A 144179-nucleotide genomic window follows, 5' to 3' on the forward strand; every position below is an offset into this window, starting at 1 on the left:
AACCCCCCCATCGCTTTTCTATGTTTTCAACTATGTAAAGGAGGGATGCTTCCTTTAATATCTTTGATGCGTAATTTACTGGAACTAAATAGTTAAAAATTATATTTGATGACAATTTGTTATAATCCCTCTATTCCACAACCAGAAAAGTTCTTTCAATTGACAAAATGACTGATCTTTCCAGTAGAATTCAGGGTGCACCATCATACAAGCTATGGATAGATGAATGAGAGGGTGCACTTAATTTTTACAACATGTCATGGGATAAGGATAATCAATTGGAGACAAAATCAACCATTTCCACCGTTCCTTCACACTTTGAGGCTTCCTGTAGCATTTGCTAGCTTCATGTAGCTTCTTCTTGTAGAAATTACAGAGCAGGGTTTGTGTCTCCTTGATGGCTCCCCAAACTCGTCCTCACCTTAATTGCTTTCGAAATGAGCATAGATGTAAGAGAATTCGAGTCTCAATACGTTATATGCCATTTTTAGCTAGGGCTCGATGTGCTATGATGATTTGGCAAAGGCATGAGGTTTCTTCCTTTGAACCACTGTCCCCACTTGGAGTAATCATTCCCTCATCCCTCATAATCACCACCCACTATTTGTGATCTGATCTTGACTGATGTGACACCTCCATGTTGAATGTGGGATCATAATATCATTTTTTTACTGACCGAGGGTTGCTAAGTTAACTAGCCACCTCCAGCTTATAAAAATACCTCCTCTGGACATTCATACATTTTTTATTATTTACACATAGGAGGAGATGAGAGGTTTCCATAGTTGTGCCTAGCTTGTGATTGACTGATGTAGGGGTCTGCATGATGGAGTGGTGGACCTTTTTTCTATCCCCAAGGGAGTTGTCTTGCTATGTTTTTTGTTCATGTGTATATCATCTCTACTCCTTATGGTATTTGACTGTTGTTTTTGCTATGTGCGCAAGTCCTTTGTTGATTTCCTATGTGTTGTTGCTGCTGGTGGAGACTCTTGTTTGGAGTGTTATGGTTACTATAGAGTGTTTGATGAGTTGGTATCACCCACTGTACTTGATGGGAAAGGAAACAACTAGGATTATGTCTTTTCTATAATGGTTGCATAGGTTGCTATAGGAGGAGGTTTTCTTCCCGTATTAACCCTTTTATTATCTTCCATGGCCTTTTAACTAAATAGGAGTGATGAGAAAGGGTGTATATGCCTTAAAGGATAATTCTAAGGCTCTAATTGAGTATTGTAGGTTTTTGAAAAGGGACAGGATGTGCTTTGTGTTTTTCAAGAAACTTTTCAGAATGAGATAGAGCGGAGGTTTGTTTTTGAAAGATATTAACTTTTCTTGTGAACTGGGATGTATGAATGATCAATATATGGTGGATTAAGGTGGGAGAACCTTATTTACTTTTGGAAAGGTCATGGTTGGTGGTCCTTTCATTTAGATTCTCTGGCTGTAGTCTTTTGGGGTCCTCCTGTACTGCTACAGGATCTTCATCTAGAAATTACATTCTACCTGTAGAAATCTAGAGAGGGCTGAAATTTGATTTTTGAGCTACTCGGATGACAGAGAGTGGTGAGAAAATGGGTTTGGATGGAGGATATGGAGCTGATGGAGGGAGAAGTGCAAAGAATCTTGAGGATTCTGGCCCTATAGCTCTATAAATTTCCATTGTCTTCAAACCTGCAAAACGAAATAAATAATTAACAAACATGTTATGGATCCATTTCTTGAGATTCTTCTTTGTTTTTTTCTTGGCTTTTTTGTTTTTTGTTTTAGACACGTAAGCTACCTCAGGAGAGGTTTTTAACCTGTATTCCTACCTGGAGCACCTTAAGAGAGGTTGTCACCTGGGGATCTTTATCATTTTATGTTTCTTTGCTGTTGGGCTACCTCAGGGAGGTTTTCAACCCAAGAATGGCCTCACATGCCTCATAAAGTTTTTCACCCAAGCCTTTAGTAAATAAAAATAGTATCTAGGAATTCTATGACTTGGAAGCTTTAACACTTCCAATCATACTAACCTCTCTCATGATGGGACTGATGAATTCTTCCTTAGAAATAGACTTTCTGTATACCTTCAATCTGTAGCCATTGACAAGTTAGGGAATCCCTTCCTCATAAATGGTCCTCATTTGAAAAACTCCATTGTCATGGAATTCCTCTATCAGGTATGGGACTAACCATTTTTTCGTAAATTTGCCCTTAAAATCCTTGAACCTAGAGTCATATAGTAAGTCCCAATCCCCTTCTTGAAAAATTTTGTGCTTGATATGCCTATAATGCCAATCCTTCCTCTGCAATTGGATAACTTTGGTGCATAGGAGGGACTGCATTATGAACTCATCCAAGCCACTTAGCTAGAGTAGCCTCTCCTATTGTGCTTTGGTGACATGTAAATCCAATTGGGCTTCCTTTCTCAAAGTATTATACTCAAAATCAATAGAGAGTAGAGATTTCTTTCCACAGACCAGATCACATGGAGTAAAAGTAGTAGTTGTTTTCCAAGTTGTGTTATAGGCCCAAGTGGCCCCAACTGATATGTTTCCCCAATCCCTCCTATTTCTGCTCACAACCCTGGTGAGGATGCCCTCTAATACACTATTTGTGACCTCTACTTTTCTTTTAGCCTGAGGGTGATAGGGAGTATATTTTATGTGCCCAATATGATGCTTCCTTAACAAATTATTGATTATATGTGATGTCAATTGAGCTCCCTAATCGATGACTATCTCTCTAGGGTACCCAAATTTATAGAACACTTTCTCCTATGTTTCTCCCTTCACAACCTTTGTCTCAGCTAACTTTGTCAAATAATCAGTGCACACAATGATGTACTTTTTCTACCCTTATGGTGGATCAATTCGCCCAATGAAATCCATGCCCCACTTGTCAAATGGCTCCAAAGACACCTGGGGTTGTAGGATAATTTTATTCTTGGGTGTGGGTTTCCCCATCCTTTGGAAATGGTCACATTTGCTAGTACACGTTCTTTCATCTTGGTGGAGAGTGGGGTAGTAATAGCCAACTTGTAGAGCTTGGAAAGTTGTTCTCTTGACAACAAAATTACCTCCATAAGGCCCATCATGATAGGTTAATAGGATTTCAAATACTTCCTCTTCCCTGTCACATCTCCTCAATATCTTATTTGGTCCTAGCTTGAAGATATTGCCTCCAATCCAAGTGAAAGGGACGCTCTTCCTTACAATTCTTCTCTTCTCCCTAGATGACAAATTTGGAGGAAATTTTTCATCAACTAGGTACTTGGTTATGTATGCAAACCATGGAGAGAGAAATGAGATACGAAATACGTTCTCATCTCTAAGTTGATCATCAACCATCCCGTCATCACCTACCAGAAAACCAAGTCTAGACAGAAAATATGCAACTACATTTTCTTGTCCTGGCTGCTCAATGATAGTTAAACCAAACTGCTGTAAAAATAGAAACCATATAATGAGTATAGCATTCACATCAAGCTTTTTCATCAAGTATTTGATAGCATCATGGTCAGTATGCACAAAAATTTGGTATCCACCGCTGTAGTGTTTGAATTTGTTCAATGTGTGTACAACAACTAGGAGTTCTGTCTTAGTTACAATGTAGCTTAATGAAGTACATGGCACAAGGTAGCTTGCCAATTGTTTAGCCTAAAGCTTCCCCCACAAGTTTTTCAGATGTATCAGTACGGATATGGAAAGGAGTCCAATTTGTGCTTCTCAGTATGGGCGCAATAGTTAATTTTTCTTTCAACATGTCTAGGGCCTCTTAGAAGCTGTCTATCCAATAGAATTCTGAATCCTTGGCCAACAATCCAAACAATGGTGAAGCTAATTTGCTGAATTCCTTGATAAACCTCCTAGAATATCAATGTAAGCCAAAAAAATCCTAACATCCCTTTGATTTTAAGGAGTAGGAACCCTTTTTATCATGACAATTTTGTTTGAGTCCACTTGTATTCCCTCCTAAGATATTGAATGGCCAAGGACAACCCCTCCATTCATTAAGAATTGAAATTTCTCAAGACTAAGAGAGAGTTTCATTTCAATGAAATTATTTACGACTTTCCCTAGGAGGGAGAGAGACTCTAGAAAGTCACACCCATAGGGCGTGAAATCATCCATGTAGATCTCTATAGAGTCATGGACCAACTCAACAAAGTGATAAGAACTTCCATTTCAAAAGTGGTAGGGGAATTACGTAATCCAAAAGGAAGGAGCCTATAAGAAAAGGTACCCCAACGACAGGTGAATGTATTTTCTTTCTTTTTCCTCAAGGTTGATCTAGATTTGATTGTAACTAGTTAATCCATCCAAGAAAGAGAAGAGCTTCTTCCTTGCAAGACTATATAAAACTTGATCAATGCAAGGTAAATGGAAATGGTATTTCTTGGTGGATTTGTTCAGCTCTTTATAATCTAGCAACCTTTGCAACTCTTCCTTTACTATGTCTTTGAGGGCTGGGTTCATTCTCCTTTGATGTTGGCACACAAGTTTTCACCCCTTGTTGATGTAAATTTGATGAGTACAAACTGAAGGATGCACCACTTTAATTTCTTTATAGCTCCAAAAAAAAGCATCTAACTACTTTCTTAGCATTTTTCACAACTTCTCTACTTGGTTGGCTAAGAGAGAGGAGTTAATCTTGAAGGTTCTAGATGGACCAAATTCTACAATTTTGACATGTGCAGAACTTGGGTCAACTAGGCATAACTTTGTTTAAGGATTACCCTTAGATGCCTTCATTTAAGGCATAACTTAGGTCAGTTTTGTTAATGAGGTAATCTTGATCAGGTTTCCCCCCTCTTATAACAATAAGTAGGGTAGATATTGTATGGGATGGTGTATGATACCCTTCATCTTCCTCCTCTGACAACCATAGCGGCAGGTCGTGCTCAATAGATGGCTGAGCGGGAGGGTAAAATACCAATTATGTTGACAAATGCCCATTCTTAATGATCATGTTCCTAGCCCTGCAACTTATGTAAGCATCAATAGTGGCTAGACATGGTATTCCAAGGATGAGAGGATAACCATTGAATTTGGTTTTTTGATGGAGAACAAGGAGGTCAGTAGGATACTCCAAGGAGTCAATAGAGACCATTACATCCTCAACAACTCCCTCGGGAGCCACTATAGACCTATCTATAATTTCATCAATATAGTGGTCTTTCTCAAGTATCCTTGGAGGTTTAGCTTTAACATGGTCTATTTAGTCATCATATTGATGGCAACTCCAAGGTAAATCAAGGTGTGAGGGAAAATGATGTCATCAATGTGCACATATACCACAGGACTTCTAGGGTTTATATATTTTGGCAAAACCATTCTCCCCATAATCAAATCAGATAATTGAACAATAACATTGATGGTGGGGGTGTCCTTTTTCCTCCTCCCAGGGTGTTTGCAACATTTCTCGTTGATAAGCATATTATAGATGGGAATGTCCTTGATAGCTTGGAGAAGGGAAATTTTAACACACAGATTATTAAATTCCCCTAGAAGTTCAATCTATTATGGTGTGTTCTTGTTAGAATTGATCAATCTCTTAGGAAAAGGAGGTGGATTTACTTTAGGTCTAATCTCCTCCTTCTCCTCTTCAATCTCGTCAGGTGGAGATGGAGGTTGATTATCTTAGAGCACTCTTCCAAACATGAGGTGGATTTCTTGAATCTCCACAACATAGGAAGAGTAAGATGTCTCTCCACTATAGACCTGTTGTTCTTACTTATTGTTTGGGTTCAGATTGGGTTCGTAAGGCATTTGAGGTTTCTTTGGTGGAGCAAGATCGGTGAGTTCTGGTTGAGATGGAGGTGGAGGCAGTAGATTAGGAGGTTGGTTGAGTTTAGGCCTCCACCCTTGTGATGGGTTATTCCAATGAGGATGTGGTGAATCATCTAGCCGAAATGGTTGATTGAGAGGTTGGGGAGGATATTAAGGTGCATAAGGCCAAGAAGGAGGTGTGGACCAAGATGGATGAGTCGAAGAGTACCAACATGGAAAGGGTGCATTCTGGTTGGGATGGTAATAAGAGTAGGATGCACCTTGCATGCCCTACTGGCATGGCCGATGTCCTTGAGGCGTCATTTGATTGATGACACATTGTTGCTTAGCCCCACTTTATGCCCCTTGGTATACAACTTTCAATCTAGGCAAATAAGGACACTTATGTATGGCATAGGTTTCCTTATACACTGAGAAAACCTATATAACATTTAATGGACATTTGTTTTTTGGGTGCCTTCTACTACCTTTAGGGTGAAAGTTAGCTAAGGCCCTCTCTACTTCCTTTTGTCTTCTCTTCATCTACATGGTATCCAGCTAAAAAGAAAAGGTATTAAACATTTCAATTTTAAAGTCATCCAACATGTTTCCAATTTCTTTCTTGATGGATGTTGCGGAGGGAGAAGAACTGACCAAATATTGACTACCCTTACCCTTCTTCCTAAAATCCCTAGAATGGTTTTAGAACATTTTTTTGGAGTCTTCATAGGGTAACTAATAGATGTATCCCCTAGACATCATGTTGATGTTTTCCAACTCGTCCTCCCCGATTCCTTGGAGAAGGACTAACTTTAGTGATTTATGATCAAGGGTGCATCTCGCCTTCCTATAACTAAGATGGAATCTTTCCTAATAGTATTCTAGGGATTAATTAGGTCCAAATGTCATTCTAAATATTTCCTCTTTGGTTTATTTTTACCTAAAATATTCACTATACTTGTTGTTAAAGGATTTTTTCATTTGACCGAGGTAGTGAAGTTATGCCTAGATAGACCAATAAACTAGTACAAGGCTACATCCTTAAAGTCAGATGGGAATAACTTTAGATTCTGGTCATCATAGATATAGCCCTAAGTCGTATAGACAATAACAAACTCAGACATAAAAAATATGAGGGTCATCAGAGGTTAAGCCATGGAAGTGAGGAAGGGAAGTAGGGCTTATATTTTTCATTCTAGCCTCTCCATTAGTTTCTATGATAGGGAAAGCCTCCTGTTACACAAAAATATCGTCACCATGATTATTTGCAGTCAGTATGGATCTATCATCACTTGTACTGTCCTCCTAAGCAAGTCTCAGACCTCAGCTCTTCAAATCAAGCTTTGGAAATGAGAGAAAGACATTAAAAATCAATGTAACTCTGGTTCCTCACTTTCTCTCACTGTCACCTGCGGTCTCGCATCCTTTGTTTACAAAAACTGCAGACCTGCCCGCTCTGTCCCTAACGGTGTGGGTGCGGACCCCTGTGAAAGTCAAAAGGCACAAGTTTTATCTTAAAAAACTCACTTTGGGTTAATTCTAGAGGTTTCTAGAAGGAATTTTGACGTGGATTGTTCGCTCTGAGGTGGTTCATGCATGCCAAAAGAGAAGGAGCTAATCCCTTGATGAGAGGAGCTATCCCTTTGAAGGAGGGCTTTATCCCTTTGAAAGAGGACCTAGTAACCTCCCTCCATTGCAATATAAATTCAAGCATTGGGCTGCTTACTGGGGAGGTTAGAAGCTGAACATTTTTGAGGGTAAACGCTGGTGAAATGAAGACTTCCTAGTTCAGCTTAAGAGGAGAGATCACATACCTTTTTGGATTCATTAGGGAGTGAGTGAAACTTGTCAAAGTAGAGGAGACTTCTTGCTAGACCATGGGAGGAGCTTGTACAGCGTCAAGGCACAGGTTGTAAAGTTCTTCTTCTTTTGAATTAATACAATCAAACTCATTTTTCTCAACAAGTATCTCATGTTATTTGTTTCATGGACTCCTTGACTTTCATGTTAAATATGTTTTATGATATTGGCTTTTCAGGTGCTATTTAATTTGTTTGCCTTGTTTGTGTTTGCAGATTCGCGACAAAGGAGCTCATTTGGATCGAAGGAGCGAGGGCATCCACAAACTTGCGTTTGACCTATGGTAGGCCCTAAAAACACTTGTCTGCCATTGTTTATAAAAGCATATTTAGAGAAAGATAGTTTCCGGTTGGTTTTCTTGTCATTAGGTCTTCTTTAGATTCTAGGAAGGTCTATCTTGTCTGCAAGATCGACTTATTCTGTGTGACAGAATGGCGACTGCGCTGGGGACTTGATTGTTTTCCTGGTTTTTACTTTGACCTGAGAAACTATGTTTTTGTTTCTGTTTTTGGCTTGTTGTGTGTAAAATTGGGTAGAGTTTGTAGATCTAAGGTTATTTTTTATTTTTCATAGCTTTGGGAGAGGACCGCACCCTAGCCGTTTGACACAGTGCGTACCTACCCGCAGCTTGGCTTTTAGCACAGAGCGGGACCGCACCTATGTCAACTGTGGGCCTGCGGACCCTGTCAAAATTTTGACAAATCTAAGATTTCCTCTGTTAGTCAGTTTAGATTTTTGTTTAGAAATTGTTATCCACTGCCCAGACCTGCATATAACTTGTCAGAAGCTTTCCTTAGGTTGATTTCGTTAGTGTTAGGGTTTTAGGTGAAATTCCTAGGAGTTTTGCTTGTTGGGTTTTTTTTTTTCATTATGGTTGTGTAGTGGCTCTGAACTTAGAAGCTGTAGGGACTTTAGATCACCTTAGTGTCTACCAGCCTTCTTATGAGTCTGACCATTTATGAAATCTCCCCTTGTTGAGGAATTCACTTTCAGTTTTCTCTTTACAAAACTTCGAAAAGCTTGTGTTTAGAGTTTGGATTTTCATTTTCAAAAAGAAAACAAAATTGGTTGTTCTTGACTGATTTGTGATTCTGCATAAATTAGTCCTTAGCTTACATCTAGCTAAGTAAAACATCCTTAAAAAATACATTTAGTAGGCTTTGACTTCAAATAGGTTTTTATAATTTATAGATCTCAAAGTTAGTCATTTTCATTAGTTTTGAGTGTTTTATAAAAAATATAAAAAAATCTCTTTTTGAAAAAGTTTGTTTTTGTAGTGGTTGAGTGCTTTCAATCGAAAAAGGAAAATTCTTGTGAAATAACTAGTTGTCTCGTTTTGGGTGCATTGGAAAAGGCAAAAGGTCTTCTTTTAATTTGTTCGCTTGAGAAAGATTTGTGTTTACAAAGTATTTTCATTCTCAAACTCTTTCTTAGTTAGAAGTTCATCGAAGAGAAAAAGATTGTTTAAATAATCCTAGGTGCATTTTTAGTGATTTTGAGTCAAGTCTTCATACCACGAGTTTCATCTCCGCACCTTTTGACTTAAACAAAAACCAATAAAAAATAACGCTTAAAGTAAAATTCATTTAGTAACATTTTTATTTCTAGGGCTCTAATACACCAACTTAGCTTAGGCTAGTGTCTTGGAGTAGGAGAGTAGTTAACTCTCCAAGACAGTAAAACAAACAAGTAGCTATATCTTGCGGTAGGAGAGAAATCCAATTGTTGCATTTATGCTCTCGGAAAACTCCTCTTAAAGGAGAAGCACGAGATCGTGTCCGAACCAGTGTGGGAATCAATCCTTCCTCATTGGGAACGATGCTAGATATTCACGTATTAAAAATGGTAAACCTCGGATTAACCATTGTCGAGGAGCCTCGGGTCACTTGTTGGTAAACCTTGGATTATGTCAAGGAGCCTTCACGGGGATTGAGCTTGTTACTCTGCCCTTGTGTGCGTATCGGATCGTAGACTATTCCTCCAGGTATATTTGTTTCTGTTGGTAACCATAGTGACCATAATCTATAGGATTCTTTCCTAAGGTGACAGTGGAGGGAAGATCCCATTGTACCTGGAGCAGACGTCGACTAGACTCACTTGGATTTTCTGTGGGGTTTTCTTCACTCGAGACGGTTTAGTGGAGAAACTTGTGCCAGTCTATTCATTAAGCAGGTTGTCGGGGTAACTGTTCCAACCGCCATTTCTATATTGAATTCTACGACGTTGGATTTCATCACCAACTAGTGTTTTCAGTATGGAAAATTACTGTTTGTGTGTGGTTTGACTCCTAGATTTGATAGCGCGTGTTAATTTGTTTTTTTTTACTTTTAGAGACCATAGGTGTAAGTTGTGAATTGTTAATTTTAGTTTTAAATTCACTGAAGTTGAATATAATGGCAAGTGTTCCGGAATTTACCGACCAAGGAACTCCTCTTAACGAGAATCCTAGTACCTTTCCTTATTTTGGAAATGTTGGTCCTCCTTATATGGCTACTTTTTCATTACCTGGATTTACAATAGGTTTACTGATATGGTTATTTTCAACTTCGTTGGCCCCAAATGCTCCAATTGTTCCACCTCAACCAAATGCTTCACCTCAACAGAGTTCACCATCTCAAAATCACCAACTTTCTCTTGACCCTTTACCTTCTTCACCTAATTTTTCTTCCTCCATTTCTTCCTCTTCACTTGGTAAAAGCCTTAGTGCTAGTAACCAGGTGTCTAAGAAGAATAAGAAAGGGAAGAAGAAGAAGCAAGATAGGAAAGAAGTCAACCAACCAACCGTGGCTGTAAGTGTTAGTTGTGTTGAGGAAAACTCCGACATGCATCGTAAACCCAAATACCCTTGCAGGCTTTGTAAGGGTGACCACTTACTTATCAATTGTCCTGGTATTCCAAAAGTCTTGGAAGTATGTTCAGAAAAATCTCATCAACTTTCCATTGATCCATCAACCAATGATAGTCAGGTTCCTGAGAAAAAGGGTAAAGTTAGGTTTCCTTGTAAGTTGTGAAAGCGGAGTCATCAAACTCACATTTGCCCTCACATGGATGAAGCCTCAAAATTGTTGGAAAACCTTACTGTTCCACAACAAGAATTTCCAACAGGTTACCGTAAACTTTCTCCCAACCTACCATCAACTGACGGAGTGATTGATCTAATTTCAAGTACAGTCGATCACACTCTTCCATTGGAGAGTGAAACTCATGTCACTCAGGTTGATGGTCCATTAGTTTATCAAGTGGTCGATTCAATTTCACATTCGGTCGATCCCGCTTTCCCTTTAGAGAGTGAACTTCATACCGCTCAGGTTCTTTTTGTTACATCAGATTCTTCTATGCTGGGGGGCATTTCACCTGTTTCTACAGAACCCCCTCCAAGTACTGAGGTATTTTCCTTTGATTGGAATAGACTAACATAACCTCTAATTCCTTCCTCCATCCCTTTCCAAATCATTGTCAAGGCTGGTGGTAGGGACATGAATCACACACAAGTAGATGAAGGTGCTTCTGTTAGTATTTTATCCTCAACTGCTTGGAAAGCTTTGGGTTCCCCTCAGCTTGCACCTATTACGCAGAATCTGAAAGCTTTTAACAGAACCATTAGTGAACCTTTAGGGATCCTTCCTAAGTTTTCTATTACCTTGGAAGGTAAAACTGTATGTATTGATCTTATGGTAGTTCGAGGTCCCTTGGATTTCAATTTACTCCTTGGGCGAGACTATGTTTATGCAATGAAAGCTGTCGTATCGACACTCATTCGCGTGATGTCTTTCCCTCACAATGGCAATATTGTGACTGTAGACCAACTTTCATTCCCTATTCTTGTTTCAACTACCAATAATATGACACCCCTAAATGTTCCTGATTCTAAAGTGGTATCTACCTCGCCATGGGTTAATTATGTGGCAACTGGTGCCATGTTTTCAGTTACCGATGTAATTGAGCCTCTCACTATTTTCTCATCTTCCTTTGATTTAGATCTGGTAATTGACATGGAAAACTCTATGGAATTACTTGAACGCGATGTTCTTATCCATTTTGAGTCCCTTGACATGTGTTCCTTCCAGAGAACTATTCTTCCTTCTGATGAAGACCTCTTGGAAGCCATGATCAAGGTGTGTCCATTGACATGTCTTTCTTCCAGTTGGAAGCCATGATCAGTGGTGCGAGGAAAGTTTTTCCTGTATCAACCTCATTAAAAAATGAAACAGGCTGTTGCGAGGATAGTTTTTTCCTGTATCAACCACGTTAAAAAATGAAATAGGCTGTCTAGAGGAAAGTTCCTGTTACTGAGTCAACCTCGTTAAAAAATGAATCAGGTATGAGGATAGTTCTTTTCTTGTGTCAACCTCCTTAAAAAATGAAACAACTCCCTTTTCAAGTTAAATCTTAAAAGTAAACCTTCATTCCATCCACCTGGTTGAATGCAGTGAAGCTTGGGGGGCATGTACCTCGCTTTGCATCATTATGCTGGGGGCATGCGAACTTCTGGAGCGTAGTTCCTTGTCTTTTGTCAAGCTCGTTAAAAAATGAAACAAGGAGTCTTGAGCATAGTTCCTTGTCTTGTGTCAAGCTCTTTAAAAAATCAAACAAGGGTAGGTTATATAAGTAGATTGTAGAGAGTAGAAGCGAGGATAATTTTGTTCCTGTGTCAACCTCGTTAAAAAATCAGACAGGGTGTTAGAGGATAGTTCCTGTGACTGAGTCAACCTCATTAAAAAATGAATCAGGTAGATTGTAGGTTATATAGGTAGATTGTGGAGAGTAGTTATGAGCATAGTTCCTTATCTTGTGTCAAGCTCGTTTAAAGAATGAAACAAGGGTTTTGAGGATAGTTCTTTTCCTGTGTCAGCCTCACTAAAAAATGAAACAACTCCCATGAGTCTTTCCAAGATTTCGAAAGTAAACCTTCATTTTATCCACCTGGTTGAATGAAATGAGTTCTTTCCGTCTTTTCCTGCTCGTAAATTAAATTGAAAGTCATCCATATGAGTACATTTTTATCCCTTTTTCGAACTCATTAAAACTTACGAAAAAGTGAAAGCCATGAGTACCTCGATTTGCGTCATTATACTAGGGGCATGCGAACTTATAACAAGCATAGTTTTTCGTTTCAAGCTTGCATAAACATGAAACTGGATCCGAGCATAGTTATTTTCCTGTGTCAAGCTCGTTAAAAAATGAAACAAATCCTCCTCTAATTGAGTCGAGAGTTTGACTAGATCTCATAAATGTTAAGTTGTATATTTAGGTTAGTTATTTCAGTTTTTTGCATAATTTTCTTACAGTTTTAGGTCGAGTCTTTCATGTGATCTCGTAAATGAACCTTCATTCCATCCAGCTAGTACTTACCAGCAGTGTACTTAGTTGAATGAAATGACGTTGGGGGGAATGCGCTCTAGTAGTTATGCTTAGGGGGCATCAAGCACAGTTTTCTCTCTGTTTCAAGCTTGTGTAAAAATGAAACTACTTTGAAGCATAGTTTTTCTCTGTTTCAAGCTTTCTAAAAATGAAACTTATCTTGAGTCAATTTCAGTTATTTTGAATTCTCGTTAAACTCATGAAAATCGCAAGATTATTTTGCTATCTTTCATTCTCGTAAAACAAATGAAAATGTTGAGTTGTTTCCGTCTTTTCCTGCTCGTAAATCAAATTGAAAGTCGGCCATATGAGTACATTTTTATCCCTTTTTCGAACTCATTAAAACTTACGAAAAAGTGAAAACTATGAGTACATTTTTATCATTTTTTTGAACTCATTAAAACTTACGAAAAAGTGAAAACCATGAGTACATTTTTATCATTTTTTCGAACTCGTTAAAACTTACGAAAAAGTGAAACCTTAGAGTCACCTTTAAGCTCTTTTCTGACTCCTAAAACATGAAAAGATCGCCGAGTTTTTCTTTTTAAACTCGTTAAAACGAAACTAAAAAGACGGTCCACTTATAGCTCTTTTTTTGACCGTAAAAAAACATGAAAAGATTTCCAGATTTTTGTCGTTTCAAATTCGATATTGGTTATAAAACGACGTGTCGTTGATCACTTTTTTACTTTTTCGGATCAGGGGCACTAATTACGAAAAGTACTCCTTGGTCGTAAAGATCAAGCGGTTCTATCAAGTATTATTTTATACTTTTTTCGGGCTTGGGAGACGCAAATTTATGAAAAAGGTCAATCCTGGAGTTTTCTTAAGTTTTTTCGGACTCTCTAAAATTGAAAAACACCGAGTTTCTCCTATACTAGACTCGTTAAAATTTCACAGTAAAGGACCTGTTCAATTACAAACAAGAACGAACCACTCCTTAGGGTTCGAATTTAAACTAAGTTGGACTCATCCGAAGGATGAGCTTATAATCAAGCAAATGTTATCCTCCTCAAGCTTGTCAAAAATAAAGAGGTACTTGCCAGAAATGGTGGGGGAAAAGAGAGAAAAATGAATCTGTTTGTCATACTTTGTAACCACTCTTGAACACGACACTTTTATTCACCTGGGTTGGGAAATCCTTTGCCTAACAGTTGATCAAAACACATTGAAAGTCTTCAGCCGGTTTCTGGGTATTAAATTTGGGTCAATTGTCACCAAATCATCTGTCATGTTGTTATGTGTTCAAGAGGTCACTGCCAATAAGCCATTCATCTGCAAAATATCTGTCAGCCATCTTGACCATCCCTGAGTCAGTTCTTGCAACTAAATTTCTTCAACTTGATCTATGATTTCGTGTTGTGGGCATGCCTACGACGGATCACTTTCTATCGACTTCAACTCATTATCTAGAAAGATGATCTAGAAATCGTCAGTACCTTGAGATCTGCATGCCTCAATGGCAGGTTTCTTGCCTTTGATGACAGTTTGCATCATTGACTTTCGATCAAAGGATTCCGTGACATGTTCGACATCAACACATTTATTCGCATCTCATGGATTGTACTGGGTACTTTGAGAGCAATTGACATCACTGGTGTATTCTCTCACACTTGTTAACAGTTTACATCATTGACTGGTAATCAAGTGGTTTCTACTATGTTCGACATCAACACATTCATTCGCATGGATAGAATCGTACTGTTTCGGGAAGTAGAAATGAAGACCCTGGATCTAGTTTCCACAATCCAGACTGCGAGGAATTTTGTATTCATTATATAATGGACTATTCATAAACAAATGGCTGCGTCCATACTGTGTCCACCTGAGTCTATACTTGTGATGTTTTACAAGATCATTCTTGTATCAGAGCAGTAGTTAGTTTTCTAGTCAGTTTTGATCTGAGTATGGGAATGCCTACCTCAGCGGTGATATGATCTCATATATATATCTTGCATTGAATGTTTTTACAGGTTCCAACCGGGCTCTCTACAATACGATCCTCGAAATGATAAAGTACTTCACTCTTCCTAAATGATAAATGAAATCCTCATCTACTACACACTTCTCACTTTAGGGGGCAATCTGTTACACAAAAATATCATCACCATGATTATTTGTAGTCAGTATGGATCTATCATCACTTGTACTATCCTCCTAAGCAAGTCTCAGACCTCAGCTCTTCAAATCAGGCTTTAGAAATGAGAGAAAGACATTAAAAATCAATGTAACTTTGGTTCCGCACTTTCTCTCACTGTCACCTACGGTCACGCACCTTCTGTTTATAAAAACTGCGGACCTGCCCGCTCTGTCCCTAACGATGTGGGTGCGGACCCCTGTGAAAGTCAAAAGGCGCAAGTTTTATCTTAAAAAGCTCACTTGGGGTTAATTCTAGAGGTTTCTAGAAGGAATTTTGATGTGGATTGTTCACTCTGAGGTGGTTCATGCATCCCCAAAGAGAAGGAGCTAATCCCTTGATGAGAGGAGCTATCCCTTTGAAGGAGGACCTAGTAACCTCCCTCCATTGCATTATAAATTCAAGCATTGGGCTGGTTACTGGGGAGGTTAGAAGTTGAACATTTTTTAGGGTAAATTCTAGTGAAATCAAGACTTCCCAGTTGAGCTTAAGAGGAGAGATCACATGCCTTTTTGGCTTCATTGGGGAGTGAGCGAAACTTGTCAAAGTAGAGGAGACTTCTTGCTGGACCCTGGGAGGAGCTTGTACAGCATCAAGGCATAGGTTGTAAAGTTCTTCTTCTTTTGAATTAATACAATCAAACTCATTTTTCTCAACAAGTATCTCATGTTATTTGTTTCATGGACTCCTTGACTTTCATGTTAAATATGTTTTATGATATTGGCTTTTCAGGTGCTATTTAATTTGTTTGTCTCGTTTGTGTTTGCAAATTCGAGAAAAAGGACCTCATTTGGATCGAAGGAGCGAGGGCATCCACAAAATTGCATTTAACCTAGGGTAGGCCCTTAGTGTCTGGTTGGTTTGTTTGTCATTAGGTCTTCTTTAGATTCTAGGAAGGTCTATCTTGTCTGCAAGATCGACTTATTCTGTGTGACACCTCCTAATTCTTGTTTTCATCCATGGTGTGGGTATGTGGAATGGGTTATTCTTCTTCCCCGACAGGTTCTTCAAATATCTCAGGTTTTTCACCTAAGGGGTCTCCTAACTTTCCTATAGTCAGATAGGGAAGTTGGCAGTCATCAAAGAAGAATGAAGGTTGATTGTTTGATGGTGTCGGGGTGTTTGGCAAGAATTTTCTTTGAGTGTCTCTATTCCTACGAGGCATGAAAGAAAATTTATTCTTCTTTTATATGAATTTTTCAAAATTAAATGCAAAACAAAAAGAAAAGAAGAAATAACATCCACCTAGACACCTCCTCGAAAACAACGCCAAAAAGTGGTGAGCCATGGTATTGCCCCAAGAGTGATGCAATTCCCAAAGGCTCTTCAACTCTATTTATCAACTTGGGATTTGTACAAACTTTGGGGTTAGAATGCTATATACACACTATATGTAATTCTACTCAGGCCACCCTCAACTAGGTCATTTGATCATTAGGGCTACAAAACCATTATTCTATTGAATTAGGGGACATTAACTACTGAAGGCACAATTCAAAAGCTAGTCCTAGTGTAGAAAAAGTAAATGCTTTTCAACTCTAACTTGTAAATCCTATCAACCTATAAATTCTATTGAATCAATTCATGAAAGAAGACAAGAGTTATGCGACATACAGAAATGAAACTACACTAATTGCAATCGACCACCTAGCTATAAAATTCACTTGAAAACATAAAATTTTTCTACCAACTCACAACTCAAGATTTCATGCATCATCTATCTAATTCACACTTCCATATAAAGTAGTGTCCTATTTTCCAAATTTATGATGAAGAAACTAATGTTATTTTCTCTTGCAGTGATGGAAAAGGAATGAAGGGAATGGCCTAGGTGGTACCTCTAATCATGGAGTCTAAGATCGGGGCTCGACCTACTCCTATACTAAGCCATATTTGCATTACCAGCCAAAATAATGACAAAACTCGTTGCTACGGGCATGTTATAGGAAGCTGCTACAGGATCCCTGTATTGCTACAAGATGTCCTGAAATGCTACAAGAAGGGTGCCGAGAGTGTTTGGAAGGTAAGAATTATGGAATCAAGGGATGGAAAGATGGATGAAGGTTGTGGAAGATGGTTAGAAGGTGACCAACACCCCTAGACAAAATCAACGCTTCAAGAAGGCCAGTTTTGGACTAAGAGGGCTGCTAATGGTGATCCAAAAAGTAGATATCAAGAAGATTGGTTCGAATTCATCAAAAGGGAGTGGAGAAGTACTCAATGGAGATGGTGAAAATATCCCTTTCCTACAGGTGAAACAACCCTGCAACATCACATTCACCTGTTTTTCATTTCATTTACAAAATATTACAACCAATGATGAAAACTATGAGTTGAATTTGGAAACTACCTAACTGACGCTATGAACTTTCATATATGTAATGAATTAACTTCTAAGATACACCAATCATATGTAAAGAAAGATAAAAAATGTAGACTTTTCTAGGAAACCATAAACAAGAAATCACATGATGTTTCTGGGTTGTGATTGTGGAGTCCTCTAATTGTGATCCTATGAGAGATATGAGATAGACGCCACAACCACAAACTTTTTGAGGAACTAGATTCTACTAAGATGCATCAACTAATCAAACAATCTAAGCTAAAAGAACTATCAATACATAAGAGTGACCTAAGCTACAGGGGTTGGTAGCAAACCTAAGAGCCTCATCCCTCTGGACTAAGTTAGTGATGGATCAACAAGAAACTTCTCGTTATCATTGTAGAAATGTCAAATACATCACATAATAAGAAAAAAATAGCAGTCATAAGTGCTTGCGCTTAATAGTCTCTTAGCTGTAGCAAAAATCTAAATCCTAATGAGTTCATTGGCATGGTTCTTTATAGAAAAGTGTAGCTACCAACATCTCCCTTGAAAATAGAGATAATTTTCTCCCAAACTCGAGAAAGGTGGATCTAGATCTTTCCTCATTTGCACTAGCTTGGTTGGCATTGACCTCGTCTTGCTTGGCTGCCAATGACCTCGAGTTGATTAGAGATAAAGTGGTGATCTTTGACTGATTGAAGGAGTTAAGGAGGTGGAAAATCTCCTAGAATCTCTCCCTGATTCCTACTCTGAGCTCCTACATTGAAATTATCTCAAAATTGCTTCAATTACTACATTTAAAACATATTAGGACACATGCCATAGAAAAACACCTTTCACCCCTCACACTAAGCATAATATAACAAAATTTTTGAATAAATGTGAGAAAGATATAATTTTAAAGCTGGGGGATGGCATTGTGACCCTTATGATATACCTATTGATGAGCATCATCACTTCCCATGGAAATAATATTATGGTCTGCCTTTCATTTTGAGTTCCCATTGTATCTTGACAAAGAGTTAAGAGTTTTGTGGTTTGGCCACACCCTTGATGATACTCATCAATGGGTAAATTATATAGACCTTCATGCACCTCTAGATTACTAAGATCAACTTTTCTCATAATTCTTTACATGTTTTAATTGTGTTTTGCTTAATGAGGAAAGTAAACATGAGATGTCATGTCTAGTGGTCTATTGTGCATTGATTGCAGGTCTTCGAGAAAATTTTGCCCAATGAAAGTGTAGGAACTTGAATGGAGACCAACAATAGGGATTCTAGGAGATAGGATCTCCCTCCTTAATTCCTCACTCACTAGAAGATTCCTCAATCAAATCTCATGCTCAAGGAGTTGCAAGCAATCGAGTCATGAAGTTCATTCATAGCCTAGATAGTCACAGTTCAGATAGTCACAGTTGAAGACCAGTTGATCTCGAGTTTGGAGCCAAGTCTCCCTAAATTTAAGGAAGTTGTTGCTAAATTCAATTGTATAAATCAAGAGGAATAGGGCCTCATTAGGATTCATATTTTTGTTGAAGATAGCTAAGAAATTTTCGAGTTGAAGCATTGTAGCCAAGCACTCTTATGTATTTCTGATTTCTTTAATGAAAATGAGTAGCATTCCATGATCCAACGCTTAGTTGACTTAGAGGGTTGAAGCTCTTGGGCTAGGGCCCAACCCTAGCAGCAAAGGTTCCTCTTGTTGTATATGTATGCTTAGGTTAGCTTCATAGTTAGAGTTAAACTGATTTTGGTGTATTTGCATAGCATTGGTAGATTTGATTAGTTTGCTTCCATTTGTCGATAGTTCTAACAGTAGGATTGTATTGATAAGAATATATTCCAAAAAGGCTAAGAGTAAGTGGTTTTCACCTCATTTCTCTCTTTCAAGGATCATGGTTTGAGAAATACTTCTCATGCAGCCCAAAAAGACATAATTCTTGTTTTTTGTGTAATTTAGTGCTTTCTTGCGAATTAGGTCACAATCTTGCTATTTCATAGAGTAGTTTTAATTGGTATTTTTTGATTTCCCAAGTTTTGTACTGATTTCATCTTGCTTTCATGTTGGTTCCAAGCATTTCCATGCATGAGATTAGCAAAGTAAATGTTGATAACTCTGTTTTCTTTTACTCGAATACACCTTTCTTGTTTTCGACGAGTTCATATATGAATGCCAAGAATGATGTTTGTGGATTGAAAAAGTTTCTAAATTGCAGGGAAACCTCATCTCATTAGGCTCAGCCAAGCCATATCCACCCCTGATTGCTAAAAGTCACTAAGGTCTCAATTCAAATACTTGTCTTATGAGGAAAACTAGAGATCTCTGTTGAGCAAATCCAACCATTTTAAATCTTTGGCTTGAGTTATGAGCAAGTGCCTCTGACTCCCATGCCTTATTCCCTCTTTATTCACCTTTTCCAAGCTCCACCCCACCTTCTAGACCACTCTTTAAGCTTTCAGCCTGTTCTCGTAGTAAAACAGGGGATCCTGTAGTTGAACTAGTGCTTCATGTGGACATCCTATAGGAAAACCTGTAGTGGCATGTTTGAGCCCGAATGGAGAAAATTCATCACTAAAAGCCTGGATTAGGTTGCTACTTGCCCTCTAATTCATTTGAACCATTAGACTCATTTTCCTTCACATCTGTCTCCCCTGCCAAAGAACCGATAAATATTAGTTTTTACATTTTCCAAGAAAAAAGATAAAAAGAAAAAGAGTTCTTTTACATTTGTTCTTGCACACACCAATTAGCACTCAGATCAGATTTAATGTGTAGACTAGTTAAAACCTCACATGTGCAAAAATAGAGTTCTTATGTAAGAAAAGTAGATCAGAAAGTATATTAAGGTTTCATTTTGGTTTGCAAGCATTTCTTTCAGTCTTTCCTTCATGCAATAGAAAACATTTATTGTCTTCCAATTAGGGTAAATTTCCCTTCTCCAAATTGGTAATTAGACTTCTTCTATTCAATAAAAGGTTGGTTTGAGAAAACCTAGCACATTATCGCCCCAGCTTAGCAGTGAAGAAGAGTAGACTAATTACATCGATTTGTGTATACAACACTATCAGTGCCAAGTTTGTATGAACCACAAGTTGATGAAGTAAAGTCGATAGCCCCACGAGTTGCAACATCCTTGCTGTAATACTAGTGCTCATCACCATTTGGTGCCATTGTCGAGGAGGTGTCTGAGTAGATTTGATTCATTCTTTCTTTCTTCCTTTTATTATCTCTATTTCTACAATTAGTTGCATTTAGTAAATAGTTGCAATTCAGTTTTGTTTTCTTTCTATTCTACAAGTAGCTTAAAAATAAAAAAGAAAAAAACACTGCTCTCATGCCTCATAGGAATAGGGATAAATTAGGAAAATTTCTACCAAATACCCACACCAATTCAAACAACCAACCTTCCCTCTTCTTCGGTGGCTGTGAACTAGAGGACCCCTTAGGTGAACAACCATAGATTTTTTAAGAGCCTATAGGGGAAGAAGAAGAAACCATTCCAACTAACATAATGGCTAAAAATAGAAATGAAAGGGGAGATAGGGAAAGTGTTGAGGGTGCTTTTCCCATCAGAGAAACTAATGGGGATGGCATGATGAGAAACATAAGCCCCTCTACTCTTCCTCACTTCCATGTTCTGACCTCCGAAAGTCCAGATATTTTTTTATTCTAATTCGTTGTAACGTGCAGAACTTATGATTACACCTCTCATGATCAGAAGTTGAAATTATTCCCATCCACTCTCAAGGATGCATCCCCACACTAGTTCATGTGTTTTCCTTGGGATGGTATCACCACTTGGCCTCAAATACAACAAAATTTCAACAACAAGTATAGGCACTACTATAGGTCCAAAGATACCAAAGAGGAAATTTTTAGAATGACCTTGGGACATGATGAGTCCTTAGAGGATTATGAGGAAAGATTCCACCTCAGCTATAAAAGGGTTGGGTGCACACTTGATCTCGAGTCACTTAAGTTATTCCTTCTTAGGGGGATCATGGAATACCTTCTAGAAACCCTCAACCTACTATTGGGGGGGACATCTACTAGTTACCCTATGATTATATCAAGACAGTTTCCAAGAATCATTCTAGGGTTGCTAGAAAGAAGGGTAGGGCTAGCGAAGCAGTGGCCAGTTCATCCTCTTTCAACACATCCATAAAAAGTGAAATTGGGAACATGTTAGAACACTTTAAGAGTGAAATGATGCAAACCCTTGCTCTACAAATAGACATTATGCAAATCAAACGGAAGCAGGAGGAAGCAGAGAGAGCATTAGCCATCTTCTACCTTAGATGCACAAGGAGGCACCCTAGGAATGAATGTCCATTAAACATTATACAAATCTTCTTGGCCTATGAGGAAAATCACTCCATAGACAAGTTGACTTCTCTAACTGGATTAAAAGCTGTGTATCAAGGAACCGAATGGGTGACTGAACAACTCTACCACATTAATAAAAGGAGGCCTGATGGAGGTGTTTATGTTTCTTTAAACCCTTTGTTTCCATAATCTACAATTGAATATCTGTGTGATCCTTGCTTTGATTTCAAAACAGCATTATGCTTGCTATCGTATTGATTTATAATCGACAAAGGAGTGCTACATGGTCATCTGAAGTATGAAATGAATTGTTGATACATTGAGAGTGCTGAGATTACTTTGATGTTTAACTCTATTCCACAACCAGAGATGAATGGATGCAAACTAATTAGAATGAGATTTTTCTGACCACCAAACTGTTCTTTGTTCCTTTAAGGAACTGTATTGGATTGAATCTCTATTTGAATTATTTTACAAGCAATACAACATCAAGGAATCCTTGTTGATCATTTAGATGCTATAATATCCCCAGTTTAGTTCAAGCTGCTTGGATTAAATATTGATTTCATGAGTATTGGATGATTTACTATCATTTAGCACTATTTCATCTGGTAAATAAACTCTTGGATTGAGGAGTGGACCGCGTGGATTGAACGTAGAATACAAATCAGTGGTTTTGATGATTAGTTATCAAATGTGAATTCATTAGTTTAGAGAAGATAAATGATTCCCATGTTTTGTGTGTTGGCCGATTTCATTAAGTTTAGTTAGATAAAGGATTTCCCCTGTTTCGTGTGAGGATCAATTCTATTAGTTGTCTGGATAAATGATTTCCCTTTCTTCGTGAAGTGATTGATTACATTTCCTAGAAGTTAGATATTAATTAGATTTTAATACCAGTACATTGGCTCCAAGTAAGGTTATTTGCAAGTAAGGGTTGGTGTGATTACAAAATGGTTTAGAGTACAGTTTCTTAGAAATTGTTTGGTTGAATTGCTAGGTGATGAATAAGCTGAGTGTTTGAGTTGCTTTCATCAATTAAGACCTGTAGGTTACTTGATTGCGAGTATAACAATAAATTAGTGAGTGATAGAGTAGAATAGAGTGATTGCTTTAGATCAATACTTAAATTCCAAATATTTGTTAATAGGGCATAAACCATTAGGTATAGATCGATTGTTTGATTGAATTGCTATTAGTACAAATTTGTTTGTCTGCTTAAGGATTGAATTTCCATCATTATAGATTGCTTGCTGAGTGATGATTAATCTGTTATTAGAAATAGAAGATCTGGTAGAAGCATTTGAGGTCTTGATTGAGTAAGATTTGTGTGAGTGGAAGTCTATTTTTATCACTTGAGATTCATAGTTCAATAGTTTGTTGAGTTTAGATTTGAATGCTAGAGTTTGTAAAGGTTTTTAAAATCTCTAGATTAAATTCGATTGTTGGCTTTGCTCATGTCAGTTAGGTGTTTGATTTCGTTTAAGTATTGATGTACTTATTACCCTGCTGATTATTATAAGGAAATGTTAAAACTCTAATCTAGCCCCAAACAAAGAAAGGGCAAGGAAACTCATGCTTACAAACCCCAGGTTGACAATTTATATTAAGAGATTTAATTTGACAATTTAATCTCTAACCACTTTGGTGACATTGTCGGGGATGTTGTCATTTCTTATTCAGGTAACCATTATTATCAGAGTTTTAGAATCTTGCAGGACTGTCAGAGGGTAGAGAGAGTATGGTAAGACGTGAGTGAAGAGCCACGCATCCACTTTTGTTGTTGTTGCTCCAAAGTCTAACAGATCATTGCTTGTTATTTAGTTTCTATTTCCTTTATATTTATGTGTATAAGTAGAATCATTTTGATTTCATTTCTGCATTTCATGTAATTCACAAAAGTTTGTAAATCTCACAGACTTAGTAAGAAACATCTACAGGAACCATAGCTAAGCCTCACAAGCAGCATAGGCCTTAGAATAGTCTGAAAAACTCTGTGAGATATTTAATTTCCGAATCGTTTTTATTTTAATAGACTAAATAGTATTCGTATTTGCTCTCAAGTGTGGTGAGTTTTATTTCAATCAATATAGCTTTTAAATTCATCTTCAAATTCCAATATTTTAATGTTATATCATTTTGGGGTGATGTAAGAACCCCCGTTACTAATCAAGACGGGGACTATCAATCAGCTAGATGGACTTGAAGATGATAAACATGAAGGACATATCACAAGCCCTAGCAGCTACTGGGATCTTGACCTCTACCTCCCAGGAATCCTTGTCACAATTCAACATTGGACCATGGTCAACCATGGTTGACCATGATTTATTTTCATATCGAGACAATATTTGTTGGACAAAGCTTTAGACCATGGTTGACCATGCTTGATTTCCATATCCAACCTTGTATGACCATGGTTGAACATGGTTGGTTATGATTGATAACGGTTGACATGATTAATATTATAAACCTAAGGGACTCATATTATAAACGCAAGGGAATAATAAACCAAAGGGATTGATATTAAAACCCCAAGGGAATAATATTAAACTCAAGGGACTATAATTATAAAACCAACGTATATAAACCCTAAGATAAATATTATAAACACAAAATAAACATTATTGACCATCATTGATTTTCATATTCAGACAATCATTATTACAATTCCATGTTGGACCATGGTTGACATCATAATAAACCATGGGTGACCAAGGAATAATAAACCCAAGCAATTAATATTATAAACCCAAGGGATTATTACTAAAACCCCAGAGGATTATGAAACTAAGGGAAAAATATTAACCCAAGGGACTAATATCATAAACCCAAGGTATAAAAAACCTAAGGTAAATATTAAAAATACTAAAATAAACATGGTTGAGTAGCGTTGAATTTCATATTTAGACAATCCTTGTCACAATGCAACATTGGACCATGGTTGATCATGGTTGAACATGGTTAAACATGGTTGACCATTGTTGAATAATATGAAACCATAGGAATATGAATACTTACATCAATAAACCCAAGCGATTGATATTATAAACCCAAGGGATTAATAAACCTAAGGTATAAAAGTTTTAAACCCAAGGTACATAAACCCTAAAGTAAACATGGTTGACCATGGTTGAACATGATTAATTTCCATGTAGAGACAATCCTTGCCACAATGCAACGTTGAACCATGGTTAACCATGGTTGATCATGATTGATTTTAATATTAAGACAATCTTTGTCACAACACAACGTTGGACCATGGTTGACCATGGTGTATTTCCATATCCATATGGTTTGACCATGGTTGAACATGGTTGGTTGTGATTGACCATGGTTTACCATGATTAATATTATAAACCTAATGGATTGATATTATAAACCCGAGGGAATATCAAAACCAATAGATTAATACTAAAACCCAGAGGGATTATGAACCTAGGGGAATAAGATTAAACCGAAGAGACTAATATTATAAACCCAATGTATATAAACCCTAAGATAAATATTATAAACACTAAATTAAATATGATTAACCATGGTTGATTTTCATATTGAGACAATCTTTATCACAATTCCATGTTGGACCATGGTTGGCCATGGTTAATTTTCATATCAAGAGAATCTTTGTCACAATGTGACGTTGGACCACGATTCATCATGGTTGATTTTCATATTGAGAAAATTTTTGTCACAACGCGATATTCAAATAGGTTTGACCATGACTGAACAAGTTGACCATGTTTGATTCTATAAAATGGTTGACCATGATTGTCCATGATTGTCGATGATTTTTATATGGAGACAATTTTTGTCATCATGCGAGAGAGGACCATGATTGACCACAGTTGACCATGGTTGGTTATGGTTGACCATATTTGACCATGATTGATATTATAAACCCAAGTTAATAATAAATCCAAAGGAATGATATTATGAACCCAAGGTATTAATACTAAAACCCCAAGTGATTGTGAACCCAAGGGAATAATATTAAACCCAAGGGACTAATATTATAAACCCAACATATATAATAACTAAGATGACTATTATAAACACTAAAATAAACATGATTGACCATCATTTATTTTCATATTGAGACAATCCTTATCGTAATTCCATGTTGGACCATGGTTGACATCATAATAAACCATGGTTGATTAGGGAATAATAAACCCAAGTGATTGATATTATAAACCCAAAGGGAAAATAAACCCAACAGATTAATACTAAAACACCAAGGGATTATGAACCTAAGGGAATAACATTAACCCCAAGGGACTAATATTCTAAAACGAAGGTATATAAACCCTAAGTGGCGACTATTTTTCTCATAATTCGAGATAGGATGATGATTGACCATAGTTGACCATGGTTGGTTATGGTTGACCATGGCTGACCGTGATTGATATTATAAACCCAAGGGATCAATATTATGAACCTAATGGAAACATGAACCCAAGGGATTAATACTAAAACCCCAAGGGAATAATATTAAACCCAAGGGACTAATATGATAAACCCAACATTGGTAAAACCAAATATAAATATTAAAAACACTAAAATAAACATGGTTTATTTAAATGGTGAGAAAATCCTTGTCACAATGCAACATTCAACCGTGGTTGACCATGGTTGGCTATGCTTGATAATGGTTGACCATGATTGATATTATAAACCTAAGGGAATAATAAACCCAAGGGACTGATGTTATAAACCCAAAGGAATAATAAACCCAAGGGATTAATACTAAAAACCCAATGGATTATGAACCCAAGGGAATAATATTAAACCCAAGGGACTAATATTATAAACTGACATATATAAAATCTAAGAAAAATATTATAAACTCTAAAATAAACATGATTGACAATCGTTGATTTTCATATTGTGACAATCCTTATCACAATTCCTTTTTGGACCATGGTTTACCATGGTTCACATCATAATAAACCATGGTTGATCAGGGAATAATAAAGCGAGGTGATTGATATTATAAACACAAAGCAAGAATAAACCCAAGGGATTAATACGAAAACCCCAAGGGATTATGAACCTAAGGGAATAATATCAAACCCAAGGGACAAATATTATAAACCCCAGGTATAAAAACCGTAAGATAAATATTAAAAATACTAAAATAAACATGGTTGAATTAATAAACCCTAAGAATTAATATTTTAAACTCAAGGAATTAATAAATCAAAGGGATTATTAATATTACAAAACCAACAGTCTAATATTATAAACCCAAGGAAGTAGTGAACCCAAGGGATAAATATTAAAAACCTAAGGGATCAAGAAGCACAAGGGAATGATATTAGAAACATAACAAATTAATAATTTATAGGAATTGATATAAAACACAGGGTTGATAAACTCGTATGATTATTAATATTATAAACTCAAGCGATCAATAAACGTTAGAGATTGTTAGTATTATAAATCCAAATAGTAAATCAACTAAAGGGATAAACATTATAAACCTAATGGGTTAAAAACTTAATATTTGGGTTTAATAAACTGAAGGGATTATTATTATTATAAATGCAAGGCATTATTAATATTATGAATACAAGGGATGAATAAACCCAAGAAATCAATAAACATAAGGAATAAGTAAACCCAACAAACTAATATTAGAAACCTAGACGATTAATAAACCCTAGAAATTAATATTTTAAAGTCAAGGGATTAATAAACCCAAGGAATAAAATGATAAACGAAAGGAATTATTAATATTATAAACTCAAAGAACAAATAAACCCAAACGTTTAATATTATAAACCCAACAGAAAAATATTATAAACATAAGGGATCAAAAAATGAAAAGGATTAATAATAAAAACATAAAGGATTGTTATTTTAACCCCAGTGGATTAATGTTATAAACCCAAGTTATTTAAACCCCAAGATAAATATTATAAATTGAAAAATAAACAATGCGATGTTGGACAATCATTGTTACAATGCAACATTGGATCATGGTTGACCATGATTCACCATGGTTGACTATGGGTTTCATCTGAAGACAAACTTCGTTACAACACAATGTTTGACAATGTTCACGATGATTGGTTTTGAAAATGAGAGAATATGTGTCATATTAAATATTTTAAACCCCCTAAGCCTTAAAACCATGGCATCAATAATTAAAATGTAAAGAATGCTATAATACAAAACAATAATAATAAACATAAACCACAATCAATATAAGAACCACATTGTAAACCAATAATACATCAATACAAAAAATTAGTATGAATACATTAATAATAATACACTATAAATCATCAACACATTAAATAACCCATTTATATCACTACATCATAAACAATAAATAAACTTGAAAGCATAAATACATTAATATCAATACATGAATATACTAAGAGTATAAATATAAAGAATATTGATATAAACAACAAGAACATGAAGGCCCAAAAATAATATTATAAACCTCAATAACATTTTCATTTATGAAAGACATGAACAAAGTGAATAGACCCATACAAAAGACGAAAACAATTACAAAAGCAAGAGAGAAAAAATAGTAAAACCACCATTGGAGCAAAGGAACATAAATGAAAAAAACAAAAGGAAATTGCATACATTGGATTTAAAGAAGAACAACATGGTAGGTCATTTTAAGACAAGGGATATACAATTTTCTACATAACAACAACAATGAGCAAAAAAATCCATTTCACGAACATTGCAACCACAGAAAGAACATTGAAATTAACATATTTTTTTGTTTTCTTTACATCAAATAATTTTACTACAAGACTGTACTTGAAACACTCCATCTAAAGTCATCTATGGAATAGCCTCTTCCAAAACACAGGGAGACTGATGACAAAAGCAAAACCAATTCAAATCAAGAGGATAACGATCACGATACTTAACGCTTTCCAACTAATTCCTTCTTGTTCTCCTCCCAAACTCCCTTTGGTGCACATGTAAAAAGTATTTTATAATTGTTTTCATTTCATCTAGCACATGAATATGCTCATCAATAAAAGCATAATGGAACCCATGTTTTCTATCAAACTTGTTCCGAAGATATGAAAGAAAACTTATCGCTCCAACAATATTGTGCATTATTCTAGCATAATAGATAACATCATTATTGTCCATATTTTCATTTGAAAGGAAAAACAACAAAAGAAAAATTAATACACACATGCACAAATAAGTAAACACACACACACACAGATATATCTATATATATATATATATATATATATATATATATATATATATATATATATATATATATATATATATATATATATATATATATATATATATATATATATATATATATATATATATATATATATATATATATATATATATATAGCGAGAGAGAGAGAGAGAGAGATAAAAAATAACACCCCATTTTTTTTTATATTAAAAAACTTAATCTTATAAACTTCATGCTATAAAATAATATAACATTATATGAACCAAATTAAGGAAATAGAATAAAACAGTGCCCAATATTCCAAAAACGAATATTGGCCAATGGTGATGGCCAATATTCAAAACCTCCATTTTACATTTCGTAATGTAATATGAATCCACTTAAAAAAAAATAACTAAATTGAACAACATGAAAAACGATGTAAAGAACTTTCTCAAATATTACTATGAATATGAGGAATGTATCAATCTCATAAATATATGAAAATTCGTATTATATTAAAAGTAAATCAAGAGGACAATAAAAGAAATTCAAAAAACATTCTATAAAAAGGTCACAATGTTATTATTTGTATGCGATGATGTTATGAACTTCAAATGCTGCTCTTCTTTCTTCTTAATTATAACATATGCACTATCTTTGATCTTGCATAACGCCAAAAAGACAAAGGCAGTGCAATGCGTAAACCATCTATTGATTTCAGTCTTGATATGGATGTGAAGGTTAGGCCTTGCTGCTCTTCATTCCCGATATCAACTCATGCCTATTCTAAATTCAATCCCTGTGACGTGCGGATTTTAGGTGCCCATGCCATATTCAAAGGAATTTGTTTTTGATTTCCTCTTATCACTAGTGTGATAGGCACAATGTTTGAATTCCTTGCATCAAATGGAACACCAACATACTTATAAAAAACAACAGTTGTGAACATTGGAAGATGAGGTAGCTTAGAGGTAGGTGTATAAAATATATCCTTAACATAACCAAGAGCACCATTCACCAAGTCAGCTTCAACCCAAAAATTACATGTCAACATAACACGCTAACATCGACAAAACAAATCTTCATGGTCCAATTGATCATCATCAACACGAATGATTTCTGAACGCCTTGAATGTTCAGCAATACATCGTGCAATTTGAGAATTTAATATTTTTAACATATGCTTGTTATCGAAGGAGACCAAATTATTTATTGGAAACATGTGAATTGCTGCATTAAATAAATCCCTTTCTCTAGGATGCAACCTCATATGAGCTTGTGACATAACAAACTCTCAATCTTCAATAACAGGTTCTACATTTCTTATGTTATTGAGGACTCTACGAATTCAAGATTGTTTCTCATTATTCCCTTGTTGGTGAAATACTATGTTAAGAGTGACAAAAATGTTTATTTTTTTCCACAGACTTTCTATGTTGTATTACCTACATATAAAGGCGCATCTCTCACAGGATGCAATTTGCCAAGGTTGCTGATAAGGATGATGGATCTGCCACCAAAATGACAATTCCTTTTCTCTGGAAATGCTTCTTGTAATCAAGCATCTATTTGAATAAACAACCTTGATCCTAGAAAGCTCATTTCATCAATCAATATATATCTAATATGTTTCATTTCTTCTTGGAATACTCCTAGTGACTTCCCCTATAGTGGTTGCATTTATTTAATTGGAATTTTTAGAGATGAGTGTATTGTTTTTGCATTTATATTAATAGCATTTATTCCCATTGGGGCAAGAATAAGCAAAGGGCTTCTTCCATTACTTGAAATACTAGAAAGAGTTTCAAAAATACAATGGATAAGGAAAGACTTCTAAGTGCTTGTAGTGCCCTGAACAATCATAAGAAGAGCTTCACAAATCTCATAATTAGCAAGGTGTCTTAAAAAAAATTCAAAAGCAAGTCATTGTTTTTCTAAAAATGAATCTGGAGATGCAATAGTTCTATTTGAAAGGTCAACAATATCACCCCTTTATTTTACATTCCTTATAAAATTAATAGCTTCCTCTGCAACATCATCATAAATAGTTGTGCTTTCCAAATTAAAGGATATATCAAAGTCCCTTCGTCCAAGGGTGTGAAGATGAGAAACATTCACATACTTTTGTGGAACCAAGCGAGAGAAAATATGCAATTCTTGAAAATCATCTTCAAAATTCATTTCCTAGTTAGCAAAATCACCATCCTCTACGTCTTCAATATTGTCGATAATTGATGGATTTCGATCAACATGCCATGCTCGATATCGGAAATTCCTCCAATTTTCAATAATAATTACAGATGAAAGGCCAATCTATGCAAGAATATCACGAAATGGTTTGTACATGAGAAATTATATCCAGTAAGAGGTTTCAAATTCATATGAAGTACGCTTTCTATCAAATGTCCAAGATCTTGTTGTTTCAATCAAACAAAGATGTTAAAGGAAAAAAGGTCTCTTGTGATAATGTTGAACAAAACTATTCTCAGGTGAACATTACAAGCCATCCATTGAGATTTACCTGAAAACCTTTCTTACAAAATTTAACGAAACAAATTTATGACTAAAAACAACAAAAGGTAGCTTAAGCAACATATGACATGTTTCTTGCACTCCAATTTCATGGTCAACAATCGTTTCTGCAAGAAACCTTCTATATGCACATAAAGAATGATGCTGAGAGCCAATAGAATTTTAAATTCTAGTTAACATATGGTGATAACTTTCAGACCTCTTTTTTGCTTTTGATGCATACCTAACAATATATTTCAAGACAGTATAGCAAGAAAGCACTTGTTGGAAATAAACTATTGCACACCACATTTTTAGAAGGTCAATGTTATGTACATTGAGCCTATCATCATTTCCTGTTGGATCTTTTTTTTTTCTTCCTTGATCATCTATGAATAATCTTGATTCATCACAAACATCCCATGGAGCATTTTATCGACATTTCTATAACACCCCTCCATTGTGTACTACATTATTGTAAACCTAAGCTAAGATAAAGCTAGGTTTGATACCCTACTTTGTTGGTTAAACTATTCTACACCTAAGCTAAGGAAAGCTAGGTGATATGTAATATGAAAAGCAAATGTATTATTAAACAAATTAATAAAATAAATCACTTGGAGGGTGGAGCACCAAGAAAGAGCATATGCTTGCCAAATCCCATGAGGAATGGGATAGAGATGAATCTTTCATGATAATCTTCTAGATGTGATTCTAGATAAGCTTGGATGGATCGAATATCCATCGAATGGATGGTAGATAAAGATCCATCGGACATAAAAGATTTGTGGGAGATAAAGGCAAGATTTTATGTGGAAAAGCGTCGTGGGAGATAAAGACGAGATTTTCCGGATAAGACATAGGAAAATGGAAATATCCATAAAGTGCGAGCCGCTAATGGTAACTAAATCATGAAAGAGGGTATTAAATACCTAGTGTATCCATCAATTGTGGAAAATTGATCATTGGCAAGATCTTCAGTTCGTGGGGAATCAGAGGTGATTCATGGCTGGGTGGTGGTGCTCCTCCCTGTAAGTGAGATTTAGTTGTTGTCATTACATGGAATGGTTGTATGTTGACTCTTACTCTCTCTCTTTCTCTCTGTTACTATTCCAATTTCCTTATGAGTAGTTTTTCTTAGTTCTAAGAATATTTGAAGGAATTACCTGTGCTTGGATATTAATAGATTTAATGATGTTCCCTCTATTCAGATGAGATTTACTTGCATGGTATGTGATCATGTTTAAATCCTTACTTGATAGGATGTTAAATCATTATGGCTTGCTTAATTTCCTCTCTTATGGAAATGATGGTTAGAGTAATGCATGTGACTCACATGTGAATGCATATGCATGTCAAAGATATTATGATCATATTTATATTTGATAAGGAGGGATAGTATGCTCGGTAATATGCAAAGGTTTATGCATGTGGAACAGTTATGCAGAAATGTCTCCCATAGAATTTTTGATGATTCTTGCATGCTGCTTAAAAAATTGACGATGTCATGTCTCATAATGGTATTGGGATTTTTAACCATTGTTCTTAGTCTATTTAGCTACCGCAAAAATCAAACATTTATTCCATTTATGATGAGATAGGGATATCAAAGAGTTCTAATAATTGTATGCTACAAATTAACCCTTGTCCTAGTTGCGTTTTAGTGATTAAAGGCTGGTCTAAAAGTACTTTGTAATGATTGATTTAATACACTTGTGATGGCCACCTAAAACTCAGCTGTAAATGAAGAAATCTTTATTTGAATGGATCCTAAGGGTGAAGTTTTTAGGTAGGCTAAGGAGGTATGTTACAAATGGTATCAGAGCCCTCGGTTCAAACACTAAGGCCTATGGAACAATACACCTCGGTCCCAAACTCCATGTCATGTAAATATAAAAAGGATCTTCACAACTAAAGGAAAATTCTGAGCTAAGAGTACAACAGTAATATTTTAATGAAGAAAGAGATCTCTTAAATTTGACCGTTAAACTACGATATAACCAATTACATAACTGGTTTGGTTATAGAAAGTTTACAAGGAAAGAAAATAACCCAACATCCATAAGGAAAGTAAAGTAAAATGAGTGAGTATCACATTGACTTCCTGTAATTAAAGGAAGTTAAATTTCATTAAGGATGAATTGAATATCAAAATTTTGAGTAATCTTATGAACTAAAATGAAATAATGTTAAGGGAAATTATATGGTTTCTCAACCTTGTCATCATTCCAATTCTCAGAAAACTAAAGACTGAATAACCAAATCAAGCCTTGTTTTGCAAAAATTACAGTGGTAAAATCAGATTCAACTATGGACCAAAATAATTCTCATCTTTTGTGAGATTTTCGAATTGGCAGTTAATGGGCAGAAGCTAATGTGAAAGCAGAGTGTCATTAGAAAAACAGTAGAGGCCACCAATGACAATATCAATTACTCGAGCATTTTTTTCGACCTCATTGAATACCGAGTTAAAGGAATAAGACACACTAAGGGTCAAAAGGGATTTTAGCCATGAAGAAGTGTTGACTCATTCACAGTTTAGCCACAACCACAACCACAACCCCATTTAATTCGATGTTGCTAGTGCTCAAAGGGAAGGCTTCAAAGATATAGTGGTTCATGGAATGTTCTGTGCTGGCCTCCCACTTTTGTCATTCATGCCGAAAAAAGGTTTATGCAAATGAAATTTGTGATTGAAACCACTGAGGACTATTAATAAAGACACTACATGAACATCTATTCATGAGGAAATTGGAGCTACCAGATGATTGTAAGTTTTTCTTGCGCTACATTATTTTAAAGCTCTATCCCTTCAAAGGGAGGCGTGATTCATAACAATGAGATAAGATTTTCTGAACATTGCATTTTGTCCAAATACTGAGACGAAATCTGTATAAATTATCGATGAGTAGGAATCATGTAAAGGAATGGATAAAGAAAAATAATTATGAAAGACATAAACATCCTTTCTGTCTATGATCATGTTGATCAAAGCATTAGTTGCAGATAAAAATTCCCCCAAAAATGTGTAGAGGGTCAACCGAAAAGTCCCAAGGATATGGATTTATCTAAAAGGTACAGGAATTAAGATTTATGAGATAAGACCTAACTACCATTGGCATGCAATCCTTGCTGACGTGAGGAGATGACCTTTAGTTTTATTTTCAAAACATCAAACCAAGCATCACTTATAATTCTTAGGACTTCTCTCTCGCCCAATTAGTGACACTCTTAAAAAATTTCGTGTCAATGGAATCTCAAGGAAGAATGTTATTGGGGATGTCTAGAACTATGGCTGACAATTAAATGAGGGATAACCTCAACCTATCATGGAGGGGTGGTTGCCAATATGGATGCATTACAAATGATTAGACATAGATCGAGAATTATGTCATGCCAATTAGGCTCTTATAACAGGAGGTACAAATGCTACAATTTTGTGTATACATCATCGATTCTAATTGATTGACCACAATAACAAATGAGATAAGCATAATTCATATGCTAAAAGAAACTATAGCTAAGCCTAAGACTGATGGTTTTCTCTCTTACTGATTGAAGACGCCATAAGCCGCTTTGAGGGATAGACCAAAACATGGCCTACTGGCTCTAGTGGGGAGCTCCGCAGGACAAGTAGAAATGGAACCTTTCCGATAGATTTTGATGGATTTTTAGCTGGTCAAAACTAAATCTTGGTTGTCCGAACCTAACCAAGGAAGATGGAACCTGGTTCTGTTAATCTACGATGAATATGGTGATGAGAGTTTTGCGAAGAAGCTCCTCGACAGAAGAGGAGGGGAGGTAAACGAGAATTCGTAGAGAGGGAATCTATGAGCATTTTAAACAAAGAGAGGAATAAGGTTCTGTGCACGTGCTACCAAATTCCAAACAATGGATAGAATTTGGTGTTGGAGAAAAGTCTAGAAAGTTAGATAAATTTAATCACATATATGTGTGATTCCCTATATTGAGCTCCTCCCTTGTGGATTTGCACTGGATGTGTTGGGCGTCATCCTCCTCGAGATGTTTTATTTCCCATGCACCATTGAAAAGGTAGCATTTTTCTACGATAGGATTGGATGTACACTGATGGAATTGGCTGTAAACCCATGTTTAATGGGTAGTGTTTCAATAACAACACCTTCCCTAGGGGGGATGAGGAAAACTCCTCACTACTATTGGTTTCCTTTTAAAACAATTGGCTTTCGGGTTCGTTATCACAAGTTTGGAGGTGTGTGAGCTGGAAACAAAACCAACCAATATCGTTTCCATAAAGCGATCGAGGAAAAGTTGTAGTAAGGTTGTTTTGTTTTGTCAAGTACGAATTCCTATCCATTGAGTAAAGGCATTATCCTCTGAGGCATCCTCAACCGTAGTTGGTCACATCCTTATCCCTGCGATAAACATAGACATGGAAGGAAAATCGAAAAGAGTGGATAATGGTTATCTTGATTTCGATCAAATTCTCACTCCTCTGATGCGTATAAATAAGTCAACAAAGCTGATCCTTAGGATGGGTTGCCTAGTTAGTGGAAATATTTCAGTTTTTCTCTGAGTTTTGTTGAGAGGGAGTGGAGTGCAATAGTTGGTCATGCTCACAATGATGCCCTCATATTCTCTACGTAAGTGAGTGCACTACCTCGGGGGTAAGAAAGCAGAATGAAGACTATCTCCGCATAGTTATGTGTGGTTTCAAACCTCACATCCAACAAACCTAAAGGAGCAAGAAGTTCGGCAGAAATAGAATACTCCAATCCTCTCTTACTATAAATTTTTGTGGATTCGAAGATATAGTATGGGTATTGTTATGAAACCAGCTCACAAAAATATAGAAAAGATAGATCAATACCTTAGAAATAAGCCTCTTCAAGGGGGGAACCTCCTTTACATTACACAAATGAACAATTCTTAGATGATACAAATGAATAAACCTCCCTTCTATATATAGGAGTCTAAGGCGTCACAATATAATCAAGTCGACATAACTGTAATAACATAAGGGCACAAAAATAACAATAGTGGGATTCTTTGGGGCATACTAATAATGATATGGGAACAATAGGGGCACAATAATAGCAATAAGGGATACAACAACAATATTAATGGGGGAGTCACTAGTATTATTGGGGCCTAACATTCCCTTCTCCTTCCAAAAAGCGTTGTCCTCAACGCTTGAGTAGTTATCAATGCTTCCATATAAAATTCTCATCCTCCCATGTGGAATCATCATCAGATAAGTTCTTCCCACTTGATGAGATACTTTGAAATTGATCGATTTCGTAGTTGTCCAGTTCTTGTTTCTGTGACCTCTTCCAGTTCCAATACAATTTTTCCTTCGTCATCAAGTTCTGGCAATATTGTTCAAACTAGGAGCTTGTCACCAATAACCTTCTTTAAACATGAAACATGGAAAGCTAGATGCACTCGGGAAGCTGCAGATAGCTCCAATTTGTATGCCATAGTACCAATCTTTTGTACCACCTTGTATGGATCATAATAATTTGTTGATAATTTACTATCCTTCTTAGCTTTCTTGAGGGGCATTTGTTTATATGGTTGTAGCTGTAGGAATACCTAGTCACCTACATCAAAACTTCTTTCCTTGTGATGTTGATCTGCCTATTGTTTCATTCTATTCCGTGCTAATGTGAGGTTATCCTTTAAGAGTTGGAGAAATTGTTGTTGATGCTCGATGCGATGTTCCACTGCTTGAACCTTATAATTTTCTCTTAAATATGATGTGATGGATGGTGGATGATATCCATAAAGTGCCATAAATGGGGTCATTTTTTCTACAGTATGGAAGGAAGTGTTATACCACCATTCAACCAAATGCAACCATTTGGCCCATTGTGTCTGTTTATTAGATACAAAGAAATGAAGATATTCTTCCAAACATTTGTTTACTATCTTATTTTTCCCATGAAATTGAGGATGACAAGATGAGCTATGAGCTAACTGAGTACCGAGACAAGAAAATAATCATGTCCAAAAATTTCTAGTGAAAATGGGATCTCTGTCACTTACAATAGTCTTTGGGTGTCCATGTAACTTTTGAATTGTTTCCATAAATGCAGTAGAAGCTGTATTGGCTTTAAATGGATGTGATAATGCACAAAAGTATGCATACTTGGTAATTATGTCAACTACGACCATGATGAAACTATTTCCTTCGGATTTGGCTAAACCTGTGATAAAATCCATTAAAACCTCCTCCAAATGTTGGCTTCAAATATATAAAGGTTGTAATAAACTTGGGGTCTTAATTGTTTCAACTTTATTTTTTTGGCAAACCAAACATTCTGCCAAAATTTTTTGAATATCTGATTTAAGGCCATCCCAAAAAAATTCCTTCTTAACCCTATGGTAAGTTTTTAAAAATCCTAAGTGCCCTCCTAGGGGAGAAGTGTGCTATTCAATAACAATCTTTTGTTTGAGTTGGGAATTCTTACATAGGTATAAGAAATCTTTGTACCATAATGAATCATTTTTCCAGCTAAATGTATCAAATGTACTGGGATCTTGTTGTAGCTTTTGAATAAATGCCCACACTTCTTCATCATTCTTCCATTCCTCCCTTGCTTCGTTTATCCAATCTGGTGGGATAATAGAAATGGCGAATGATAATGCTTCCACATCCTCATCGTTTCTTGAGAGTGCATCTGCCACAACATTTTGCTTCCCTTTTCTATAGATGATTACAAAGTCATAACCCAACATCTTTGTCACCCTTTTTTGTTTCTCTTCAGAGGATAATCTTTGTTCTAAAAACTATTTAAGACTATCATGATCCGTTTTTCCTTGAAGTGTCTTCCCATTAGGTACGGTTGCCATTTCTTAAGTGCATGTAGTATTGCCAACATTTCCTTCTCATAAATAGCTTCTTGTAAATACTTTCTCTTGATCGGATGACTTTCGAAAGTAATGGGTCTTTGTCTTGTGTTAAAACCACACCAATTCCATTTCTTGAAGCATCACATTCCACAATAAAGGTTTTTGTGAAGTCCGACATAGCTAAGACCGGTTCTTGGCACATTGCCTCTTTAAGATGTTCGAAGGCCTTTTTTGCTTTTGGAGTCCATGAAAATGCATCTTTCTTCAATAATGTAGTTAGAGATGCTGCTATTCTCCCATAATTCTTAACAAACTTGCAATAATATCCTGTCAACCCAAGAAATCCTCACAGATGCTTTATGGATGTCGGGATTTTCCATTCCTTAATGGCTTTAATTTTTCTAGGGTCTACCTTAACACCTTCATGAGATACAATATGACCCAGATATTCCACCTCTTGTACTCCAAATAAACATTCAGAGCCTTTTGCATATAATTGTTTCTCCTCCAATAGTTTGAGCACCCTGTCAACATGTTCAACATGATCCTTCAAAGACTTGTTGTAGATTAGTATATCATCAAAAATACTAGCACAAATTTTCTAAGGAATGGTTTGAAAATGGAATTCATCAAACCTTGAAATGTAGAAGGTGCATTGGTAAGGCCAAAAGGCATGACCAAAAATTCATAATGACCCTCATGAGTTCTAAATGATGTTTTTGGGATGTCTTCAGTCTTCATTATGATTTGATGATATCCTGAACAAAGATCCAACTTGGTGAAGTAAATTGATCCATGCAATTCATCCAATAATTCATCAATGATAGGAATGGGATATTTATCTTTAATACAGAGCTTGTTGAGCTCCCTATAATCTGGACACATGCCCCATGATCCATCCTTCTTGTGCAACAATACTACTAGAGTAGAGAAAGAACTTGGCTAGGTTGAATTATACCAGCCTCTAGCATTTCTGCAACCATACGATCAATTTCGCCCTTTTGGGCATAGGGATATATGTACAGCCTGATGCTTGGAGGAACACTTCCTGGAATCAAATGAATAGCATGATCATGATCACGAATAGGTTGGAGACCTTTGGGAGTCTCAAATACCTTCGAACGATTGTCCAAGAATTCTTGGAGATCTAGAGAAATAGATGATTTCTATGTGGGAACCTCTAGAAAACATAATTGTGCAATTACACCTCATTGTTCCTTCTTTAGAAGCTTTGTCATACCATTAGAGCTGATTATCTTTCCTGGTTTCCCTGCAATACCCTTAATTCCACTTCCTTTCCTTCCGCACAAAATTTCATGAAAAGTTCTTGAAAATTAAAAGTTATTGTACCCAAGGATTGTAGCCATTGGACTCCTAGTACAACATTAGCACCACCCATTGGAATGGAAAACATTGTGCTATTAAATACATATTCTCCCATGGATAAATTGATATTATGGCACTTTCTAGATCAATTTATGGTTCCTCCACTTGCAACCATCACTTGACACTCTGGTATTGGATATAGGAAGCAATTCAATTCCTTTGCTATCTTACAACGAATAAAATTATGGGCACTTCCCGAATCAATCAACACTATTACCTTTTTCTTCTTGATATGTCCTTCTATCTTGATAGTTTGAGGAGTGGTAATTCCAGCCAATGAATTACAAGATATGGACGGATTAATTTCTTCTTTATCTAGGGTTTGTTCCTGGAGTATACCCCCTTCTTTTGACATTTCTTGTTTCTTTTCTTCCTCCTCTTCACAATCTATGTAGAATAATTTCTACTTAGCACAGTTATGACCTTTAGTGTATTTCCTATCACAACTGTAACAAAGCCCTTTTGATCTTTTTTCTTCCAATTGTTGTGGTGTCAGCCATGTAGGTTGTGGAAGGCTATGGGAAACAACACTCCCATATTTATAGTTGTGAGTGGTAGGCTTCCTGGTTGCCATAATTTTTCTTTCCATTTTTCTTGCTAACCTAAATGCCTTCTCCAATGAATCAGGCTCCCAAAGGCGAACCTCATGTTGGATATTATCCTATAAAGTCCCTATGAACACATCAATCCTATGCTCCTTTGGAATATATTTTACCCTTACGTCCAATTTTTGGAAGTCCTCAATATGCTCCATCATTGAACCCTTTTGATTGATATTTATCAATTGGCTAAAATAGGTGTTTCTTTTTGTATCCTCATAGTGTGCTATCATTTCTTCCGTAAAAATTTCTCAAGTGACAATTTGTTTACAAGACCAAATCCATCGATACCATACAAACTAATTTGGTTCCAAATATAAAGTTTCAATATGTACCTTTTGTGTATTTTCAACATTATGGAGATCAAATAATTGTTCCATCTGTAGTATCCATGTTCCAGGATCCTTGCCATCAAACTTCCTCATATCGAGTTTTGGAAAATGAAGGGTCTTCAATCCAACATTTGAGCCTATGAAGCCATGATTAAAATTTATTTTGTTCTCATCATGAGTTTCATTTACTACCCTTTCACCATTATTGACCATTTCTTGTAGCAACTTATTCAAATTTATCTTCAATTCTTCCAGCTTATCATCTATGCCATTCATCTTAGCATCCATGCCATTCATCTTAGCTTCCATGCCATCCATCTTAGCTTCCACGCCATTCATCTTAACTTGCACGCCATTCATATTAGCTTCCATGCCATTCATCCTGGATTCATTTGCATTTAGTGAGAGTGAAATTTGTTGTACATGGTGTTGTAATTTTCATATAGCATGATGCATTTGCTCCTCTTCATCACGAGTCATGCTAGAGGTTTCAGGTTGCTTAGTAGGTGTTTCCATTTTCTTTCTTCGGGGCATTAATTAATGTGAATAATTCTTCACTATTCCCTTTGAATTCCTTCAAACTAATTTTTCAAAGCAATCTTATGCAAAATTAAAAAAAGGAACTACACACCTTTTTTTTCACTTTGTAATATCTTCATATTAAATCTATTGTATCTTTGTAACTACGAATCTAGAATATCTAAAATCTTGTCCTGAAGTAGCCGTTTGAGTCCTCTTTCTAACCCTGCAAGTTTGATCAAGATTGGATTCTGCAAGAAAGAGTTATGCCAAATCTCCCACGGTGACCTGATTATAGCCTAGTTTAGTAGAGCGAACTTGTATGACATGCCACATGTCACTTTTTCGACCTTAGTACCTAAAACTGATACACAAAAAACTATACGTCATCCTCTTTCTGAAAATTCTTATGAAATTTTAATATGATGCTCAAACCTAAGTTATGACGGTTTTCCCTAGGTCACATGTTTGGAATGTAATTCGGGAGTTTGCAAAAATCCTAACTTCCTCAGATCATATCTCTGGAAATATAGAGAGAAAAGCTCTAACATTTGGACCCCAAGTTAGAACAATTTTGGATCAAATGGGTTTGTTTTTTAGCTTCTGAAATGTCATAGAAAACAAATTATAGCTAAAGTGCTACGATGACCAGTTTGGAGCAGCAAAACCCTAGAATCCAAAGCTTTGATACCAAATGTTATGAAACTAGCTCACAAAAAGATAGAAATGATTCATGAATGCCTTAGAAATAAGCCTCTCTGAGGGGGAAAACTCTTCTACATTACACAAAGGAACAATTCTTAGATGATACAAATGACTAAACCTCCCTTCTATATAAAGGAGTGTAAGGGGTCGCAATATAATCAAGCCGACATAACAATAAAAACATAAGGGCACAAAAATAATAATAGTGGGTTTCTTTGGGGTATACTAATAACAAAATGGGGACAATGAGGGCACAATAATAACAATAGGGGATACAATGACAATAGTAATGGGGGAGTCACTAGTATTATAGGGGCCCAATAGGAATTGACTCGTTTTTATTTCTGATGATTTTATTAGAATCTGAATCAGATAGATATATATTACAATTATGGGTTATGTAGGAAAAGGTTCCCACCAATCTAACCATTGACGGTTTGAAGGATATATATATATATATATATGGATGGAATATATATGTACTAATAGTTTTGTTTGGAGTCCTCGCCGTTGGAATAAACCCAAGCCTTACTCTGTGCAGGTGCTAGTTAGCACAACCAATAGAGTCAACACGCTTACTCCTTGATACTGTTATCCTTGCATAATTCTTATTTTTTTTGGTAAATATGCATCTGTTTCCCGAGGATTGGTATCAATATAAATGCATCTTCGCTCGTTTTCATTCATAAATTAGAACCTTAGCGACAAGCGTAGTTCCATAATAGGTTCTGTTGTATGATGGGTGTTTGTGCCTCAGCGTAGTAGCAGAATCCGGGTAGAGAATGATGCACATGTTTAATTGGTCAATGTATATACCACAGTGTGTGATACTACTTTGAATTATTGTGTGTATTATACGTAATCATGTCACAGTTTGCATAAAAATATTGTTTTGAATTAGTATGCAGAATTATTTTTAAGAAGATAGTACACGACTAAATCACATAAGGTCATGTGAGGTGAAGGAAAATTGTGCATAAGCATGTGTACCAATTACATAAGCTATTTTATTCCATGCATAACACATGAGTAGAGTTAAGTTATATATTTTTTTACTCCCATAAAAATATGAATATTTATTGGAATTGCTTGAATTACATTAATCCTTGAATTATTGTATCAGAGCCTCATTGTACATATTTGTACGGCTTATTATGTGTTTACTATGAGGAACAATGGTATGTTTGACAAGACTATGAGCATCTCTCATGTTTAAAACCATAGATTTAAGATATTTTGAAAGAGATAGAGTCGAGTTGGATAAGTAAACGAAAAGCTATTAATAGTTATAGTTAATATATGTGATAATTCTTAAGACTAAGTTATTACTGAATGCTTTGGGAGCACATAAAAGCTATGTACCATGATGTACAAGTGGTTTAAGATCATAGACCTGGTTGTAAATAACTATGATTGTGGTATTAAAATATTGAATAAATAATTCTAGTGGTGTGGTATAATACTAATCATTGCATATTGTTATGATTTGATAATGTTAAAGTTTCCTTGAGGCGAGAGGTTTGATAGGAAACATTGAGGTGTCTCACATATGGTCATATGTATTGTGTTTAAATTATTGCTGCTATCATATAGACTCTTTAGCAAATAGTTTTTGATTATAAGTAATGATCAAATGATACTCAAATGGGAGCCTATCTAGTATATGGTTATGAGAAGCTATTTTGGTATGTTTACATGGATAAAACATTGCTAAGTGAAGAGGTAACATGTTATTAAGGTTAATAAGTTACTTCTTTTGAGTCCCCTTCTAAGATAAGGAGCTTAAAATTTTATCATATATTGTGTAAGTTTCAAAACTTAAGCTATAGTTGAACATTCCTATGAGGACACAATGACTCTATGTCATGATTGAAAAGTGATGATCGTAGATATGCATAGAGAGTAATTAAACAATTGGTAACCATGATAAATCATGGCCATCATATTAATGCATACTAAATATTGATAACAAATAATACATGAACAAAAATAAATGGGTACATAAGGACACAAATACATGGATGCCTTGCATATAGAACTCATTGTGGGGGTGCAATGAGCTGCATGGATATGCTTCCATATGTGGTGTAATTGAGGTCAAATAGTAAACTATGTTTATATTCAAAAAAACCATTAAACAAACCTCTAAAATGAATGCCTATTTATAAAGGCCAAGTGGAGATTTAATCATTACACCTAGGTTAATGGTATTATTAATTAGTGAATATGGTCAACATTTTACTCATATTTGTTCTGAGATGCCATGGATGCTATGCAAGGGCAAAGGGTAATACAATAAAAATTCACTGAGGTAAATTATTAATATGATCACCTCATTTTAATCGTATTCAAAATCAAATGATGAACTGTATGGTTTCTAGTTAAGAACATAACTTAAGGAAATTAAGTTATGGTTAAAAGATCCCAAGAAGGGATAGAGGATGTGAAAGACAAGTCTTTTATCAAACTAAATACCTTAATGTTATCTTTCAAATTTAATGTGGTTGTGTTGGTCGACTTACATGCAAAGTAATGATGTAAATTACTTAGGATACGATTTTTCAATAGATGAATTATTTCAAGAAAAAGTTGCAATTACACATTGTTTGAGGAAACAAAACCTTATCAGGAAATTATACATAAGTAAATAAGAATGGATAGGTTGGAACATGAGGGATTCTAGTTAAGTAAGTTAATATCTTTACCTAGATATGCAAGAGGCATAAAGACCATATCAATTCATGGGATGGGATTGTGAAGTGGGTGCAGAGATGTAATAAAATATATTGTATACGTATTAAAAAAGGCATCATGCATTAATAATGAGCAACATCTTTTTAACCAAGTAAGGTATACTTGGAAATTGAACATGATGGGGTTGATGCATTAGAAAATTTCAGGGTGGCCTAATGATTGTTGCATAAACCACAAATTCATAACTAATCTCTTTGTTTAAGGCTGATTTAAGGCACTAACATGTAAATACCCTTGGGTCACACCTCACATAAAATTTAAAGGGTGTGAAGTGATGAATAGTATGTATTTCACTTATAACCTCTATATGGGAGATGTATGCATATGCATATTGTTTATTGAATGAGGTCATACCTACACTGAAGTATGCATTACCAACAATATGTAGAGGTATAAAAATGGAAAATGGTCAATCATATGACATAATTTGTTTAAGTGTGGAATAATTGTTAAGAACTAAACTGATGATCACGAGACTTCAAATATCTATGATAGACTGAGTATCATAGTCAATAGTCTACCTTATGGTACATTTCATTGTTGTTAAAACTTGGTATAGGTGATATATTTAACCCCAAAAGTGAAAGTTATGGGTATGATTGAGTTATAGTGTGCATGATGATTGTTATGATACTATTATTACATGACATCTGGAATTGATTTACACATGACATGAAACTTTCTTAATTACATAGATGAACCATGATATATGAATGTTAGTATGATACTAACATGGTGGAAAAACATGCGAATAAAGTTTATGTCATGCAGGTGATACCATGAGGATGGTATTATAGGTTGTACCACAGCTGAAAAATGTACAATAGTACATATAGGACTATATGACTACATATGTTACGATATTGAAAAATGAAATGTGTATTGGTGTGTATAACATAACTTGTGTGCAGGTATGCGGTAGTCATTAGATGGATTTCTGGCCAAGTAAACAAACTCGGAGATTACCATAAAGAAGGAAATTAAGTTTGGTATAAGTAGCTATGGTTAATATCAATTTGGCATACATACAATTACGATGAATATATGTATATGAATATATATTGTGATGTGAAATAATCTGTTATGACTTTTTAGGCATATTAATGTGGAGAATATGCTAAGTGATGTATTGTATGCAGAGAGACTACAAGAAGTAGTTGTTCGAAAAAAACAAAGGCTTGAAAGAATGCAAGCATAGGACATGCATTCTTTAGATAAAATAAATGATAAGAAATAGTTGCTTTAATAGTAACATATTATTTTATTTATCATAGTTAAACTTTGCATCGATAAATTCTCACAAATGGTTTGAAAGAAAAATTGTGTGACAAGTAGCTATGGAAGGAGAGATGCTAGGAGCACTCCTTGAGACCGATGTAGCCATGGAAGGAGAGATGTTGGGAGCAATCCATGAGGTAGATGTACATCGGAAATATTGCATTAGATGTCAGAGCCATGAGGATTGTTGATTTGAAATGAGCTACCTATGAACGAGTATATGATGCAATGATACACTGAGGACGGTGTAAAATTTAAGGGGGGGAGTATGTAACACCCCTCCCTTGTGTACTACATTATTGTAAACCTAAGCTAAGTTAAAGCTAGGTTTGATACCCTCCTTTGTTGGTTAACTATTCTACACCTAAGCTAAGGAAAGCTAGGTGATATGTAATATGAAAAGCAAATCTATATTAAATAAATTAATAAAATAAATCACTTTGAGCGTGGAGCACCAAGAGAGAGGAGATGCTTGAAAATTCCCATGAGGAATGAGATAAAGATGATTCTTTCATGATAATCTTCTGTATGTGATTCTAGATAAGCTTGGATGGATTGGATATCCATTAGATGGATGGGAGATAAAGATCCATCGGACATAAAAACTTTGCGGGAGATAAAGGCAAGCTTTTATGTGGAAAATTGTCATGGGAGATAAAGACGAGCTTTTCCGGATAAGACCCAGGCAAATGGAAAGATCCATAAAGAAAGATGCCGCTAATGGTAACTAAATCATGAAAGAGGGTATTAAATACCCAATTTATCAATCAATTGAGGACAGTTCATCCTTAGCAAGATCTTCGGCTCGAGGGGAATCATAAGTGGTTCATGGCTAGGTGGCAGTGCTCCTCCCTCTAAGTGTGATTTAGTTGGTGTCATTACATGGAATGGTTGTATATTGAATCTTACTGTCTCTCTCTCTGTTACCATTCCAATTTCCTTATGAGTAGTTTTTCCTAGTTCTAAGATTATTTGAAGCAATTACGTGTTCTTGGATATTAATAGATTTAATGATGTTCCCTCTATTCAAATGAGATTTACCTACATGGTATGTGATCATGTTTAAATCCTTACTTGATAGGATGTTAAATCATTATGGCTTGCTTAATTTCTTCCCTTATGGAAATGATGGTTAGAGTAATGCATGTGACTCACATGTGAACACATATGCATGTCAAAGATATTATGATCGTATTTATATTTGATAAGGAGGGATTATTCTCTGTAATATGGAAAGGTTTATGCATGTGGAACAATTATGCAAAAATGTCTCCCATAGAAATGTCGATGACTCTTGCATGCTGCTTAAAGAACTGACGATGTCATGTCTCATACTGGTATTGGGATTTCTAACCATTATTCCTAGCCTATTTAGCTACAACAAAACTCAAAAATTTATTCCAAATATGATGAGATAGGGATATCAAAGAGTTCTAATAATTGTACACTACAAATTAACCCTTCTCCTACTTGTGTCTTAATGACTAAGAGCTGATCTAAAGAGTAGTGTAATCAGTGTATCTGTAATGATTGATTTAATACACCTATGATGGCAACTAAAAACTTAGCTGTAAATGAAGAAACATTTATTTGAATGGAGCCTAAGGGTGAATTTTCCGGGTAGGCTAAGGAGGTATGTTACAATGTTAGAATAGTACCCTGTTTGCGCAAAGAAGAATCTACAATACACTTTGTGTGCATTTGGACAGGGTTTAATAATTCTTCACCATCATTATGAGGATTGCAAGAGAAAATCTGATTAGTATTCAATATGAAAGGGTCATCATTGAGTCTTCTTGGAATCATTACGTTGTGACGATGTATGTGATGTGAATTTCATGCAGTTACATGCTTGTCAAAGAATCTTTTCGCAAGTTGTACATCAAAACCATTTGACCAATCAACTCTTTCCATGTGACGAGCACCTTGTAACCATATGAAACCATGGATATGTGTTGAACTTCTATGTTGCCACTCATTTCTAAAGAAAATGAAGATATAGTTACTACAAACAATATAAATAGAATCATTATAATCAATTGAAAAAGTATATAAAATAAATTTAGCAACACAAACGTGTACCAAAAGTCTCTAGCTTTAAGATATTTTTGAATAACTTCCTCTTAAAAACACTGAATCTATGGTGCATAAATATGGCAAAAATATGAGGGTACTCGATAACATTCTCAATTTTCATATGATGCTCATTTAAAGAATGAAAATTTGAATGTATGGGCATGAGGTTATGCAACTCTGACCAGTTTCATTCATAAACAACTCAAAGTAAAAAATAAAGATGAACATCCCAACTGAGTAATCATGTGAGTCCATTCAACCCGACACTTAGTCCAGTATGCTCTTGTACGTCTAATAGAAGAACCAAACCACATAATATGCTCAAACAACTTATTATCTAGTAAATTAGAAATTTTCTCACACAACCCTTCAACTGTTGTAAGTGAGTTATCAAGTAAATGTTTCCTTACAAAAAATGCAACAGTTTTTTAGCTCCGATGTCGCATTATCATGTTCAATAGGTAATATTGAAAGAGAGGATGGATTCAATTCTCTGATCATAGTACCTAAGATGTCGCAATTCATACTCATGAAGTTCAAAACTATAAATATGTGGTTGCAACAATTAGCATCAGCAATGGGGAACAATGTTGGGAATAACATATCTAATAATCCCTACGTATTATATTCATTCACTGCAAAGGTTACAATATTGGGTCAATTCATGTCTTGAGCATGTGAAGAATCAACATTATCAAGACATGCTCTAATTTCTTCCACTTCTCTTCGTTCATTTGGTAGGTGAGAAACAAAAGAAGAAGGATGAGAGGGCAAATTCTCAGCAGGAAACCCTTCATTATTAGTTTCATTCATCTCAGATTATTCAATATTACAATGAACAAATTTAAGCATGGATGAGACATGTGTCAATATTTCGGGAATAGCATTCACTGAATCAAATTCAATTACAACATCTTGATAATATTGATCATGTGTGATTTTGAAAAGAAATGCAACCATCACTCGAAATATTTTGACATAACATTCATAACATATAGACTGAGCAGTATGTATCCTCAAAATTAGAAATTCAATATCTTCAACATGTTGGGGAAGACTTTGTACAATTATAGAAATATCTTGAGGAAATCTAATTGTATGACCGTTATACTTATATTTCCCACCTCGAGCATGTGTCACTTTCAAAATAGGATTCACACATGCTATTAGAGTTTCTTCAAACTTGAGTAATAACTTTTAAAATATGAGGTTTCTCACCACGATCTGTACTATTATATCGAAAAAAACAATGGGCACCTCTTTCACTTTTACATTGACTACAAACAGGTCATTCAAAATCTCTCAAAACCTAGATTTTGGGATGTCATTCTTGCCAAATGTGTCACATTTGGACAACTGAGAAGCCATCTATCTTTGATCAAAATATTTTATGCACTGCAATCATGTTTTCATCAAAATGAATATGATCTTTATCAGTGAGACCATGTTGATAACCATTTGGAAGAGTAAAATTTCTTCTAAAATTTACGTCATCTTCATGAACATGAGATTCCCTTCCCAAATTTTAAGCATGTGGAAAGGATCTATGACATGGCCTTTCCAAATTTATGGTCTTCATTTCTTGAACCTGAGAGGATGTAAAGGTGCCTTTCTCATAAAATATTTTAAAATCTAATTTCTAACTAATTATAAATGCAAAAAGAATCAAATTCATTCAAAATTTACATTTGCTTCTTGATTTGGATGAGGGTTAAGAGATGGTTTCTCTTCGCTTCTAACATCAGTGGATGGAACACTTGGGGAGTTGGTTTTATCCCTCTATTCAAATGAGTTGTTTCACGTTTCAACAAAATAAAATACATCACAAAACTAAATTTCCAACAAATAAAGATTCAAAAATGGAAAACCAATAAAATACATTGAACATTTACATTAGTTTTACAATTTGATGTTTTGGATTCCAATTCTCCAACCTGATCAGACAAAATCATGTTTTTTCCATAAAAGGGTATAAAATACAATATCCAACTAACTCTAAATTAAAAAAAAAAAAGAGAAAAATATAACATGCACTCAACATTTGCATTTTTTTGGTGATGTGGATGAACGTTATAAGATGATTCCTCTTCACTTCTAACATTAGTAGATGGAACATATATGAAGTTAATTTGTATGCCTCTATTGAAATGAGTTGTTTCCTGTATGAAGAAAATAGAATATGCCATAAAATTCAATGTCCAACCGAATAGAAATTCAAAAAATGAAAAGAAAATAAAATACATTGAACATTTACATAATTTTGGCAATTAGATCATTGAGGAGAATGCACAGGAAGGTTATGACATGCTTCATCTTCACTTCTCAGATTAGTAGATGGAACACCTTGGGAATTAATTTCTAGAACTATATTAAAACGAGTTCTATCCTATTCCAAGAGAAGAAAATAACTTATAAAAAAGGTTTATAAATAGTGCAATGTAATAAAACAAAAAATATTTCAGAAAAAATCAAAATATCATTGCCTTACCCCCATCGTTCCATGCCAAATGCTATTAGGGATGATTGATTTTCTTGGTGGTACCACATTACTTTGAGAATGGTGATCAGAATATACGACGTTTCGAGAAGCTCACCCCAAATTATTAAAAAAATAGCCAATTAAACTATCATCCAAGACATCACATACAATGTCTTAGTACCTCTACCATGGATGTTTTGCAACCTTTGGCCTTGGTCGAAACAAGAAGTTACAGATAGAGAAGGGTTAGGATGGACATTTGCATCCACATTATCGATATGATGTTCTTCCCGATTGCAATATTTTTCCCAAATATTATGACACTTTCACGAGAGGATCAAACAACAAAATTATGTTGACAATGAGCATATTCCGATAATGAACTATCAATAGGAAATGTTCTTTCTATTATATCATCCATAGTACGATAATTACAGGGAAGTATTAAATCATTTTCAAGAGTGACTTCACTCATTATTCAATGATATGTAGCTCTCCTATGTTTATTTATTGCATCCTTGTCTTTTTGTAACGTAAACAACAAATTTCATTGGACCTGTCACGTGATGCTAGTGACAAATCTTGTTTTCTTGTACACTTGCTTGTGCCTTCAATTATGGAACTATAAACTTGGAACACAACATATATCTAATATAAACAAACACAAAAGAATGAAAAAGGCAGAAGTTATTTTTTGGCAATCGTATAAAAACATAAAAAGTTTATATGTTATTTCTTCCAAATGGCTAAAAAAAAAAAAAAAATTTCCAAATAACTTAAGAAAAAAGGTATAAATTTTCATTTATCATATTAGAATCAAAAGAGAACCATACAATTGGGACATAAGCTATAAGAATTATATGATTTGGAAGTATATCTAAAGATTTGGAGCTATATACTATCAAAGTATAAATTTAAAATGTACATAAAGATATAATTATTTTTTGGAATCAATTAGAAAAACCAATACAAATAAAATGTATAACATAACTCATAGCAATTATAATTATACAAACAAAGAAAAATGCAAAGAATCCAAACACATTTACATGTAATTAAGAAAGCTTAAGGGAAAAAAATATGAAATATTTTCCAGCAAATTGCAATGGTATTAAATATCAAACATCTCATTAATACATATATTCTTGAAATTTTAGTGGTAGCCATATAAATATCGATACAAGAAAATTTTTAAAGTATTAGGATAAAGACCCAAAGTATGTATAGAAAAATGGAAATATTTTCCACAACCATAAAGAGTATATAAAATGAAAATATTTATAAGTCCTCCTAACACAAATAATAGACTAAGAATCCATATCCATATCAAATGGTGAAATCTCATAAACAAAATCCATACGGGGAGTAATTGCAAAAAAATTTCCATACTCAATCAAATCATTGCAATCCTATAGCGTTGGATACCAAAACCCACACGTTTCTTGATTAGTTTAATTATCAATATTTGTTGGAAAAAATATGCGAGTCATCATGTCATATAATAGGAAGGAACTTCAGTGCAGTGGCACATAAGAACCACACCATGGACTATTCGAAATGGAAGATAACCAAGACGTTTTCTATCTATATCAGTAGAAATTTCTTCCAAAAACTTCCACCTTAAGCCCCAATCATCCTCAAAGTAGTCAATTCTTCATTCAATGAACGATTGACCAAATTGGAAATGATATAATTCTTCAATTGACCATACAGAAGTGGAGCATCATTGACAAGGCATATCAATTCATTCATGTATACTACTAATGATATACACTGGATGTTAGTGATTGGAACAAATGAAAAACCCCATTCATTTTTTATTACATAGAACCAGTATATTGTATACCCATACCGAGGTTAATCTTTATACTCATTATCTAAATAGAGATGAAATAATTTACTTTTCTAAAACACTCCATTTGTAGGGGGTGAAGTGCCACCAAATGGAAGATCCGCCCTTCGCCAAACCCTATTATGACTACTACAAACATAAACTTTAGACTGCATTCTATCATACATATGTTTTAGAACAACTGAGTCATATTTTCTATTGCTTACATTTTCCAACAATAAAAAGAATCTCGAGTCTCCAATTCATATTGGCCCTATGTTTGTAAAGGCCTTTGTAAATGGATTCATTACAAAATAGTTATGTGTATGGGGGCATTTTGTTGGTAAAGATAAAACCACCATTAGTCCAACAGTATACTCTACTCTATATCTTGAATCTATGAGTCACAAATGAAAATGAGATATGTGGTCATTCTCATCAAGGGATTCAGTAGTGAAATAATTGTCTTCATTATTGAGGAAAGGAACCATAAATCCAAATTCATTTGTAAGGACATGATTGCAAAGCAATAAGAATAAGGGTTTTTTAAAACATTCTTCCCTTGCTTACAAACAATGCTAAACTTTATCACAACCAATAAAGGGAGGGAGAGGAAGACAATTTGAAAATTTTCAAATGGAAGACAACTCCAAATAGTCGGATCCATGATCAAACAATGAACACATTTGATGTCAACAAAACAATTTAATATTGAATAAAATTAAAAGTAACATATATACATAATTTACGATCTACACATATAGAAAAACTTCACATATACACATTGTATAAAATCAAATGATCAATAAAAACACTACTAATAGTGAACAAAATTCCACAATTTTGTAAACCTAATATTTATAATGCAATATTATTAATGTTAGTAAACTTATAATTATGTTTATATTATTGTCTACCTTTAATATTGATGTTATAATATTTCTATTAATATATTTTTAATATCAATATCAATTTTTTATTTTGAATATAAATATTAGCATTAAACTGATTTTTTTAATGTTAAAGAACATATACTTCAAATTTATTATTATAAAATAAGATAATGTTACCTGGTTATATATATATATATATATATATCCATACCGTGCTTTGAAAACCATATAAATATAAATATATATATATATATATATATATATATATATATATATATTCTAAACATAATCTATCCATGTCACAATATACATATGCCCATTGAATACATTTCATTAAAATAATGACTAGTGCTTTAGCTGGTAATTAAATTTTTAAGTAAAAAAGAAGATATTAAATGTAATCCATTATATATATACATAAAAATATTAAATAGAGTATATTGTAAAAATGCTATCATTATAATATTTAAATATATAATTTATATCTTTTAATAATTTATAATTTATCTTAAGGAGGATTTGAGGAATATTGTTCCATAGGATTTTTTGGAACCACAAAAGTTTGAATCCCAAAAAAAATTAGTATTAAACTTTAATGGGAATCAAATAATAAAATTACAATTTCAAGCAATATTGTGTTTTTTTTAGTTTAAAATATATTTTTGAATACACAAATAGATTTATGACACTAAAAAATAGCATTCAAATTTTATAGATTTAAAACAAAAATTGGAAATTTTTTTATTTAAATTAGACTACAAGATTAATAAATATGGAATGGACATTTATATAAAGTTTACTCCATTATAGTGTATGAATATCCATATAAGGAGAAATTATATGCACATTAAAAAAAGTTTTTTTTTTAAATATTTGTTTAACCAATTTAGGATTTGAGGAATATTTTTCCATAGGATTTCTTGGAACAAGAAAAGTTTGAATCCATAATCTCAATCCCCTATTAACATTTGGCTAAAAAAATTAATATTAAACTTTAATGGGAAACAAACAATAAAATTTCAATTTGAAGCAATATTGTGAGTTTTTTAATTTAAAATACATTTTTGAATACACAAATGGATTGAGCACCCAAAAAAATGACATTCAAATTTTATAGATTTTAAAAATATTTGGAAAATTTTGATTAAAATTAGACTACAAGATTATTAAATATGGAATGGACATTTATATAAAGTGTACTTCATTAAAGTGTATGAATATCCATATAAGGAAAAATGATATACATTGTTTTAAATATTTTTTAACAATTTAAAATTAAGATATAGCTCAATAATTAAATAAATACTTTCAATATAAATAAACAAACTGAATATGTATTTTTCCTATATATTTTTGAAAGGTTATTGAATAAGTTCAATACATTTTATTTAATGTACTCAAGTTAGATATATACACATGCATATTGTTATATGCATATCCACAATGAATGGATTATATTAAAAGAATGATCTAAGCTTCAGTTGGCGATTAGACTTTTAAGTAAAAAAAAATATTAAATGAAATCATATATATATATATATATATATATATATATATAAAATAATTTTTTTATAAAATAAAATATATCATAAAATGATATCATTATAATATTTAAACATATAATTTATGTTTTTAATAAGTTATAATTTATCTACATCAAACATCTTTATCCTAATTCTTCAAGTTTGTAAAAATTCCAGTGGGATTCGTTAAAAATTCAAGCATCTTTATCTCAGAAATTGAGATATTGCTATCCGCGTTAAAGGAACCATTGTGACTCTCTGATTCGTAAAAATTCTCATGGGGTCGTTTCTCTACATCAAACATCTTTACAAATTTTGTTTGCACGTGATAAGGTAGTTGGCTTCAACTATTTATAGGTTTTATATGTTTTATATGATTATACAGAGTGAATTTTAGGCATACTCATACTCATCTTTCTCACTTAAATATGAGTAATAATTATTTTTTATTTTTATTTTATATAATTTGATTTAATAAATATAATATTACATTATAGTGTATTGATTAATAGAATGACATTAATAAATAAATTTGATTAATATAAGTATATAAAAATATATTAACCACATTAATAATATCTTACATCAATATCTTTGATGTATATGTTAGCAATTTAATATTAATATTAATTAATATATAATTACAATTTTATAATACTTATTATAATAATTATATTTATTTTTTTGTAACTTAGGAAAGACCGCATCTTCATTATGTCTAATACATCACCAAGTTAATAACAATTATCTTATTTTTATATAATAAGAATAATATTAATGTTTATTGTTTATTTAATAATAAATGTATTTTTTTTTATTATACTTTATGCTTATCAAATTAAAATATTAATGTTGTTTTTTTACTTTATTTTTAAGTTGTATTTTACTTTTAATTTAAAAAAATGTATGTTTAAATTTTGTTTGGATAGATGATTAATATAATAAAGATCTCTAAATTTCAAGACTTTTTCACAATTTAGTTTGGTAAAAATGTGAGGACAATATTATTTGTTAGTTATATATAAATATGAATTAAAATAATTATATTTTGATACAAATAATAACATATTTTCATACTAAAAAAATTTCATTTAATTGGTGAGAAGCAAATGAGACATTACCCAAAAAAAAAATGAGGTTCTGGTTAATTACTTACTTTAATTAAATTCTTTACAAATTTACAACTAATTTTATAAAATATTTAATTATATTTTATTAATCTATCAGAAATTTTAAAAATATTCTAACCACATCTTATTTACACAAATATTAATACAATTATATATTCTTATTTTTCTTAATCATAAATATCATTTTGATCAAAAGTATTAATATTAAACAATATTTTTTTCTAATTCTTGTAAATGGTAAACATATATTAAAAAATAAGTAACATAATTCAACCTGATTTATTTAATTTTTGCATAAATATAATTAACATTATTAATTTTGTTATCCTTTTTATTTAAATTTAAAGATTATGAAACAATTTAAAATTGTAAAATTAAAACAAATAATTATTTAATTTAAGTAATAAAAATGAAATTAAGAAGTAATATGAGATTGTTGGCATTGTTGGATTATAATAGGTCAAATTGCAAGTATGAACCAAGTATAATCAATTGGTTTAATAAATGTTTTCAGCGACGAGAGCGTCGATATGGCAGTTCTCTTTAATGGAAGCAAGGAAAGGATAGTGCAGGGAGGAAATGTTGTTGCCCTTCTCTTAAATGAGTCGCAAGAATGTAGATACATGTATTTTAGAATTTTATTTTTTTTATATATAAGATATCTTAAAAGACTATATTAAATTTAATATTATACACTTAAAAGGTATAAGATCTTTTTAGTTATATCTCTATAAGTTATATCTCTATATTTTGCTAGAGAAATTTTATAGTGAGAACTAAGTTATAAATGAAAAGAAGTTTCAAATAATAGAAGTTTAAGTTTTTTTGAATAAGTAAATGTAGACTATTTAAATAATAAAATACTTATGCTTATGAGTATAGTAGAAGGGATGGATTGATTATATTAAGAATAATTTCTTTAGTTGTAATAATCAATTTGTTGGTATGTCTCTTGTCTTATAATTTGACTTGTATAACATAGTATCTAGAATATTAATTTGAGTGTTACATAATACCAGCAATTAGAAATTGGCTTTTGGTTATGAAATTCCTGTAAAATGTTTATGGAGAAAAATTATTCCTTAGGAAATTCTAGTAATTATGCTAGGGTTGAGTAGTCTACTCACTCAAAATAACTCACTAAAAATAAAAATCAATCAAAGAATAGATTAGACTCTTGTTAACTACTTTACTTAATTTTTTACAAATTTACAGCTAATTTTATAAATTATCTTATTATATTTTATTACTTTGGTATAATTATAATATTTAAATATATAATTTTCATTTTTTTAATAGCTATACTTTAACTTTAAGAGGATTTGTAGAATATTTTTTCATATAATTTCATAGAAAGAGAGAAGTTTGGATCCATAATCTCAATCCCCTATTAATATTTGGCCTAAAAAAATTAATATTAAATTTTAATGAGAAACAAATAATAATATTTCAATTCTAAGCAATATTGTGAGTTTTTTCAATGTTCAATGTATTTGATTTTTTTTTTGCAACTTGAATTACTTTAGAATATTTTCCATTTTAAAATTAAAATTACAAAACAAAAATTGAGATATTTGTTATTTGTATTAAAAGAAAAGTTCTCACTCTCATTCTTTACAAAGACTCTCATTCCCTAATTAATAATCAGGTCAGTTTCTTGTTTATCCTAATTGTTCAAGCATCCCTTAAAATTTCAAGCATCTTTAACCCAGAAATTGAGATATTGCGATATGCTTTAAAGGAGCCATTGTGACTCTCTAATTGGTTACCAATCTAGGTAAATCAGTTTTCTCAAACTTCTAGTTGGATAGTTTCTCTACATAAAGCATCTTTATCCTAGTCTTTGAAGTCTGTAAAAGTTCTCATGGGGTAGTTTGTAGGGAAAAATAAAGAAGAGAAATATTTCTCTGCTAAAACATTTCACATTCAAGTTTCAACATATATATAGAGTATTACAAATTTTTTATTAGGATTGGTAAAAGAAAATAACTCAAACAAATATTATGAGTTTAGATAATGTTATGGTCTAAGGCAAAGAAACAAAATACAAGTATACCTGTGTGGGGTTTTGAAATCAAGAAACAAAATAACTTTCCACTAAGGTGTAAATTGACATAGTCAATCCACAAGTTGGAACCATAGAAGTGACTATAGTGAAGAATGTTGACTAGTAGAATGGGGTTCCAAAAAAATTTATAGAATAAGGAATTGTGCTTCTTTCTTACGAGATAGAAAGTTACAGAAACCCCTTCAAATATTTCCACCAATAGTTATACCAAATAGTTCAAAGAATTTGACCCAACCTAATTACATGGCTTCAAAAATTCCAACAAGAAACCCAAAAAGAAATACATGAATCCACTGAGAAATGTACAATGGTAGATAGAGTGGTGACTGTTACAATCCTAGATGGAGCCAAGTTATAATCCAACTAATCAAACATAAAACATAATTTCCCTAATAAAGATACAATTCAAATAATAAAACATAATCCATTAAGTTACAATCCACTTAATAAAACATAATAATTTTAACAACAAACTGTTCCACTACAACATAGTTATAACTATTTAATTTAACAATATATAGAATAGTGTGGGTTACAATTTAAGTTACAATCCAGTAAATGGAGCCAGTGTTACCAGAAGTAAAAATCCATATTTAGTTATACGTAATTAATTTAACAATATATGTAACCGCTTCGATCCATGCTACAATCCTTTAGAGTAGAGGGTCTACAATACAAGTTACCATCCATATTATTTAATTTTATTTGTTCGGATTAATTAACAAACCTGCCTACCAGCAACAACAAACTTTCAATTCATTATCGCTAAAAAGTTGTCGGCCCACTGTTCGTGGCAAAGATATATTATCGCTAATACCTTCTAATTGCATTTTCAACTGGTAATCAACCCATGGAAAATGCTTATGCGTTTCGGAGATATTTTGCCCTCAAATGCGCCAAACCTACTGAAACTCATGTCTGCATAACGGACATGAAATGCTACGCAGAAACCAATCGAGAATGCATTCTTCATGATAAATGTGGCTGCAAGGTAAACGTTTTACACGCTCTTTAACAATAAAAAAATCATGACAGATTGTGCATAGCATTCCCTCACGCGCACCATCACTTGTGCCGTTGAGCTCTCCCGAAATCATAACCGTAGGCATACTGTCCAGAGTCACTGACGCTGAGAGAGCAATGGATATAGGATCATCCCTATGGCAGGCAATATATTGATCTCTGAGTTGAGGATGGAGTTCATAAGTTTCATATCTGAGTTTTATAGAAGGCTCATCATTCTCCATCCGTTGCAACATGATATGAGAATCTGCGAAACTTCCACTCCATACAATTTGCAGACTGCCAACGCGCCCGTCCAGGCGGCTCCAATCCATTATAGTTCGCAACATAACAACATCACTATTTTGGACCATGTCAGTTCTGAGGTCGTTTACATCTGCACTAATATCGTCAGGGTACCACTCATAGTATTCGGGTAATGCAATGTCATCTAAAGTACTTATATCGACATTGTCCAAAATACTCAGCAATTCCCAGACATCTTCTCGACTACAATATCTAAACACTACACTCGAGATCAAGTGTTGTTGAACTCCCTCCCTGCCTGCCTCTGAAATGAACTCAAATTCACTTGTCGCAACTGCTGAAGTCTCCCAAGAAGAAGATACCTTGGCCAGCGTTCGGTCCAATATCTCTTTAGCAAGATCTGTCATATAACGGTACGTTTCAATATTGTTTGCATTTCCTGATTCTTCCATTTTTATCCCAGAAATTCACTGCTTTGAGCCCACGGGTCAATTTGTGAAGTAAAAATGTTCGTTCAGACTTACAAATAGTCGTTGTGAAGAAAAAATGGTAGTTTAGACTTAAAAATAGTCGTTTGCGGGCAGAACCTAATGGCTTGTAATTTTAGGGCCGACGGACCATCCTCACCTTTCAGTGCCGGTCTCCATAACCTTCCACTTTCACCTTAATTCTTACAGTAAAACGGCCTTATGTTTCAAAGCAAATAAAATGAGTAAAAATATGAAGCTTCAAAAAACACAAAGATTTCAATCAGTTATGTAAATGATTCAATTTTATTTTAGAGAATGTAAATGAATAAATTTATATTCATTTATGATCAAGTAATCGTGTTAAGAGATTGAAAAAGAGGGAAGCTACATAAAGAAAGTAAACGAATAAATTTATATTCATTTATGATCGAGTCATCCCGTTAAGAGATTTTAAAAGGGAAGTTATATGGCAGAAACATAGTGTAAGTTATCTTTGGTATGGTTGTTATGGTTATATGTTTGATAATTTTAATGTATTATTTTATTTAATTTTAATTAAAGCTTTATTTTTTGGATTAAAAATTAATTTTCAATGAATTAAAAATGAAGTGAGCCTACTGGGCTTTGGATTGATGGTGAATGGGTGGATTGTTAATGCACTAGTTGTGATAGGTCACTGGTTCAAATACCCATGGGTGCTTACCTACCAAGAAAAAAGAGAAAAAAAAATTATAAATGAAGTGAAAATAAATTATATTAATTATTAATATTTATTAATTAATATATGATTACATTAATTTGATTGAGAATTTGCAATTTGTTAATTTGTTTTACTTGATTTTAGTTATAGTTAGAAATTTATTATGAATTTTTAATAAGATTATATATTAAGTAAAATTATATTATATTGCTTATTAATAATTAGTAATTGAGTTTATTAGCCTACTTCCTATAAGAGTAAAGAGTGAAATTGAACATTAACTAACATGATTGAGGATTTTCACTTGATCTATTACTTTAAGATTAAGCTTTTCCAAATAATAGAATGTGGGAATGAAATTTTAACAAAAAGTTGAAACTAGATATATGGCAAAGAAAATAATTTCTACATTTTATTTTTTATTATGATTGCAAGTCATCCTTACTTGGAGGTAATAATTTTAAGTAAAGAGATTAGTGTTTGTTTCAATGTCAAAAAGCAAAGAAGACATGCACTTTAAGCGAGGGTTACCCAAGTGATCAAAGTTATTTTTTGTTTCAACTAAGGCAACTAATAGGAAAGTGCCCCACACAACTAATTCATCTCACTAAGGAATAAACATGGTATTGTCACAATTATGTAGTTAAATATATAAATTGAAAATATTATTGTTATTCATTTTTGTTTTTTCCTAGCTTGCATTAAAGATAAATAAGGATGTAGCGAGCAAACAATAGAGTATTTGGTGCATGATCCATAAATACTTAACAAGTATATTATTCTACATAATTAAAAATACTACATATAAACATAGTTCTCATTGTTATTGATTAATTAATTAGATTAGAATCCAACTATAGTCTTAGTTAGTGCCTCTCTCTATCACCCATCCTAAACCATTCAAGATAATAATGTTTGGCATAGCATTTAATTTCATCATAGTTTTGGAAATATTCATGGAGGTTTCAAGAATTACGTCCTTCATCCTATATGTTAAAAAGGTAAGCCCCTAAGTTCTATGTGATTTATTTCCTATATGAAGTGATTACCAATACATTGGAATTAGCAAAATATTTATTTCTACAAAACCTTTGTTTCTAGATGGGAGTGGCATGATAGTAGATGATGGGTAATTCTAGAATGTGTTGTCAATTTCACTCAAGCTTATCTTGATTGTAGATTATCTAACATCCAAAAATTGCTATATTTTTCATATCCATAGAAATAAATAAGATTGATTGATAATTCACTCCTTGAACCATACTTACCAAATTCGAATTTGAGTTTGAATTCCATTTCAATTTGATACAAAATAAATTCTAGTGTGTAAAAGTTCAAGAATATATATCTTACAAATATTTACGAATAGAATTCATTATTCTTTGTCCTACCTTAATACAGAATTTATTATTTTTTCCAGACAAACTCACTTTTATCTACTATATTTTAATATGGAATTTAGTATTTTTGTCAACTGCAAAAACATTGAATTGCAATTTTTTTTTAATAAATTTCTTATAATATAGAAGTTGCTTCTTTTTTATTTTTTTAATATAAAAAATTTAGTGACAAAAAATTATGTACTAAATATGAATACTGAATTATAAGGAAAAATGAAACCAATGGAAAAATTACCTAATTTTTTGGGCCAATACAACCAAACTTGTTAGCTATGTTTTGAACTATGGAGAACCAACCAATTAGTTGATGCACCTAGATATCCCCTCCCTCCATATCTATAGCATAAAATGAGTAGGATTGAGTTGGATGCACCTAGCCAATCTCTCCCTCCATATCTATAACAAAAAATGAATAATATTGAGTTGAATGCACCTAGCGAACCCCTCCCTCTATACATAGAAAAAAAGTGAAGAAGACTAAGTTTGCAATCCTTGAGCCATAAAGAACCAATGAATGGAATACACAATAATATAATCCCAATGCAATGATATAATAAGAGATAAATCCTTTTCCAATTACCCTTAACCCTAGATTGAGGCTCTAGTTCCTATTTTTAATTCTTAATCTACATAGACCAACCAATTTCCATCTCGCTATGACTGTGTCTATATAGGAAGATAGATTTCCTCTCTTTCTCGTGGCGATCTCGGTATGGCTGTGTCTATATAGGAAGATAGATTTCCTGTCTTGCTCGTGGCTACTTCAAAGGTATATAAAAAGTCACAAGTATGTTATGTTTATTATATAAATTCCCTGTAGTCATTAACTATGGCTCAAGGGGAGTTGTATTTTGTGTAAAAAAATAATATTATGAAAATTCATTGTAGTTGTTAGCTATGAAAAAAAATAATATTCTTATGTTCTTATGTGTATTATGTAGTCATAGTAGACATAAACTATGACAAAAAAGAATATTTATGTTGTGATGTGTGAAAAAATTGTTTGTAGTATAGTTCCAATTCAACTGGTGTACACATGGCATGAATGGAAAAATTTAGTTGAGAAAGATGAACACATCAGTTTATGCATTTTCTTAAATGAAGAATCAAAACATTTTCAAACCGGAATGAAAATTGGAGTCTCATTTGACGTTTATAAAATAAAGAGACATGGGCTACCAGAGAAAGTGAATTTCAAAATAAAGGGACACAAATATTTAATCATCATATTGATGGATGTTGGGAAACTAAAAAAGAGATATTTGTATTCATAATAGAAACATATTAAAACATTTTACTGAATATTATTTTCCAATATATAAAATTACATATCATCGTGTCTCCTCCCTTGCACATCATCCATGCTTTCTAAGACATTCATTTGGCACATTGAATACATTTTGAATAAAATTGTGGATACATAGAGTTATTGATAGTTAGCTACATGGTATCTAGTTGTCGACACGGAGGTGATAACTATCGGTGCCATAGTGCCCTCATTATCTCATTTGGTGTGGTATCTCATTTGGATTTTTTGTTGCGTTATGTGTAGATATGTACAGTCTTTTTTTAGATACCTGCATCAAGGAACTAAAAGAGAAGGATCACTTACTTTGTGCAATTGAAATTGCTCCCTATGTCACTAGGAATGTAGATTGATCCCTTTGTTGGATTGATAGGTATCTCTCCCTAGAAATTCCGTGCCAAAATCATCCTCCACTTTGAACGGTGTCAGATTTTTGCATAACATTTTACATGAAGATTGGAATTCCAATTTCCCATCCCTTAAGCCATTATTGGAATCCCAAGCTGTAATTATGTCCTTAATTATTTTGATACCATTGCAAAAATATCATGAATATATCACGAGTAGGTTGTCTGTTAAAAGTCTCCTACCTAATTTGTTCCTTGGCTCATCTTTAGAAACGGAAGGGTCTTGGTATCCGAAAACCTTCCCTTTTCTAACCATGGATCCTTAAGGTTCCTTCCTAGTGTCATGTTACGATCTACAAGTGGCATGTCCCATAGACCCTATCGTGTAATGAGCATCTAGTCGATGTAATATGTTCCTATTGGGATTTTCTTTGGAATTCCTTAGCCTTGGAGTTTTGCTCATTAAGTAGTGGCATGGCCTTAACTTTGTTGTCCTATGGCATTCCTAAGCTATATATTCCTAGTAATTTTAAGGATTTGTAATAGCCATGAGTTAAAAGGTCATGTAATAAATTTAATAATAGAAAAATAAGAGCAAGTTCATGGGACAGGTATTCCATGTTGAATGTTGGGAAAAAATATCCTAGTGGGTGTTCATTTGGTTTATTATGGTTAAAGGAAATTTGAAAAGGTAATGGAAAAAGCTTTGGAAAGGCAAGAGTAGTTAATTGGAATTCTATCTATGAAATAACAAAAAATAGGATAAAATGAAGGTGAAAGGTCATATGTTGCATGTGAGGAGGAAATTAAAGGAAAATAATAAAAATTGAAGAAAATAGAAGCTTCATTAATAAAAATGCTTCTAAGGATCAGTTCACAGCTTTTGTGAGACCATTTCTGGAGCTCTCTCTCTATTCTCTTTATTTCCTCATACTCTTGCACACTTAGAGTATTCTTGGAGCACTCTAGCATTGGAGGAAGGAAAACAAAGGAAGGAAAAGGAGGAAAAGTAAAGATCAAGGAAGAGTTGGATCAAGTGGATACAATGGGATTACTTGTAGGTATCAAGTTGAATGTATGATTTCATTGCTATTTTTTGCATGCATGGTACATGAGTGTGTGTATTTGGTTCCCTTGTTGTCATTGGCATGGTTTTTTCCACGTGTGATAACGGTTTTCAACCTTGCCTTTCCATTTCCGAATAACCATGGTTTATTGGGTTTCTTTTACTTGGTTGAGCTACATTACCATATGGTTTCAAAACTGAGTGGGGTGGTCTTAGGAAAATTCCCAAAGGCCTAGGAATCCCTTAACCACTAATGGTGGGATACATGTTAAAGCCTCACGGTGGAGATGGGAAAACTCCTAATGGTGTAGGTCGAGAGATAAAGAGGCATCCATGTTTATTTAGGGCCTGGTGATCCTTTGACTGGTATATGGTGAGATTGCAGGAAATCTTGTAGTGTATGTTTCTTTGTTTAGTCCTAGGAATACCTTAACTAGTAGTGGTGGGATACACGATAAAGCCTAGTGGTATAGATGAGGATTTCAAGCCTAGGAATACCTTGAGCGATAATGTCAACATACAAGGTAAATCGTGAGAATCCCTAGTTGGTTTTGTTGTGATTCCCACATTCATGTTTGGAATATGGAACAAGGGTGATTGGATGAAAGAAAGATTTCATTCAACTCAATCTATGCTCAGGTGGTATGTGAAAGTCCCTCACTTGGTTCGTTTTTGCACATGTTAATAAAATCTCTTTTCCGATTGAATTTAATGAGTAGATTTTCTTGTTATTTTGTGGCTTTGATGGTTGTTCTATCATTATTATTCTACTTGTTATATGTTGGTTATAAGTATGGTTTTATGGCAAAATTTAGTTATGGCTCTCGTTACAATTTCTTTAGTAAATCATTTTTTAATGAATGTATGATCTAATAGATATAATGCAACTATTGTGAGATAGAATCGAACCTTCTTGACAAATCTCATATAAGTATGAGGTCCCTATTCTTAGAAGTTTTTATATGACGTGTACATTACATGTTTATGATGTGTTTGACAAAATTCATATCATGGTTAAGACGAGTGAGGTCATATCCTTGTTCAAGTCTTACATTAGAGGCCTTTTATTCTTGTTAATTATCAATTATGATAATTTCATCAAGTTTTGGGTAGAGGCGTGATTATTAACCCTAGAAAAGTGGCTCAAATTTCAGAATCGCTAGCATAAAATTACTTGGAAAAGAGTGTAGTCACATGGAGGCGTTGCTGTGGGAGTTAGTGGAGGTTTTTAGTCACATGGAGGGCTTGTTGCGGGAGTGACTGGGGGTTTAGGTTGGTAAAAATGCAAGTTAACTCAATGGTTGCACACTTGGAGTGGGTGGTTAGCCCCTAGGGGTCCTGTAGCTCCATAGGAAGGCCAGTTTAGATTTTTGGTGTCTCGATTCCATTTCTGCAACTATACATGGGGACTTGAATCATTTCATAGTAAATCTTTGTCACATGTTTACCCTTATGGACCATTTAATGTTGGTAAATGTGGGATGAGGGTGTTATAGGGTGGTATAAAATCAAGGTTCACCCCTTGTACTCGATGAGAGGAATATGGTTGGCATGCATGGAGGTCAATTGAATATGCATTTGTTGTGTATTTTCTTTTGACTCTGTGGATGTATGCATGCATTTTCATGGTTGTAGTTTTCATTCATGGGGTCATCGTATGCAGTTGGTATGGTCATGAAGGGTAACTAGATGATGATTGAGATGATGTTTATATACTACTATGATTGTGTTTATACATGTATTTTTCTAATCTGGTTGATCTTGCAGACAAGATATCGTCCCTTGTACTATACGAGATATGTTGATTATGTTTATATTTTGGTTTAGGTGACATGATATACTTGCACAAAGAATATCAAAGATGATTAGCAATACGATAAACTATAGTTCACAAGATTATTCCTATATATTAGACATGGGGGCTTCACTGAAAAATAAATAAGACCATATCACGTGCATTCATAGTGGCGAATAAAAAATTAGGAAAAAATTAAATAATATATTGAGCATATAATAGGGGATAAAGTGTTTTTATATGTTGTATAGAAATATGGGTATTATAAGGTATTGTTTATGCAATACATTGGCCACACAGAGGAAAAAAACAAGTGGGCTAGAGAATAAAGGTTTAGGAGTAATGTGGGAGTATAGAAAGTGGGAGGGAGAAAGAAAAAAATATGGTAATATTAGGGCCATAGTAGTCTAAATTCAAACCTATGGCCCTAGTATTGGCATGCAATTGATGGTAATGTTAAAAGTGACATTCTCCTTTATGTTTCATTTTCATCCTTTTACTTAAATTTTTAACATTACCATGAAATGACTCAGGATTTTTGAGAGTTGTTCTGACCTCATTAGATTTCATATGGAGAAGGTAGAATTTTATATCCCACTCAAAATTAGAAAGACTTATTAGTTTGTCAGGATTTCAAGCTTTGGGGGATTGCAATGTTCTTATTGGATTTTGTCATGTAGTAGGATACGAAAATCATGTTTAATCAAGAGAACCTAACCCTCTATGTACCTTGATGTTAGTGAAATTGGTTTTAAAACTCCTATATATTGACCCTACTAAAAATGTACATATCACTCAAAAAAATCTTGACTTGACATGCTACATTTTTTCTGTCTTATGTTAATCCTTAGAGGGTGATATTAATGACAAACATACCAATAGAGGCAATCATTTTGATGGTATATAGGTATTTATTGTAGCATGATTTTTGTTGGTGATAGAGGCCATCCACACCATATTTGTTGATGTATTTTCGGTTAAGATATGGATTGCACTCAATTTTATTTTTGATATGTGCACCCTTACATGTTATATAAATGAGAACTTTCAATTTGTGGACCTATGGTTGATGAAGATTATAACTACTATATGAATGATGTCATATGGTTTAATCCATGTTTTTGTACTTTTTTATCACAAATTAATCATTCTAGAATCTTTTGTTGACATATATACATCAAAATATATAAAATATATATGTTATATAAAATTCATTCCCAAAATTTCTCCCAACATGGGATCTTTGGGAAATATCACTCTTCGGTCCACATGAGATAGTGAAATAGACTATTGTTTGGAAGAGGGTGCATGAATTCTAAGGGAATGCATGGAACGCCTTCAATTAATTCTAGTTTAGCAATTTCATTTTTTGATAGATATTTTCTATTATTAGACTCTTTTCTTTTGTTATTTTTAGCATTCATGAGATATTCTTACTAATAGGTTGTAAATACTTAGTAAATTAGAATACTTATGCATGATAAATTCCCATCTTAGGTAGAGGACATAGATATCAAGGAAGGGATACATGCTTGCACGCTCTAGTTCATCTTTTGATGGAGACACACTTAGTTGGCACGCTTACCGTGCAACTATGGTGCACTAGGTGATCAAGTTAGGGCTATGGTTTGAGAAAGTACAACCATATAGGATTTTTCATGTGTCGATACTCATTGTATTTTCTCTCCTCTTCATATTCTACAAGAAATATGAAATGTGTATCATTGTGTTGGTTATCAAGGTTTTGCTTTGAAATTTTGTAGTGTATCTTTTTGAGTATTCACTAGAAGATAGATGCAATTGAGAGTTCACATCTATATATTTTATATTCTAATTTTCCACAATATGTATTTGTAAATCAACCAACTTATATTCCCTCTTTTTTATTGAAACTTTCAAGTTTTGAGCTACCTGTATTTAGGTTAATATTTTTAGGTGCAGAATAGGCTTACCATTGTTAATGAAAATAAAGGGATATAAATATAAAGGGGTATAAAAATGTTAATGAAAAAATGGATGCCTGCAATATGTAGAGAAATTAGGGGATTTTTAAATTGTGAAGGTGTATTGGGTTCCTATTGGTAGGGGATTAAATAAAGTTACTTTTAGAGTTATTTTCTAATATATAGTCACATTAAGGGTATTGTTTATTATGCCACGAATGAATGTTCTATGTTAGAGGTTCATTGAGTGAATCCCCCATGAGATCAGATGAGAAGCATGGTGATGAGTACTACCCTCACATATTAGAGACTTTGATAAATGTGTGTGTTAATATTTTTTAACCTATTGCTATGCTAGCGATTCTCCCAATGATGGGGTAGTAGCGAAGACAACATATATGGCACCTTCACCTTTTATTTACATTAGTAATGAAGATTTTGCATAAAATGAAGGAGATAGTGATGCTAACTATTTCTTGGTATAGGGCACATGCATTCCACATGAGATAGTGAGATAGACTATTGTTTGGAAGAGGGTGCATGAATTCTAAGGGAACGCATGGCATGCCTTCAATTAATTCTAGTTTAACAATTTCATTTTTTGATAGATATTTTCTATTATTAGACTCTTTTCTTTTGTTATTTTTAGCATTCACGATATATTCTTACTAATAGGTTGTAAATACTTAGTAAATTAGAATACGTATGCATGATAAACTCCCATCTTAGGTAGAGAACATAGATATCAAGGAAGGGATGCATGCTTGCATGCTCTAGTTCATCTTTTGATGGAGACACACTTAGTTGATACGCTTACCGTGCAACTATGGTGCACTAGGTGATCAAGTTAGGGCTATGGTTTGAGAAAGTCCAACCATATAGGATTTTTCATGTGTCGATACTCATTGTATTTTCTCTCCTCTTCATATTCTACAAGCAATATGAAATGTGTGTCATTGTGTTGGTTATCAAGGTTTTGCTTTGAAGTTTTGTAGTGTATCTTTTTGAGTATTCACTAGAAGATAGATGCAATTGAGAGTTCAAATCTATATATTTTATATTCTAATTTTCCAAAGTATGTATTTGTAAATCAGCCAACTTATATTTGCCTCTTTTTTATTGAAACTTTCAAGTTTTGAGCTACGAGTATTAGGTTAATATTTTTAGGTGTAGAATCGACTTACCATTATTAATGAAAATAAATGGATATAAATATAAAGTGGTATAAAAATGTTAATGAAAAAATGGATGCTTGCAATATGTAGAAAAATTAGGGGATTTTTAAATTGTGAAGGTTTATTGGGTTCCTATTGGTTGGGGATTAAATAAAGTTATTTTTAGAGTTATTTTCTAATATATAGTCACATTAAGGGTATTTTTTATTATGCCATGAATGAACGATCTATGTTAGAGGTTCATTGAGTGAATCCCCCATGAGATCAGCTGAGAAGGATTGTGATGAGTGCTACCCTCACATATTAGAGACTTTGATAAATTTGAAGGAAACAATAAGGAGTTGCAAAGTGGATAGTGAGAGGATAATTCAGTCACAAGAGAGACTTTCAAGGGCACAGGAGAAACAAGCAAAGGTTAAAGCAATTATCCTTCAAATATTGTCATATTTACAGAGAGAGAGACCACTCAGGATTAGTCACGGACAGGGGGATAGGACTAATGGAGCCTATGGAAACAGATCTCATGACGTACACAAGTCGAACAAGGATGATACTAGCTGAGATGGAAAATTCTTGGATACACATAATAGGATAGGAAATGGGCATGGGCATTATTCTAGTTTTGGTTCAGACATGTACGATGTTCATCATCGCCATCATCCGTACAAGAGGAATGACAAGGGATATTTTCCAAATAATTTGAAGAAACACAAGCCACCTACATTTTATGGAGAAATGAAGAAGTCACAAGATACAAAAGCTTGGTTTCTTGAAATGAATTAGTTCTTTAGATTTCATGATTATTGGGAGAACATGAAGGTCGGAATAGCTATGTTCAATATTAAAGGTAAAGTAGACATTTGGTGGGAAGACGTGAAGAATGTCACAAGAATTCATGAAGAGGAGTTGACTTGGAGGGAGCTTGAAATAGTTTTCAAGGAGAAGTATCTATATGAGAGATACTATGATGACAAGGCGAAGAAGGTCTATGATTTGAAGATGGGGTTTATGACCGATGAGGATTATAATAGAATATTATTGGAGTTATTAAGGTATGTATCGTATCTTAAGGAGGAGAAAGCTAAGATTGAGAGATTCATTAGTGGGTTGTTGGTGGCGTTCAAAGATAGGATTGATTTAAATGAGCCTATATTGCTGGAGGAAGCCATTAAAGTTGAAGGATTATTATGAGTAATCAAAGTGTAACACAAAATCTCAATTTTGGAAAGGAAAAGAGAGTTTATGGAATATGGTCACAAAAGCAAGAAAGACCTTAGGATGTAGATGAAAAAGAGAATGTTGTTCCTTACAAGAAGTTTAATCTAGTCAAATAGGGACATGGGTCACATCCTGGAGGGTAGTAAAATAAAGGTGATGGTAAGGGACAGTTGCATTGTTAGATATATGGCAAGTTTAATCTCAAGAAGGGTTGTTCCTTGTATCACGACGATAGGCCTCACATATATAGTGCATAGGAGGCACAGACAATTAGTGATGTTGGAGAAAGAATTCCTTGAATCTATGTACCATTGGATAACAGGCAAGTGGATTACTAGGCATCTATTATCAAGAAGGATAGTAAGATTTGTGATCAATTTGTTTCTATTTTGATTGATCCTGGTTCTAATTATAGTTATGTTAATCCTGACCTAGTAGATATGTGTGGTTTGAATAAATAAGTACATGAAAAATCTTGGTTAGTGAAATTGGATATAGGAATAAAGAAAAGAGTTCATCATTGGGTAAGAGCTTGCACATTTGAGTTGAATGGTATTCCTACATCAACACACTTGAATGTGCTTCCATTGGGGTCATACAATGTGTTGTTGGCTATGGATTGGTTGTATCTTCATAGGACCAAGGTGGATTGTTATGACAAGGCTATTGAGCACTTGGATGACAATCGAGAATGGAGGATCCCATTAGGGGAATTTTGACGTCTAAAATGGACCTCCTAAGAAAAATGTACAACCAAAATAAACATTATAATAATCAATAGGATTCAAGATGATGATGTCAACCATGGGGGATGATTCAGCATTTTTGGAGTAAAAAGTAAAAAGATTGAAAAATAATAAAATAATAAAACTACTTTTTCAAGTCGTATTTTCAACTTATCTCCCTAAGGTTTTACTCAAACTTCAAGTGAGAGTACATGTTGGATGAAAAAATTGATTTCTCTCCAAGGAGTACCCATGTTGGATACTTTCGATGGACCCTACTACACAAAAAAATGAGAAATACATGAAAAAAAGTTATTGCAATCACATTTTTCATGTAGCAGGGTCCATCAAAAATATGCAACATGGTTACTCCTTGGATGACGAATCAAATTTTTCATCCAACAAGTAATCCCATTTCAAAATTGAGTAAAACCTTAGGGAGATAAGTTGAAAATACAAGTTGAAAAAATAGTTTTTTCTTTTTTCTCTCTAAAATTTGGTGATGTAATTTAATCTTATTTTATTATTTCCAATATTATTTTATAATTTCCTTAGGAGGCCCATTTTATACCTCAAAAATTATCTAATGTGCAAGATAATAAGAAGTAAACATCAGTTAGAATGGTTACAACTATGGAGGTGAAACACAATCATGGGAAAGAGTGTGTGTTATTTGTAGTGCATATTTACGATGATAAAGGTAAGGATGGTTAGGATGCATACTTTTTGAAGACGTACTCGATATTATAGTAGTTTCAAGATGTGTTTCCAACAGAGATTTCATAGTTATTGCTTCATAGGGAAGTGGACTTTTCTATTGAGTTGGTACTAAGGGAAGCACCAGCATCAAAGGCACCTTAGAGGATGAGCACTCCAGAATCAATGGAATTGAAATTGCATTTGAAGGAAATGCTTGAAAAATGATACGTTAGGCCAAGTGTATCTCGAAGGAATGAACCGGTGTTGTTTATGAATAATAAGGATGGTACTCTCAAACTGTGCATTAACTACAAGCGGTTGAACAAGGTGGCCATCAAGAACGAGTATTTTTTGTTGAGGATTGATGATCTATTGGACCACTTGAAGGGAGATGTATTTTTCTCGAAGATTGGTTTGAGATTAGGATACCGTCAAGTACGCATTAAAGAAGAGGACATCTATAAGGCTATTTTACAGATTAGCTATGGGCATTACGAGTTTGTTGTAGTTCCTTTAGTTTGACCAATTCTCTAGCTATTTTTATGTGCTTGATGAATAGTGTGTTGCATCCTTATATGGACACGTTTTTTATTATGTTCATTGATGATATATTGATATATTCTAAGAATAAGGAAGAGCATGTCGAACATTTAGTAGAAGTTTTGATATTGGTAAGAGAGCATCAGTTGTAAGCCAACATTAGTAAATGTAGTTTCTTTCAGATAGAGGTGCATTACTTGGGGCATGTTGTTTCCGAGGAAGGCATAGCAATGGATCTAGAAAATATAAGAGCTATCATGGAGTGGGAAAATTTTAGGAATATGGATGTGGTAAGGCCATTGATGGGGTTAGAAGGTTACTGTAGGAGGTTCATTAGGAGATTATCACGAATTTCCTATCCTATTACATCATTGCAAAGAAAGGGAAAGAAATTTGGATAGACAGAGGAATCTGCAACAAGTTTTAAGTAGTTGAAGTAGTTGTTGACAAATGCTTCATCTCTCAAGATTGTGGACCTGGATAAAGAGTTTGTGTTGTGTACAGATGCCCATAAGAGAGGACTTGGTGGAGTCTTGATGGAAGAGAGACACTTGGTATGTTATGAATCAAGGAAATTGAATCAGCATGAGAAGAATTATGTCTCACATGATCTTCAGTTGCAAACGACCATACATGCATTGAAGATACTGAGACACTACCTTCTTGGCAGGAGGTTTGTACTAATGAGTGAACATAATGGATTGAGATACTTGTTTGACCGACTCAATATAAATTCCAAGCAAGTTAGATGGTTGCTAATGATTAGTGAGTTTAACCTCAAGATCAGTTACGTTAAGCGAAAAGAGAATTAGGTTGCATATGCTCTTAGCAAGTTATACAAGTAAATCAAATTGTAGCTATGAGTTCTTATGGCATGAATTTATAGGATCAAATCTTACAAGTAGGGAAATAGAATGATAGGTACAAGAATCTTAGGCACAAATTATAATAGTTGAGTACACGTGATCACGATTTGGACTATAGCCTCATAGCATATCATTTGGTCATATTTAGGGGTCGGATCTACATTTCTAACAACAATGAGCTCAAAAAGATTATCTTTAGAGAATTTCATGCTACTTCATATTCAGGTCACTTGTTAGGAAATCAACTCAAAAAAAGATAGAAAAGATAGATCAGTGCCTTAAAATTCAGCCTTTTCTTGGGGGAGACCTCCTTTACATTACAAAAATGAACAATTATTGGATGATATAAATGACAAGACCTCCTTTCTATATATAGGAGTCTAAGGGGTCATAATATAATAAGATCCAACATAACAATAATAATGTAAGGGCACAATAATAATAATAGTAGGCTTCTATGGGGTACAATAATAACAATATGGGGACTACATGGGCACAACAATATAATAAGGGGTTACACTAGTAGTATATGGACCTAACATTCCCCTCTCCTTAAAAAAGTGTTGTCCTCAAAGCTTGATTAGTTCTTGATGCTTCTGTATAAAACTATTGTCCTCCTATGTGGAATGTTTAGTGGGTATGTTCTTCCAATTGACGAGTTACTCTAAAATTGATCAATTTTGTAGCTATCAGGTTCTTGTTTCTGTGACTGCTCCAGGTTCCAATATGATTTTTCCTTCTTTGTCAAGTTCTCGCAATATTGTTTGAACTTGGATCTTTTGCAACTTTTTAATCAGTGGCCACACTTCTTCATCCTTCTTCCATTCATCCCTTTCTTTGTTTATCCAATCTGGTTGGATAATAGAAATATCACAAAACAATACTTCCACATCCTCATCTTTTCTTGAGAATGCATATGCAACAACATTTTTCTTCCCTATTTTGTAGATGATTTCAAAGTCATAACCCAGCATATTTGTGACCCATTTTCTTTGTTCGTCTAAAGATAATATTTCTTCTAGAAATTATTTAAGACTATCATGATCCATTTTTACCTTGAAGTGTCTTCCCATTAGCTAAGGTCACCATTTCTTAAGTGCATGTAGTATTTCCAACGTTTCCTTATCAAAAATATCTTCCTTGAGATGTAGCCGTAAAAATACTCAATCACCTACATCAAAACTTCTTTCACTGCGATGTTGATCTTCCTGTTGTTTCATTTGATTCTGCGCCAAAGTGGTGTTATCCTTTAAAAGATGGAGAACTTGTTATTGATGCTCGATGTGATCTTTCACTGCTTGAATCTTTTTCTTCTTGATGTTTCCTTCAATCTTGAGAGTTTTAAGAGTGGTAATTTCTTCCAATGCATTACAAGATATGGTCGGATTCATTTCTTGATGCTCGATGTGATCTTTCAATTCTTGAACATTTTTCTTCTTGATATGTCCTTCTATCTTCATAGTTTGAGGAGTGGTAATTCCGGACAATGCATTACAAGATATGGTCAGATTCATTTAATCTTTCTCGAGGGTTGGATCTTGGTGTATATCCTATTATTTTGACGTTTCTTGATCCTTTTCTTCCTCCTCTTCACAATCAATGTAAAATAATTTCCTCTAAGCACACTTACGAACTTTAATGTATTTGTTATCACAATTGTAACAAAAACATTTTCTCTTTTTTCTTCCAATTGTCGTGGTGTCAATCTTGTAGGTTCTGGAAGGCTAGGAGAAACAACACTTCCATATTTATAGTTGTGAGGGGTAGACTTCCTTGTTGCAATAGTTTTTCTTTCCACTTTTCTTGCCAACCTGAATGCATTCCCCAATAAATCAGGTTACCAAAAATGAACCTCATGTTGAATGTTATCCTTTAAATTCCCTATGGAGACACCAATCCTCTACTTCTCTAGAATATCATTTTCCCTTATACTAAATTTTTGAAACTCCTCAATGTGCTCTGCCATTGACCGCTTTTATTTGAGATTTATCAATTGGATAAAGAAGGTGTTTCTCTTTGTATCCTCATAATGTGCTATGATTTCCTCCATGAAAATTGACCATGTGACAAGTGGTTTACAAGAACAAATCCATTTATACCATAAAAATTGATTCGGTTCTAAATAATTAGATGCAATACGTACCTTTTGTAATAGTGGTACACCATGTAGATCAAAATATTTCTCCATCTGTAGTATCCAATTTACTGGATCCTTGCCATCAAACTTTTTCTTGATTTTAGGATCTCAATCACGAAATGATTGTAAGCCTGCAATTTTAGATCTCCAAGTTTTGAAATTGCATCATGCAGTAGCCCTCTGAGGCCTCTTTCCAACCCCAAAAGTCTAATCAAGATTGGATTATGTAAGGAAGAGTTATGTCAAATCTTCCACTATGACATGCTTATAGACTAGTTCAGTAGAGCAAACTTGTAGGAAGTTCCACGTGTCACTGTTTCAACCTTATTATCTGAGACTGATACATAGAAAACTACAATCTGTCCTCTTTCTGCAACCTCTTACAAAATTTCAATTTGATGCTCAAAGAGAACGTTATGACGATTTTCCCAAGATCATATGTTTAGGATGTAATTCTTGAGCCTGTAGAAGCCCTAAATGTCTTGGATTGTATATCAAAAAATATAGCAAACCAAGATCTGAAAATCAGGCCCAATCTTCACAAAAATTTTGGATCAAATGGGTTTCAATTTTAGAGTATAAAACTTCGCAGAAAAAGAAGTATAGTGAAAATTCCATGATGACTTATTTGAGAAGAAATTCTAGAGCTTGCAAAAACACTACCTTCCTCAGATCATATCTCCAAAACTATAGTGAGACAGGATCTGAAATTCAGAGCCAAGGTTCGGACAGATTGCGTCTCAAATGGATTTTGTTTTTAGCTTCTAAAACTTCGTAGCAATATAGTTATAGTGAAAATTCCATGATGACCTGTTAGGAGAAGTGAAACCCTAGAATCAAAAGCTCTGATACCAAATGTTAGGAAACCAGCTCACAAAAAGATAGAAAAGACAGATCAATGCCTTAGAATTCAGCCTCTTCTAGGGGGCAACCTCCTTTACATTACACAAATGAACAATTGTTTGATGATATAAATGAAAAGACCTCCTTTCTATATATACAAGTCTAAGGGGTCATAATATAATTAGAGCCAACATAACAATAATAATGTAAGGGCACAATAATAACAATAGTGGGCTTCTATGGGGCACAATAATAACAATATGGGGACTACATGGGCACAACAATATAATAAGGGGGTTGTAATTATAACAATAAGGGGTTACACTAGTAGTATAGGGACCTAACATCACCCAGGATATTAGAACACATTGAAATCAATGAAGAAGTTCTATTATTGGCTGAACTTGAAGAAGGAAGTGGTAGATTTTGTGGCTAGATGTTTAGAGTGTCAACATGTAAAAGAAAAGTGCAAGAATATAGGTGGTCTACTATAGTCAATTTTGATTCCATAATGGAAATGGGAACTCATTTCCATGGATTTCATTACAGGTTTTCCAAATACATCGAAACATCATGATTCTATTATGGTTGTGATTGACAAGTTGACAAAGGTAGCACCATTCACTCCATTGAAGCCGATGTATTTAGTTAGCGATGTAGCACAGGTATTCATTAGAGATATAGTTGGATTTCATGGTTGTAATGAACCTCCTCTACCTGCCTGGAAAGATAGCTACTAACCCCCTATTCTGGAAAAAAAATGTTCTTTTATACCTAAGATTCGGTTCTTGCCAAAAGTACATGGAGTCCGAAAATGTATAATGTTTACATAAGGTGGGTTCATTAAGTAAACTTGTCCATCTATAAGACATTAGGTCAGTCATATTTTGTCATAATTTATGAATAGAAGTGAGGATTCAATATTAACATACAACCGACAAAACTTTTCGACAAGCTCACACAAGCTGTAAGGAACCTTGATTTTGAGCCTATGGTAACCAACATGGTCGCATGGTTAGGAATCTTGTTCTTAATCCTACATGCATAGTCCCTTCTATGTAACATGCATGAGTAACTATACTAGCCTCATAGGATACCTTTCTTTCGACATGCGAACATATATACTTAACCCATTAGTCATACAATGGAAACATTATTTCATCAATTGGTCAACATGCATAAGTAGTTATCAATTTATATCATTATAGCATACCGTATCTCTTTAGTAAATGTAGTACAATCAGTTAGAGAATCCATAGTCATCTCACATATTCATACATAATCTCCACCTCAAAAATGTTAGTATTTATATAACTGCATGTCATGTTTCCACTACTAACTCTATTCTTGGATGAAAAATGAATCACATGTATAAGACTACCATCACTCCCATCGAAATTCATTAACACGGGTAATATAATTATGTGCAATATTCTACCATGCATGGGTATTAAAAATGTCAATCCACTCAATACACTTCTATAGATAACTTCACACTATAAAGCCACATGTAAGTCGATCATGAGAAATCTATCTCTTCGAGACAAGTATCAAAAACTAATTACCATGATTCCACCATTTCTCATATACAATACAAGACAAAAATTATTTCCATATAGATAACACCTCATCTATATAGCTGAGATACATAATTTAACCATTTCAACATAAAGAAATAAAATATAGAGGCAAGAACTCATACAGTACATTCAATGCATATGAAGCCAACTAAAACACCACTTGGAGGGAGGAGAATGACCACCCAACCATGAATCACCTCTAATTCCCCCCAAGATGAGGTTCTTGCCAAGGATCAACTGTCCTCAGTTGATCGATGCAATGGGTATTTAATACCCTCTTTCATGATTTATCTTCTATTAGCAGCATCCCCATTTTATGGATTTTTTCTATTTTCCTAGGTATTTTCAGAAAATATCGTCTTTATCTCCCACAAGGTTTTTCCTCATAAAATCTCTCCTTTATCTACTGCAAATCTTTTATGTCTCATGGATCTTTATCTCCCATCCATCTGATGGATCACCAATTCATTGAAGCTTATCTAGAATCACATCTAGAAGCTTTATCATGAAAGATTCATCTCTATCACATTCCTCAATGGGATTGGGAAAAATTCTCCTCTCCCTTGGTGCTCCCCCCTCCAAGTGATTTATTTTATTAATTTATTTAATAACACATTTTCTTTTTGATATTACATATCACCGAGCTTTCCTAAGCTTAGGCTTAGAATAGTTTAACCCTCAAAGGAGGGTATCACACCTAGCTTTCCTTAGCTTAGGATTACAATCATTTAACATAGAAGGGAGGATATCACACATAACTTTAACTAAGCTTAGGGTTACAATAATTTAGCACACAATGGAGGGGTGTTACATACTCCCCCCATTAAATTTTACACCATGCTCGGTGTATCACTGCATCATGGCCTCGTTCACAAGTACTTGTTTTCTGAATCAACAGCTCTCATGGCTCTGCCATCTGATGCAATTCTTTCAATGTACATCTGTCACAAGGAGTGATCATGTTCCATAGCTACATTGGTCACCAAGAGTTTTTCTCTTACCTAGCTACATCGGTCTCAAGGATTGTTCTCCTTCCATAGCTATCTGTAACATTGTTTTCAAACCATTTGTGGGAATTTATAGATGCAAAATTTTAACTATGATACATATCATAATTTGTTACTTAATATTACTAAAGTAACTATTTCTCATTTTCATTTTATCTAAAGAATGCATGCTCATGTCTTGCATTCTTCCAAGCCTTGGTGTTCTTTGTTGAACACCTTCTTCTTGTAGTTTCTTTGCATACAACACATATGTTAGCATATTTTCCACATCAATATGCATGCAATGTCATAACATATTAGTTCACATAAAAATATATATATTCATCATATATATTGTTCGTAATCGTATGTATGCCAAACTTAACCATGGTTACATATCCTTGAACCACATCTTACTTTGCTTCTTTGTAACCACCCAGTCAATTTTCCTACCATACATCTACCCAATGTATTCATGCATACCTGCACACAATGTGTATTATACACACCGATATACATATCATATTTCAAACATGTAACATATGTAATCATACGAGTACCATATGTACTTCTATAAATAGTACCATCTGTGCTACAACCCATCATACCATTCCCATGGTATCACCTGCATGACAAAAACTTTGTCCACATATTTTTCAACCATGTTAGTATCATGCAAAGAATTCCTTTATATTTTTCAATAAAATAAACAACTATGCTCAGTTGAGAAGAAATTTATATGAGCATGGTTCATTTCTGTAACCAGAGAAGGTTTTGTCAAGTGTAAATCTTTTTCAGATTTCATTTGGGTGTAACACATCATAGTATTGTATTCATGCATATTTTCATCTTAATCCTAGATTTTGAAGTTTAATATTCCTCACATCATACTTCATTCTTAATTAATTCATCTCACATGATTCACTATTTCCGTTTTTATTCCTCAACAACTAGTTGGCCATGCATAATTCAGTGTAGTTATACATGAAAGTTTCTACTACTTTTAATCCTACACCCATTTTAGTTGTAGGTTTTTATGAACTCAAGGTACTTACATGTTAGCTCCTCTTTAACATTAAATCACCTTTAACCAAATAATGAGTTATCCATTTTATGAATTCTTGTTTGAATTATGTAACCTTTCGTATGTTGTCTAGACACATTATCAATGCAATCCATGCATTTCAATTTGTATGATATCGATCTATTTAAATAGATTGTTAGATACCATTTAATTGACCCAATGGTCCATACAATTTGTGCTTACTTCATCAATTACTATGGTTTGTACTCAAGGATACTTATAGGTTCCATCATGCATATCTATCAAAAGATGCATATGTCTTGGAAATCTGTTAAATTTAAGTTTCCCCTTAATCATACTTTCTTCCAACCGAAGAACAAATCACATTGTATGTAGATGCATTAATCAAAGGATTAATTTGAACGAAAATTTGTATAGTTATATAGTCTTGTACTATAACATGTTCTCATCATCATAACACTATTTCCTTTAAACCTTTACTATGGTATAATACTTTCATAACAATTATACCATTTATAATTTGTTTTTATAACAAGATGATCATATTTTAATCTTTAACTAGAATCAATTACTCACATATTCTCTAATAAGCATGGTAAATTTCTTTTCTGGTGATATCATAGTCTAGTTTTATGAAAAAGTGTGATTCTTTGACACATGAAGGTAACATGTGTAAGTGTGCCACTCAAGTAATCATATGTTCCTTCCATATGCATTACTTTTTATTAATCTTAAAGAAAGTCTAACATCATTACTTTTAAGGCATTTTCTCACTAAGGTACATTGCATGCTATAATAACTTAGTTATAAGATTTTTCTTGATAGTAAGGACTAATAACCTTCAATTTCCTTGTCCAGCCTCACACTAAACATAGTAATAAGTTATTCATGCATACTTTGCCTATTTATTATTGGCACATATCAGCCCATGCATGTATAGCTCGATTTAGACTCAAGATTCTTTCCTATATGGACGCATGACACTAAGACCCTTCCATCATCAACCAATTGATAAATACAATATTCTTACAAGGCTATAATATTGCACACACATTTTCTTACATGGAATATTCATATAACTCATTACTATTCATGGATATTAAGCATGATCCTCTTTAAAACATGTTTATCTGAATGACTAATCATCCAAACTCTTGTAACACATACCAAACAATTCATGACAATGCATGGGTATATGTATCGTTACACAACAAAAAAACAATGATACAACCATGGGATTTCTCTATTATATAATCCTCATTTCTAGTATTAAGTGATTTCATTTAGCCATGCATATACAGAGAAATTGTACCAACCACTATTTAAAATTTTACCTATTGGAATAATCAAATTTTTCTTCTTTCATTCCACTATAATTTTCCACCTGGCTCATCAACCAGTACATCTTATGGATGTCATGATTTGGGATTTTGATCCCTTCATAGAAATTTTGTTAGAGGTTTAAACAAAACCCTTCTAATTCCTCCTCGCCATTCATTTAAAAACATAATACTGAGTTTTTCCCAAGTTTCCTTCATGTACATGTAGTTTCTATCATGCATATATATGTATTTTATCTTTATTTCCAAAACCACAATCTCCACATGCTCAAGCATGACTAATTTGGAGATTTACATGAAAAATCAACCCACTAAAACAACTAGAATTGCAGGTATAAAAATTTCTTTCCTCATATACGTAACTCATTATACATAAGGATTTAACTCCTCTACGCAATTCTAAATAAGCAATTATTTTCTCATGCATAAATATCTATCTAGTTATATGTTAGAAGCATACTATGTTCCATTCTAAACATAGTGATGATCAAGTTTCAATTTAAAGAGGTCTCACCCATCCATATACGTTCAACGTATAGAGAAAATAAATATAAATATAAGTATTTATTCTTACAAATCATAGTCCATGTAGATGCTAACATGAGTGGGATAGCTCTATGTCCCAAGCAATAATAGATACCTAATATGACACTTACCACTAAATATACTCTTTGATGCAATAGAGATACATGCTCTTATATTCTTAACATTGTTCATGGAACCTATGACACCTTACTAGGGTTTAACATGTCCTCTTTTATCTAATCATCCTTTCATTTAGTCAATTCCCTTCATAGCACTTGTATGGGTGTCAATTTTCTTGTATTATAATTATGATAACATGATGACTATATCATTAACTTCATCCATTAATATATACTTATTGGACTAGTTAATTTATTCTAATATAATTTTCTAAGGGTTCACTTTTCCCCTTCCAACATAGTTATTTAAAACTTAATTTGTTTGACCTTGCTTATTCAAAAATTAATTAGTTTGACGTTACTTAAACCTATATGGTTACTCACTTAACGTTTTTATGGATTAAAGCTTTACTTGATGTTCGGGTGATACCCATATTTCACATTTTGAGCCTCCACCATCACAGAAGATATGCTTTTAAAATCTTAATGTTTTACCCATGGATGGGATAAAAAATGTCCTTGGATTCATTATTAAAATTTTCTCATTTTTATTTATAAACCACAAAGAGAACGAGGAATTCCTCTTTTATCACAGAATGAAACTCATTAAAATATGTATGACCTAGTGTTAAGCTTCATCCCTACATTATATAGATAATTTTATAATCCACGATAGATCTTTATAAGTTTTATATGTGCATTTCTGGCAGACAGAAAAAGAAGTGTTCACCACTGATATTCAAAATTAACTCATGTGTAAACAAACAAGAATAAGTGTGTATCAACAACACGTTTCAATGTTGAAATGATGAAATGTTTGAAGGCAGAGGGTATAGACCAAATGAGAGTCTAGCATATAACAACAACATGTTATGCCAAATTGAATCAAACAATCAATGCAGTTTTCAACATCTGACTGTGCATGCCATTGTCATGCTCTCAATCCCTTTCTCGAGTAGATAGCACATTTGCAATAAAATTGACAACCTACAAGTATTCAACTCAGATTAATTTGGAGTTGAATTAACAATAGATTCTTTGCACGTCCAACCATTCATCGGATGGAGGTGATGGATTAAATATGAGAAAACACCAAAATTTGGCTAAGCCTTTGGTGTATATATGAATGCCACCACTATGCTGGTTTGTTAGAAATATTATTGTGACCAACATTTAGAGCATAAGATCAACCTCAAAATTTATAATTTAAACATGGAAAACTTACTGACAAAACATTTTTCATTTTTCTTCCATTCGAGATATGCGATCTCATGGGCATTCATTTGAATTCCACACTTAATATCATCAACCAAAAATATTCAAAACAACGTCCTTCACACTTAATACCATCAATCGAAAAGATTCAAACAACATTGTTAACACTTAATATGACCAACCATAGATTAGTCAACATGTTATAATCTACAGAATGTGTGTGTGTATATATATATATATATAAATCCCAATTCAATCCCCATAAAATTAATGGGATACAAACGAAAAAAAATTACCTATAGAAAACATGGCATGATCATCCCTATCTTACACTTACTCCCTTAGCGGCATCCTCTTAAAACCATCAAACCTGACTCTTATAGCTTAAGAACAAGACATCTTATCCAAAGACCAAGCTAGCTTATTTATGTGCATCTCTAATGCATAGGAGTGTGAAACACTCACTTGACTATGAGGATAAACACTATCTTCAGGATTTTTATACTTTTCCGATAGGGTTTATCATTCGGATGAGATTGAGTGGCAGATAACCTTTAGCGTACTGCACAATCAACAAATGGAAACAGTCGTATCCCAGCTTTTCCTCCATCCCTCCCAGAAACCTTATTGTTTTGTTTCGCTAACTCACATAATTCCTTTCCGATATAAAGCAAACATGAAAGCCGTATTTAGAAACATCAGTCTAGAAGGGAAAGCTTCTCTAAGGATGTTTCTACAACAGGTGAAGGTGAGCTTTTAAGGTGTGGAAATTATAGCAATCATCATTGCTTTCAACATCATTTCCTTGATTCATTAATTTCCATGGCTGAAAAAACAGTAGCTCGCCCAACCGGCTCTCTGCATCGACATGGGTCCTAAACACCAATGACTATTCATCACTGAAGGCATCCTCTAACCCCGCATGATCGTCTATGTTTTAGTCGTAGTCATCGGCAACATTCAATATGATTGAAAATAATAATGAGGAAAGAGAAAGCGATGGCTATATTGCGTTTTCCAAATACTTGAACCTACTATGCAACCAGCTTTTAAACATTCCTACTCCTCTAATTGTCTATGGATTCCAATCTGAGCCTTCTCACAAAAGCCATGATAGTCATTGTAAAATAGTAAATTGTTATTTCAATCACTTACACAACTCTATCATTTCCTTGTAGTTCGTCCACCTAACTGGTCGAGATCTTCCATATTCTTCAAAATAAGATTGAAGTCATGTCTGTAATAATCTTTTTAAGGTTCATTCCCTATAACACTCTTCACTGAAATAAATAGTGAAATATGCTTTCCTTGTTAGGGTTTTGATAAGGTTCTGGTTTCCTTCCACTGCCGATGGTTATAATATAGGGCTAATTTAAGTTACAGCTTTTGTTTCTAGTGCCAATCCAAGTGAAATGTTGTGTTGAATAGGTATGGTAAGTAGTTCGTATGAATATGTTTGCAACTTCGTACTTGTGATGTGATAAACAACATTGAAGTTTTTTTTTGACCATCCACTGATGCATATACCATAACTTACTCAATTACAACTCTACCCTCATTATTTTTAATTCTTTAACATACTTACTACCCAACTTGTGGTTGTGGTGTGGAAATTGGCCAAAGGGTATTATTTATTTATATATAATTGCACTTAATTACCACCATAATCTCATTTACCCGCTACAGGGAAGTATGTATGCTCAGTGGAAATTGGCCCAAGTGTAATATTTATTTATATATAATTGCACTTAATTACCATCGTAATCGCATTTACACGCTACATGGAAGTATGTATTCTCTTTTCTAATTGGCTTTCAGCCTTCACACACAGTTTGGATCTTCCTCCTTTTGTCCTGTTCAAATATTTTAATATTTCAATTCTTCCTCATGCATAATTTATTATACACAATTACACCACAAATTAATAATTAAGATCCTTACTTTATAAGGCCATATTTATTGAGAAAATTATATACAAGTGAAACTTATTGATCCCTCAATAACCATGGTTATTCTTGCATTATTCTTCAAAGAGTTTTAATTTCCCTTGGTGGTGAGAAATCATTGTGATTTACATATGCTTAAATTTCCCACATAAATTTTGGGGCTATAGTTGTATAACCAAACCCGCTAACGAAACTTCACTGAGGTAGATGAGTCCATAGGCTACAAGCTTTGAACTTGGGCTTTGATATCATTTGTAATGAACCTCCTCGGCCTACCCGGTAAAATACCTACTAACCCCCTATTCTAGAAAAAAATTCTTCTTTTATACCTAAGGTTCGGTTCTTACCAAAAGTACATGGAGTCCAAAAATGTATAAAGTTTACATAAGGTGGGTTCATGATGTAGACTTTTCCATCTATAAGACATTAGATCAATCATATTTTGTCATACTTTACGAATTCAAGTGATGATTCAATATTAACATACAGTCAACAACACTTTTCGACAAGCTCACACAAGATGTAAGGAACCATAATTTTGAACCTAAGTTAACCAGCATGGCCGCATGGCTAGGAATCTTGTTCATAATCCTACATGCATAGTCCCCTTTATGTAACATGCATCAACAACTAGACTAACCTCATAGGATTCCTTTCTTTTGACATGCAAACATAGATACTTAACCCTTAGTCATACAATGGAAACATTGTTTCCTCAATTGGTCAACATGTTTAAGAACTTATCACTTTAGAGTTTTATGGCATACTATATCTCTTTAGTAATTGTAATACAATCAACGAGAGAATCCATAGTCATCTCACATATTCATACATAAACTTTGCCTAAACAATGTTAGTATTTATATAACTGCAAAGAATGCTTCCGCTACTAACTCTATTCCTAGATGAAAAAGGAGTCACATGTATAATATTGCCATCTCTCTCATAGAAATTCATTAACACAGGTAATCTAATTATGTGAAATATGCTACAATGCATGGGTATTAAAACTGTCAATACACTCAATATACTTCTACAGATAACTTCACACTAGAAAGCCACATGCAAGTCGATCATGAGAAATCTAATGCTTTGACACAAGTATCAACAACTAATTACCATGATTCCACCATTTCTCATGTACATTATAAGACAACAATTATTTCCATACAGATAATGCCTCATCTATACAGTTGAGCTACATAATTTAACCATTTCAACATAAAGAAATAAAATATAGAGGTAAGGATTCATATAGTACATTCAACGAATATGAAGCTAACTAAAACACCACTTGGAGGGAGAAGCACCACCACCAAACATGACTCACCTCTGATTTCCACCGAGCCAAGGTTCTTGCCAAGGCTCAACTGTCCTCAATTGATTGATGCGCTGGGTATTTAATACCCTCTTTTACGATTTACTTTCCATTAGCGGCATCCCGCTTTTACAGATTTTTTCCATTTTCCTAGGTATTTTTCAAAAAACTCGTCTTTATCTTCCATGAGGCTTTTCCTCATAAAATCTTGCCTTTATCTCCCACAAAGCTTTTATGTCTGATGGATCTTTATCTCCCATCCATCCGATGGATCACCAATCCATCCAAGCTTATCTAGAATCACATCTAGAAGCTTTATCATGAAAGATTCATCTCTATCCCATTCCTCAATAAAATTGGGCAAGAATATCCTCTCTCTTGGTGCTCCCCCTTCCAAGTGATATATTTTATTAATTTATTTAATAACACATTTGCTTTTCATATTACATATCACCTAGATTTCCCTAGATTATGTTTAGAATAGTTTAACCCACAAAGGATGGTATCACACCTAGCTTTCCTCGGCTTAGGTTTATAATCATTTAACACACAAGGGAGGATATCACACATATATTTAAATAAGCTTAGGTTTACAATAACTTAGCACACAAAGGTGGGGTGTCACAATGGTTTACCAAAGAATATTGTGTTAGATAGGGATGCTAAGTTCACTTCCAAGGTTTGGAAGGAGTTAGTTACAGGTTTGGGTGCATATTTTCCCTTTATCACAACTTATCATTCGCAGAAAAATGGACAAATCGAGAGGGTCAACAATATCCTATAGGATATGTTGAGGATGTATGTCATGCATTAGTAATGGAAGTGGGAGGAGTATCTTCCAATCATTGAATTTTCTTACAACAACAAGTATGAGGGGTCACTGAGGATGAATGTGCTTAAGGCACTCTTTGGGTAGAGTTGTAATACTCCCATCAATTGGAGTGACCTAGTGAACAAGTTATTGATTAGACTAGATATATTGGCAAAGATGGAACAAGAAATACTAGTAATCAAGCATAATATAAAGGCAACATAGGATAGGCATACGAGTTATGTAGACTAGCATAGGGTATGTAAATATTTTGAGGTTGAAGAACAGGTGTACTTACGCATCAATCCCAGGAAGAGCTCCTTGAGGATTGAGTCATTTGTGAAGTAGACACCTCAGTATTGCGAGACTTTCAAGATCCTTGAGAGGATTAGACCAGTTTCCTACAAACTTGCACTGCCTCCAACAATGAAATTTCATGATGTTTTTCATGTTTCATTGCTTAAAATATATGCAAAGGATGTTAATCATGTTATTGATTGGTATGTATTATAGGTGGAGATAGAGGAGAATTGTAGCTGTAACCTTAGTGCATTTTGCAAATAATGATGCTCATTCTCTAAAACCAAGAAGTTGAGCAAGTTAAAATGCAATGGAAGCATTTTGGGCACGAAGAATCTACATGGGAGATATTTGATCAGATGTAAGCTCTGTATCTTTCATTAGTTTTTGGTGAAGGAAAATGAGTTTTGTATATGTGTATATGTATATGGATGTAAATACTGCCACTAGTTGTGTTATAAAGCTCCAATAAGTGATATGGATGTCATGTTGGTTTGCTTTTTAACATGTTGTTCATTGTAAATATTGCAACGAGCTAAGTTGTAAATATCCACAGGTAGTATGTTTTGCTTTTCAATGGTCTTGTTGGTTGTAGGTGTCGTTGAACATTGAAGATGGTTTTCCCTAAGGGGGAGGGGTTTATAACAAGCCCGAGTTAAAATGTCATGTAATAAAGTTAATAAGTGCAAAATAAGACCAAGGTCACATGACATGTAATCCAAGTGAAATATTGGGAACAACATCCTAGTGGGTGTTCATTTGGTTTATTATGGCTAAAGGAAATTGGACAAGGAAATGCGAAAGGCTTTGGAAAAGAGAGAGGAATTAATTGGCATTTTATTTATTAAAATAATGGAAAATAGGAGAAAAGGAAGATGAAAAGTCACAGGTTGCATGTGAGGAGGAAATTGAAGGAAAATAATGGAATTTGAAGAAAATAGAGGCCTCATTAATAAAAAGTTTTATGTGGATCAGTTTACATCTTTTGTGAGTCCAATTTTGGAGCTCTCTCTCTCTCTATTCTCTCTATTATCTCATACTCTTGCACCCTTGGAGTATTTTTGGAGTACTCTAGAATTGGAGGAAGGGAGGAAAAGGAAGGAAAAGGAGGAAAAGGAAAGAAAAGATCAAGCAAGGAAGAGTTAGATCAATCAGCTATAGCAGGATTACTCACTAGTATCGAGTTGCATGTATGATTTCCTTACTAGTTTTTGCATGCATGGTATATGCATTTGTGTATTTAATTCTCTTGTTTTCATTGACATGGGTTTTTCCATGTGTGACAATGGTTTTCATCCTTTGCCTTGCCATTTCTAGATAGTCATGGTGTGATGGAGTTATTTACTTGGTTGAGCTAGATTGTTAGATGGTTTCAAAACTAAGTGGGGTGGTCTTAGGAAAATTCCCAAATTCCTAGGAATCCCTTGACCGGTGTTGGCATGATACATGGTAAAGCCTCAGGGTGGACATGGGAAAACTCCTCACGATTTAGGTGGATATATTTGAAGGTATCCATGCTTGTTTAGGGCCCAGTTATCCCTTTACCAGTATATGGCAGGATTGCGAGAAAGTAGGTAATGTATGTTTCTTTGTTTGGGCCTAGGAATCCCTTGACCAGTAATGGCGAGATACATGGTAAAGCCTGAGAAGCACTAGTTGGTCTTTTTGTGCATCCCATATTCATGCTTGGAATATGGCACCAAGGTGATTAGTTAAAAGAAACATTTGGTTCAACCCAAATTATGGTTGGGTGGTACATGTAAGTCCCTCACTTGGTTGGATTTTTCACATATTAATAAAATCTCTTTTCCTATTTTATTTCATAAGTAAATGTGTTTTTAATCATGTCGATTTGGTGGTTGTTCTATAATTGAAATTCTTTTGGTTACATGTTGTTTATAAGCATGGTTTTATGGTAGAATTTGGTTATGTTTATAAGGATAAATTTCTCCTAGAAGAAACCATATATTTCAGTTCTGCTTGAAGCACCTATAATCAAATTTCATTTCTAACATTCTAATATGACTTTGCAAAAATAGTAAGTCACATCACAATTTGGAAGTGACTTTTCAAAAATATAAGCTCATGCCCAAATGATCAAGGATGATCTCAAGATATGGAATCCATTTAAAAATAAAATCAATCATTATTACACAGGTCAAGAATCAATATTTTTGTCCTCACTATTTTTTTGTTTTTTTTGTAAGTTGCGGTAGTTCCTTCTTTTTCTATTTATAAAGCAAGTTGTACCATATACAGAAATTTGGTGGCCTCAACTTGCCCATAGGGGAAACCAAGTCTGTTGGCCACCTGAGTCTGTTATATGCCATCCAGTAGCAAAATTGTACCAGTCTTTCAATCCAAGCTAAATACACTTCACATCTAGAAACACTGTTCAAGTTCCGAACTAACATAAAAACACAAGAAAAGTAAATGCTAGCCGCTAAAAACCCAGTAAAAACTAGAAGTTAAAAAACTATTCCTTTCTATCATCTTTATCAGATTCCACGATAGCCGATGCAGTAGCAGAGTCACCTGGCACCGGAGACAGCTTCATCATACGTTGTTGGATCTCATCCAGCTTGCTATCTTGCATAAACATCATAATTTGCATATTTTTCATGTCCTTTTTGAGGTTGGGCATACCTTGTGCTATTTCCACCATCTCCCCCACCACCTGTTCCAGGGCTCTGGCTAGAAAACACTTCATGATCCAGTAAACGTTTGTCTATATAGCATCATCCTTCCCGTGGTGTGCCATGGGTCAGGGACTATATCCCCTCATTCTTCCATTTCTAGCTCAAAATATTCTTCCATGACGCTATCCTCCATCTCCTAGATCAGCTGACGAATGTCAACATCCGTCCCTTCTCTATATGCATGAGCTCCTTCCTGGACCGCCATCTTAATAGATTTCCTATCTCTTCTCTGACTTGCCGGTGCCAAAGTGGTAGGATTGTTTTTACATGGCTGGGTTTGGCACCCTCTATGCCCACAACCCCAAACTCTACCCAGGTGTGCCATTTCTTCTTTTACTGACTCCTACTTCGGTCTTTCTGTAAACCAACATATCCTTGTTTCTAAGCATTCCTCCTGACTCCCGCCTTCCCCATCACTTTGGGAAACTGTAATTCTCTTCCCCTCTGGACTAAGGGTGGTGGCCAAGCCATTTAACATCTTGTCCTTCTTATGCCTTTCCTCCTTAGATTCCCAGGGCCAGCCCTTTGTCCTGAGAATACACTCCCCAATCATGCCTATGCTCTGGTCCTCTCTCCGCCTCTAAACGCAGTCCTCTGGCTTGCCCACTATACCCCAACTTTCCCCTCTCCTCCAACATACTATGCTTATTAGAGTGAATTGCAAGAGGTAAGCTAGAGAAAACATACTCAAAATTGAGCTCGGCTGCAGAAGATCTCGTCGCTTGCGCTGCCCTGTTCCCGTCTTCCCTTCAATGCGTTTTGTGCTCACTTCCTAAACTTGCCACCCTCATGTACCCCTTTACACGTACCCTACGTCCCATCCCACTACCACTGTTGTTCTTGCCCACCTCTACCCTCATACTCATGCCACTTTGCTCCCTTGAAATTCCCGCAACCCCAACATGTGGCAGTAGGGAGCCGTCCTATCCGTCCTCTCACCTGCGCTGTCTTCATACTCGTATGCTCCCATTTCATCACCCAGATCGGGGTCCTCACTAGTATTATTATTATTATGATACTATTATTTATAAAATATTTTAAATTCATTCATATGGATTAATAAAAACAAATTCTCTAATGAAATAAGTAAATTAAATTAAAAATATCTTAATTGGAAAATTGAACCTGAATAAAATAGTAAGTCCACACTTAGAGAATGTAACTCTCCCTCACTACTTCAATGTATGTAGAGAGTGTAACTACTCCTCATTAAATGCACTTGTAACTCATTCATTCAACTAGATTTGTAACTCTCACCAAATATTCTCCCACATGTAAGTATAACTCTTTCTCTCCTTAATTCAAAGTGTAAGTCAAGACGTGTCTCTTTCTATTCGTAGAATAAGTTACACATCTCCTTAGGTAACTTCCTCATGGAATTCGATTCTCCTATTATTGACTTAACGCATGAATTCATTTTATAACTTCTCTCATTTATCATATATTTATGAAAGAGCAAGTGAGATTTGATTTGAGGAATATTTTTCCATAGGATTCCTTGGAATCAGAAAAGTTTGAATTCAGAAAAAAATTAGTATTAAACTTTGTTACAATAAGTTAAAATCCATATTTAGTTACAGCTAATTAATTTAACAATATATGTAACAGCTTCAGTCCATGATACGATCCATGTTACGATCCATTAGAGTGGAGGGTCTACAATCCAAGTTACACTCCATATTGTTTAATTTCATTTTTATTTTATTTGTTTCTATTAATTAACAAACCTGCGTACCAGCAGCAACAAATTTTTAATTCATTATCGCTAAAAAGTTGTTGGCTCACTGTTCGTGGCAAAAATATATTATCGCTAATACCTTCTAATTGTATGCGTTTCGGAGATATTTTTCCCTCAAATGCGCCAAACCTACTGAAACTCATGTCTGCATAACGGACATGAAATGCTACGCAGAAACCAATGAAGAATGCATTCTTCATGATAAATGTGACTGCAAGGTAAACGTTTTACACGCTCTTGAACAATAAAAAAATCATGACAGATTGTACATAGCATTCCCTCACCGGCAACATCACTTGTGCCGTTGAGCTCCCCCGAAATCATAACCGTAGGCATACTGTCCAGAGTCAGTGACGCTGACAGAGCAATGGATATAGGATCATCCCTATGGTAGGCAATATATTGATCTCTGAGGTGAGGATGGAGTTCATAAGTTTCATATCTGAGTTGTATAGAAGGCTCATTATTCTCCATGCGTTGCAACATGGTATGAGAATCTGCGAAACTTCCACTCCATACAATTTGCAGACTGCCAACGCGCCCGTCCAGGCGGCTCCAATCCATTATAGTTCGCAACATAACAACATCACTATTTTGGACCATGTCAGTTCTGAGGTCGTTTACACCTGCACTAATATCGTCAGGGTACCACTCATAGTATTCGGGTAATGCAATGTCATCTAAAGTACTTATATCGACATTGTCCCAAATACTCAGCAATTCCCAGACATCTTCTCGACTACAATATCTAAACACTACCCCCGAGATCAAGTGTGGTTGAACTCCCTCCCTGCCTGCCCCTGAAATGAAGTCAAATTCACTTGTTGCAACTGCTGAAGTCTCCCAAGAAGAAGATACTTTGGCCAGCGTTCGGTCCAATATCTGTTTAGCAAGATCTGTCATATAACGGTACGTTTCAATATTGTTTCCATTTCCTGATTCTTCCATTTTTATCCCAGAAATTCGCTGCTTTGAGCCCACAGGTCAATTTGTGAAGGAAAAACGTTCGTTCACTTACAAATAGTCGTTGTGAAGAAAAAATAATTGTTTACACTTAAAAATAGTCGTGTGCGGGCAGAACCTTATGGGTTGTACTTTTAGGGCCGACGGACGATCCTCATCTTTCAGTGCCGGTCTCCATAACCTTCCACTTTCACCGTCATTCTTACCGTAAGACCGCCTTATGTTTCAAAGGAAATAAAATGATTAAAAATATGAAGCTTCAAAAAACACAAAGATTTCAATCAGTTATGTAAATGATTCAATTTTATTTTAGAGAATGTAAATGAATAAATTTATATTCATTTATGATCAAGGAATCGTGTTAAGAGATTGAAAAAGAGGGAAGCTACATAAAGAAAGTAAATTAATAAATTTATATTCATTTATGATCGAGTCATTCCGTTAAGAGATTTTACAAGGGAAGTTATATGGCAGAAAGATAGTGTAAGTTATCTTTGGTTTTGTTGTTATGGTTATAAGTTTAATAATTTTAATTTATTATTTTCTTTAATTTTAATTATAAGCTTCATTTGTTTGATTAAAAACCAATTTTCAATGAATTATAATTGAAGTGAAAATAAATTATATTAATTATTAATATTTATTAATTAATATATGATTACATTAATTTGATTGAGAATTTACAATTTGTTAATTTGTTTTACTTGATTTTAGTTATAGTTAGAAATTTATTATGATTTTTTAATGAAATTATATATTAAGTAAAATTATATTATATTGTTTATTAATAATTAGTAATTGAGTTTGTTAGCCTACTTCTTATAAGAGTAAAGAGTGAAATTGAACATTAACTAACATGATTGAGGATTTGCACTTGATCTATTACTTTAAGATTAAACTTTTCCAAATAATAGAATGTGGGAATGAAATTTTAACAAAAAGTTGAAACTAGATATATGGCAAAGAAATTAATTTCTACATTTTATTTTTTATTATGATTGCAAGTCATCCTTACTTGGAGGTAATAGTTTTAAGTAAAGAGATTAGTGTTTGTTTCCATGTCAAAAAGCAAAGAAGACATCCACTTTAAGCGAGGGTTACCCAAGTGATCAAAGTTATTTTTTGTTTCAAGTCAAGGCAACTAATAGGAAAGTGCCCCACACAACTAATTCATCTCATTAAGGAATAAGCATGGTATTGTCACAATTATGTAGTTAAATATATAAGTTGAAAATATTAATGTTATTCATTTTTGTTTTTGTCTAGCTTGCATTAAACATAAATAAGGATGTAGTGAGCAAACAATAGAGTATTTGGTGCATGATCCATAAATACTTAAGAAGTATATTATTCTACATAATTATAAAATACTACATATAAACATAGTTCTCATTGTTATTGCTTAATTAATTTGATTAGAATCCAACTATAGTCTTATTTAGTGGGTCTCTCTATCACCCATCCTAAACCATTCAAGATAATAATTTTTGGCATAGCATTTAATTTCATCATAGTTTTGGAAACATTTCTAAGAGCTTACGAGAATTATGTCCTTCATCCTATATGTTATAAAGGTTAGCCCCTAAGTTCTATGTGATTTATTTCCTATATGAAGAGATTACCAATACATTGGAATTAGCAAAATATTTATTTCTACAAAACCTTCATTTCTAGATGGGAGTGGCATGATAGTAGATGATGGGTAATTCTACAATGTGTTGTCAATTTCACTCGAGCTTATCTTGATTGTAGATTATCTAACATCCAACAATTGCTATATTTTTCATATCCATAGAAATAAATAAGATTGATTGATAATTCACTCCTTGAACCATAGTTACCAAATTCGAATTTGAGTTTGAATTCCAATTCAATTTGATACAAAATAAATTCGTGTGTGTAAAAGTTCAAGAATATATATCTTACAAATATTTACAAATAGAATTCATTATTCTTTTCCCTACTTTAATATGGAATTTATTAATTTTTCCAACTGCAAACTCACTTTTATATACTATATTTTAATATGGAATTTAGTGTTTTTGTCAACTGCAAAAACATTGACATGAATTTTTTTTTTTTAATTTTCTTATAATATAGAAGTTGCTTCTTTTTTTTTAATATAAAAAATTTAGTGAGAAAAAATTATGTACTAAATTTGAATTACTGAATTATAAGGAAAAATGAAACCAATGGAAGAATTACCTAATTTTTTGGGCCAATACAACCAAACTTGGTAGCTATGTCTTGAACTATAGAGAACCAACCAATTAGTTGATGCACCTAGATAGCCCCTCCCTCCATATCTATAGCATAAAATGGGTAGGATTGAGTTGGATGCACCTAGCCAATCTCTCCCTTCATATCTATAACATAAAATGAGTAAGATTGAGTTGAATGCACCTAGTGAACCAATGAATGGAATACACGATATATAATCCCAATGCAATGATATAATAAGTGATAAATCCTTTTCCAATTACCCTTAACCCTAGATTGAGGCTCTAGTTCTTGTTTTTAATTCTTAATCTACATAGACTAACCAATTACCATCTCCCTATGACTGTGTCTATTTAGGAAGATATATTTCCTCTCTTACTCGTGGCTACTTCAAAGGTATATAAAAAGTCACAAGTATGTTATGTTTATTATGTAAATTCCCAGTAGTCATTAACTATGGATGAAGGGGAGTTGTATTTCGTTTAAAAAAATAATATTATGTAAATTCATTGTAGTCGTTAGCTATGAACAAAAATAATATTTATGTTCTTATGTGTATTATGTAGTCATAGTAGTCGTAAGCTATGACAAAAAAGAATATTTATGTTGTGATGTGTGAAAAAATTGTTTGTAGTATAGCTCCAATTCAACTCATGTACACATGGCATGAATGGAAAAATATAGTTGAGAAAGACAAACACATTGGTTTATGCATTTTATTAAATGAAGAAGCAAGACATTTTTAAACTAGAATGAAAATTGGAGTCTCATTTGACATTTATAAAATAAAGAGACATGGGCTACCATGGAAAGTGAATTTCAAAATAAAAGGACACAAACATTTAATCATCATATTGATTGATGTTGGGAAACTAAAAGGGAGCTATTTGTATTCATAATAGAAACATATTACAACATTTTACTGAATATTATTTTCCAATATATAAAAATACATATCATCGTGTCTCCTTCCTTACACATCATCCATGCTTTCTAAGACATTCATCTCGCACATTGCATACATTTTGAATAAAATTGTGGATACATAGAGTTATTGATAGTCAGCTACATGGTATCTAGTTGTGGACACGGAGGTGATAACTATGGGTGCCACAGTTCCCTCACTATCTCATTTGGATTTTTTGTTGTGTTATGTGTATATATGTACAATCTTTTTTTAGAGACCTGCATCAAGGACCTAAAAGAGAAGGATCACTTACTTTGTGCAATTGAAATTTCTCCCTATGTCGCTAGGAACGTAGATTGATCCCTTTGTTGGATTGATAGGTCTCTTTCCCTAGAAATTTAGTTCCAAAATCATCCACCTCCACTTTGAAGGGTGTTAGATTTTTGCAGAACATTTTACATGAAGATTGGAATTCCAATTTCCCCATCCCTTAAGCCATTATTGGAATCCCAAGTTGTAATTACGTCCTTAATTATTTTGATACCATTGCAAAAATATCACGAATAGGTTGTCCCTTAAAAGTCTCCTACCTAATTTGTTCCTTGGCTCATCTGTAGGAAACAGAAGGGTCTTGGTATCTGACGACCTTCCCTTTCTAACCATGGATCCTTAAGGTTCCTTCCTAGTGTCATGTTACAATCTACAAGTGGCATGTCCCATTAACCCTATCGTGTGATGAGCATCTAGTCTATCTAATATGTTCCTAGCAGGATTTTCTCTAGAATTCCTTAGCCTTGTAGTTTTGCTCATTAAGTAGTGGGATGGTCTTAACTCTATTGTCCTATGGCATTCCTAAGCTATATATTCCTAGTATTTTTAAGGATTTGTATCAGCCATGAGTTAAAAGTTCATGTAATAAATTTAATAAAAGAAAAATAAGACCAAGTTCATGGGACACATATTCCATGTTGAATGTTGGGAAAAAACATCCTAGTGGGTGTTCATTTGGTTTATTATGGTTAAAGGAAATTGGCAAAGGAAATAGGAAAAGCTTTGGAAAGGAAAAAGTAGTTAATTGGAATTTTATTTATGAAAATAATGAAAAATAGGATAAAATGAAGGTGAAAGGTCACATGTTGCATGTGAGGAGGAAATTGAAGGAAAATAATAAAAATTGAAGGAAATAAGGGCTTCATTAATAAAAATGCTTCTGAGGATCAGTTCACAGCTTTTGTGAGACCATTTCTGGAGCTCTCTCTCTATTCTCTTTATTTCCTCATACTCTTGCACACTTAGAATATTTTTGGAGCACTCTAGCATTGGAGGAAGGAAGGCAAAGGAAGGAAAAGGAGGAAAAGGAAAGTAAAGATCAAGGAAGAGTTGGATCAAGCAGATACAATGGGATTACTTGTAGGTATGATTTCATTACTATTTTTTGCATGCATGGTACATGAATGTGTGTATTTGGTTCCCTTGTTGTCATTGGCATGGTTTTTTCCAGGTGTGATAATGGTTTTTAGCCTTGCCTTTCCATTTCCGAATAACAATGGTGTGATGGGTTTCTTTTACCTGGTTGAGCTACATTACCATATGGTTTCAAAACTGAGTGGTGTGGTCTTAGGAAAGCTCCCAAAGGCATAGGAATATCTTGACCGCTAATGGTGGGATACATGTTAAAGCCTTACGGTGGAGATGGGAAAGCTCCTAATGGTGTAGGTCGAGAGATACAGAGGCATCCATGTTTATTTAGGGCCTAGTGATCCCTTGACTTATGTATGGCGAGATTGCGAGAAATCTTTTATTGTATGTTTCTTTGTTTAGTCCTAAGAATCCCTTAACTAGTAATGGTGGGATACATGGTAAAGCCTAGTGGTATAGATGAGGATTTCAAGCCTAGGAATCCCTTGACCGATAATGTCGGCATACAAGGTAAATCGTGAGAATCCCTAGTTGGTTTTTTTGTGAGTCCCACATTCATGCTTGGAATATGGAACAAGGGTGATTGGATGAAAGAAAGATTTCATTCAACTCAACCTATGGTTAGGTGGTATGTGGAAGTCCCTCACTTGGTTGATTTTTGCACATGTTAATAAAATCTCTTTTCATATTGTATTTCATGAGTAGATGTTCTTGTTATTTTGTGGCTTTGATGGTTGTTCTATCATTGTTATTCTACTAGTTATATGTTGGTTATAAGCATGGTTTTATGGAAAAATTTAGTTATGGCTCTCCTTACATTTTGTTTAGTAAATGAATTTTTAATGAATCTATGATCTAATAGATATAATGAAACTATTGTGAGATAGAATCAAACCTTCTTGACAAATCTCATATAAGTATGAGGTCCCTATGCTTAGAAATGTTTATATGACCTATACATTACATGTTTATGATGTGTTTGATGAAATTCCTATCATGGTTAAGAGGCGTTTTATTCTTGTTATTTATCATTAGAGGCGTTTTATTCTTGTTATTTATCATTTTTGATAATTTCATCAAGTTCCAGGCAGAGGCGTGAGTCCTATCCCTTGAAAAGTGGCTCAAATTTCATAATCGCTAGCATAGAATTGTCTAAAAAGGAGCACAGTCACATGGAGGTCTTGCTGTGGGAGTTAGTGGAGGTTTTCAGTCACATGGAGGGCCTGTAATGGGAGTGACTGTGGGTTTAGGTCGATAAAAGGTCATGTTAACTCAATGGCTGGGCACCTGGAGTGAGTGGTTAGCCCCTGGGGGTCTTGTAGCTCCTTAGGAAAGTCAGTTTAGATTTTTGGTGTGTTAATTCCACTTCTGTAACTATACATGGAGAGTTGAATCATTTCATAGTAAATCTTTGTCACATGTTTACCCTAGCGGACTAGTTAGTGAACGTAACTATGGGATGAAGGTGTTATAGAGTCGTATCAAATCATGGTTCAACCCTTGGACTGGATGAGAGGAATATGGTTGGCATGCATGCATGTCGGTTGAATATGCATTTGTTGTGTATGTTTTTTGACTATGTAGATGTATCCATGCATTTTCATGGTTATAGATTTTGTTCATGGGATCATCTTATGCAGTTGGTATGGTAATGAGGGGTAACTAGATGATGATTGAGATGATGTTTATATACTACTATGATTGTGTTTATACATGTATTTTTCTAATCTGGTTGATCTTGCACACGAGATATCCTCCCTTGAAACATACAAGGTATGTTGATTATGTTTATATTTTGGTTTAGCTGACATGATATACTTGCACGAAGAAGATCAAAGATGATTAGCAAGATGATAGACTATATTTCACGAGATTATTCCTATAGATTAGACATGAGGGCTCCAATGAAAAATGAATAATACCATATCGCGTGCCTTCATAGTGGGGCATAAGAAATGACCAAAAAATTAAATAATATATTGAGCATATATTAGGGCATAAAGTGTTTTTATATGTTGTATGGAAATATGTGTATTATAGGGTATTGTTATGCAATACATTGGCCACACAGAGGAAAAAAACAAGTGCGGTGGAGAAATAGAGGTTCAGGAGTATTGTGGGAGTTTAGAAAGTGGGAGGGAGAAGGAAAACACTATGGTAATATTAGGTCCATAGTAGCCTAATATTCAAACATATGGCCCTAGTATTGGTATGCAATCGATGGTAATGTTAAAAGTGACATTCTCCTTTATCTTTCATTTTCATCCTTTTACTTAAATTTTTAACATTACCATGGAATGACTCAAAATTTTGAGAGTGGTTCTGACCTCATTAGATTTCATATGGAGAACGCAGAATTTTATATCTCACTCAAAATCCAGCAGACTTATTAGTTTTTCAGGATTTCAAGATTTGGGGGATTGCAATGTTTTTATTGGATTTTGTCATGTACTAGGATACGATACTCATGTTTAGTCAAGAGAACCAAACCCTCTATGTACCTTGATGTTAGTGACATTGGTTTTGAAACTCCTATATATTGACCCTACTAAAAATGTACATATCACTCAAAAAAAATCTTGACTTGACATGCTACGTTCTTTCTGTCTTATGTTAATCCTTAGAGGGTGATATTAATGACAAAAATCCCAATATAGGCAATGATTTTGATGATATGTAGGTATTTATTGTAGCATGATTTTTGTTGATGCTAGAGGCCATCCAGACCATATTTGTTGATGTATTTTCGGTTAAGGGATGGATTGCACTCAATTTTATTTTTGTTATGTGCACCCTTACATGTTATATAAATGAGAACTTGCAATTTGTGGACCTATGGTTTCTGAAGATTATAACTACTATATTAATGATTTCATATGGTTTAATCCATTTTTTTGTATTTTTTTATCACAAATTCATCATTCTAGAATCTTTTGTTGACATATATGCATCAAAATATATAAAAATATATGTTATATAAAATTCATTCCCAAAATCGCTCCCAACATGGGATCTTTGGGAAATATCACTCCTCGCTCCGGCTTCTACTCCCACTTCCCACTTCTACTCTTTCTTCCCACTTTTGCTCCCACTCGTAAGCATCCTTGCTTCAAAACAGACATGCGTCACATTGCTAATACATCTATTATCTATGTGTAATGCGTGTGTTAATATATTTTACCAATTTCTACATTATCAATCCTTCCAATGATGGGGTAGTAGAGAAGACAACATATATGGCACCTTAACCTTTCATTTACATTAGTGATGAACATGTTGAATAAAAGTGAAGGAGATAGTGATATTTACTATTTCTTGGTATAGGGCACATGCATTCCACATGAGATAGTGAAATAGAGTATTGTTTGGAAGAAGGTGCATGCATTCTAAGGGAACACATGTCATGCCTTCAATTAATTCTAGTTTAGATGTTGTTTCAAATTTAGCAATTTCATCTTTTGATAGATATTTTCTATTATTAGACTCTTTCCTTTTGTTATTTTTAGCATGCATGATATATTCTTACTAAGAGTTTGTAAATACTTAGTAAGTTAGAATACTTATGCATGATAAATTCGCATATTGGGTAGAGGACATAGATATCAAGGAAGGGATGCATGCTTGCATGGTCTAGTTCATCTTTTGATGGAGACACACTTAGTTGGCACTCTTACTGTGCAACTATGGTGCACTAGTTGATCCAGTTAGGGCTATAATTTGAAAAATTCCAACCATATAGGATTTTTCATGTGTCGATACTCATTATATTTTCTCTCCTCTTCATATTCTATAAGCAAGATGAAATGTGTGTCATTGTGTTGGTTATCAAGGTTTTGCTTTAAACTTTTATAGTGTATTTTTGTCAATACTCACTAGAAGATAGATGCAGTTGAGTGTTCAAATCTATGTATTTTACATTCAACTTTTCCACAGTATGTATTTTTAAATAAACCAACTTATATTTGACTCTTTTTTATTGAAACTTTCAAGTTTTGAGCTACTTGTATTCAGGTTAATCTTTTTAGGTGCAGAATCAGCTTACCATTGTTAATGAAAATAAAGGGATATAGATATATAGGGGTATAAAAATGTTAATGAAAAACTGGATGCCTGCAATATGTAGAGAAATTATGGGATTTTTAAATTGTGAAGGTGTATTGGGTTCCTATTGGTTGGGGATTAAATAAAGTTATTTTTAGAGTTATTTTCTAATATATAGTCACATTAAGGGTATTTTTAATTATGACATGAATGAACGTGCTATGTTAGAGGTTCATTGAGTGAATCCCTCATGAGATAAAATGAGAAGCATGGTGATGAGTACTCCCCTCACATATTAGACACTTTCATGAACTTCAAGGAAAAAATAAGGAGTTTCAAAGTGGATAGTGATAGGATAAATCAGTGACAAGATAGACGTTGAAGGGCATAGGTGAAACAAGCAAAGGTTAAAGAAGTTATTCTTTAGATGTTGCCAGATTTGGAGAGAGAGGGACCACTTAGGATTAGTCATGGTTAGGGGCATAGGACTAATGGAGCCTATGGAAACAGATATCATGACGTACACAGGTCAGACAAGGATGATACTAGCTGAGATGGAAAGTTCTTGGATACACATAATAGGATAGGCAATGGGCATGGGAATTATTCTAGTTCTGGTTTAGACATGTATCATGTTCATCATCGCCATCATCCATGTAAGAGGAATGACAAGGGATATTTTCAAAATGATTTCAAGAAAGACAAGCCACCTACATTTGATGGAGAAATGAATAAGTCACAGGATGCAGAAGCTTGGTTTCTTGGAATGAATTAGTTCTTTAGATTTCATGATTACTGGGAGAACTTGAAGGTTGGAATAGCTATGTTCAATATTAAAGGTAAATCATACATTTGGTGGGAAGACGTGAAGAATTTCATAGGCATTCAGGAAGAGGAGTTTACGACAGAAGAGGATTATACTAGAATATAATTGGAGTTATTAAGGTATGTATCATATCTTAAGGAGGAGAAAGCTAATATTGAGAGATTCATTAGTGGGTTTTGTTCTGGCCAGAAACAACCCCCTTTTTATTTAAGTATAGTAATAACACTAAATAAATGGGGACCATTCTAAAATAAAAAACTAGCACTTAGAATTCCCTTTTAATAAAACACACTATCATAAACTTAATATTCTTATATTTCCTCGCTTTGTGCACATTTAAATTTAAGTATTAAAGCTTCCTTATAAAGAATTGCAACGTTACCATAAAAGCTAGGAAAAACATCTGCAAACGCAAAGTCTTAAGTATTATGAAAATTATCAAATAAAATCGTTCTCTCAATAATGAACATCGCATCGCAAAAGGGTAACGAAGGGAATCATATATAAAGAAATTGTCTGAATTGCGAAAATGCGATGATGCGAGATCGAGAGCCACACAGATTCATCACATATCACAGATCCCATATATTGCATCGCCACCTAAGATAAAACATCCTGATATTGTGAAATGCGATAAAGCATCCCGCAAATCGCATCTTGCAGTCACATAATGAGGCAAAAGATTGTTAATGAAAAAGGATTACCGATATTAAGATCTGCGATATTGCGAAGCAAATCAAAAAATTTCTTTATCGCAGATCAAAAGGGCTCACAATTCGATGAAATATTTCTCATCATCCAATACTGAGTTATGGGCATTAATGTCAACTTAGTTGTTTATTGATGGTTATTTATGAGAAATGATATAGATCTGAGCAAAAGGGTTGTTTCATGCAAGCTGATATATTTGATGTGATTTTAAAATTAAGAGCTCTCCCATCACCTTATTATTTACCATCATTCATTACCTTCCTTATTGTGTCTTAGTTCTCTACTTGTGAACTTACAGGAGCGGTATGCAGAAAAATACACAGAGCAGTGCACAAAACGTGATGGGGAAGAAAGGAAAAGCTTCGATATCTAAAAAATCAGAGATGACTCCATTATTCACAGGCACCACCTGTACCAAAGAAGCAGGGATATCTACTTGGGAAGGCATGTATAGACAACTGGACGAAGAAAATCCGAGAATCATGGAGGTTACAGCTACGGCAGATGGACGCGGGTCATCCGAAGCGTCACTTATAGAGCTTGCATTCTCATTCCTGCACCGTATCGCGGCAAGGTCAAAAATACTTCCCTACACAAATATGGTCAAATGGATGATAGACCATGCTGAGATAACGGACAGGCAATTCAAGACACGGAACCAGGAAGTTATAGGGTCATTTACCCCACAGAATCTAAGACGCATGTATCATTTGCCAGAGCCGCAAGCTAGCTATAATAAACAGTTCGTGGAGAAATTCATCAAAGAGAACAAAGATTTGGAAGAATGCACGAAAACCTAGTCAGTGAAGGAAGAGTTGTTAAAGAAGGACAAAAGTGGTGTGTACAACACTGGTTTCCTCTCTTGTCCATATTGTTTCGCTGCTGCAATGTTATGTAGGCTATTCGGGAAACTTGATATCAATAAGTTTTCATCTGAATGGCTATGCCTACTAGATGTGACCACCAATGGCACTATAATGGGCTGGGCCCAGATATTGTCCAATAACTTAGCCTCTGCTATTTAGAATTATCAGACTAAAAGGAGTTTTTCTCAGAGGTTTTATCCTCCCTTCTTTCTAGCTACTTATGTCATGGATGCTATCTGTTTTGTTTCTAAGTTTCCTCTCATGGGTTGGAAATCGATGGTACAAAATCCCTTACCCATTCAAGTCTACCATAAGGTACTATGGGATTCTAAATTCACCCCATATTTTTATAAAATCTACCATAGAGTTATGCTACCCATTCACAAGATGTTGTATAATATAGATGCCCCAAGACTTTCTCCTAAAATCGAAATTGATATTCTCCCTATGGGAAGATGGGTGGGAGAAGAAATTTGCACTTATATCAGAGTATTCGGAAGCATTGCCTCTCCTCATAAAATTCCCTTGTATGTTCCTGACAAATTGATGACCTGGGAAATAGCCTAACAAACTTGTGGGGTTGGGGGAATGAGCAGAGAACTTAAGGACAAGAAAAAGGAAATATGGCCAAAATTCCCTGTGATCTGTGGAGCTTTTGCATTGCTTTATCTAGGTCATGCTTTCAGGGAAGTAGACAACATGTTGAGACTATGATTGCCTAAGTTCCTAGGGAGACAGTTTGATCCCTTTGATGTGATAAAGAATTTTACCACGAAAGTTAAAATAAATGTGTTCACTAAGAAAGATGATCTCTTTGACAATGTTTTCCAGCAAAAGAGCACACTTACAGACATCTTACACATGACCCAAATCTAGTTTGGCCCAATAGAACTCCAAGAGTTTAAACTCTACAGAGAACAAAGATTGGCAAATGTCCCAATGGACAAACTGTGTGTAGAACCAATGAGGGAACCCACTCCCAGCATTAGCATGAGTGGTAGCTCGAGGTAAGACAAGTCTAAATCTAAGTCTGAAAGAGAATCGCCAGAATGGTCTAGACCATCAGAGAGTGATCACGACAAAAGTGAAGGACCAGTCAGGGATACTGCCCAGTCCAAGGAGAATCCTGAGCAGTAAGTGTTGTCGCCAAAACAAGTGGAAATTGCCGCTCCCCTCATCCAGCCAGCAAAGCCACTAAGAACAAAGCTGGAGAAATAATGGGAAAACTTTAATGAATTGATCAACACGGAGGAGAAAAATGTAGAGACACCAAAGAATCCAACACAGACAACCACAGAAATGGTGATTTAAACAGTTGTCGATGCTTTAGAAACTGAGCACATTCCCATAGCTCCGTCATCTGAATTATACTAAATATAGAGGAAATCCCTCCTCTAGATGTGTTTTACAGTCCGTGGCACAAAGCTGTGGTCAAGAGACAGAGAAAGAAGCAAGAAATAGACAACATGCTCTCACCTGAAGCAAAGCCGCTAGATGTCCTTTAGCAAGACCCTACCACTGATCCGATAGAAAACCTGACTAGATTATCCCAAATCGCAGGAGCTTATGCTTCTACTACTATTGACAAAGCATTCGAAGTTCAACTATTTCTTAAAGATAAAGAGGATAAAATCCTATTTTTGCAGCAACAGTTACAGCAGGCCAGCATTAGCCGGAAAGCAGAAGAAAAATTGGTAAAGTTACAACAAGACTTCCAGCAAATGCAGTTGGGTTATCAAAGCAGTCTCGCCAAAAAAGAACAACATTTACAGGCCACATTAGAAATGCACAAAGATGACCCTAAAGTCACAGAATTTGTCATAGAAACCCTTACCCTAAATAATCAACTCTTGCAACAGCAGGAAACGCTTTGTGAAAGAATATCACAATGGAACACTCACTACGAAATGAGTCACAATATCACAAGTCAAGTCATAGATTTGCGACGTGATTATGATTTAATTTATAACAAGGTTTCTAACTATTTGAATTAGCAGGAATCAGAGGAAGGCAAGAAAGCAGGGTTGCTCAAGATCAATGAATCTCACAAAGAAATGTTGTTTAATAAATGGGATGCACAGATCAAAAAATAAGAATAGGCAGTGGTAGAAGCAGCAATAGTAGCAAGCAATATCATTGACTATGTCAATGAGAATCTTCATAAAGCCAACCTAATATCGGAAACCGCTCCAAGATTTCTCCCAAAAACGCAGAAACTGCAAACGAGTTGGAGACAGAAAGCTGAAGAACAGGCAAAGTCAATCAAAAATTTAACTAAGTTATAATGGGACACTTACTGGCATTATTTGGTGAAAACACACAGTCAATGTATGACTTTGAAGTGCCTTACAAATTCCGCCGAGAAGATAGTGCTAGCGCTTGCTGATTCCATTTTCGTAGGAAAATTAAAATTGGAGGTCGGCCAATCGACAGTCCTGAACCGATGTTGGATACTTGTGACTTAAGAGAATAGATGCATAGTTGATCTTTAGATAATGTTGCAGTTCGATTTCAGTTTATTTTTTCTTTAGATGAGGATGGTCATTTAAACCTCCCCCTATATTTTTGTAATAACTATTTTTAGTCTTTAGTTAGTAGTATTTAGACCCCTCTCATGTATTTAGAGAAGAGTCCAAAAATTTATCAAAAATAGTTCTTCAGAACATGCACTCTTTCCCCACTGAGGAGGTTTTGATAAATGAATGGAACGAGATTTATTTATATCTACGTTTAATGTCTGCTACTAAAATTCACTTTTGTACTCTTAGTAGATATTGAATTATGAGAAGATAAATCTATACTGCTGAAGCTCATGAGTAGGACTTATTATCAATGGTACTTTTATCTCTTAATGATTTTTTCTTATACGTCAAGTGATATGTTATTTTTAGTTGTTTATATATGAAGGCCTGAATGTTCAGTTATCATTTTTTCACTTTTGTACAGTGGTAACTGTTCCTTTTATGCTAAGTTTATGAATAACTTATTATGTGATTTTCTTATCATAATTGTTTCGGCTAATTCATTATATGAAACAATTTACTTTTAATGGATTATTTTCTTTTGGAAATTGAATAATATTTATTACTGATTGTTGTTGGAAACTATTTTAGATCGAATAAGTGAAGAGTTAATCCCTGGAAATTTTTTTAGAATTAGATGTTTCCATTCATTAGAATAAAATTGCATGTGTTAGATTAGATTTAGATTAAAAGAATTCTCTTTAGAAACTTTTAGGAAGGAAAACATCATCCCTTAGCATCATCACAAACAAATTGGGAAATTGGTCCCATTTCCCCCAGTCGAAGCCATTATCCCAAATGGAAAAGGAGTTGCTTTCAAGGTGCAGACCGGGTGGTTATCCTCCTTGTTGTAGACACGATTTTCGGGGCTTCAACATATTTTGCGCTAGAAGGAGGGCCCGAACTGTGAATGGCTAGTAAATCTAAATCCAAAACCCATTCTAAGAGTAAATCGCCCTCAACATCTCCCCTAACTTCTTCATCGCATTGTGAGCCTTTAAACCTTAAGCAAGAAGTTGAGAAAACAACAACCACTACCGCGAACCCAAACATTTCAAATAAGTCTACTATAGAACCCCCTGCAGTTCAGTCTTTGATCCATAAACTTCAAGGATTTTCCATATCACTGTAGAAATCTTAATTATATCAAGGTAGTGTGACTTCACAATATATTCCTTAGCATCCTCTTACCATATTACGAAGTGAAAAGATTGGTATTGAACCAACAGAATTACCTCTGCATAAAAGCAAAAGAGCAAGGAAGACACCTTAAGGGTCTGATAGTGAGACTCTTTCATCATCATCATCCATTTCATCTTCACCATTGTAAAGTTAACCATCCACTCCTCCACTTCATATCATTGTTCAACAAAGTACTGGAACTTTGACATCTTTGTCCCAACCACAAGGAACTTCTTCTGTGCTTTCCTATGTTAGTAGTTCAACAATGGCTCAAAACTCATGGAACAATCCAGGGGCAATCTCAATCCCTGCTCTCTTGAGTCAATTACCAGCCCATCCTGAGAAATGGCTGCCCAAGTTTAATCCTGAAATAGGCATGCTAGCAAAAGAACACATAAATAAATTTATGTTATCAATAAATTTAAATGGAGTTACAGAAGAAGATGTTGTTGTTAGACTTTTTCCATATACTTTACAAGGAGTGGCTAGGTCCTGGTATTTTTCATTACCATCAGGATCCATTACTAGTTGGAACATTTTCCAAGAGAAATTCTTGACAAATTTTGGCGATGATAGGTCTATGGCAACATTTATCAATTATTTATGAAATCTTAAGATTGAACCGAGAGAACCTATCAAAGATTTCAACTCGTGTTTCAACAAACTCTTGAATAAAATCCCTACCACTTCCAAGCCTAGCGAAGAAGTTCTAAGTGAATGGTACGTATTTGCTTTACCATTGAATATAGCAATCTTTTTTGATAGGGCCACCAAGCCAACATTGGCCAAAAACATGAAGGAAGTGATAGTGGTAGAAAAGTGTATCTTAGCTTTAGAAAAGAAAAATGCTATTGATGATAGCAAACGTAAGAAGGTTGCCTTTAGAGGTGATCCTAATAAAAAGCAATTAAAGTACCCATTTGATTTGGAAGGATTCCAGAAATTTTTAAAAACCATGTCTAATGAAATGATTGACATTAAAAAACAAGTAGCAGAGACTTCTTCTAAGAAACCCTATAAGCCTTTTAGGAGAAACCCTTCAACTGATCCAAAGCCTCCCACAATGACGAACCTATTCATGAAGATGAGGTTGTAGAACTACAGGGAATGTGGGACTTCATTCTTCTAGACGAAGAGGATGAAGAGGCATCACCAGTCAATACCAAAAGTAGAAATCAACTTGATCCTCCACAGCCTAGTTCTAAATAGAAGAACGCAAGCTCAGTTTCCAAGGATAAAGTCGTAGGTAAGAAATCATCACCAAAAGAGACTCAAAAAATCCTAGTCCAATCCGAGTCATCAACTCCATCTAAAACACTAATCATTTCTGATGAGATGGAGTATAATATTATTGAAGACATGAAGAAGACTAGGGCCAACATTACTTTTCATGAACTAAGTAAATTAAAGCATCAACAAAAGCTACTTTTGAAAGAGCTGCATGCAGTACCTGTTGCACCTCTTCCTGTCGTTGTAATCTCACAAGCTTCTCATGAAATGGGAAGACCTCCAATTAGTATGGAAAATAAAGTTGACCCAAATGATATTGCTTTAATTGGAGGTAGGTCAAAATCCCATACTCGTCCATTCCTCCTTGCTTTCAAAATTTTCAATAAAAATTTGCACAATTGTTTGGTAGATTTAGGTGCTTCATCTAATATTTTTCCTAAAACAATTTGTGCAAAGTTAAACGTCCAACCTCAAAAGTCTACAGTATGCATAGTTCAGCTAGACCAGTTGCAAGTTGAAGGAATTGGTGAACTAAATCAAGTGACCATAAGGCTCTCATCAAATCCAAAGGTATGTCAAGTCATTAATATTTTACTTGCAGAGATTCCAAAATTTTATTGTTTAATTCTTAGTAGGGATTGGTCCAAAAATATTCATGGATACTTTGTGACCGACTGGTCACATATGTGGCTCCCTTACAGTGGCAAACCAAATTAGATAAAGCTTGAGCGAGAAAGACACCAAAAATACCATAGCGATAGAACGGGAAGGAGAAAATGAACCTATAACGTACAACAACAATATAATTGGGAACTATTCTGTTGACTCTTTCTTAGGAAATTTTAATACTCATACTTCACCTTATTTAGAAAATTCTGTTTTGTCTCAAGTAGAAAACTTTTGTCAAACAGATAGTTATAAATGCGTTAATTTTGTTGATAGTCCTATAAATAAATCTTTGTTTTGGAAATATTTTTTTATGGTCCTAACTCTAATGATGGAGCAGGAGCAGGATGTGTATTAATTAGTCTAGAAGGGAATAAAACCATGCTAACCTATAGACTCAAGTTTTATTGCACAAACAACACTACAGAATACGAAGCTTTAGTGCAAGGGCTATACAAAGCAATCGGAATAGACATCAAGTATCTACAAGTCTTTGGAGATTCTATGATTGTCATTAAACAGGTAAAAAATACTACACATTTTCTATCATGTCATTTAAAGCTTTATCAATTTTTAGTAGAAGATTTAAATGCACATTTTATAGCATTCAAGTTTTCATCCATCCCTAGACTCCAAAATGCTAGTGCTGACCTCCTGGCTAATGTAGCTTCCAAGCTCATTCCCTCAGAATACTATAGCCCAAACAGATTCTGAATTGAATTTATCTTTAGGCCCTCCATCCCTGATAGTGTTACGAACTGGAGAATTTTTAACGATGACCCTGATATTGTAAGTTTCCTTACTTCAGAAGGATCTTACAGTAATCAGATAATTGACGAGGACCAACATGATAAGCAACTACAACAAGATAGCACCAATAATGCCATACCAAAATCTATAGTCAAGTTAGAAGACCTATACGATTTAAAAGACAGATTCAAAAGTCTACCAATTCAAAACTTCAAAGTTGAACTCTGAAATATGAATTAGTAAATCTAGGAACGGATACTAAGCCGCAGAATATCAACTTAGGTCTTGGTCTAGCCCTAGAAGAAAAATTAGTGTTTGTTCGATTCCTGAAGCAGTATAAAAATGTCTTTGCCTGGAATTACAATGACCTTAAGACTTACGACGCTTCAATCATTTAGCATACTATCGTGATGATACCTGATGAAAGACTAGTCCAACAAAAGCTAAGGAAGATCCATCCTAATCTGGAAAGTCAGATTAAGTTCTAGCTCAATAAATTGTTGAAAGCCAAAATTTAATTTTCCAGTTCGACATTCTATATGGGTTTCCAATTTGGTTCCGTTCAAAAAGAAAAATGGAGACATTCAAATTTGTATTGACTTTCGAAATCTTAACAAAGCCTACCAAAAGGATAATTTTCCCTTGCCTCACATGGACGAAATATTACAAGAAGTTGCAGGATCAGAATTGATGTCCTTTCTAGATGGTTTCTTCGGCTACAACCAAGTCCTAGTCCATCGGGATGATCAGCTAAAAACCACATTTAGAACCAAATGGAGTACATATGCATATCAAAATTTGCCTTTTGGGCTGATTAATGCTGGCACCACATTTCAAAGAGACATGGATGTTTCATTTAAGGGATTAGTAAACAAATCAGTGGTAATTTACTTAGATGACATAACAATATATTTAAAAAAAAGTAGCAATCACCTGAGAGATTTAAAGCAGATATTTCAACATTGTCAAAGATATGGGATTTTACTTTATCCAAAAAAGTCCATTTTTTGCATTAAGTGAAGGAAAACTTCTTGGATTTATAGTTTCTAAATCTGGAATCCATATTGATCCAGATAGGATTAAGGAAATTTCTGAAATATCCTTACCACATAATAAGAAAGCGATGCAATCCTTCCTTGTTCAAATTAATTTTGTTAAAATATTAGTCCCAGACTTCTCAAGAATTGTGTCACCATTACAAGCAACGATCAAGAAAAATCCACTCTTTAAATGGGGTCAGGTAGAATATGAAGCATTCAATCTGATTAAGAAATCGATTGTTAATGCCCCATTCCTAGCGACTCCAAATTTTTTGGATCCTTTCATTTTGTATACATTTTCCTCTGAGAAGTCATATGCTGCAATACTCACACAAGCCAATCAAGACAAAGCAGAAGCCCCAATTGCCTACTTTAGTTCAAATTTGCAAGGTGATGAATTAAATTATTCTGACATTGAGAAACAAGCTTCTGTTATTTTCAAAGCAATCAAACACTTTAGACCCTTTCTTCCTAAGACCCATACAAAGATAATAGTGCCATTTCCAGCAGTAAGAAATCTCTTGGTACAAAAAGACGTGGGTGAAAAGAGAGCAAATTGGGTCACTGCCCTACAAGAATACGATGCTGAGATCAAGCCAACAAATATTGTAAAGGTCAAGGATTTTGCAGAATCTTGGTTGGGGCATCGCTTATATCAGAAATACCATCTCCCAATCAAGAGGTACAAATGTATGAGGTAAGCCTAAACGATATTGAATCGAGATATGTTGATATCATGTTTCATTTAAAAAATGGATATGCTCCTTCAAATAGGAATCATACAAAGAAAAGAGCCCTAAGATTGAAACCTAAGTAATATCAACTTGTAAATGATGTACTTTTTAGGATTAATTATGATATTGTTCTTCATCAATGTCTTGAGAAATTTGAGGCCGAAAAAGTGTTGCAGGAACTCCATGATGGACCAGTAGGTGGAAATTACGCACGAGATGCAATAGCACACAAAATTTTGCGCGTAGGATACTATTGGCCTACTTTATTTAAAGATGCACATAGCTATCTAAGGAAATGTCAAGTTTTTCAAACTATAGCTGGAAGAAAGAAGAAACCATCATTCCCATTGCAACCAGTTAATATCGACCAACCATTTGAGCAATGGGGATTAGATATAATAGGTGAGAACATTCCTCACTCTTCTAAATAGCATAGGTACATCTTTATAGCTACAGATTATTTTAATAAATGGGTAGAAGAAGTATTTCTCAAGACATCTAATGCTAAATATATCATCGACTTCATAGATCAATTCATAATTACCAGGTTTGGCTTACCTTCCGCTTTAATGTTTGATAATTTATCATATTTTTCTAGAAATGATATGACTGAATTTGCACTAAAAAGAGGTTTTAAACTTAAGAATTCTGCCAATTATTACCCACAAGGGATCAGGTTGGCTGAATCAACAAATAAAAACCAAATCAGAATCATTAAGATAACTATTGATCAGAATCATAGAAATTGGCACAAATCTTTGATGTATGCTCTTTGGGCAGATTGAATAACTCAAAAGGCTTCCATTGGCACTTCTCCCTTTAATTTAGTTTATGGGAAAGAAGTAGTTCTCCCAACTCATCTAACAATTCCTTCTTTAGCCTTAGTTCAATTTATTGAAGAAACACCTTCTTCATCTTTGCAACTAAGACAACTTCAGATCCTTAAGCTATAAGAGCAACGAGAATAGGCCAAAATTACCCACGCACATCATCAAGCATTAGTAAAGGCTTCTTTCGATTCAAACATGGTATCTAGGAAGGATTTTCAAATTCGAGATTTAATATTGAAATGGGATAAGGCTCACGAAGAAAAAGGCAAACATTTTAAAGTCCAATGGATGTGGCTTGGACCATTCCAAATTGTTGAAATCATAGGTCCATCAACTTTCATGTTGCAAGATTTAGTAGGGAAAAGAGAATCTTTACCTGTTAATGGGAAGATCCTTAAAAAATATTTTCCATAGAAGATGACCTCTTCTATTTTTGTAAATTATTATTTATAACTTTATTTTGATAATAAAACATGTTGTAAATGGTTACTTTTGGATTTCACTAAAAATATTAGTGTCACTTGTAAATTTTGTTTTTTTCTCTTGTATAAATGGAACTAATTTGGAAAATTAATCATTATTATTGAAAAATATAGTCAAGTGCTACAAGCCTGAAAATTTTACTAGTTTCAACCTTACAAATTTTGATTAAAAACAACCTTTAGTGGGAATTTGTTTTATATCAGTCATAAAAAGCATCAATAACAAAACGAAGGTTCTCTGTAGAAAATTTGTCTTCAAAAAACTCTATAATTATCGTCCAGAGCTATTCTTAAGGAACCAATGACTTCCTCCCCACTTAGGGAATTACAAGTTTTAAAGGGTAATCCACCTATGCACTATAAACTTAAAGAATAAGAGGTCTCATCAAGAGCCGACTTATCATGATCATAAAGATTATAACTAGCTGACATTACCAAGCTGCATACCAAAACATGGCAATGACTCAAGATTGTTGCAATCAAAAGACAAGGGGTCTCATCACGAGCCAGCTTGTTCAGTAAAGTTATAAATCAAGTGAATGGCATTGTCAAAATTTGGCCACCATACCAGGACATTGTTCTTTAAGAATTAAAATAAAATGAAAGCAATAAGTGTGAATGTGGATTTATCTTTGAAAATTGTATACTTCTTGGAGTAGGATACTAGATCATTGCTGGGTAACAGGTAACCCTGTCGAGGCTATAAACGCTTGCTGGCAGCAAAGGCTCTACCTACGACAAATGAGCATACTTAAAACTGATCTATAGAGATGTCTTTGTTTTTATCCTTATAAACCAAGTAGTGACTGATGTAAATACAATGACTAGCCTTGGGAAGAAAAGAATCAGAATTAGAATGGAAGGAACAAACTAGTGTTAATGGCAAAGAGCATTATGTATTTTATATTTCTATAATAAAGTTTGATTTTCTAGAAAACTTTTTTTTTTTGAATTTTTAGAAAATTCAAAATATAATCAGAGATAACTGGTTCTTTCTAGTGAATCGCCAATTGTTGTGGCCAGCAACAACCCCCTTTTTATTTAAGTATTAGTAATAACACTAAATAAATGGTGACCCTTCTAAAATAAAAAAACTACCACTTAGAATTACCTTTTAACAAAACACACTATCATAAACTTAAGATTTTTATCTTTCTTTTCTTTGTGCACATTTAAATTTAAGTATTAAAGCTTCCCTATAAAGAATTGAAACGTTACCATAAAAGCTAGGAAAAACATCCACAAACGCAAAGTCTTAAGTATTATGAAAAGTCTCCAGTAAATCGTTCTCTTAATAATGAACATCGCATCACAAAAGGGTAATGGAGGGCATCATATATAAAGAAACTGTCAGAATTTTGAAAATGTGATGATGCGAGATCGTGAGCCACACAGATTCATCGCATATCACAAATCCCGTATATCGCAGTGCCACCTAAGATAAAATGCCCCAATATTTTGAAATGCTATAAAGCATCTCGCAAATCACATCTCGCAGTCACATAATGAAGCAAACGATTGTTAACGAAAAAGGATTAGCAATATTGCGATCTACGATATTGCAAAGAAAATCACAAAATCACTTTATCGTAGATCAAAAGGGCTCACAGTTCGATGAAATATTTCTCATCATCCGATACTGAGTTATGGGAATTAATGTCAACTTAATGGTTTATTCATGGTTATTTATGAGAAATGATTTATATCTAAGTAAAAGGGTTGTTTCACACAAGGTGATATATTTGATGTGATTTTAAAATTAAGAGCTTTCTCGTCACCTTATTATTTACCATCATTCGTTACCTTTCTTATTGTGTCTTAGTTCTCTACTTGTGAACTTACAGGAGTGGTATGCAGAACAATACACAGAACAGTGCGCAGAACGTGATGGGGAGGAAAGGAAAAGCTCTAGTATCTGAAAAATCAGAGATGACTCCATTATTCACAAACACCACCTGTACCAAAGAAGTAGGGATATCTACTTGGGAAGGCATGTATAGACTGCTGGAGGAAGAAAACCTGAGAGTCATGGAGGTTACAGCTACAAAAGATGGACGCGGGTCATCCGAAGCATCACTTACAGAGTTTGCATGCTCATTCCTGCACCATATCATAGCAAGGCCAAAAATACTTCCCTACATAGATATGGTCAAATGAGTGATAGACCATGCTGAGATAACGAACAAGCAATTCAAGACGTGGAACTGGGAAGTTATAGGGCCATTTACCCCTTAGAATTTAAGATGCATGTATCATTTGCCCGAGCCATATGCTAGCTATAGCAAACAATTCGTGGAGAAATTCGCCAAGGAGAACAAAGATTTGGCAGAATGCACCAAAAGCTGCTTAGCAAAGGAAGAGCCATTAAAGAAGGACAAAAATGGTATGTACAACACTGGTTCCCTCTCTTCTCTGTATTGTTTCACTACTGCAATGTTATGTAGACTATTCAAAAAACCTGATATCAATAAGTTTTCATCTGAATGGCTACCCGTAATGGATGTGGCCAACAATTCCACTATAATGGATTGGGCTCAGATATTGTCTGATAACTTAGCCTCTGCTATTTGGAATTATCAGACTAAAAGGAGTTTTTCTCAGAGGTTTTATCCTCCCTTCTTTCTAGCTGCCTATGTCATGGATGCTATCTGTTTTGTTTCTAAATTTCCTCTCATGGGTTGGAAATGGATGGTACAGAATCCCTTACCCATTCAAGTCTACCATAAGGAACTATGGCATTCTAAGTTCACCCCATATTTTTATAAAATCGGCCATGGAGTTATGCTACCCATTCATAGGATGTTGTATAATACAGATGCCCCAAGACTTTCTCCTAAAGCCGAAATTGATATTCTCCCTATGGGAAGATGGTTCAGAGAAGAATTTTTCACTTATATCAGAGTATTTAGAAGCATTGCCTCTCCTCATATACTTCCCTTGTATGTTCCTGACAAATTTATGGCCCGGGAAATAGCCTAGCAAACTTGTGGGGTTGGGGGAATGAGCAGAGAAGTTAAGGAGAAGAAAAAGGAAATATAGCCGCAATTCCCTATCATCTGTGGAGCTTTTGCATTGTTTGATCTAGGTCACACTTTCAAGGAAGTAGACAACATGTTGAGTCTACAATTGCCTAAGTTCCTAGGTAGACAGTTTGATTCTTTTGATGCGATAAATAATTTTATGATGACAGTTAAAGTAAAAGTGTTCACTAAGGAAGATGATCTCTTTGATGACGTTTTCCAGCAGAAGAGCACACTTAGAGATATCTTACACATGGACCAAATCTATTTTGGCCCAGCAAAACTCCAAGAGTTTAAACTCTACAGAGAACGAAGATTGGCAAATGTCCCATTGGACAAATTGCATGTACAGCCAATGAGGGAACCCACTCCTAGCATTAGCATGAGTGGGAGCTCAGGGCAAGACACATCTAAATCTATGTCTAAAACAGAATCGCCAGAAAGGTCTAGATGGTTAGAGAGTGATCACAACAAAAGTGAAGGATCAGTCAGGGATACTGCCCAATCCAAGGAGAATCCTGAGCAGCAAGTCTTGTCACCAAAACCGTTCGAAATTCCTGCTCCTCTCATCCAGCAAACAAAGCCATTAAGGATAGAGCTGGAGAAAGAATGGGGAAACTTTAATGAATTGATCAACATGGAGGAGAAAAATGTAGAGACCCAAAGAATCCAGCACAAACAACCACAAAAATGTTGATTAAAACAGTTGTCAATGCTCCAGATACTGAGCACATTCCCATAGATCCGTCATCTGAAACTATTCTAAAGATAGAGGAAATCCCTCCTCTAGATGTTTTTTAAATTCCGCAGCACAAACATGTGGTCAGGAGACAGTGAAAGAAGCGAAAACTAGACAACATGCTCTCACCTAAAGCAGAGTTGTTGGATGTCCTTTGGCAAGACTACCATTGATTTGACATAGAACCTGACTAGATTATCCCAAATCATAGGAGCTTATGCTTCTGCTGCTATTGAAAAAGCATCTGAAGTTCAACTATTGCTTAAAGATAAAGATGATAAAATCCTATTTTTGTAGCAACAGTTACAACAAGCTAGCATTAGCTGGGAAGCAGAAGAAAAATTAGTAAAGTTACAACAGGACTTCTAGCAAATGAAACTAGGTTATCAAAGCAATCTAGACGAAAAAGAATATCATTTACAAGACACATTAGAAATGCACAAAGATGATCCTAAAGTCGCAGAATTTGTCACAGAAGCCCTTGCCCTAAATGATCAACTCTTGAAATAGTAGGAAACGATTTTCCAAAGAATATCGCAGTGGAACTCTCTCTGCAAAATGAGTGACAATATCACAAGTCAAGTCGTAAATTTGTGACTTGATTATGATTTAATTTATAAGAAATTTTCTGACTATTTTAATTGGTAGGAATTAGAGGAAGGCAAGAAAGCAGGGTTGCCCAAGATCAATGAATCCCAAAAAGAAATGTTGTTTAGTAAATGGGATTCACAGATCAAAAAATAGGAACAGGTAGCGGAAGAAGTAGCGACAACAGCAAGCAATATCATTGACTGTGTCAATGAAAATCTGCACAAAGCCAACCTAATATTAGAAATTGCTCCAGGATTTCTCCCAAAAAGGCAACAACTGCAAATGAGTTGGAGATATAAAGCTGAAGAAAAGGAAGAGTCAATCAAAAAGTTAACTAAGTTAAAATGGGACACTTACTGGCAATATTTGGTGAAACCACACAGTCAGTTTATGACTCTGAAGTGCCTTATGAATTTTGCCAAGAAGATAGCGCCAGTGCTTGCAGATTCCATTTTCATAGGACAATTAAAACTGGAGGTCGGCCAACTGACACTCCTAAAGCTGATGGTGGATACTTACGACTTAAGAGAACATATGCATAGTTGATCCTTAGATACTGTTTCAGTTCAATTTCAATTTATTTTTGCTTTAGATGAGGATGTTCATTTAAACCTCCTCCTATGTTTTCTTCAGAACATGCACTTTTGCCCTGCTAAGGAGGTTTTGATAAATGAATGGAACGAGATTTATTTATATCTATGTTTAATGTCTACTACAGAAATGCACTTCTGTACTCTTAGTAAATATTGAATTATGAGAAGATAAATTTATATTGTTGAAGCTCATGAGTGGGACTTATTATAAATGGCACTTTTATCTCTTAATGATTTCTACTTATGCATCAAGTGATATGTTATTTTTAGTTGTTTATATATGATGGCTTGAATGTTCACTTATCATTTTTGCACTTTTGTATAGTGGTAACTATTCTTTTTATGCTGAGTGAATGAATAAATTATTATGGGATATGCTTATCATATTTGTTTCAGCTAATTCGTTATACGAAACAATTTACTTTTAATGTATTTTTTTCTTGTAGAAATTGAATAATCTTTATTACTGATTTATGTTGGAAACTATTTTAGATCGCATAAGTGAAGAGTTAATCTTGGGATAGTTTTTGAGAATTATATGTTTCCATTCATTAGAATAAAATTGCATGTGTTAGATTAGATTTAGATAAAAGCATTCTCTTTAGAAACTTTTAGGAAGGAAAACATCATCCCTTAGCATCATCATAAACAAATTCGGAAACTGGTCCCATTACCCCCAGTGGGAGCCACTATCCTAAACAAAAAAGGAGCTGCTTTCAAGATCTGGACCGGGTGGTTATCCCCCTTGTTGTAGACCCGATTTTTGGGGCTTCAACAGGTTGTCAGTAGCATTCAAAGATAGGATCGATTTAAATGTGCCTATATTGGTTGAGGAAGCCATCAAAAAGTTGAAGCATTATTATGAGCAATGAAAGTGCAACACAGAATCTCAATGTTGGATAGGAAAAGAGAGATTTAATGGAAGATGGAAACCAAAGAAAACAAGACCTTAGTATGTAGATGAAAAAAGAGATGGTTGTTTCTTACAGGAAGTTTAATCTACTCAGATAGGGGCATGGGTCATAGCCTGGAGGGTAGCAAAATAAATTTGATGGTGAGGGATAGTTGCATTGTTAGATATGTGGCAAGTTGAATCTCAAGAAGGGTTGTTCGCCGTATCACGATGATAGGCCTCAAATATATAGTGCACAGCAGGCGCTAATAGTTAGGGATTTTGGACAAAGCATTCCTTGAATCTATGTACCATTGGATAATGAGCAGGTGGATTACTAGGCATCTATTATCAATATGGATGGTAATATTTGTGATCAATTTGTTTCTATTTTGATTGATCCTAGATCTAATTATAGTTATGTTAATCCTAACCTAGTAGATACGTGTGGTTTGAATAAAGAAGTAAATGACGAATCTTGGTTAGTGAAATTGGCTATAGGTAGAAAGAAAAGAGTTCATCATTGGGTAGGAGCTTGCACATTTGAGTTGAATGGTATTCCTACATCAACGCACTTGAATTTGCTTCCATTGGGATCATACAATGTGTTGTTGGCTATGGATTGGTTGTATCTTCATAGGACCAAGGTGGATTTCTATGACAAGACTATTGAGCGCTTGGATGACAATTGAGAATAGAGGATCTCATTAGGGGAATTTGAGGTCTAAAATGGACCTCCTAAGAAAAATGTACAACCAAAATAAACTTTACAAGAATCAATAGGATTCAAGAAGAAGATGTTAACCATGGGGGATGATTCACCATTTTTGGAGTAATAAGTAAAAAGATTGAAAAATAATAAAATAATAAAACTACTTTTTCAAGACGTATTTTCAACTTATCTCCCTGAGATTTTACTCAAATTTCGAGTGACGGTACATGTTGGATGAAAAAATTGATTCCTCTTCCAAGGAGTACCTATGTTGGATACTTTCGATGAACCCTGCTACACAAAAAATGAGAAATACATGGAAAAGTGTGATTGCAATCACATTTTTCATGTAGCGGGGTCCATAAAAAATATGCAACATGGTTACTCCTTGAATGAGGAATCAAATTTTGCATCCAACAAGTACTCCGACTCGAAATTTGAGTAAAACCTTAGGGAGATAAGTTGAAAATACAAGTTGTAAAAGTAGTTTTTTGTTTTTTCCCTCTAAAATCTGATGATGTAATTTAATATTATTTTATTATTTCCACTATTATTTTATAATTTCCTTAGGAGGCCCATTTTAGACCTCAAAAATTCCCTAATGTTAAAGATAATAAGAAGGAAACAACAGTTAGAATGGTTACAACTATGCAGGTGAAGCGTAGTCATGGGAAAGGGTGTGTGTTGTTTGCAGTGCATATTTATAGTGATAAAGGTAAGGATGGTTAGGATGCATAATTTTTGAAGAGGTACTCGACATTACAGTAGTTTCACGATGTGTTCCCAACAACGATTTCATAGTTACTGCTTCACAGGGAAGTGGAATTTTCCATTGAGTTGGTACTATGGGTAGCACCAACATCAAAGGCACCTTACAGGATGAGCACTCCAGAGTTAGTGCAATTGAAATTGCAATTGAAGGAAATTCTTGAAAAATGATACATCAGGCCATGTGTATCACCATGGAATGCACCAGTGTTGTTTGTGAAGAATAAGGATCGTACACTTAGGTTGTGCATTAACTACAAGTAGCTGAATGAGGTGGCCATCAAGAACGGGTATTTGTTGTTGAGGATCGATGATCTATTGGACCATTTGAAGGGAGAAGTATTTTTCTCGAAGATTGGTTTGAGATTAGGATACCATAAAGTACGCATTAAAGAAGAGGACATCTACAAGACTATTTTATGGATTACCTATGGGCATTACGAGTTTGTTGTAGTTCCTTTTGGTTTGACTAATTCTCTAGCTACTTTTATGTTCTTAATGAATAGTGTTTTGCATCCTTATATGGACAAGTTTTTTATTGCGTTCATTGATGATATACTGATATATTCTAAGAATGAGGAAGATCATGTCGAACATTTAGCAGCAGTTTTGATATTGGTAAGAGAGCATTAGTTGTAAGCCAAGATTAGTAAATGTAGTTTCTTTCAGATAGAGGTACATTACTTGGGGCATGTTGTTTCCAAGGAAGGCATAACAATCGATCTAGAAAAGATAAGAGCTATCATGGAGTGGGAAAATCTTAGGAATATGGATGTGGTAAGGTAATTTATGGGGTTAGAAGGTTAATATAGGAGGTTCATTAGGAAATTATCACGAATTTCATATCCTATTACATCATTGCAAAGAAAGGGAAAGAAATTTGGATATACAAAGGAATGTGCAGCAAGTTTTAAGTAGTTGAAGTAGTTGTTGAAAAATTCCTCATCTCTCAAGATTGTGGACCTAGATAAAGAGTTTTTGTTGTGTACAGATGCCCATAAGGGAGGACTTGGTGAAGTCTTGATGGAAGAGGGATAGTTGGTATGTTATGAATCAAGGAAATTGAATCAGCATGAGAAGAATTGTGTCTCACATGATCTTCAGTTGCCAACGACCATACATCCACTGAAGATGCCGAGACGCTACCTTCTTGGCAGGAGGTTTGTACTAATGAGCAACCATGATGGATTGAGATACGTGTTTGACCAACTCAATCTAAATTCTAGGCAAGCTAGATGGTTGCCAATGATTACTGAGTTTAACCTCAAGATCGGTTACATTAAGGGAAAAGAGAATTAGGTTGCATATGCTATTAGCAAGTTATACAAGTAAATAAAATTGTAGCTATGAGTTCTTATGGCACGAACTTACGGGATCATATCTTACAAGTAGGACAATAGGATGATAGGTATAGGAATCTTAGGCACAGATTACAGCAGTAGGGTACAAGTGATCAGGATTTGAACTATAGCCTCATACCATATGGTTTGGTCATATTTAGGGATAGGATCTACATTTCTGACAACAGTGAGCTCAAGAAGGTTATACTTAGATAATTTCATGCTACTTCATATTCAGGTCACCTGTTAGGAAACCAACTCACAAAAATATAGAAAAGATAGATTGATGCCTTAGAATTCAGCCTTTTCAAGGGGGAAACCTCCTTTACATTACACAAATGAACAATTATTGAAAGATATAAATGACAAAACCTCCTTTCTATATATATGAGTCTAAGGGGTCATAATATAATCAGAGCGGACATAACAATAACAATGTAAGGTTACAATAATAACAATAATAGGCTTCGATGGGGCACAATAATAACAATATGGGGACTACATGGGCACAAAAATGTAATAAGGGGGTTGTACTAATAACAATAAGGGGTTACACTAGTAGTATAGGGACCTAGCATACCCCTCTCCTTAATAAAGTGTTGTCCTCAACGCTTGAGGAGTTCTTGATGCTTCTGTATAAAAAAATTGTCCTCCCATGTGGAATCTTCAGTGGGTATGTTCTTCCACTTGACGCGTTACTATGAAATTGATCGATTTCGTAGTTGTCAGGTTCTTGTTTCTATGACTGCTCCAGGTTCCAATATGATTTTTCCTTACTCGTCAAGTTCTTGCAATATTGTTTGAACTTGGATCTTCTGCAACTTTTAAATCAATGGCCACACTTCTTCATCCTTCCTCCATTCATCCCTTGCTTCGTTTATGCAATCTAGTTGGATAATATAAATATCACAAAACAATGCTTCCACATCCACATCTTTTCTTGAGAGTGCATCTGCAACAACATTTTTCTTCCCTTTTTTGTAGATGATTTCAAAGTCATAACCCAACATATTTGTGACCCATTTTTTTTGTTCTTCTAAAGACAACATTTTTTCTAGAATGTATTTAAGACTATCATGATCCATTTTTACCTTGAAGTGTCTTCCCATTAGCTATGGTCGCCATTTCTTAAGTGCATGTAGTATTGCCAACATATGCTTATCATAAATAGCTTCCTTGAGATGTAGCCGTAAAAATACTCATTCACCTACATTAAAACTTCTTTCACTACAATGTTGATCTGCCTATTGTTTCATTTGATTATGTAGTAAATTTGGGTTATCCTTTAAAAGTTGGAGAACTTGTTGTTGATGCTCGATGTGATATTTCACTACTTGAATCTTTTTCTTCTTGATATGTCCTTCTATCTTGAGAGTTTGAGGAGTGGTAATTTCTTCGAATGCATTACAAGGGATGGTCAGGTTCATTTCTTGATGCTCGATGTGATCTTTCACTTCTTGAACATTTTTCTTCTTGATATGTCCTTCTATCTTCATAGTTTTCGGAGTGGTAATTCCGGCCAATGCATTACAAGATATGGTTGGATTCATCTCATTTTTCTTGAGGGTAAGTTCCTGGTGTATATCCTCTTCTTTTGATGCTTCTTCATCCTTTTCTTCATCCTCCTCAGAATTAATGTAAAATAATTTCTTCTCAGCACACTTATGACCTTTAATGTATTTGCTATCACAATTGTAACAAAGCCTTTTTGCTCTTTTTTCTTCCAATTGTTGTGGTGTCAAGCTTGTAGGTTCTAGAAGGCTAGGAGAAACAACACCCCCATATTTATAATTATGAGGGGTAGACTTCCTTGTTGCCATAATTTTTCTTTCCACATTTCTTGCCAATGTGAATGCATTCCCCAATAAATCAGGTTCCCAAAGACGAACCTCATGTTGAATGTTATCCTTTAAAGTCCCTATGGAGACATCAACCCTTTTCTTCTCTGGAATATCATTTACCCTTATATTCAAATTTTTAAAGTCCTCAATGTCCTCTGCCATTGAACACTTTTGTTTGAGATTTATCAATTGGCTAAATAAGCTGTTTCTCTTTGTATCCTCATAATGTGCTATCGTTTCCTCCATGAAAATTGACCACGTGACAAGTGGTTTACGAGAAGAAATCCCTTTATACCATAAAATTGATTCGGTTCTAAATAATTAGATGCAATACATACCTTTTCCTAACAGTGATACACCATGTAGATCAAAATATTTCTCCATCTCTAGTATCCAATTTACCAGATCCTTTCCATCAAACTTCCTCATCTCACTTTTTCTTGATTTTAGGAGATCAATCTTCAAGTGATTTTAAATTTGTAATTTTAGATCTCCAAGTCCTGAAATTGTGTCTTGCAATAGCCCTCTGAGGCCTCTTTCCAACCCCACAAGTCTAATCAATATTGGATTCTTCAAGGAAGAGTTATGTCAAATCTCCTACTATGACATGATTATAGACTGGTTCAGTAGAGTGAACTTGTAGGAAGTTCCATGTGTCATTGTTTCAACCTTATTACCTGAGCCTGATACACAAAAAACTACAGTCTATTCTCTTTCTGCAACCTCTTACAAAATTTCAATTTGATGCTTAGAGAGAATGTTATGATGATTTTTCCAAGGTCACCTGTTTAGGATGTAATTCAGGAGCCTGTAGAAGCCCTAAATTTCTTGGATCAGATATACAAAAATATAGTGAACCAAGATCTGAAATTCGGGCCCGAGCTTCACCAAAATTTTAGATCAAATGGGTTTCAATTTCAGAGTTTGAAACTATGCAGAAAAAGAAGTATAGTGAAAATTCCACGATGACCTGTTTGAGATGAAGTTTTGGAGCTTGCAAAAACCCTACCTTCCTCGGATCATATCTCTGAAAATATAGTAAGACAAGATTTGAAATTCAGAACTGAGGTTCAAACTGATTGTGTCTCAAATGGATTTTGTTTTTAGCTTCTGAAACTTCGTAGCGAAATAGTTATAGCAAAAATTCCACGATGGCCTGTTTGGAGAAGCGAAACCCTAGAATCGAAAGTTGTGATACCAAATGTTAGGAAACCATCTCAGAAAAAGATAGAAAATATAGATCAATTCCTTAGAATTCAGCCTCTTCAAGGGGGCAATCTCCTTTACATTACACAAATGAACAATTCTTGGATGATATAAATGACAAGACCTCCTTTCTATATATAGGAGTCGAAGGGGTCATAATATAATTAGAGCGGACATAACAATAATAATGTAAGGGCAGAATAATAAAAATAGTGGGCTTCTATGGGGCACAATAATAATAATAATATGGGGACTACATGGGCACAAAAATATAATAAGGGTTTTGTACTAATAACAATAAGGGGTTACACTAGTAGTTTAGGGACCTAACATCACCCTAGACATTAGAAGACATTGAAATCAGTGAAGAAGTTCTATTGATGGCCGAACTTGAAGAAGGAAGTGGCAGATTTTGTGGCTAGATGTTAAGAGTGTCAACATGTAAAAGCAGAGTGCAAGAATCTAGGTGGTCTACTATAGTCGATTTTGATTCCATAATGGAAATGGGAACTCATTTCCATGGATTTCATTACATGTTTTCCAAGTACATCGAAACATCATGATTCTATTATGGTTGTGATTAACAGGTTGACAAAGGTAGCACCATTCATTCCATTGAAGCCGGTGTATTTAGCTAGCCATGTAGCATAGGTATTCATTAGAGATATAGTGGGATTTCATGGTTGTAATGAACCTCCTCGACCTACCTGGAAAGGTAACTACTAACACCCTATTTTGGAAAAAAATTGTTCTTTCATACCTAAGATTTGGTTCTTACCAAAAGTACATGGAGTCCGAAAATTTATAATGTTTACATAAGGTGGGTTCATTAAGTAGACTTGTCCATCTATAAGACATTAGGTTAGTCATATTTTGTCATACATTACAAATGGAAGTGAGGATTCAATATTAACATACAACCAGCAACACTTTTGGACATGCTCACACAAGCTGTAAGGAACCTTGATTTTGAACCTTTGGTAACCAACATGACCGCATGGTTAGGAATCTTGTTCTTAATCCTACATGCATACTTCCTTCTATGTAACATGCATGAGTAACTATACTAGCCTCATAGGATACCTTTCTTTTGACATGAAAACATAGATACTTAACCCATTATTCATACAATGGAAATATTATTTCATCAATTGGTCAACATGCATAAGCAATTATCACTTTAGATCATTATGGCATACCATATCTCTTTAGTAAATGTAATACAATCAGTTAGAGAATCCATAGTCATCTCACACATTAATACATAATCTCCACCTAAAAAATGTTAGTATTTATATAAATACATGACATGTTTCTGCTACTAACTCTATTCTTGGATGAAAAATGAATCACATGTATAATACTGCCATCACTCCCATAGAAATTCATTAACATGGGTAATATAATTATGTGCAATATGCTACCATGCTTGGGTATTAAAAATGTCAATCCACTCAATATACTTCTATAGATAAATTCACACTAGAAAGCCACATGCAAGTCGATCATCAAAAATCTATCTCTTTGACACAAGTATCAAAAACTAATTACCATGATTCCACCATTTCTCATATAGATTACAAGACAAAAATTATCTCCATATATATAACACCTCATCTATACAGCTGAGATACATAGTTTAACCATTTCAACCTAAAGAAATAAAATATAGAGGTAAGAACTAATACAGTACATTCATCGCATATGAAGCCACACCACTTGGAGGGAGGAGCACCACCACCCAACCATGAATCACTTCTAATTCCCACTGAGATGAGGTTCTTGCCAAGGATCAACTGTCCTCAATTGATCGATGCACTGGGTATTTAATACCCTCTTTCATGATTTAGTTTCTATTAGCAGCATCCCCCTTTTATAGATTTTTTTTCATTTACCTAGGTATTTTTTAGAAAAGATCATCTTTATCGCCCCTGAGGTTTTTCCTCAAAAAAATTTTCCTTTATCTCCTGCAAATATTTTGTGTCTGATGGATCTTTATCTCCCATCCATCTAATGTATCACTAATCCATCCAAGCTTATCTAGAATCACATCTAGAAGCTTTATCATGAAAGAATCATCTCTATCACATTCCTCAATGGGATTGGGAAAAAATATCCTCTCTCTTGGTGCTGCCCCCTCCAAGTGATTTATTTGATTAATTTATGTATTAACACATTTTCTTTTCATATTACATATCACCCAACTTTCCTCAGCTTAGGTTTAGAATAGTTTAACCCACAAAGGAGGGTATCACACCTAGCTTTCCTTATCTTAGGATTACAATCATTTAACACAGAAGGGGGGATATCACAAATAACTTGAACTAAGCTTAGGGTTACAATAATTCATCACACAAGGGAGGGGTTTTACATACCCCGCCCACTTAAATTTTACACCATGCTCAGTGTATCACTGCATCATGGCCTCATTTATAGGTAGTTGGTTTCTGAATCAACAGCTCTCATGGCTCTACCATATGATGAAATTTTATCGATGTACATCGGTCACAAGGAGTGATCCTCTTCCATAGCTGCATTGGTCACCAAGAGTGTTTCTCTTACTTAGCTACATCGGTCTCAAGGAGTGTTCTCCTTTCATAGCTATTTGTAACATTGTTTTCAAACCATTTGTGAGAATTTATAGATGCAAAATTTTAACTTTAATACATATATCACAATATGTTACTTAATATTAGTAAAGTAACTATTTCTCATTTTTAATTTTATCTAAAGAATGCATGTTCACGTCTGGCACTCTTCCGAGCCTTAGTGTTCTTCGTTGAACACCATCTTCTTGTAGTTTCTCTGCATACAACACATATGTTAGCATATTTTCCACATCAATATGCCTGCAATCTCATAACATATTAGTTCACATAACAATATATATATTCATCATATATATTCTTCGTAATCATATGTATGCCAAACTTAACCATGGTTACTTATCCTTGAACAACTTGTTACTTTCCTTCTTCTTTGTAACCACACAGTCAGTTTCCCTACCATACATCTACCCATTGTCTTCATGCATACCTACACACAATGTGTATTATACACACTGATATACATATCATATTTCAAACATGTCACATATGTAGTCATACGGGTGCCATATTTACTTCTATAAATAGTACCATATGTGCTACAGCCCATAATACCATTCCCATGGTATCACCTGCATGACAAAAACTTTGTCCACATATTTTGTTTATCATGTTAGTATCATGCCAAACATTCCTTTATAATTTTTTATAAAATAAACAACTGTGCTCAATTGACAAGAAATTTATATGAGCATGGTCCATTTCTGTAACCAGACAAGGTTTTGTCAAGTGTAAATCTTTTTCAGATTTCATTTGGGTGTAACACATCATAGTATTGTACTCATGCATCTTTTCATCTTAATCATAGATTTTTAAGTTTAATATTCCTCAGATCATACTTCATTTTTAATTAATTTATCTCACATGATTCACTATTTCCCTTTTTATTCCTCAACAACTAGTTGGCCATGCATAATTTAGTGTAGTTATACATGAAAGTTTCTACTACTTTCAATCGTACACCCCTTTTAGTTGTAAGTGTTTATGATCTCAGGGTACTTACATGTTAGCTCCTCTTTAAAATTAAATCACCCTTAACCAGATAATGAGTTATCCATTTTATGAATTCTTGTTTGAATTATTCACCCTTTTGTATGTTGTCCAGACAGATTATCAATGCAATCTATGCATGTCAATTTGTATGATATCAATCTATTTAAATAGATTGTTAGATACCATTTAATTAACCCAATGGTCCATACAATTTGTTCTTACTTCATCAATCACTATGGTTTTTACTCAAGGATACTGGTGGGCCCCAGTATTGCAGCAATAATGCTACAACTCCTAGAACTCCCTTCTTTACTTTCATCAACCCGGTAGTTAGTAACAAACTTGGAAGCGATGGTGCTATATGCACAAGTACTAGCTCTTGCTACAGTTGTCACTTGGTCAGCTGGCACAAGTCCGCTAGGAGCTTAAGCCAACTTCTATGAGCTCTTAGAATAATCTTTTTAATTGATGGATGAAAGTTAATCTCAAAGGAAGCTAATCTATCTATGAAAAGAGATTGAAGAACTGAACGAAAACGCAAACCCTAGCAAACCCTAATTCTACCAGCTAATCCTACTGATGCAAAGGAGAGAATGAAAACTACTGAAAGAGATTCCATTACTTCTATGAAGGTAAAATACATGTGTTTAGACTACCTCTATCTGAAGAAAACATATTTTTGTATTTTTTATTAAGTCGTCAGTTTCGTCATGCATATGCTTTCACTGTGCAGGGGTGGATCAAGAAGGAGAAATGCTTGGAAGAGGTGAGGAAGGTTCATAGAGGGTGTAAGGAGTCCCTAACACCCTTCCAGAGAGTTTCACAAAATTTGGCTATCAAGAAACCTCATTTGTGAGCTTGTATAGGAAGTCTGCAGGGGTTCTACAGGATGTTCAGGAATTTCTACAGGATGTTCAAAAATTTCTACAGGATGTTTAAAAATTAGATTTTGGAGGATGGGTGAGTGAGGGAAGATGCATGAAGGGATATGGAGGTAGGATAGGGGTCTGAAGTGGCCCAGGGACTGGTGGATGGAGTGGTGGGAAGGTGTAGATGGCTAAATTGGCTCAAAGAAGGCAAAAACAATGATTGCGCAAAAAGGTAGGGTTATTTGGGCAAGAGGACAGATGTGAGATGACAAATCTAGCTAGGAGTGTGACCAGATGGCTCTGATGAAGCTCAGGTGGATGAAAGATAGTGGTAGAGATTCCCTGCACAGTATACATTCAACTGAATCAACAAGGTCTTGCAAGTAATCAAAGTCCTAGCTAATCTGATCTAACTGACAATACAATGAATGAACAACAGCTTTATTTGAAAGAGAACCATGTATGTCAACTATGCAATGAAACATTTCAGAGATCTGAACACATAACCAACTTCTACAAGTGAAAACAATACACTAAGGATTGCATGGTAAAGCAAACTAGTGTTTTTCTTTGGGACAACACTGTTACTTCAATTCCAGCCCCTAATCCAATAAGGAAGAGGTGAAACCAACAGTATTTGTTGAACCCTTTTTTTAGCCTTTTTCCTATTATTATCCTACCAATCTATTCTAAAAATCTGAAGCATTCTATTCATAAAGAGTGACCTGGTTAATCCACACAACTTAATCTGCCTAACAGAAATACGTTTGCAAATGCACAAAAGGAAAACAACGATGCTTAAAGGAAAGATAACAGTACATAAGGGAGGCCCTACACTCTCAGGTTGGGCCCAACCCTGAGAGCTACAACTCCTATAGAAAACTCAGAGTTGATATGAAATAGGACTACTTATCATTATCAAAATATAGTCATCAGTCAAGAGTTATGCCAAAATGGCTACAAGAAAAAGAGCTAAAGCTGACAGCACTATAGTGAAAAAATATGTAATGGTTTCAAAAGTACCTTATGAAGGTTGAGGCCTTCTCATTTATACACCACGAGGGCCCTGGCAGGCCTCATAAATCTGGGGGACTTGTCTGTCCAACTGTCAGTAGACAGTCCCTTTTCCAAAATCTTCTTGGCTACCTTTAAGGTCCGGTTTTGGTGGCCTGTGAGCTCGGAGTTTGAGGGTGAAGATCCCAAGGAAGGGCTATTTAATGTCATAGACAACCCCCCTACGAATCCTTACCTCAAGCTTGGCTATCTTCTAGCCCATGATTGCTCGATTTTGCTCCAACACGTGTCAAAAAACCTGAAATAAGCACATGTTAGCCACCTAGGAAGAGTGACCACCCTTATTCGTACAAATGACATAAACATGCTAAAAAATATTGCATAAGCTATGAAAAATGGAGGATTGAATAAGGACTGAACAAGGATAATTAGGCAGAATGAGCCCAATAAGTTACCCAATTTGGGGCTCATCATCACCCCCTGCTAAAAGGGTTTCTAATCCTCTAGCAACTAGTCCAGCTCCTCGTCCTTAATTTTCTTGATCACCTCCCTCACATCCTAGGCTTCTGAAGTAGTGTCCTCTTCACTGTCATGGAATCTGGCCTTCCTTTCCACCTCTTCCCATTGCTTATGTTCTTCTTCTTTTGTGCCTCCTTCTAACAATCCCAAAAGCAAAGGGGGACTTAACTTGAGGCCCATCCAGCTGGCCTAGAGGTTCTGCATAGACTTTTTTTAGAGAGGCACTCGTGCCAAGGCCTCCCTCATTCTAGTTGGAGTGTGGTATTCCCTGATTTTGAGGCTGTGGGACAATGTGTTCCACCTACGGGTGCAAGCATGAACACAATTGTCCCCCAATAGTCACTCCATATCCTCAAAGTGTGCTATGGCCTGAGCCTGCCAATCCATGTACTATAACAGAGTCTGAGAGTTGGTTGCTAGGTGTTGGTGGGCAGATATCAATGCTGTGGGGTCCCCTGGCTCTGCTCTAATTAGCAGTGGTTCTCGTAATTCTCGGTCCATGACGTTTCTAACCTCTGCCACTCTCTTTTCTTCGTGGTTTAGCCATGAGGTCATTGCCATTAGCTGCATGTACCCTACTGCTGTGTTGGGGTCCCATGAGGTTATATTTGGAAGGGCCAAATTATGAAGGTAGAACTCTGATAGCTTGGCCTTGTCTTCCGATGAACTGTTGTTACATAAATCCTTGAACTGCTGGGGTTTTGGATTTGGGAGATACCCCTCTGTGCCAATGTGTTGATTTGGAATTGCAGCCACTGATCCCTGAGGTATAGGCCATAGGATTTGGCCGACTGCCTACATTGCAGAGCTTCCATTGCCCAACTAGCCATGCAGGCCAGTTGTGCCTCCTTTTCTTGCACCTGCTATTTTAGAGATTGTATCTCTAGGCCTGCTTGCAATTCCCTTTCTTGTAGTTGCTGATTTAGTGCCTCAAGTTCAGCTTGCATTCCTTCTTTTTCCTGAGGCTCTTCTGTGGTGTCCTTGGCTGTTGTGTCCTCTTCTTTCCTCTGTCCTTGCAGTTGTAGCTGCTGTTTGAGCTGCTCATATTCTTCCTATAGCCTGACCCGCTGGATGCTCTCCACATGTCACACCATAGCCAATTCTCTTCTGGCCTCGTTGAGATGCTCCTCCAGAGGACCTATGTCTGCTACTCCCTTGGACTTACTGATTTTCATGCAAGTGTGGGTCCTCACCCTCTCTTCCTCTAGTGCAAGGAAGAGTGGCACTGTGAATTTCTGAGGAATGATCTTTCCGGCCTCCAAGAAGTTATAATAGGAGCCCAAGCTGGGCTGGGGGCTAGGTTCCATAATGTGCTCGACCACTTCTTCCTTCTGGGGTGATTTGGCTGCCCCACCCTCCATTTCTTCGGTCTCCTTCAGTCTAGCCAAAGTTTCCTGTAGAATAGTTTCAGCATCCTGTAGAGAGCTTTTTCTGTCCAACCTTTCCATTCTCTCACTCCAGGTGGACGTCTTCAGGCTTCCCCGCTCATAAGTGATGGATGCCTTGGAGGGAGACCTCTCCTTTGGTGTGGTAGGGGTATCTATAATTGTGATTGGCTCTTTTGATGGAGGCTGGGGTCTGCCAGTCTTAATCCTCACACTCCTCCTTGCCTTAAAATACAGGGGAGTCTCCATCTTTCACTTTTCCTTCTGCTTGGGAGAGGTGCTTAGGGTGGATAGCACAAATGCTGCCTCCCTAGCTAGAATCTCGACCGGTTTCTCCTTTTGCTGCCCTTTTTCAGACTTCCTGTAGAAATGCCTGTAGAGGCTGGTTTCTGGCTTCCTGTAGAAGCAGTTTTTGGACTTCCTGTAGAAATGGCCTTCTGGCTTCCTATAGAACCAGTTGGCACTCTTTTAGCCTGCTTGGCTGAGGGTGCTTTCTCCTTTAGCTTCGCTGAGGCTGCCTGAGGGGTGCCTTCACTAGCTTGGACTTTCTCGGTCCTTTCTGCCCTACTCTGTAGTCTTTTCTCCCTGGTGTTTGTGTCATTTCACCACCCACTGTTTTGGCCTCAGTAGCTTGGCCTTTTTCTCGTGGCTCTTTCTGTTCTTTCTTTGGTGGTTTGCCTGGGGTTTCTTGACCTTTAGCTTTATTTTCTGCCTCGATGTGCTCCTTCTCCTCACTGCTGGAGGAAGTGAGCTCCTCAGCCGAAATTCGGATGTCATCATCCTTAGACATATTTCGAAAAATTTCCCAAGAGAGAAAGACAGTGTAAGTATGGAGTGCGTCTTCCATGAGGAGCTTGATAAGTCCATGATGGGCCAGCTAGTCTGGTGTCCCCTCCCTCAGCTTTGTGGCACACTCAATCAAGGATTGCAGGAGGAAGTAAGGGATGATCACTTTTTGTTCTGAGGGCAGATCCATTTGGTGCCTGAGTTTTGTTAGCAAACAGAAATGATAATGATATACGATGCTAAATCGCCCCTCACAGGTAATATACTTCATAATTTGGAGGCTGACTTCGCTCCAAAATGGCTGTAGGATGGTTCTTCGGACCCCATTCTTGTCCTCTGAAAATTGTTCCTCTAGCAAGAAGAACTCCTTTTTAACCTTTTGACCCAATTTTCTCTCCTCCTTATCCCTGGGTACCCCCATCGGTACGTCAGTGACTCTGCTAATGAGCTGTGGGGTGAGTCTTAGGGTCAATCCTCTGAACTTGACAATGGCTAGTGTCTTCGATTAAGGCTTTAGGGACCTTAGGAATTCTTCTGTAATTTCATCATCGTGATCTTGAAGTTTGTCACAGAATGTCATCCAGTGTACACGGGAAAATAAGTCTACCACCTCAGGGGTTTCTCGGGGTTTCTTGGAGTCCGAGGGTTCCTTTCGGATAAACCCTCCTGGCATGGTGAAAAAGACTCTGTTTTTGGTTGTGCTTTGAGCAGAAAGGAAATTCTAGATGTGTTTCCTTCTCAGAGCGTTAAAAACGGTATCTATAGGCTCTTCGTATCAATTACTCTGTTTGAAACCTAATTGCTTGTGTACAGAAGGACGACTCAGGATTTCTCTAAACAAAGTGCAGGGATATGTTTCCAACATACACACAATCATATAACATTCATAGTTTTTCCACCGGTTATCCTTGACAGTGTCTCACTTCTCTATAGGATGGATTTAACTCAGGACTTCATGGAGAAAATCTTGGACGCAAACCACGAAGACAATTTCATGCAACGATAAGTAAACTACTTTTGGATTTGCAAACAGACTTGCTTTTAAAAATTTTCTACCCCATCACATCGAATTCACCTCCTTTTGAACTATTTTGCATGGGAAAGGTATGTTTGGGCTTACCTTTCTAAGAATTTCCACCCTCGATGTGAATAGTCCAAGCTTCCTCGTAATGCTAGGCTTCCTGTAGCGCACCCTCATGTAGAAAGCTTTCCCTGCTTCTGAAGGACGTTATGGTGGTTCTGGACGAGTCTGAGCTGTGGAAGGAAGTTGGAATAGACCGAGAAGCTTGGGCTAACAACTTGCAGAGGAGAAGGACATGTACTCGGCTGCAAAAACGGTTGCAAGTGTGAATGACAGCAATTTATTGTGAGTTATTCGACCGGCCAATTTGAAATGTTGCGAAACTCATGGCTAGAGGGTGAGTTGTCCAGGTCGATCCATTGGCCGATGTCACAGCAATCATTCCTCGGCGTGTCTCTGACCGCTGAATCCTTCCCTCTGCATTCACCGCCGCCATTTCTGTCATACTGCCGATTCTCCCTGACTGGACACTTCCCACGTGTTAACTGCCTATCTTTTTGGCATAACCAAGCCCATTTGAATCCTACGAGGCCATCTCACTGGCTATGGGTGGCCAGTTGAATGGCCACCACCCTTGCTCAATCCGCCCATTCTCACAGTCATGCAAATTTTAGAGTATAGTTCATGTAATTCGGCAAATAAGGTTAGGCACTTACCTGTGCGACCGTGGACGTTTTTTCAGGCTTCAGGACGAGGAATGCTGGATTTTCTTACTATTGCTTCGTGTACGAGTGCTGGAGCTCCTCTTCCATTGGCTGATGCTAGTTCCAAGACCTTGAGACCCGACTCTCTGGTGGTGAATGCTGCATGCGCCGGCTTCGTTCGATGTGAGCTGCTGGTGTCTCCATGGTATGTGCTCCAGCCAGATCAGCTGCTACAGGATTCTTGTAGCACATCCTGTAGCCGTTTCTCCTCCTGGGGTGCATGCTAAAACAAACAAAGTTGCATTCATGGATGAAGGGTCCTGAGGGTGCCTTCACAGGTAAAGTGTGCGAGCCTCTACACGCTTTATTTTTCTCTTGAAAAAATAAATTTTTATCTGAGAAAACAGAGTTCTGGTATGACTGTGCAAGTATATTCAACCAGATGGTGGCAATGGTGGTGAAAGGGGATGAAACAAGTGGAGGATGGAAGAAAAGAGTGGCTGCATGCCTCCACAATAGGCTTCAAGCTTTAAATCCCTCTCCATAGTCGATTCTAGCCTGCTCAAAGGCTCTACAGGTTGTTTCCTGTAGAAATACAGAACTTCCTGTAGAAAGTCCTGTAGCTTCCTGTAGAAGGTGGAACCATGAATAGATTGTGTCTGAACCCTGAAAAAAATGAGTGTTCATGGAAGGAGTGGATGTGACGAGGCCTGGTAACTTGGTAGGGACCCTTTTCCTTGTGTTGGGAGGCCTCCTTCCTGCATTGTGTTCCTGCAACCTGCAACAATTTCCAGGGATTAAACTTGTTTTTTCTCTCTGTTTCTTCCTTCTTTTTCTTTCTCTTTTTCTTTTTCTCTTTTTTTTTTTTTTTTTTTAAAGAGACAGCAGGGGTGCCTCAATGAGGTTTTCACCCCTACTATCTGCCTTGGGTGCCTCAGAGAGGTTTTTGCCCAAGGGTCTTTTTATTCAAATTCTTTTTCAGAGAGACAGCAGGGGCGCCTCAATGAGGTTTTCACCCCTACCATCTGCCTTGGGCGCCTCGGAGAGGTTTTCACCCAAGGATCTTTTTTTATTGTATTTTTTCCTCTTTTTTTCTTTTATGATGATGCTGAGGGTGTGGCCAAAATAGAGGCAGAACCCTTCTCTATTACCAACACTGATTTTTCCACAGTTTCGATGAACTCTTGCCTCGAAAGGGGTTTCCTGTAGATCTTTAGTCGATGCCCACTAACGAGCATGGGGATGGCTTCTTCATCAATGGTCTGGATAAGGAAGGAACCATTGTCATTACATTTATCCACTGTATATGCTCCTAACCACTTGTCCTCAGCTTCCCTTTGAAATCCTTGTATCTTGAGTCATACAGCAATGCCCAATCTCCCGGCTGGAATTGCTTCTCATTAAGGTGCTGGTCATGCCATATCTTCCTCTGGAGTTGAACTACGTCTGAGTGGAGGAGGGCCTACATTCTTTGTTCGTCTAACCCATTCAGTTGCAATAATCTCTCACGTTGAGCATGGATGAGATCTAGGTCCAGCTGAGGTGCCACCCTTAATGTATTGTACTTGAACTCTATGGACAACAAAGCTTTCTTCCCGTAGACCAGCTCATAAGGTGTGAAACCGGTTGTGGTCTTCCAAGTGGTGTTGTAGGCCTAGGTGGCCTCAACCAGGTGATCTGCCCAATCCTTTCTACTGCTGCTTACAACCTTGGTCAAAATCCCTTCCATTGCTCGATTAGTGACTTCCACTTGCCCATTTTCTTGAGGATGATAGGGGGTTGCAGTCTTGTGCTTGATCTTGTGATGAGCGAGCAAATCTTCAATCAGGTTGGAGATGAACTGGCTTCCTTGATCTGTGACTAACTCTCTTGGGTAGCCAAACATGTAGAAGATATTTTCCCTCAGAAACTCAACCACCTTTTCTTATCTTGCTGCTTTGATTGCCTTTGTTTATACCCACTTGGTCAGATAGTCAGTGCACACAATGATGTAAGACCGTTTCTTTGAAGGAGGGTTGATAGGACCCACAAAATCCATGCCCCACTTCTCAAATGGCTCAAAGGTCACTTGAGGTTGGAGAGGAATATCATCTCTTGGAGTTGGTTTCCCCATCCTCTGACGTCGGCCACACTGGCTGACATATCTTCTGACATCCTGATGGAGAGTAGGCCAATAGTAGCCTGCCTGTAGAATTTTGAAGGCAATCCTTTTTGCTGCAAAGTGGCCTCCACAAGGTCCATCGTGACAGGTTAGGAGGATTTCAAAGACTTCCTTCTCCCTAACATAACATCTCAAGATCTGATATGGACCAAGCTTAAACGAGTTGCCCCCGATCCATGTGAACGAGGCACTCTTCCTTACAATTCTGCTCTTCTCTTTTCAGGACAAATGTGGAGGGAACTGTGCTCAGACCAAGTAATTTTCTATATTAACAAACCATGGAGAGAGTACTGAGATAGCAAATACATGCTCATCTGGCATCTGGTCATCCACTGTTCCTTCTTCACCTACAGGCAAATCCAATCTCGACAAGAAGTCAGCAACAACATTTTCTTTACCTGGTTTTTCAATGATAGTCAAATCAAACTGCTGAAACAAAAGTGACCATCTAATAATACGAGCATTCACATCAGGCTTATTCATTAAATATCTAATCGCAACATGATCAGTATGTACAAATGTTTGATAGCCAGTGATGTAGTGTCGGAACTTGTTCACGGAATGGACCACGACCAGGAACTCCTTCTCAGTTACAGTATAATTCAATTCAGCCTTGGATAAGTTTTTGCTGACAAAGTATATGGCATATGGATGTTTTTCCTCAACTTGTCCTAAGGCTGCCCCTATGGCTTTGTTCGAGGCATCAGTGTGGATCTGGAAAGGTAGGGCCTAGTTTGGACCTCTCAATATCGGGGCGGATACCAGCTTTTCTTTCAACTCATCCAGTGCCCCTTGATAGTTGTCAGTCCATTTAAACTCAACATCTTTCCCTAAGAGTCCAAACAAAGGCGAGGCTAGCTTGCTGAAGTCTTTAATGAATCTTCGATAATATCCTGCTAAGCCTAGGAAACTCTGAACATCCCTTACCTTTTGAGGAGGTGGGACCCTTTTGATAATAGCAATTTTATTAGGATCCACCTGTAGTCCTTGGTGAGAAATGGTATGTCCTAGCATAGTCCCTTCAGTCATCAGGAATTCACATTTTTCAGGACTGAGGGACAAGTTCATCTCTATGCACTTGCTTAAAACTTTTCCCAGGTTGGACAAGGCTTCTTGGAAGCTAGACCCGTAAGGAGTAAAGTCATCCATATAGATTTCCACCGAATCATGAACCAGCTCGGCAAAGATGCTCAGTACAGCTCTCTGGAAAGTGGCAGGGTCATTGCATAGCCCAAAGGGAAGGACACGATAGGTAAAGGTACCCCAAAGACAAGTGAAGGTGGTTTTATCTTAGTCTTTTGGGCTGATTTGGATGTGGTTATACCCGCTGAACCCATCTAGGAAAGAGAAAAACTTCTTCCCTACCAGTCCGTCCAACACCTAATCTATGAAAGGCAAAGGGAAGTGGTCTTTCTTAGTGGCTTTGTTAAGTTCGCGGTAATGTACACAGATTCTCCACTTCCCATTCTTCTTCGGTACCAACACCAGAGGGGAAACGCATTCACTGTCCGAGATGGGGTAGATGAATCCTGCATCCAACAATTTTTGCACTTCGTCTTTAACAATGTCCTTAAGGGCTAGATTCATTCTCCTTTGAGGTTGCTTGACTGGTTTACAGTCCTCCTTAATGTAAATATGATGGGTACAAACCGAGGGATGGTTTCCTTTCATTTCCTTGTAGTTCCAGGCAAAAGCCTCCAAATGGCGGGTCAAGAGGCTACATAGCTCCTTTTCCTGAGAGGGAGAGAGAGAGGAGCTGATATTTAAAGTTCTTTCAGGGCCAAACTCCACATTCTTAACTCTCAGAGTGGTCGGATCAGTCACACATAGGTCCACTAAAGCACTAGCTTGGGTATCTTCCACCAACTCTTCCAAGGATAGTGCACTGGGGGGAGGATTTTGGATCAAGTTCTCAATCAAATAATCCTCAGTTTGAGGATCTCCCCTGGTGGTTTCTATGGTACACAAGGGTACAGAGTATACCTCATCCTCATCTCCTTCTTCTAGCCAGAGTGGTAAGTCATGTTCTAGCAGGGGCTGGGTAGGAGGGTATAGGACTAGCTGCTTGGACATAGGACCATTTTTGATGGTCATGTTTCCAGCTCGACAAATGATGTAAGCATCCGCAGTGGCTAACCAAGGCCTTCCCAAAATGAAGGGGTGTCTAGTAAGCTTTGCATTTGGTTGAAGGACTAAGAAGTCCGCAGGATACTCCCAAGAGTCAACCGAGACCAAGACATCCTCCACAATTCCTTCAGGAGTCACGGTGGAGCGATCTACCAATTGCAGGACTGTCAAAGTCTTCCTTAAGGAACCCTGAAGGTTGAGTTTAAGCATGGTGTCCCTGGTCATCACATTAATGGCAGCCCCTAGATCAATTAAGGTATGGGGGATAATGGTGCCATTGATGTGGACATCAACTACAGGACTCCCAGGGTCCAAATACTTTTGACAGATTACTTGCCCCAACATTAGATCAGACAGTTGTCCTATGACATTGATGTCGAGGCATCTCTCTTTCTCTTTCCTGTGTGCCTGAAACACTTCTCATTAATCAATTTTTTGTACATCGATACATCTTTGATGGCCTGGAGAAGCGGTATTTTCACACACAATTGTTTTAGTTCCCCCAGAAGTTCATTCACCTCTAGGTTTGGTTGTGAGGTTATTGTTAGTCGCTTAGGAAAGGGTGGAATGGCTTTGGGTTCACTTTCCTGTTTCTCCTCCTCATCCTCTGGGGGAGGAGGTTGGCGATCTGGAAGGGTCTTTCCAGATCGCAAGTTGATCTCCTGGATCTCCACAATATAAGTAGGACATGTTGTTTTCCCAGTGTATACCTGTTGGGCATGTCGGTTGTTGGGGTTCGGGTTTGGTTGGGCAGGCATTTGGGGTTGTCTTGGAGGAGCAGGAGGTAATGGTTGTGGTTGAGCCAGTGGTGGAGGTAGAATGGCGAGAGGAGAGTTGTATTGGGGCCTCCACCTCAGTTGAGGTGCATTCCACTGAGGTTGTGGCTGGACATGTGAGTGAAACGAATGAGCCGTGGGTTGAGAATGGTATTGACGTGGATAAGACCACGAAGGAGGTGTAGACCAGGAAGGATGAGCAGGGAGACCCCAAGAAGGCATGTGAGCAGATTGGTTGGGGCTATAATAAGATTGTGATGTCCCTTGCATCCCCTGCTGGTAAGGTCTAGGTCCATGCGGTCGCCTTTGGTTGAGGAAGTAGAGAGGTTCAGTGGGTGCCTCAGTCCCTTGGTACATGGCTTTGAATCTGGGCAATGTTGGGCATTGGTTTGTAGGGTGGTTCTCCTCACAAGTGAAACATACCTCCACTAAGTGTAATGGACACTCATTCTTAAGGTGCTTCCTCGTACATCTGGGATAAAAAATGGCCAAAGCCCTCTCAGCTTCCTCTTTCTTTTGTTGGATTCAGAACGTATCAAGTTGCATGGAAATGGTTTGTCTCACCTCACTTTTGATGTCTTGCAGCTGATTAGCAAACTCATGCTTGGAGAAGGTAGTACTAGCTGAAAGTGGATTCCCCCTACTTCTCTTCCGGGCTACCCTAGAGTGGTTTCTAAACATAGTCTTTATATCCTCATAAGGTAGTTGGTAAATATCCCCTCCAGCTAGCATGTGAAGGGTATCTAGAAGGTCTTCAGGGACTCATCGGAGCAGAACCAACTTTAGAGATTCAGGGTCAAGTGTGCACCTGGCCTGTTTATAGCTAAGTTTGAACCTTTCCTCATAGTCCTCTAGAGACTCATCATTTCCCATGGTCATCTGAAAGATTTCCCCCTTGGTTTCCTTTGACCTACAGTAATCCAGGTATTTGTTGTTAAAGGCTTGTTGCATTTGAGCGCAAGTGGTGATACTATTTCCAGGTAACCCCATGAACCAACGTAATGCTACATCCTTGAGGGTGGATGGAAAAAGTTTCAACTTTTGCTCGTCTTCTGTATAGTCATAAATTCGACAAAGGACAACAAACTCAAACAAGAAGGTATCGGGGTCTTCAGTGGTCAATCCATGGAAATGAGGTAAGGCTGAGGGACTTATGTTCTTCATTTTCATGACCTCGTTAGTCTCTCAAATGAGGAAGGTACCTTCTATTCTTTCATCATCGTCTCTACCATTTCTATTGTCAGCCATAGTCTCACAAGGAATATTTTCTTGCTCTTCTTCTGTTATATGATCTTCGTATATCTCAGGAGGTTCACCTATAGGTTCTTCTGGATCACTGCCACCAAAGAAGAGTGAAGGGTGACTTAGTGAAGTGGTGGGGGTGTTGGGTATGAATTTTCTGGTATTATCTCTGTTCCTATGAGGCATGAAAGGACTTTTGGTTGCTTTTTCTTTTCTCTGCTCGTACCTGCAAAACTGAAGTAGATTGAATTGCAACTAACTATCTTGCTGAAATGAAAATGCGGAATTGAAATGAAAGCAGGAAAGGACTAATCTATTTTTCTCAAATGAAATTGCAAGAATGAAAGGTTAGTCTACGCTTGCAGAATTGAAAGGCAAATCTACGCTTGGAGAATTGAAAGGTTAATCTACGAAAGCAGGAAATGTCTAGTTTACTTTTACAGAAATGAAATTGTGGAATGGAAATGAAATAAACTAATTAGCAGAAGGCAAGAGTAGGAAAATAGAAGAAGAGAAACAATCACAAATACTCTGACGCTTCCCCGGAAACGACACCAAAAAGAGTGGTGGGCCCCACTATTGCAGCAATAATGCTGCAACTCATAGAACTCCCTTCTTTACTTTTATCAACCCGGTAGTTCGTAACAAACTTGGAAGCAACGGTGCTATATGCACAAGTACTAGCTCTTGCCGCAGCTGTCACTTGGTCAGCTAGCACAAGTCCGCTAGGAGCTTAAGCCAACTTCTATGAGCTCTTAGAAGAAGCTTTTTAATTGATGGATGAAAGCTAATCTCGAAGGAAGCTTTCTGTGAAAAGAGATTGAAGAACTAAAGGAAAACGCAAACCCTAGCAAACCCTAATTCTACTAGCTAATCCTACTGATGCAAAGGAGAGAATGAAAACTATTGAAAGAGATTCCATTACTTCTATGAAGGTAAAATACATGTGTTTAGACTACCTCTATCTGAAGAAAACATCTTTTGTATTTTTGATTAAGTCATCAGTTTCGTCATGCATATGCTTTCACTGTTCTTTGACTGTGCAGGGGTGGATCAAGGAGGAGAAATGCTTGGAAGAGGTCGGGAAGGTTCAGAGAGGGTATAAGGAGTCCCTAACACCCTTCCAAAGAGTTTCAAAAAATTTGGCTATCAAGAAACCTCATTTGTGAGCTTCTACAGGAAGTCTGCAGGGGTTCTACAGGATGTTCAGGAATTTCTATAGGATGTTCAGAAATTTCTACAGGATGTTTAAAAATTGGATTTTGGAGGATGGGTAAGTGAGGGAAGAAGCATGAAGGGATATGGAGGTAGGATAGGGGTCTGAAGTGACCCAGGGACTGGTGGATGGAGTGGTGAGAAGGTGTAGATGGATAAATTGGCTCAAAGAAGGCCGAAACAATGATTGCACAAAATGGTAGGGTTACGTGGGCAAGAGGACAGATGTGAGACGAGGAATCTAGCTAGGAGGGTGAGAAGATGGATCTAATGAAGATCAAGTGGATGAAAGAGAGTGGTAGAGATGCCCTGCATCGTATACATTCAAATGAATCAACAAGGTCTTGCAAGTAATCAAAGTCCTAGCTAATCTGATCTGACTGACAATACAGTGAATGAACAGCAGCTTTATTTGAAACAGAACCATGTATATCAACTATGCAATGAAACATTTCAGAGATATGAACACATAACCAACTTCTACAAATGAAAACAATACACTAAGGATTGCATGGTAAAGAAAACTAGTGTTTTTTTTGGGACAGCACAGTTACTTCAATTCCAGCCCCTGATCCAATAAGGAAGAGGCGAAACCAACAGCATTTGTTGACCCTTTTTTTTTGGAGCCTTTTTCTTGTTATTATCCTACCAATCTATTCTAAAAATCTGAAGCATTTTATTCATAAACAGTGACCTGGTTAATCCACATAACTTAATCTGCCTAACAGAAATAGGTTTGCAAATGCACAAAAGGAAAACAATGATGCTTAAAGGAAAGATAACAGTACATAAAGGAGGCCCTAGGCTCTTAGGTTGGGCCCAACCCTGAGAGCTACGGCTCCTATAGAAAACTCAAAGTTGATATGAAATAGGACTGCTTATCATTATCAAAATATAGTCATCAGTCAAGAGTTATGCCAAAATGGCTACAAGAAAACGAGCTAAAGCTAATAGCACTGTAGTGCAAAAATATGCAATGGTTTCAAAAGTCCCTTACGAAGGCTGAGGCCTTCTCATTTATACACCACGAGGGCCCTAGCAGTCCTCCTAAATCTGGGGGACTTGGCTATCCAACTGTCAGTAGACAATCCCTTTTCCAAAATTTGCTTGGCTGCCTTCAAGATCCGGTTTTCGTGGCCTGTGAGCTCGGAGTTTGAGGGTGAAGATCTCGTGGAAGGGCTATTTAATGTCATAGAAAACCCCCCTACGAATCCTCACCTCAAGCTTGGCTGTCTTCTAGCCCATGATTGCTCGGTTTTGCTCCAACATGTGTCAAAAAACCTGAAATAAGCACACGTTAGCCACCTAGGAAGAGAGACCACCCTTATTCGTAGAAATGACATAAACATACTAAAAAATATTGCATAAGCTATGAAAAATGGAGGATTGAATAAGGACTGAACAAGGATAATTAGGAAAAATGAGCCCAATAAGTTACCCAATTTGGGGCTCATTAGATACTTATAGGTTCCATCATACATATCCATCAAAAGATGCATATGTCCTGGAAATCTGTTAAATTTAAGTTTCCCCTTAATCATACTTTCTTCCAACCGAAGAACAAATCACATTGTATGTTGATGCATTAATCAAAGGATTAATTTGAAAGACAATTTGTACAGTTATATAGTCTTGTACTATAACATGTTCTCATCATCATAACACTATTTCCTTTAAAC

This window comes from Pinus tabuliformis, chromosome 4_2 (assembly GCF_031772625.1).
Source record: "Pinus tabuliformis cultivar Carrire ecotype Pingquan chromosome 4_2, CPIR1, whole genome shotgun sequence".
Taxonomy (NCBI): domain Eukaryota; kingdom Viridiplantae; phylum Streptophyta; class Pinopsida; order Pinales; family Pinaceae; genus Pinus; species Pinus tabuliformis.